Source organism: Hibiscus syriacus, unplaced genomic scaffold (assembly GCF_006381635.1).
Source record: "Hibiscus syriacus cultivar Baekdansim isolate YM2019G1 unplaced genomic scaffold, ASM638163v2 tig00002511_pilon, whole genome shotgun sequence".
Lineage (NCBI taxonomy): Eukaryota > Viridiplantae > Streptophyta > Magnoliopsida > Malvales > Malvaceae > Hibiscus > Hibiscus syriacus.
Window position 1 is genome coordinate 5,709,362 of NW_024061932.1, and position 144,179 is coordinate 5,853,540.

A 144,179-nucleotide genomic window follows, 5' to 3' on the forward strand; every position below is an offset into this window, starting at 1 on the left:
AGTTGTTGTATCATCCATAACACTTGTGCACAACAACTACCAGCTGAAATGTATTCAGCTTCAGTGGTAGATAATGCAACAATTTTGTTTCTTTGAAAACCAAGAAATCAACATATTTTCAAGGAATTGGCAAGTACCAGAGGTGTTTTTCCTATCTAATTTACATCCTCCATAATCCGTATCAGAAAAGGCATGCAAGCCAAAGCTAGAGTCTCTAGGATACCAAAGCCCTAAACTAGGAGTGTCCTTGAGGTATCTAAAGATTCTCTTAACAGCTAGTAAAAGTGATTCCTTAGGACATGATTGAAATCTAGCACATAAGCAAACACTAAACATAATGTGAGGTCTACTTGCGGTTAAATAAAGCAAAGAGCCAATCATTGACCTATATAATTTAACACCCACACATTTACATCCTTCATCTTTGTCAAGCTTTGTAGATGAGCTCATTGGAGTGTTATGAGGTTTCTCATTTTCTAGTCCAAACTTCTTGTATCTTTGACGTACTTAGCTTGATTGATGAAGATGCCATCTTTTCTTTGCTTGATTTGGAGTCTCAAGAAAAATGAGAGCTCCCCCATCATGCTCATCTCGAATTCACTTTGCATTAGCTTAGAAAATTCTTGGCAAAGAACATCATTAGTAGAACCAAATATTATATCATCAACATAAATTTGAACTACTAATAAAATCTTTACCTATGCTTTAAAAACAATGTAGTGTCAACCTTCCATTTTGAAAAACCTTTTTCAATTAAAAAAATTGACAATCTTTTATTCCAAGCTCTAGGAGCTTGTTTTAAACCATAAAGAGCTTTTGTCAATTTAAGAACATGATTTGGAAATTTTGAATCTTCAAAACCATGAGATTGTTCCACATACACTTCTTCTTTTATAAAACCATTTAAAAATGCACTTTTAACATCCATTTGATATGATTTAAATTCATTTAAGCATGCAAATGCTAATAACATTCTAATTGCTTCTATCCTATCTACGGGAGCATATGTTTCATCATAGTCTATGCCTTCTTCTTGAGTATAGCCTTGAGCAACAAGTCTAGCCTTGTTTTTTACTATATTACCACTTTCATCAAGCTTATTCCTAAATACACATCTAGTAACTACAGTAGATTTATTACTAGGCCTTTCAAATAATGTTCATACTTTACTTCTCTTAAATTGATTTAACTCTTCTTGCATAGCCATAATCCAATGTTCATCTTTTAATGCTTCTTTAATATTCTTATACTCAATGCATGAGATAAATGCAACATAATTACATATATTTCTAAGAGAAGATCAAGTTGTTACCCCTTTGGATGGATCACTTATAATCTCACCATCCTTAACATAGTTGTACTCTCTTGGGTAAGATACTTCCCTTTCTTCAATGGTTGGATTCTCGAGAGGATCTTGAGTTTCCTCATCTTTCGTTTCTTCATTTGATGATGGTTCTCCAACATCATCTCCAACGTTATTTATATTTATAATGCCTACATCATCATTCGCACAAGAATCCTTCCTCGGAAGAAGATTATCATCGAAAACAACATGTATAGACTCTTCTACAACTAAAGTTCTTTTATTAAATACTCAATACGCTTTAGAATTTAAGGAATAATCTATAAAAATTATGTTATCCCTTTTAGCATCAAATTTGCCAAGATTGTCTTTACCTTTGTTTAAAACAAAACATTTACATCCAAAATGATGAAAATAGATAATGTTAGTCTTTTTATTTTTAAAAAGTTCATATGGAGTTTTCTTCAAAATAGGCCTAATCATAACTCGATTAATAACATAACAAGCGGTATTTGTGGCTTTCGCCCAAAAATATTTTGGCAAATTATTTTTCACAAAGCATGGTTCTAGCCATTTCCTCGAAAGTTCGATTTTTCCTCTCAACAACTCCATTTTGTTGAGGGGTTCTAGGTGCTGAAAAATTATGGCTAATACCATTAGAATTACAAAACTTAGTAAATCCAAGATTTTCAAATTCAGTTCCATGATCACTCCTAACACTAGTGATAGAGTAACCTTTTTCGTTTTGGATTACTTTTGAAAACGTGATGAAATGTTCTAATGATTCATCTTTAGTACTTAAAAATAGAACCCAAGTATATCTAGAATAATCATCTACCAAGACAAATGCATATTGTTTTCCACCCAAGCTAGTAGTTCTAGTTGGCCCAAAAAGATTTATATGGATCAATTGTAGTACTCTACTAGTTGATACGTCATTAATGGATTTAAAAGAAACTCGCTTTTGTTTTCCTTTAGCACAAGCATCACAGATTTTATCATTATCAAATTTTAGTTTAGGAAACCCTCTAACTAAATCTCCTTAAATTAACCGTTGCAAAACACTCATACTAGCATGTCCTTGTCTCCTATGCCATAACCAACTATCATGCTTATCCTTAGCAACTAGGCATAAATTAGTCATATCTATAGAGTCTAAATGCACTATGTAAATGTTTCTTATTCTATGACCAACAAGCTTAATCCGATTAGACACAATGTCAATGACTTTACAACCATTAATATCAAATATGACATTGAATCCCTTATCACACAATTGACTAATACTCAATAGATTATGCTTTAATCCATTCACATATAAAACATTCTTAATTTGTATGGAAGAGGTATTACCTATAATGCCTATACCTTCAATGTGACCTTTTGAGTTATCACCAAAAGTCACTTCTCCTCTATTTTTGGCGTTGAGCTCTATGAACCGGCTTTTGTCTCCGGTCATGTGTCTTGAGCATCCACTATCAAGGTACCATGAGTTTGAATTTGTTTCCCGTGCCTTGTAGCAATGCTCCTTTTCCTACAAACATAGATTAATTTTTTATTTTTGGTACCCAAATTCTTTTGGGTTCATATTCTAGTTTCCAAAATCCTAGTCCCCTTAGGTATCCATTTGTGTAGGATATCCTTATCTTTAGTAGTAATGAGTTCTTTAGGAACCCATATACTTCTAACGATTTTTCCATTTAAGCTTCGTTGAGGACCTCTATGATTGTAGTTTTTAAAACTTTTTCTAACAAAGCTGGATTTTGAATTTTCTCCATTTTCAAAACATTTTGTTCCAAGTTTATTAAAAGAAGCTTTAAGATCATCAATTTTCTTTTGATGATCATCATTGACCTTTGAAAGTAAATTATGCAAATCAGAAATTTTCTTTTCAAACTCTTCTAGTTTGATTTGCACATTTTTTATTTACTTTCAAGATCATTGTTGGTCTTGGATATGAGATTATTTTCATTTTTCAATTTTAAAATATCATTTTTATATTTAAAAATAGTTTCTCATAATCCGAAGCCAACCCATTATTCCTCTAATAACTCATCATAAGATAAATCATCTAAATCAAATGAGTTAGAGGTTACCTGAGAATCTTCCCCGAATTCCATCAAGCACAAGTTTACTACTTCTTGTTCCTCTTCATCAGAACCTTCTTCATCGCTCCATGTACCACATGAGCCTTGTGTTTTCTTTGATTGACCCTTTTTCTTCAATTGTGGGCAATCATATTTGACATGCCCCGGTTTTTTGCATTCATAACAAATGATTGAGTCATTCTCTTTTGGTTCATTTTTGAAGCCTTCATTTTGTTTGAATTTTCTTCCTCGGTTAGGCCTCATCATTTTTTCTGAACCGTTTGGCAAACAATGCCATTTCCTTGTCATCGTTATCTTCATCCGAATCACTCTCATCTTTTGTATTTGAGAGCAACTCCAATGTTTTTCTTCTCCTTCTCCTTTGGTGTCTTGTCAATCTTATCGAGGTTCACCTCATCTTCAAGCATCATTTCATGAGTGAGAAGGGAACCAATTAGCTCTTCAAGGGTTAAAGACTTTAGGTTCTTAACCTCGATGATTGTCGTCTTCTTTGATTGCCATGATTTTGGAAGTGAGTAAACTAACTTCCTCACAAGTTTTTTATTTGGAATGATCTCTCCATATGATTTGAGACCATTGACAATCGTTAAAAATCTATCTGTCAAGCTTTGATATCTTCATTTGGTTCATCCTGAAATTTTCATAGCTATGTGTTAGAAGACTAATTTTATATTCTTTTACCTCGTTGATGCCTTCATGAGTGACATGTAGTTTATCTCATATTTCTTTGGCGGTTGTACAAGTTGAAACTCTTCCATATTCATCTGATCCAAGAGCACAAAATAAGATATGGATGGCTTTGGAGTTGAGCTGGAACATTCTTGTCTCTCCTTCACTATAAATCTTGGATGAGTGAGAGGCTTGATATATCCGTCTTCTACAACATTTCATGCTCCCATGTCATTTGTTTGAATGAAATGCATCATCATATTCTTCCAATAGGCATAGTTAGCTCCATTGAAGAAAGAAGGCTTCTTGACGGGCATCGAATCGAGACCGGAGTCAAAATTTGAAGTGGAGGCCATTGATGACTTGATTATCGATGTAACTCTTCTCGAATCGACTCAAGAGGCGATTAAACCTTCAAATAAGTGAGGCTCTTATACCAATTGTTGAGTTAATCGATTGACGGAATAGGCCTAGAGGGGGTGAATTGGCAATTAAAATTTTGGTGGAAGCTTTTGCAGAAAATTGAAAGTAATTGCACAACGATTTAGAGTGGTTCGACTTTCTCAACCAAAGTCTACGTTCACTATCTTAGCTATCCACACTAAGGATTTTCCAACAAATTCACTAATTTGCTCTTTATTTTGATACCAAAGAGATAACCTTACAATTCCCTCAAGAATAAACCCCAATTCTTGAGAACACTCTTTCTCAAAGAGAAGATTACAAATTTGCAAACTTAATGAAAAACCTCACAATGTAAATGTGTTTGCACAATTCTAGAATAAAGAAAAGAACACTCAAGAATGAATAAAATTGAGTACAAGTAGTGTTCTTGAAAGTAAAATGAATATTGAATGAAAAATAGGCTTGAAATACTCAAACTTGAGGTTTGATGCTTTCTCTTTGATTCTCTCTTAATTCTTGATTCTTGTTGTTTCTTGTTGTTGATCAATGGCTTCTAAGCTTGTTTAAATACTCCTTCAATTGATTCTGAATGTTGGGGATGATTAGTGGAGTCAATAGATTCGTTTAAGTGTGAAAAATTAATAAAACAATTAGGAGCGTCTGGTGCATCAATGCATAAGGCTAGTGCATCGGTACACTATGTGTAAAATTCAAATATTTCGACCGTTTGACCCTTAGTGCATCGGTGCACTAAGAGTGCACCGATGCATAAAGTGCATTCGATGTTTGAAAATAGCCTGAGTGCATCGATGCATAAAATACATTCGATGCTTTCATAAAAACCTGAGTGCATCGATGCATGGTATGTGCATCGATGCATAAAATGCATTCGATGTTCAATTTATTCAATGGTGCATCGATGCATGGATTGGTGCATCGGTACACTCTTTTGAAAAAGTGATTTTAGGCTCGTTTTTTGTTCGAAATACTATGTGAAAATTGTTTCAAAAATATTTTAAGATTAAAACACAATTTTACACTTTAATAAGGATTGAATTTGATCTTTGAAAGGCTTGGAGTAATATTTTGATATTCGAGTAATTAAATCGAATATACTAAGAAAATCATTTGTAAAATCTTAAAATTCATTTATACTTAATTTGTTATATCGAAACATCAAAATGTTTTCAACAGCTTTCTTCTGTTCTTGGGTACTCTACTCCTTCTTCTTCTTACTTGGAGAAGAGTAGCCATTCTCGACATCTCCCATGATCAAGATCATTGGATTATATGAATAACTTCATTAGTTTCTTCTAATGACGATGGTTGGCTCCATTGACGTATGGAGGCTTGTTGATCGATTAGGAGTCTTCCATGTTGAACGAACCGGAGGTGGAAGCCATCTCTTTTTCGGTTGCATTGGGAATCAGTAAAGCTTCTTCGAGGACCATCTCAAGGTTGTTAAACCTTCTAACGAGGCAAGCTCTGATACCAATTATTGGAATTTATGAAGAGGCACAAATTGATAATTGAAAAAGTGCAAAGGGGGTTAATTTATACAAAAGAGTTTAGGGAATAAGGAGAGCACAAGATAGAAAGATTTAGCACAAATATTTAACGTGGTTCGACTTCAAAACCAAGTCTACATCCACTACCTTAGCTCCTCACTAAGGATTTTCTAACAAATTCACTAATTTGTTTTTCATTTTTCAAGGATAGAGAGATAACCTTTACACTCCCTAATTTTTCACTTGGCTAAACTATAATCAATCCCCTTTTCAATAAAGAAAAGAAATGTAAACAAGAAAACCTCTCTAAGGTTAGTGTTTACAATTAATTAAAGCTCACAAGAATAAAATATTTATAAAAGAATTAGAATAAAGAGTGAAAAGATTTTCTCTTGTGTTTGATTGCTTGGATAAGTGTTCTAACCCTTCTTCAAGTGTCTTGAACTTGTATTTATATGTTGGAATGTTGTTGTGGTCGTTTCTAGCCGTTAGAGATGGTTTGGAGCCGTTGGGGATCAATTTTCGTGCAAAATAAATATGCCCAGAACAAAGGGTATCGGTACTCCTAAAGGGAGTATCAGTACTACCTTTATTATATTTAAATCAACTAGTCATTACTAGCCGTTGGGGCCTGATGGTATCGATTCTATACCTATGGTATCGATACTACTATACAAAGTAGTATTGGTACCCCTTTAGGTATCGGTATCATTTTTGCATTCTGGAATTTGAGCAATGTTGGTAGTATAGGTACTACCTAGTGAGTATCGATACTTCCCTTACCTTTGGTATTGGTACCCTATGAACATTATCGGTACTGTTCAATTGGTATCGATACTATAAGAACAGTATCGGTACTACTTGTCCAGAAAAACATTTTGTGCTCAATTCCAAGCTTTTAAGGACTTTGAATTATTTTTGAAAACTTTGAAAAGATTCAATTCAAGTCAAAAAACCATTTTGCCTTAAATTTTTATATCAAAATATAGTTCAACAACCTGAAAACCAAACAATACCATGTCAAGGTACTTTAGGATGCTCAACTCGGAGCTTATTCCAAATCATGTTAGTCTTCGATGTATTAGAATCATCACAAGAAAACAAGCACCGAGCTTAAGATTTTCCTAAAGCTCTAACTGGCGTTTGTGGGGATTTTTAACTGCCAAAAATACATATTCCTCAATACATATGCCTTGATCCAATCCGTCCAAAGGGAGAATTTTCCTGCCAAGACACTCTTAATTAGTTGTAAAATACAAGCTTTATCCATCCACCAATGTCCATCAAACCAATCCCTCATTCAGATCTCAACAGATAAGTTTGATTTCAGCTAACTCAGGCATCACCATTGACATTCACGTCCACACCCTTCCAAAAGAGCCGAAAGCATAGTTGTTCAATCATTTTTATCGTGGCTTGATGCAGAACTAATTATTGCACCAATAATTAGAGATACTGAATAAAATAGCCCTGATTAAATGTAAAAGCCCAGCAAAACTTAGGTGACGATTGGCCCAAAGGTTCAGCTTAGCTCTAATCTTGCCAATACATCCAAGGCAATCCTTCTTATTGAGCTTTCTTATTAACAAGGGAACACCCAAGTATCTTACATAGAGTTTCCCCAACTGAAACCCAAATCCTCCCTAACAGCTTCACACTGAACATCAAGAACCCCAACTAAAGATCTTACACTTAGCAGCGTTTAATCTTAAACCATAAACAGTGTAAATTTCTCCAAAACACAATAACACCAATATAGAATCAACATTCCCCCTCCAAAAGATAAGCAGGTCATCAGAAAAACAAATATGGGTTAAGAAAACTTTCTTGCATTTTGGGTGGTAGCTGGAAACCCCTCTAATTGCTGACATATCAAGCATACGAGAATCACGTTCATAGCTAGCACAAAGATATAAGGTGACAAGGGATCACCTTGTCTGATGTCACACTCTCCTTTGAAATAGCCCACGAAACTTCCATTAAGCACAATCGAGTATCTAGGAGTGGCAAAGCATATCTATATACATCCAATAAATTTATCAAGTAACCTCAAAGCATAAAGATCAGTCCTGAAAAACTCCCAATTCAACGAGTCAAATGCTTTCTACAGATCAATCTTCAAAGCACATCTCAAGGAAATATTCTTCCTACCATATCCCCTGACCAACTCCTAAGCAAGAAAAGTGTTGTCGATAATGCTATACCCCTTCACAAATATTATTTGATTGAGAGCAATCATCCTATGAAAAATATATGCTAAACAACTGACCAAAATCGTAGTGATGGTCTTATACACCACCGAGCAGTAGGAGATTAACCCAAAGTCTATAACCACAGTTGGGTTTAGAACTTTAGGGACAAGCACCACATCAATAGCATTAAAAGTTGAAAAAATAGAAGAATTGACAAAGAAGTATGTCATAGCAGTCTTAAAATCTATTCTCACAATAGGCCAAGTCATCTTAAAGAAATAAAAAGAATAACAATCAGGGCTAGGCGTTTTGTCCTTACCTTGCCCCCATATAGCCTTTTATCTCTCATCATATATCTCTTCAAAGAGAGTCAGAAGAATCTCCAAACAAGTCATATTGAAGGAGATCTTTCAACAACCCAACATCATAAATCTGAATATTTTGATCCAAAGCCCCTAACTAATACATAAAAAACCTTAACACCTCAGCTGAAATACTCTCAAAAGACTCAGGTTTGTTGCCATTATTATCCTGAAGGACTCTGATAGTATTGCACTTTCTAACAACAACCATATAATGAAAAAAAATGAGTACTTTGATCCTCTTCTTGTAACCAATTCACCTTAGCTTTATGCTTGTAGAAAAACAACTCAACACCCTCCAAAACATGAAACTCATGCTGAGCTTTAATCTCACATTCAATATTATCACCAACTCTACTAGAAGTCAAGTTCCTAATCTGAAGCCTAATAAGCTCATCACTTTTCTGCATGACTTTCCCATAAATATCATTAAATTGACTTTGATTCAACACCTTGAGACTACTTTTCAACCTCTTCAACTTTTGAATAGGACCTGAAGAAGGTCACAACTCAAAGGTACCTACCAAGACTCTCTAACAATGTCAAGAAAATCTAGATAATGGACCCAGAAATTAAAGAACTTGAAAGGTTTGGGCCTATTAATAGGGGTTTTCTTGTATAACCATAATAGACCAGGATAGTGATCAAAATCACCAGGGGCCATCAACTCAACAAAAGACTCTAGAAAATCACTAATTCATCTAGGATTTATGAGGACGCGATCCAACTTGCAAGCCAAATAAGTCTCGTGTTGCTTATTGGACCATGTAAAGAGATGACCATATTATAAATTATCAGCTAAGCCCAAATCCTCTACACAACTTTGAAAGTCCCTAATGTCTGAATTAGTGAAAGCACTAAGGGAATCAGAACTCTCAGCAAAACTCAAAATGACATTGAAATCACCTCTAATTACCCATGTCATAACCCTAATCCCATTTTCTATAATCCTCAACTGATGCCAGAGTTACTTACGAACATTGCTCTTATTAGATACATACACAGCAGTGGTTATAAAGTCATGACCACCAAAGGAACCTTTAATGGAAACAACTTGATTGGTCACTTGGTAGACAGAAAACACAAGACATTTCCTCCAAATGACCTAGATTCTACCATTAAAAACATGATCATAATTAAAAAAAATCCCAATAAGAAAAATTCTTTGTAAAATACCAATAGATTTATCATTTTTCACCCTAGTTTCCAAGAGACACAAAACATCAGCTTGACAACTATTAATTCTACGTAGAACTTTTATCGGAGTGTGATTGAGTCCTCTAACATTCCAATAATCATAATAAAGATGATGATGAAGCCCCGTCTTCAGCACTAAAACCATCAACAAATTTCTTTGATTTGTCTAAATGCTTCTTCTTTTTAATTTTAAGTTATGCACTAACTTAGCCACACCAAGAGAGTTTCACTAGGCTTACTACCAGAATTGATACTAATTCATGACTATTTCAGGGTCAATAGAATTAAAACCTCAAACTTATTTTTCGATCCACCCAAAATAGCTCTGCCACCTTATCCTTTGCAAGCCTACCTCTCCCCCTTATAGGACGAAAGCCTTGCGTTGCATCAGTATTCTCCTTTCCTACAACCTGATCTTTAATAGGAACATAACTTTTCTCAGTAGCAACTACTTGCCCAACACCCAGTGCATCATCTCAACACTGTCATCCTTCGGAGTAGCATTCACAACCTTACCATTACTAGTAGCCTCACCTAGCACTACATCAATATTTTTCTTTCCTGTAGCCTTAACAGGAACACAACTCTGCTCAACAGCCATTGCTTGCCCAACATCCATCTTATCACCATTCTCAACATTGTCATCCTTTAGAGTAGCAATCATAACCCCACAATTACTAGTAGTCTCAATTGTGCTTGCAGCAGCAGCCACAATCCCACTAGTATCATCACTTTTACCCTTAGCAGATGCTTTTACTTTCCAAATATGCTCAACTCTTTTACCCTAAGGGTAATTTAATCACATGCCCAAATCGGCCATAATCAGCATAAAATAAAGGCATCCATGGAACAAAGATTTTAACCCTAACAACAGATCCATCATACAACATAACATCAACATGCTATGGTAATTTATAGCCACTAACAACTTCAACGCAAACCCTAGCATATTCAAGACGCTCTCTAAATACAGTTATGGAATCCATGTGTAAAGGCTTGTCTAATGCACTCACAATATAGCTAAGTCCATTTTTTCGAAAACAACTCCAAAGGGACATTGAAAAGTTGTACCCAAACATGCATATATACCAAATTAAAACTAACTCCTTTAGGTTTGTCTCCCATTTTCTAAGAAAAACAGGCTTATGATGCACATGCCAGGGACCATTCTCTAAAATCTAGTCCATGATAGTTGAATTAACGAATGAAAAACAAATATATTTGAACCTGCTAAGCTAACCTTAAGTAGAGAGAATTCCCCCCACAAGCTCAGTTATCTTCTGAAGAGAGCCAAAATTAGAAGTCGAACCCAAAAATTGGCCCACTCTGAGACCCTTTCCTCAAACACACTACGAGGTGGTTTGATCACAACCAAACCCTCAATCTCTTACAATGAAAAAAATCAAGCTTTTGCTTATCCACTGCCATAAACAACTTCCTCAACTGAGTAGTTACCCCATCAGACATTACCCAAAAAAGGCACAAAAGAATCATAACAATAAGAACAAGAACGAAAAAAACAAGAAGAAGAAAATGATGTCGCCTTCAATCATCATTAGACCAGTGATAACTCCATAAAAAGCTATATTTAAGGCCTTTTTACTTAAGATTGATTGTCTTAAGGCACATTTAGGACCATATAGATGTAATTATAACCACTACAACTTCAACACAAACCCTAGCATATTCAAGACGCTCTCTAAATGCAGTTATGGAATCCATGTGTAACATCCTCAATATCGGGTTAGTGACTAGATTATAAAATTTCAAAAACTGGTGATTAAAGTTGGATAATTGAATATTTCAATGACTGATTGGAAATATTTTATAAAGGTTGCTTAGTAATTATTGAATGAATTAAGGGGTAAAATGGTCATTTGACAAGGAATATTTTTTATTTTCCTTTATAAGATAAGGGAACCACGTGGAAAAGGAGAGATTTCTCTAGAGCTTTCTTCTTCTCCAGCCATGAGCTTCAATAGCAAAGATATCGATCGAGAGCAACGTCTAGGCAAGTTGACAAGAAATAGGCATCGAGATAAGATAAGAAAGCGGTAAGGACTAGTGAGGTCAGGTGAGTGCATCTTATTTCATAGGATGATATGGAAATTTGACTTGCGATTTCCGATAGTATAGTACATGAAGTTGTGATTACAAGTATGTGATTAATATGAAATGTATGTATGCTTGATTGTATGAGTGTATATGTGCTATGTGATCTATGTGAATATATGGTTATGGAATAAAGTATGTAATAATAGGAGAATATGATTAATTATGAGAATTAGTATAATAGAGTTATAGAATTTCAAGAGAATTAAAGAAACTAAATAAGATTGAATCATAGAATGAAATGAGAATAGTATATCAATTAGGAACTTAAATATAAAATAATGATATGAACATATAAGATAAGTTATATGATAAAGATCTGTAGAGCTATATAAGAGTACATGATATATGTGAAAACATGATAATATGATATAAGTTAAGTTATATGATACTAAGTTATGAAACTATATGAAAAAGTATGAACTATATGATATAACATGGTGAACATATAAGAAAAGATATAAGAATGTTATTTGAGCTACTTGATAATAAGTCATAAGATTACATGCATATGTAATATATGTTATAAGATAAGAAAATATGTGCTTACATGTATATGAGAATATATATATATATATATAAGAATAAGAATTAAGCCAGATGATATGTAATTATGAAAATGTGACATGAGTTATACTATAATAAGCTATGTGATTAAATGAGAAACGATATAAGTTCTATGAGTACCTGTATAAGTGATGTGATTACATGATCATAAAAGATAAGAAAAATGATGTGAAAGATATGATAAAAGCTATGAGTATATGAGATATGACTATGTGAATATGTGAAACGATGTAAAAGAGAATGCCCATGTTAAGTGTTAGGAGAGCTAGAGGTATAGTTGGCATGCCAAGAGTCGAGGGTTACCTATGTCTTTCGAGACATATGGATAGTTTACTTATGTCCTTCGGGACTTGGACAGGATTACCTATGTCCTTCAGGACATATGGACAACTACCTATGTTTTTCGGAATATATGGATAGGTCATTCGGGATATATATTTTATATGTCACTTAGTGGATTTTATATGAGCTGTGGTGACAGCATATGTGTGCACAACCTCATAGTACTTGCATAACTTTAGTTCTCACATGTGTACATGGGCTAACCAAAAAGATAATAATAAACATACTACATGTGACATATAGATTTTTTTGTGATATGAATTGTATTACATGATTTATATGATGATGGATGTATGATATGACATGGTGTGTATGAAAATAATGGACAAGACCACGTGATTAAAGGAATGAATGAAAATCAATATTGATAACAATAAAGATAGGAATAATGATAAGGATATTATATATTTATATGTGTGCAAGTGTTATATGAATTATTATGTGAATCTGTATGATAGTAGTAATTTTTTAAAGATTGTGTTGTGTCACAATATATGTAAATGCATTTGTGAATTAGTGTAGTTTATATTGGGTTTTTTTATATGCCTCACTAAGTCCACGATTTAGTGTGTGAGTGTTTCACACGCAGGTTTTGAAGAGTTATGGATCGATGGGAAGCAAGACAGGTCAGTTCTCCTTATCGAAGGTCAGATCAAAAGAGAAATGAATAATATGTATTTTAGTATATAAAAATCTAGTTGGCATGTATTTAAAAGAATAAATTATATAAGCTCTGAACAGTTTTGTAAACGTTTTGAATAGTTATATGTAAACCATTTAATATTCTTTAAATTAACTTTAAATATTTCTCTATTTTAAATAAGAAAATGGTTTGAAAAGTCAATGTAATATTCCTGACTCGTATCTGGGTCAGATACGGGTTAGGGGTGTTACACTATGTGTAAAGGCTTGTCTACTGCACTCGCAATATAACTAAGTCCCTTTTTTCGAAAACAACTCCAAAGGGACATTAATAAGTTGTACCCAAACATACATATACACCAAATTAAAACTCAATTCCTTTAGGTTTGTCTACCATTTTCTAAGAAAAACAGGCTTATGATGCACATGCAGGGACCATTCTCTAAAATTCAGTCCATGACAGTTGGATTAACAAATGAAAAAACAAATATATTTGAGCCTGCTAAGCTAACCTTAAGTGGAGAGGATTCCCACCACAAGCTCAATTATCTTCTGAAGAGAGCCAAAATTATAAGTCAAGCCCAAAAATTGGCCCACTCTGAGACCCCTTCCTCAAACACAGTACGAGGTGGTTTGATCACAACCAAACCCTTAATCTCTGACAACAACAAAAATCAAGCTCTTGCTCATCCACCGCAATAGACAACTTTCTCAACTGAGTAGTTAACTCATCATACATTACCCAACAAAGGCACAAAAGAATCGAAACAATAAGAACAAGAACGAAAAAAATAAGAAGAAGAAAATGATGTCGCCTTCAATCGCCATTAGACTAGTGATAACTCCATAAAAATGCTATATTAGGGCCTTTTACTTAAGTTATTGATTGTCTTAAGGAACATTTAGGACCATATAGATGCATTTAGGATCATGTAGTTGCATGTGGTGGATTTAATTTGCCGTGACATATTGGTGCCGCTTTAAGAGAAAGGTTGTGTCTGACTGATATGTGCATATCATAAAGAAAAAGAGTGAGAGGAGAATTACCGTGGCAAACTGATATGCTGAAGCAAAATGAAAATTTCATGGTAGCTAGGATGACATTTCTTGGCGCAGAAAAATATAAAAAAGAGTTGAATATATTTTTATAAAAGAGTCAGTTGTCCAACCATCACGTGATTCCTGCTGCTTGCCACCTATGAGGGGACCAATACTACTTCTGTACTCCCTTTTCACGTGTAAGGGATGTACCTTATTATATCATTGTCATTTTGGCATAAAACCCTAGGTATATTCCTTTGGTATAAAAATATTAAGACATCACAAAAGGAGGAGATCATATTCTTGGGAGAAAAATAAGCTGAACAGAGGAGAGAGGCAGTAGCAAGCTTCTAACTTTCTTTCTTTTTCTCATTCATTTCGTGGTGTTCCTCCATTTTCAAGCTTGAAGGAGTGGCGAGCTAGGTGTACGAGAGGAGCTAGCACCGCTAAGGTGGTTCATGGTGGTCGAGGGAGCTCCGACAACGTGCGTTGGGAGTTTTTCCTCCACCCTTATGCTTTATTTTTATTCATATTTGTTGGTTGTAAGGAATGAACTCAAACCCACCATGAACTAACTTTATTGATGGTGTTTATATGGATGATTAAGTGTTTTTTCTTTAATGGATGATTGATATTTCTATGTTTATTACTTGTTTGCTTATTGTTTTTAATTACTTAGATTGTAGAGCTATGAGAGAACCTTTCTTAAGTATACTACTTAGTGTTCGAGAGAAACTAAGTTAATGATCTTTAGTGATCGAGAGAAACTAAGGAAGATCAACATAGCAATGGGTTTTAGCTGATAACTAGAGCCTAATCCACCAGAGATGAGGTTAGGATTTTAACGACTAAAATGAGTAGTGTTGAATTGATATGTTATATGTTGCTGCTTAGGCCGAGAGGATTTGCTTGGCATTCTCATCTGTCATCCCATGACTAGAGATAGCGTAGACATACTCGTAGTCAACTTTATTGAGCAAGTAAGACATAGAAGTTTAGACCATCCTAACAGAAAACTTAAGATTCCTAAGTGACCCCATCATTCATTCCCGTATAGCTTGTTGTATGAGGATTATCAAGTCATCTTATTTAATTTCCAAGTTATCAATCTATTTTACCTTTGTATTTTCATTTGACTGCACTTTAAATAATTACTTTTTCCACGATATTCTCATTTACCACCCACTCACAATACTATTTCTACCCCATCTATACACATTTGATTTTGCCTTTACATAACCATTTGTGCATACCATTAGCTATACTTAGATAAAGTAGTTTGTTGCTTTGACTTAACTAGTAATCTTCTCTAATCCCTGCGGAGACGATACTCACTCACTCTATATTAATTGTCCGATTGTGTATACTTGCACATATTTTCGTGTAATTTATAGCACTCGCAACTGCGAACCAGCTAATGTGCATAGAGAAAAGACTTAACGTGCCCCATTTTTTATTTTAAAAGATTTTTATAAAATTATAATTTTAAAAAAAATTATAAATTATTATAAATTTTAAACTATACTTAAAATATTAAAATCCATCACAATAAAATTTATTATAATTAAGAGAGTAAATTGAATATTTATTTGACATATTACGTAATAATAAACAATATTAATTATGCGATGATTGCTTAATAATTAATAAAAAATATAATAATTAATTGAACTAATCAAGTTGCCTGATTAAAAAAGTATTATTTTCATAGAATTTTATCTTCGAATATATCTACATGATATATATTATTAATGATTATGAAAGATTCTAAGTAATATTAATTACCAAACTATTAAAAAATAATAATTATTTTATAAATTTTAAAATTTATGATTTACAACTTATTTGAATATAATTTAATTATCTATTTTACGCATGAATAAAAACCTTTTTCAAGAGAATAGTAATTTAGAGAAATCAATAATACAAAAAGGCTTAATACTAAAATAAGTGTATAAATTATTCCTCTTTTTACAAATACGTATTCAAATTATTTTTTGACTCATCCCAGTGTCTAACGTTACAAAAATTACCCATTTAGGTGTCTTGGCCATCAACAATGTTAATTTACTAGTTAAGTGACATGTGTCACAATATGATAATTTTAAAAATTTTATTTAAAATTTTTAAAAAATACATACATACATACATACATACATACATACATACATACATACATACGTACATACGTACATACGTACATACGTACGTACGTACATATATACGTACATACTTAGGTACATACGTACGTACATACGTACGTATATACGTACGTACGTACATACATACATACATATATACATAGTTTTAAAAAAGAAAACACAAATTTTGAAATAAACTCAAAACTTTGAAAACCTTCATTTCAACCCCTAAACCCACACCGGTCGTCGCCTTTTGCCGTCGTTGAAGCTCCACCCGACCTCCCCTCCCCCTAACGACCAAAACTCCTATGAAATCGTGATCGATCGACGACGAATCAATGTTTTATACCTCGCGAACCCTATGATGAAAATCGTGATCTCACACGATTTAGACGGCTAGTCGACAAAAATTACGACGACTTATGAATATGAGGATAACAGGACTACGTTGGTGGTAGTAGATTAAGTTAGTATTTGGGATTTGGGATTGTTTTATAATATATAAAAGTTAATGTTTTTTATAAATATCATAATACTTTTAATTTTTTTTCAATTCAATGAAAAAAGATGAGAGATGGATTAATATCAGTGTTATCAAAATTGGATTGGACTGGCCGGGTTCGACCGGTTGAACCGGGAACTGATTGCCTATCCGTCTGGTCAGCCTCCAAACGAGTTTTGCAATGAACCGGTAGAATCGTTGGGAACCAACAAAATCGATGTGAACTGACGATTCACATGGTTTTTTTTTTTTTTAAATTAAACCAAACGACATCGTTGTTATTATTTTTTGTTATTTTTTTTGATCTGGTTTAAGCAATTTTCACGATGTTTATTTTAGCTATATAATTATTTATTATTTAATATGTTTTACACTTTTACTTTTAATTGTTAAGTATTGTTTGAGAATTTAAATTTAATTTGTATTTATTTATCATATTGTTAGGCGATGAAGAGTTTGATGATGTGGACTTTCAATTCAAAGTGATGCTGAAGTTTCAAGTTCAAAGTGATACTATGAAGTTTCAAGTTCAAAGTGGTGATGGTGGTGGTAGTTCAACTAATGAATAAGCTTTTCCCAATATTTGGAATTTGAGAGAATAAATTTCAATGAATATTATGATGATTGACTTGTCAATTATCAATTAGTACCTTTTTATTTAATTGTTGATGAATTTCATTAGATATTGACCTTAAATATTATGTTGTAGTTGTTGAATCATTTTGTTTCACTTGATATTATGATATTTAACGTATATATTATGACTTGTGATTTTTATACCTTTAAATATTTTGAACTTAAAAAGAGTATTATATATATATATATATATATTAATGTTGTTTGAATATTATGTAAATTTTTAAAAAAATATTATTTATATAAATCAATTCAACCACATTTAACTACGGTTAAATCAGTTAAGGTGTCCGGTTTTAAAACATTGATTAATATAAACAAACTGCGTTTTCAAACTTCTAAAGTAATGATATAATCTTTGTTAGAGCTTCATTTCAAAGGAATAAAAGTGGGTTTTGAAGGAAGAAGAAGGAAAACAACGAGAGAGAGAGAGGCAGAAGAAGCAAGGAATAACACAAAACCATGAGCAACAACGGCCATGGCGGAGAAGATCAGCGTAACAAAGAAAGCCTTGATTCCGGATTCAACCAAACCCTCAAGAATGTCCAAGGGTACCTCTTTTTACCCATTCCAATTTCCCATTACTTTTCTTCCTCTTATTTCTCAATGTTTATTCTAGATTCCCCCTATACTTGTGTTTTTGTCCCTTGGATTTAGATACCCATTTGAAAAATATCTATGGATCATTCGAATTTCAGTCCTGATCTCAGTTCATGTGGAAGCATTTTCCTCTTTAATGAGAAAACTTTGATTTCCCAATTTTCCAGTTAGGTTTGTTGAGTTTGAATTGTGCGATCTGCTTTAAGATTTAAAGACCCTTTTGAGAATGAGAGCCAGATCTCTCAAGTTCTACATGTTGGTATGGCCAATTTCTCCTTCGTTTGGAAGATGGTTCTTCCACCTTTGCACTAAAATTCAATGATCCTCCCTTTCTCTAGAAATGTCTGGTTTTGGTGAATGTTGTAATTTGATCATGTCATTGTTGTTGGAGAATCATATAATCACATTATTTAGAGAAAAAAAAGATACTCCTTTAGCTTGGTTTTTCCAGAGAATAGAAAAGATGGTTATTGAATGTGAGAAATTCATAAAGGTTACTTATGGAACAAAAAACTTTACTAAAATAGTTATTATTTTGGCAGCAAATAATTATTTCTTTTATCATGTGCCTCTTATTAAGGTTGCTTAAAGGTCGCAGTATTCCTGGTAAAGTATTATTGACCAGAAGACCAGAGCCACTTGATGATTCAGGCTTACAAGAACAATCTCCCAGTTATCAAAGAAGCTTCTCACAGAATGATGCTGGCACAAGTGATGACATGGATAAGACTGTAGAGGTGAGGTTTAGAATGAATATCTATAGCATGTGCTATTCATTCTTTTTACTAAAATACTGAAAAATGATTTATTCTTTTACTAGTTTGACTTTAGAGTTCTTTTAAAAGTCTGGTATTCTTAACTGAAAAACATTGGTTTCATTTAGGGAGGGGTCAGAAATACAAATAACTCAGATGGTAATACAACTGTTAATAAGTCAAGATGTTCATATTCGAAGACTGAGAATGCTGCCAATGAAGTTCAGAACTCTACAATGGGCACAAGAGCTACAGATTCTGCCAGGGTTACAAAGTTCTCTAGAGAGCTCTTAGGACAAACGGTCATTTTAGGTACCATATATACTTTGTTGCTTCGAGAATGATTTCAGAATATATATATATGGTCGTAGTGTTGATTTGATTAGTATGTCTCTTTTGCAGAGAGATTACGTGAGTTATCTTGGAGTGGTGTTCCACCTTACATGCGTCCTAATGTATGGAGACTTCTGTTGGTAAGCTCAGAACTATCAGTTTTAGGCATTAGGTGGACTTGAAATCTATGAATCAATTCATTATTCTTCTTTTCTTTAAATGCTGTGTTTTTTTATTTAATGTGAAGTAATAATTTTTTATTTTATGTAAAGTAATGATTTTTTGTTATTTGCTGCCACATTTAATATGTTATAGCTGCTGCATTCCTAGTCTAATGATTTGTTTCCACCTAATGGTGCCATGGTACTATGCTCTGTGTTTAGCATCAATATATCTTTTTTAGGAGTTATTTATTATTTGGTTTTAGTTTGTTCCAAATGCAATTTCCTAAGGAGGTTGAACTTATCTTTGATTTTTTTGGCTTTTTATTCCAATTAATGGAACCAATGAAGCCATTTTTTAGATGAAAAAAATCTGCATGTCTCATATTTAATATCCTTGGTTAACTAATTTTCTATCAGATGGATATAGATTGTCTTTATGAAATAAATTTGGTTACTCATTTGAAATTGTATGAACTAACAACAGGGATATGCGCCATCTAATTCAGATAGAAGGGAGGGAGCTCTAAGGAGGAAACGTATTGAGTATCTTGATTGTGTTGCTCAATTTTATGACATTCCTGATACTGAACGGTCAGCTGATGAAATTAGTATGCTTCGTCAGGTACCTTTATCCCTGATTTAATTCTCAAATTTGATTGTTAGCCTTCTCTGTCTGATTTAACATTGTTTATTCTGTTTGTTAGATTGCTGTTGATTGTCCTAGGACAGTACCTGATATTGCTTTCTTTCAGCAAGCTCAAGTTCAAAAATCCTTGGCCCGCATTCTTTATACATGGTAAGATTCTATTTGAGTTGGTTAATTCACATTTATTGATGGCTTTCTTATGCAAAACTCAATATTTTTTTAAAAAAAATGTAGAACATCGGTTTTTAATAATGAAATGCTTGATTATATAAACCTGTTCAACCGCTAAAAGACCGAGCTGGATGGTAAAATACTGGTTTTCCATTTATTTTTAATTTATGAGATATGTACTTTTATTCTTGTAGTTTATAATAAGATGTTAATATTAATCTGAATGATTTTTTTTTGTTAGTGATTAACTGATTTTATAGTTTATTTTACATTAAATTAAGTTTTTAAAGAGTCTAAACATTAAAAACTCGAGAAAACAATGAATTGCCTGGTTGGACAACAGGACGAGTTGAACTGGGAACAGAGATATGGCCGATTCAGCCTCTGGTCTATTTTTTTAATATAATTTACGTTTTCTTAAAAGCAACTTTTGAGATACTGGTGATGTTTTAGGGGTAACTGATGCTGCTCTTCAACTTCATGTTCAGGGCCATTCGACATCCTGCAAGTGGATATGTGCAGGGTATAAATGATCTTGTAACACCCTTTCTAGTTGTCTTCTTATCTGAGTACTTAGAAGGGAGCATAGATAGTTGGTCAGTGTCTGCTATACCTTCTGAAAAGATATCCGAGCTAGAAGCTGATTGCTATTGGTGCTTATCAAAGTTGCTTGATGGCATGCAAGATCATTACACATTTGCTCAACCGGGAATTCAGAGGCTTGTATTTAAGCTGAAGGAATTGGTTAGGCGCATTGATGGTAAGCCCTATAGAGGCCTTTCAGTTCTCTCCCTAAAATTGCTCTTTTTATGAGTAAACTCTATAGGCGTATTGATGGTAAACTCTGTGCGAGTACTTTTTTTTTTAGGGTTGTGATGGAAAGAAAGATGTTATGTCCCTATGTATTATTCCTCCATATAATGTGCTTGCAATTTCCTTTATTGACATGAATTTTTGTTTATGTTTTCATGTTCTAATTTCATCTCTGTCTTATTGATTTCTTTGTTCTTTAACCTGTACCAGAACCTGTTTCTAGACATATGGAGGAACAAGGACTTGAATATCTTCAATTTGCTTTTCGCTGGTTCAACTGTTTGCTTATACGAGAGGTAAGGTTTCAACTTGCTACCCATATTCATTGGTTTATCCCGCATTTCAAATATTTTTTATTTTTGATTTACAAAATGCTCGAACTTCTATTTATTTATTTTGATTGTTTAATAGATCCCTTTTCATCTGGTAACCCGTCTATGGGACACGTATCTTGCTGAAGGAGATGCACTGCCAGATTTCCTCGTCTACATATTTGCCAGTTTTCTTCTAACTGTGAGCACTCTAGCTTCCTTTGTGCTGATCGATTTTACTAGCTTTCATCTCTGACTGCTTGTTTGCAACCTTAAGGAGATGTAGCTTTGGTAATTGTTCAATTAAAGAGATGTTTGTCTTTGTGTGTGTTCTTTCTTTTCCTTATCTAAAAGAGAAATAATCTCCATTTCTTATGTCAAAAAGATAATGATTGCTTATGTTCTCCTACTCTTTAATTTTTCTTAAAGTACCAATGTTCAACACGTCAAATATATCTGATGCATATCTAGACATGGGTACGAGTATGTCCAAAGACCTTCGAAATATATGAAAACAACAGAGAAAAAAATGAACATATCCATATCAGACACACACCCTAGACTGAGTAACATAGATGATGAAAAGGGGTAGGATGTTGGATCGAGGACATGAACCTAAAAACGAGCATCTCTTAGAGCTTACTTCATATGCCTTAGAGCTTGCACTCTCATGAATTTATAACATTCAGATTTATCAATGCTTGTTTTCCTAGATTGCTAAGTTAGCCTGTTCATTTGCATCTTTTATGTTAAGGTGTAATGTCCAACTTTGAACTTTTCTCAGAAAGAACAACACTTTGCAACTTTTCCATTTCCTCGTGAAATTTGTTAATGAGCTTTTATGTTACTTGAACTTGGGTGTAGTGTCAGATACGTCCAACACTGGTATGTTCCTTGGTGTGTCATATCCCATTACCCATATCCTAACATGTGTTAGGCATGTACTTCCAGCAAAATGAAGAGCCCCATCAACATAGATGAGCTCTACTTTGTGATTTCTAATCCCTTAGCATTCAACCGCAGTTCTTTTTGTTTTAATGATACTTCGATACTGGACACCTCCTGAAGCAATTTTTTTCATCTTGATTGTTCATGATCATTACAAAACTGGCAAAGCACTAATTGATGAATGCTTTGTTCTGTATGTTTCAGTGGTCAGATGAACTTCTGAAGCTTGACTTCCAGGAGATGGTGATGTTCCTTCAACGCCTTCCAACTCAAAACTGGACATATCAAGAGCTTGAAACAGTACTTTCTAGGGCATACGTATGGCACAGTATGTTTAACAAGTCTCCCAGCCACTTAGCTAGTTGAACTTAAATTTTGTGTTATTTATCCGATTTCTCTCCCTTTTAAATTCTCATTGTTTGTTGGTCAAAGTGATTCAGAGAGCAATGTACATGTACTTTTGTTTGTGTTCAAGTAGAGGTCAAGTGTTCCTCCTCGTATTGCAACACCCGGACTTGGGGTTGTTGGAATTAGCATGTGTATATGTCCGACACCGATATATACATGTTTTTCTAGTTTTTTTCCCATTTATTTGACGGGTTCGTATTGAACACAGTTGACGGACAGAAATAACTTTAGGGAAAATTATGAGTCTAGCAACATAGGGTTCACGTAAATGGCATATGTTTGTAATACACATCAACCTTTGAAAGTAAGAACATATTTCCTTGCATTCCAAGTTTTGCATTCTATTAACAGATGTTAAAGAGAATAGTGTTTGTCTATTTGGATTATAGCTAGAAAAACAGTCTATAAATGTATCAAATGACCATTGAAAAGTTGCATAAAAGGAACTCATAAGCTTCAATTATATATATATATAACAAGAACTGTTAAAAATGCTCTAATCAACTCCCTTGTAGAGTATTAGGTTTCAAGCCATCTTATTGTTTTTCATCCATTTTATCCATTTCCCACAGGTGAATCATGTCTGGTTTGTACCATGAAATCTTGACACCATTTCAGCTAAAATCCCATAATTGAAAAGCAATATGAAAATTTATTATTATGCTTTAATTTTAAAGGAAGAAAAGATTCTAGGCTAGATTTGTTGTGTTATAGATATTTTATGATGAAACGAACATTATTTAGAATATAGAAAAAAAATGAATGGGTCTAATAGTTAACGGTTAAAATGAATTGTAAATTTTGGGTCTAATAGTTAACGGTGACGACGATTGATGCCTTTAGATGGTGACAAAAAACAATGGTGGTGAGTGATGGTAGCGATAGAAAACTTGGTTGAATTTAAGAATTTAAATGATATTTTATTTAAAATTTAGGGTTAAAATTATATTTTATCTAAAATTTAGTGTTAAATTAATATTTTATGAAAATTTAGTGATAAAATTAAAAATTAATATCGTAATTAACAATTCAACGACTAAAATATAACGATCAATAACGTAAATGAATTATCGTGGTTGATGACGGAGTTTTGGGAAGATTATTGGACTGATGTCCCTTCACTAAAAATTTCTTTCTCAAGTATATTCAACATTGTTGTTCGGAAGAGGGAAAGTAAAAGATTTTGGATGCGTGGTTAATGGAGAATCGAACTCAGAAGAAATCTTTTTGAATGAGAAATTAGCGTTTCGAACGATTTCTTGACGAAGATAAATAGTGTTGTTTACAATGGCTTGAAACACTGTCTAAGATGGATTGGGTCGTCCGATGGGGAGCATTCGCCCAAAAATTTTTGTTCCACTACTTCATGTGGGGACTCCACAGAGGATCGCCCTTTCCCAACAAGCCTTCCCCGGAGTCCTCCCTTATCAGCTGGTTACCGCCGCCGCCCACCTCCACCAGGACCTCACTTCTCTCCACCCTCACCCTCTCATTCTCCGCTGGGTCCCCGATCCTCCCTCCCGCTCCCAAGTCGACATTGTTTTCCGATTCGTGACTCGCCACCGTGAAAATAACCGGAGCTACGGAGAACCGATTGTCCTCGGCTCCCCTAAGTTCAATGAATGGGCTCATGTGTTGTTTACCGATGCCTTTGTGGGAAACGCCGGAAAGGCAGTGATGAAGCAAGTGCCGGTAGGTGTTTTAGGTATAGCGGGGATTGGCGCGGCGACGAGGACGGGGAAAGATGTTGTGGGGCGGCGAGGACGGGGAAAGAGATTGTTGAGGCTGCGATTTGTGTGTCGCGCTTGGTGTCGCCGCTTCAGTTTACCTTAGCTTGTCTTGTTAGTTGTAATTAGGGGTGCACAAAAAATCTGAATATCCGAATATCCGAAAAAAATATCCGAAACCGGTTTTGGGAAAAACTGGTTTTTTTTTAACCGGATCGGATTTTTTTAAACCGGTTATTTTAACCGGTTTGGAGAAAAAAACCTAGACCGGTTTTTTTTACCGGATAAAAAACCGGTTTGAAAAAAACCGGTTAAAAAACCGGTTTTTATCCGAAAAAAAACCGGTCTGGGTTTAAAAAACTAGCCGTTAATATAGCCGTTTGTGACCGTTTTTGACCGTTTTTTTCTTTAAAAAATTACCATTTTACCACCCTAAACATGTATAAATAGGTTGGGGATGTATTTGGTTGATTACAACTTTCTCAAATCTTATTACACAATACTTAAACATCTCTCAAATCTTAGTTTTGTAATTTTTTATTCATCATGAGTAACACTGCTGAATCTTCCGTCGGGGGAAACCTTGAAGTCGTGAGAGTGATCGAACACACTCGAAACAAAGATATTTGGGATCACTACGATTTATGTGAGATGTCAATGGCTCGAGGAGCGCGTTGTAAACTTTGTCTAAAGTTTCTTGCATCGGAAGGAAACACAACGTTGAAGAACCATTTGACAAAATCATGCAAGGCACTTCGCTCAAGATCGGATCCTAGTCAATCGAATCTTACACCGCAAGGTGGTGTTTTTGTTTACGACAACGAAAAATTACGAGAAGCGTTTACAAAGTTCGTGATTACAAAAGCATTGTCGTTCGACCACTTTGATGATGAAGATTTCACGACAACAATTCAACAACTAATGCAACCACGTTATACTCAAGTAAGTCGTACTACCCTTAGAAGAGATGCTATAAAAATGTGGCGTACGGCGAGGGAAAAAATGATTTTAGGATTCCAAGAACACCGTTATGGTGTGTCGCTTACATGTGACGTTTGGAGTTCCCCTCATAATACCGGAAATTCTTTTTTAGCCGTTACGTCACATTGGTTAGATCAAGATAATTGGCAAATGATGAAAAGAACAATCGCGTTTGAATTATTCGGTGAGCCGCATACCGGTGCTAATTTATTTACACTTTTAAAAGGGTAATTTGTCTTTATAAATTAGAAAATAAAGTTTTTTCTATATCTTTTGATAATGCATCGAATAATACAAACGCGATTCCAAGATTGAAAATATTACTTTCACCGATTTTAGACGGTGCGTTTTTTCATACCCGTTGCGTTGCACACATAATTAATTTATCCGTGCAAGCCGGTTTGGAGGTTATTGAGCCAATTAGATTAGAATTTAAAACAATGATAAAATCGATTCTTTGTAACAACAACAAAAGACTAAATGATTATAAACGATTTTGTAAGTCTGTTAATAAAAAAGCTTTGGGTCCTAATTTGGATTGTCCAACTCGTGGAACTCAACTTGGATGATGATGCATACTGCCTTAAGGCAAAGGGAAACATTGCAAACATTTCACGATCGGCTTTTCGAGAGGGGTCATGTCCCAGACATTTATCCGGATTCGAGTTGGGAAACTATAGCCAAAATAACCGATTTGCTTGAGGTTTTTAAAAATGCAACAACTTTTTTATCCGGTGTTTATTACCCTACTAGCCCGTTGGTTCTTAATCAAATATTTTTGTTGGCTACCCGACTAAATGACTTTGAATTTGAAACCGAAGTTTTTCAAGAAATTGGCTTTGCAATGAAGGAAAAACTTTTAAAATATTTTAAGGAGATTCCCCCTATTTTTACTTGTGCCGCCGCTTTAAACCCAACGTTAAATGTTGGTGGGGTTGAAACACTAATTGAACAAATTGCGTTTGCTTTTAATCTAACCGATGATGAACCCAACTTTGTCCAAAACCAAATAAATTATTTTAACAAATGTTTTCGAGACATGTTTGCAATTTATTTAAATAAATACGGATCAAGTAGTGTAATACACGATCAAATGAGAATGAATGCGGAATCATCTAGTAGACGTCCAAGTAACATAAATTTGAATCTTTTTAACACTCTTGTAAATTCCCAATCCAAACGATCACGTACTACCACCCCAAGTAGCGAGTTGGGAAATTATATGTCATGCGATTTTCTATCAAAAATGACATTTGAAGAGTTTGAAAGTTTGGATATTTTGGCTTGGTGGAAAGAAAAGGAATCACAATTTCCGATTCTAGCCGCCATGGCCCGTGATTTACTAACCGTCCAAGCTTCTACGGTAGCTTCGGAATCCGCTTTTTCTGTTAGTGGCAGGGTTATATCGCAACGGAGATCAAGACTAAGTCCCGAGTCGGTGGAAGTATGCATTTGTTTAAAGGATTATTTGGATGGAGCGGCTCGTAAGCAACATATCACCACCCTAGAAGATGCAATTGATGCCGATTTGGAAGCAAACTTACACATTGAAGAAGTCGAACTTGGAATATCCCCTCCAAACGAAGAAGGCGAAGATGATGAAGAAGAGATGGCAATGTAGTTTATTTTATAACTTTATTTCAATTATCGTAAACTTTGTTTCAATTATCGAACTTGAAGTTTTTAAGTATTTGAATTTATCGAACTTGGAAGTTTTTAAGTATTTGAATTTATCAAACTTGGAAGTATTTAAGTATTTCAATTATGTTGAGTTAATTAAGTATTTCAATTAAGTATTTGAATTTATTGAACTTGAGGTTTGATGCTTTCTCTTTGATTCTCTCTTGATTCTAGTTGCTTGATGTTTCTTGTCTTTGATCAATGACTTCTAAGCTTGCTTAAATACACCTTGAATCACTTCTGAACGTTAGTGATAATTAATGAAGATAATATAGCCGTTTAAGTGTGAACATTTAATAAAAATGCTTAGAGCGTGGGGGAATTGGTACCCTCTCATAGGGAATCGGTTCCCTAAGTGTAAAATTCAAATATTTCGACCGTTGAATAGGGGGGAATCGGTACCCCTATGGGGGAATCGGTTCCCTCCGAGCATTCTGGAAATCTCGGAGCCAAACCATTCAGTGAGGAATCGGTACCCCCTTGGGGGGAATCGGTTCCCTATGAGCAATCTGGAATATTAAAATCGGTTTTTTATAACCGGTTTTTTAAAAAAACCGGTTTTTTTAAAACCGAAACCGGTTACACCGGTTAGGATATCCGGCCCTCCAAACCGGTTAGAAACCGAACCGGTTATTTTATAAACCGGTTTTTTTTCTATGGGAAAAAACCGGATCGGATAAAAACCGATCCGGATCGGATTGAAATCCGAATTATGTGCAACCCTAGTTGTAATTGGCTTCTCGCGAATAATAAAATATGTAAATACTGATTAAGGAAACAATAAAAAAAAACCCCTATTAGATGTTTAGTTTGTGGAATTTTGCTAATTTTTTAATTTTCTCTTTATATATATTTTAAAATATATGGCAATTTGAATTGGTAAAACAAACTATGCACAAATATTATTCATTTTAGAAATTAAAAAAAATATTTAATATACTAGAATTTAAATAGACAGCTATTATTTAATTTAATTTATTTTTATTATTAACTAAATATAAATTATAAAAGATTTTCAAAAACCCCAAAAGCATCAATGCAACTTAAATAAAATTATTTTTTTAATAATCACAAAAGTAAACAAATAAATGTAAATCGCAACTTAACCTTTACAAGCAACATTTTAACGCAAAAAGTTTCAAGTCATCGTATAATATTATGATAAGGAACGAACATAAAGTAAAATTTTATATTTGGAGGTCGAATTTGAAGTTATAAAATGTTATAGAGGCAGAGTTTGAATTCATAAAATTTCAAGAGATGAAAATAAATTTTTAATAGAAAATACATTAATAAATCTAAAATATATGATAATTTTAAACCTTTAAGAATCTACTATCTCCATTCACCTCTCTCAATCCATCTTTAATTTTGATACGATACATATAGACCTGGCAAACTTGATTCGAACCGATATTAACTCGAATATTATAATTAAATTTGATCCGAGACCCAACTCATACCCGATCCAAAATTTAGCGAAACCGAAATTAACCCAAACCGAATTAATCTGAACCGAAAGCAACCAGAACCGAAACAAACTCAAACCAAATTTTAACCTAATCGAAAACAACCCGAATCGAATTTAACCCCACTCGAAAGCAACACAAACATATTGAAATTGATAAAAGTTATTAAACGATAAAAGATATTTTGAATAATAAATTAATTTAAATAAAATTGATAATTTATTAAAAATATTATATTTATTATAAAAATAATAGAAAGTTTAAGATGAATATAAAAGTAATAATCTAATTGTAAGATTGAAAACAATAATAAATAAAATTTAATTATCTTACTTGTTATAAAAATATTAGATTTATAATAAAAATAATAGAAAACAACTAAAAGAAAGGAAATAATATTAGATTTATAATAAAAATAGTATAAAGTTTACTTATGTAACTATTAAAACTTAACAAATAAAGTTATGTATTATTTTTTAAAATTTAATAAAAATATTAAATTTATAATTAGAAATAAAAATTTTTAATAAAAAAATTATTTCTTTATCAAATAGATCTCGTTATAAACGTTTCATACGAGATCAACATAAAATTTTGATAACAAATTATAACACATATTATAGGATCGTATTTGTGTCAAATTATCAATTTATCAACTCTAAATGCTGGTTTAATTCAAAATATTAAACGATTAAGAATTGAAATTAAACATAAATGATAAAATTAACAAATAAGAAAACATAAGACATATTTTTACAAGTGTATATATCAATCATTCTATATATACTTGATTTTAATTAGACTCATAAACAATTTAACCCAAATTGACATGATCTAAAGGTTGACCTAAACCGAAAATCAACCAATCCGATATTGATCTGACCTGAAATCTAACTGTAAACACCATTTTTCAACACCAACACTTACCACCCCATTTTTCAACACCAACACCCACCATCCTATTTTTTTCAACATCAACCCCATCATCCATTGTTCTCTGCGAGAATCAAGGCATAACCAACTGAAAAATTATTGTAAACTTGGCTATAAAAGCCGAACGCATGTAATGAAACGAGAGGGATTTTTCTCTCTGATTTTTTTCAGAGAAATACAAGCATTTTAAGGGTAAATTTTATTTTCGTATTCAAATACTGATTTTTTTTTACTCTATGCTATTACGAGAAAATACTAAAATAATTTAGAATCAGAGAGAAAAAAAAATAAAAATCAGATTATTCCAAGGTATTTTGAATATTTTTTTTAGTTTCGAATCTAATATATTTTTTTGAAGCTTTGCATGTAAAATAAGAAAGAAAGAGAGTGAGTAGATTATTATCTTAGAAGAGTTTCAATCGAGGCGGTTCACAGTGATGACCATGGTGGTTCATGGTCACCGATCGTTTATTCCACGAAGTAAAAATGAAATAGAAAAAGAGAGAGAAAGTTGAGAGAAATAATAAAGAGAAGAGGATAGGAAAATGGAAAATCAATACGCATAAATGATTCTGGGAAGGGGAAAAAGTAAAGTTATTTTGGGTTTTGGGCTAATCACGTGTCAAGTCATCTATTTTAATATGTTTCATGTTTTAGTTTAATTTTTAGGGTTAATCGTTCCTTAGGTCCCTTCAAGTTTATCGTTTTTTGTGTTTTGGTCACCATTTTCTTTTATTTTACATGATTTTCGAATTGGCTATTTTGTTTTGTATTATTTTAATTTAGTCCACTATTGTATGTATTATTTGTGTTCGAAATGGGGTACTGATGTTTATGCTATTCCATTTTAATCCTATATTTATTGTTTTATTACGATTCCAGTTCTCTTGTTATGTGATTTTCTTGTTTCATGCCATGATGTTTATTTTTATTAATGTTTATAATCTTAAAATTATTTTTCACTCATTTTTGTCACTAAGATATTAATGAATATATACGTATATTGTTTATTTGTACCATTAAAGTATGTTTTATGTTTTCGATATTTATTTTACTTATATTATTATATATTACTTGATTATATACATAATATGGTATGTAGAGCATGATAAATATTATATTTTATATTTGCATTATATTTTAGAATAAATATTATGTCCTACGTTTAATATCATATTTAGAAAATATGTAATTATTTATAAAGTAAAACAAAGTTAAAATTAACCTTAATGTGTATATATATTTTTTTAAATATATCGATGTATCATATTTTATTCTGTTTAAAAATAACCTTAGACTTTTAAATCTTTTAGGTCTGATATTTTAATTCTTTAACATGTTTATTCCCCGAAATACGTTTAGACATGTAATATTGACATAATTAAATATGTTAAATAGAGCCTCCATTTTAGGTTAGATTTTAAACTAGTCTTTAATTTAGGGGATAATTCGAGTTGGCCCTCGCGTAAACGCTCGAGGGACCATCTCGGTTATTCGATTCAATAATTATTTAAAATCAAGTACGATTAATACTAGAGCCTAAATTTTTAGATTTGAGCCCCTAGGTTCTTTCATTTTCATAATTTGACACTTTAAGTTAGAAAAAGCCTTAATTTACATTTAGTTTAATTAGGACAAATAAAATTTTGTTTGATTGCATTATTTTTACAAATCTAAGGCACTGTTTACTTATTAAATAATTAATAGTATATATCCCGCGATCGTACTCAGGGGGTGACTACTGGTAATTCCCTAAATAAGTCGACATTCTTTTCAAAACTACATCATGTTTTTCTAAAAACGAGGCAATGTTCGGTTATTAGGCACAATAGTTGATCTCCCGCCTTTACGCTCGGGGGCAAATGCTATTGGTCTCAATAAACGAATATCATTTTCAAACTTTGCATCCTTAATGATTTTTAAATTAAATAAAGATCGAACTCAAAGTTTCTGATTTTAAATATATAGTAATCAACTATGTACTAATTTTTGGGCGCTTGTGGGGTGCTAATCATTCCCCACGCGTAACTGACTCCCGAACCTGATTTCTGGATTTTTGCAGACCCCAAAAATCGGTATTTTATTAAAATAAAATGTTTTATTAAAATCATCCGATTTTTATGATGTTCCAATCTCACCTTAAATGATTGGTGGCGACTCCTCACATTTAGAAAATATTTTCAAAGAGAAAACCTCCGAGTCGGTATCGGTCTTTTCCCCGCCCGGGCGAAAAACGGTGTCGACACTAACCAATCTGGTATTAACCTGGCCCAAAAATCAACTGATCTGATATTGACACGATCCAAAAATCAACCGATCTGATATTGATCCAACCCGATCAGATTCACCGTACACCCAAACTAGATCCGAACTGATCCGAACAAAATTAAACTGAATTTAATATAGACTCAAAATTACCCAATCTAAAATGATCCGATCTAAATCCGATCCGAATAACTTATTTGCCATCTCGAGATACATACAATCACTACGCTACGGTCATTTTCTCTTGTCATTGGGTTAGGTCATATTTTAATGATATAATAGAAACCACTTTTAAAATTGTTAGAAAAATATTATATTATTTTAAATAAATATATTACGGTATGTATTGTGAATATTGTGATTACATTCTTATTTAAAAGGTATACTATCAAAAAAAATTATTTTAATGTTTGATTAAATAATTATTTTAATTTTTATCACTTTAGCATTTTACCTTCAACGTTTTATTTTAAGGTAAAAATCTCGTTACATTTGACTAAATAATCATTCTAACTCTTATTTTTTTAGAGTATTTTGAGCATGAATGTTTTATTTTGGGACAAAGAGACCCTATTTTAGAGGGTTAACTATTTATTGATTAATGATTTTTATAATAGGAGGGATTTTTCCCTAGAAATGAAATATTGAAGTAAATATGCTTCAAAAAAAAAATAAGGACCAAAGCAACTACTTAATCGAATACTAGAGACATTTTTCAACATTATACTTATTTAAATGAGGGTAAATGAAATAATTAACAACTAAATTTCTTCTCTCTCCTATTTTAATTATTGTACTTTTAAAAATCTCAATTTAATAGATAAACTTGATACATTAATTTTTTTTGTCACTCGTCTATTTTCTCAGTTAACATGACTTATTTTAATATTTTATCCAACCACATAGGATTTACATTTAAAATAAAAAGAAGTTAAATAAATTACACAATATATAATGAACTTTGTTCTCAAAAGCTGCCCCAATATTGGTATCGACATGGCTGATACTTTGGCTTTTGCTTCCGGGTGTTTATCGAGCGAATCGATCGCGAGTTAGACAGTGTTCGATTCGTGCTTATTAATTTTTTTGCTCAATTCGACTCGTTGTTCGTTAAGTTTGTTAAAATTTTACTTGACTTATGCTCATTAAAAAAATTTGTTGCTAAACTTGTGTTCGTTAACCTCGTTAAAATTTTACTCGACTCGTGCTCGTTAAAAAACTTGTTGCTCAACTCGTGCTCATTAAGCTCGCTTTTCGTTAAGCTTGTTGGTTGTCACATTGCTCGTTAAGATCACCAAAATTTTTAACTTACTTTTTTAACTGTAGGTAAAATTTACTAATATTATATAGAGCTTAATATACACATAAATTAATAAATTTAACAAAAAAATTATCAAAAGATTGTATAGAACAAATTGAAAGTCTAAATTCCAAAATAATAATTAATGTTTGATTTTTTGGGTGTAGTAAAATAATAATTATTAATTATTAATTTAGTATTTTTTTATTTATTAAAAACCAATAGATTAGTCATTTTATCATCTTTTTATTATCTATTAGTAAATTAGTAATTTTTTGAATAAAATAATATTTTAAGATAAATACTAAAAAATTATAAAAATAAATTAACAAGCTACTCACGAACTAATCGAGTCGAGTTGGAGTTTGCTCGACTCATCTTGTAAAGGTCTCAAGTCGAGCTCGAATTTGAGTCGAGTCAATTCAAGTCGAGCTTTTATCGAGTTTTGACCGAGTCAAGTTTAAGTTGCTCAACTCATTAAACACCCCTATTTGCTTCCATCATTTTCAAAGACAACAAGGCATAATCTCAAATGCTTGTGAATGAATGTTATATTGAAAGCATGAATGAGCACTCGATATACTTATAACTCACATTATTATTGATACAAATAAAGTACTATACAGTAACACGAACACGACACTAGCTTCGACTAGTTTTATAAATAATACAAACTAAAGGATTTGCTAAGATCTTCACCCTATTTCTCTCGTTTTTTTTGTTTTCACTCACACACACATAAATTCCTAAGCACTAAACACACACATATATACGCTGTATAACTAACTAATTTGAAGACTCTAGATGCCACTAATTCATCCTTGCATTTTCCACCTTCAATTATCTTTCGTAGTGAACTTCATGGCTTCCATTCAAACTGTCATGTTTTCTTCTTAATTGTTAAGCATGCACATGCTGCCAAAACCATTTATGCTTTGTGTTGCCACGTTAATATGCTTATTCCAATTGAATATTATTTGCCTCCATTAATCAACAAGTAGATTATTTCTTATCCATAATCTTTTCTTGTCTTGCTTAAATTTTCGCCTTTCTTCAATTGTTGTCATTCCATTCCATGGTTTTGATATCTAGTTTGATCTTTAACATTTCCCTCAAACTTGATTCTTCATTCCAAGCTTTTCTTTGATTATGTGGAAATATATGCTTTCAATGGCTTCGTAAAAATATCTGTTAATTGATCTTCAGTTTTGCAGTATATTAATTCCACATTTTTGTTCTTCAATTGTTCTCGTATAAAATGATATTTTATGTCAATATGCTTGCTTCGACTATGGGAGACATGATTCTTGACAAGAGATATTGTAGACTTGTTATCGACATAAATTGTAGTTGGTTATTCTTGTGCTTAATTTAGCTCGATCAAAATCTTTTTTAACCAAATTTCTTGGCAAGTGCATGCTATTGCGACTATATATTTTGCTTCTCACGTTAAAAGAGCTACCGTTTGTTGCTTCTTTGATGATCATGAAAATATTGCAGAGTCGATATAGAATAGATATCCGAAAGTATTTTTTCGGTCATCTAAGTCTCCTCGTAATCACTATCAAAATAACCAACTAATTTCAAATTTTATGAATGTGTGTAAAACAAACCATGATCAGTTGCACCTTTGATATATCTTAAAATTCTCTTCGTTGTAATCTAGTGATATGGTTTTGGCTTCTCTATGAATTTGCTTACCAATCCCACAACGTATGTTATGTCTGGTCGTGTGATAGTTAAATATCTTAGATTTCCAACGATGCTTTTAAACAAGGTTGGATTCACCGACTCTCTTATAGAACAACACTTAATTTCATGTTTGGATCTATTGGAGTGGTTATTGGCTTGCTAATTAAAATTTGCACAACGTACTTCTTTTGATACATAAATATTCCATATTGCATTTGTTTCACCTCGACCCGAAGGAAGTATGACATTTTACCAATATCTGTAATTTTAAATGCTTTTAGTTATAGCTTTCTTGAGATTGTTGAACATGCCTGGATTGTTTATCGTGAAAATCAAGTAATCCACATATATGCACACGATCATGATATCACTGTCTTCATTTTTATTTGTATATAGGAGATGCTCATATGGACTCTTCATGAACCCATTTCTCTAGAAGTATTTATCAATTCTTGCATTCCCCGCTTTTAGAGTTTACTTCAATCTACACAAGGCTTTCTTCAATCGGTAAACTTTATTTTCATGCCATTTTTAGTATATCCAAGTGGTTGTTCGATTTTCTTCTTCTAGATAGTCATTTAAAAAATGTCGACTTCACATCCATATGATAAATCTCCCATTTTTTTGTCCTGCAACTGTTGTGAGAAGTCTAATGGTCTCGATTCTTTTTACTGGAGTAAATACTTCATCATAGTCTATTTCCTGTCTTTGTTTATAGCCTTTGGTAACTAGTCTCACCTTGTATTTCTCAACTTTACCTTCTTTGTTGGTCTTTGTCTGATAAACCTACTTGACTCTGATTGGGTTGTGACATTCTAGTCATTTTGTTAGTTCTCATATATAATTTCTTTCTATCGATGCAATTTCTTCATCCATTGCATTCTTCCACTTGTCATCTTCAACCGCTTCTTTATATTCTATTGGATAATTATTTCCAAGCAAGTAGTAAAATGAAACATTTTGTAATTCATATCCATTGTACCTTTATGATATCATTATTTCTCTTGTAGATCTTTGAATTTATGTGGGATGTGCTTTAGGATTTTATATTTTGCTATTACTCTTGTTGTTATTGCTTGATGATGGTGATTCAATAGGATTTTGTTAATAACCTTGTTCATCATCTTGTTCATCTTGTTCATCTTGATCAAGAACGTCATTGTCTTTTATCTTTATTAAAACATAGCCCTTTAACTTTCTTTTCTTCTTTACTCCATCTATAGTATTTTTATTCATCGAACTCAACATCTTTTGAAAAGACTACTTTCTTTGTGAGAGAATTATATAGTCTATATGTTTTACTTCTTTCATTATACCCAATTAAGATACATTTCTCTCCTCTGTGATCAAATTTCTTTTTGTTTGCTTAGGAACATGGGCGTATGCGACGCACTAGAAAATTTTGAGGTATCCAACTCATATTTTTTGATTGCTCCATGCTTCATTTGGTGTCATATACTTCACACTTTTGGTTGGACATTGATTCAACAAATAAACTACACAACGAGCAAATTCGACCCAAAAAATTCTTAGTAGATTCTTACATTTTGTCATGCTCCTTGCCATGCCAAGGATTGTTCGACTCTCTCTCCGCAACTCCATTTTGTTAAGGCATGACAGTTAGTTGATGGATGATGCCATGCTCTTTGAGAAGTCTTCAAATAAATTTGATGTATACTCACCTCCTCTATCAAATCTGAGTATCATTAAATATTGGCCACTTTGCTTTTCTATCATTGCATTAAATTCTTTTAATGTCTTCAGTGCTTCTGATTTTCTTCAAGATATAAACCCAACTTTTTCTACTAAAATTATCAATAAAAGTTAGATAGTACCTATTATCTCTAAATGATTGTATGTCGAAAGGACCACCTATGTCGATGTGTACTATCTCTAACGACCTTCGGGCTTGCCAGGATCTGCCAACTTCAAAGCTTTGTTTGTGTTGCTTTTCTTTGATGCAAGCCTTACATAATTGATGTCATAGTTTGAATCGAATTCAAAATGACACAAATTAATATTTAATTACGAAAGTAAGAATCCTGGTTTGATTAAAAGTATAGAACTTTATTAAACTATAGTACTTTATTAAAGTACTTTTTATAAAGTAACTTTTACTTTATTTAATTTTCATTTGTAATCAAGTATTTATCCCTAAAAATAGATACTAAAGATAAAGAGTTAGATATCAAGTTCTTTTCTTTCACCAAAATCTTTTTGTATTTTCTTCCTGCATATTAGTGAAATTCTTCTCCTCTGCCCGTGGTTTTTCTCTTTTAGTGTTTATTTGTTTGCCGATAATTGTTATGATATTATAACAATTGATTTGGAGGGTTGATTTCTGGCAATCCATTCACCATATTTACCTTCGCTAACAGCTTCAGACCCGAAAATAAAAAATGTCCATATCATAATTTGTCATAACCATGAATCATCTTTAATTGCCGTCTTCATGCACTTGACTTCCCAACTTGATGTCAATGGTAAAGAGATGATTTCTAATCATATAAACTTGGATAATTAATTCTCAATCTTTATTTTTGATGGCGAAGGAACGATTCATCATCTAAACTTTAATTCATTTTTCCAGGAGTTGACAAAGACTGATGATGTTGTTTTCAAAACCGATACATAATACACATTTGAGATGTATTTCTTTTCATCATTCTTTTTATTGATCATAACTTTGCCTTTTCCTTTGACTTTTATGTGTGAGTCGTCTCCAAAGGTTACTCGTCCATAGATTATATCATCAAGCTTCACAAATAGCTTTTTTCGGCCACTCATATGGTTGCTGGTACAATTGTCAAGATACAAATATTTTTCTTAAATTCTTCATCTCCTTTATAAGTGAGGAGTACATGAGATTTTTCAACTTTTTCTTCTTCAGTTGCTGCTACATTATTTATTTCTTCTTATTTCAGAGCTGATCTACACTCGTAACTAAAGTGACCATACTTGTTGCAATTATAACATTATACTTGATATTTATTTATTTGATATATGCCTCGACCTCTAAACCCTTGTCCATGACTTGATATTTGAGAATTTTCACTCGTTTGAGCGGTGTCGTATGATCGACCTCATCCATGTGCTCCTCATCCACCTCTATCACTTCCATGAAATCCTCCATGATTTCCTCGACCTCGTGTATAGCTGTTGTTGGCTTCAGTTTCGATGACATTCATTTTGCTTTGCAAAGCTTGCTTTAAATTTTCATAATCTTCATTTTGTTTCATTTTTTTTCTCATGGGCTTAAAGTAAACCAACAAACTCATCAATCGATATTTGAGATAAATCTTTTGATTCTTCAATTGCCATGACCACGTTAACAAATTTTTACGTCAAAGATCGTGAAATCTTTTCCATTACTCTGACTTCATCTAGCGATTCACCATTTCTTTTTATTTCATTTACTATCGCTTTTACACGACTATCACAATCATCTATGCTTTATGTATTTTTTTTAGTTTCAACATTTCAAATTCAGCTCTAAGTGTTTGTAAATGTACCCTTTCTTACATTATCTACACCTTAAAGAGTTTTTTGCAAAATATTTTACAATTGTTTTGCGGTCTTCGCATCTAAGATTTTGTCAAATGTAGATTCATCTATTCCTTGAAAAAATACCCTCGTCTTTCTTGTGATATTCCTTTAGAACACGTTTGTTTTAATTTGGTAGGGTTGCTTCTGCTACTACATTTTCAGGTTCAACATAACCTTCTCGTCGATGTCCCAACAATCTTGCGAACCGAGTATTGCCTTCATTTGGATACTCCAATTGTCATAGTTTGACTTTGTTAAGCTTGAGATTTGTAGTTGAATCATATTAGCCATATTCTCCATTGCACAAATTCGAACCATACTCTAGATACCACTTGTTGGAAGCGTGAATGGGCACTCGATATACTTATAACTAACATTATTATCGATACGAGTAAAATACGATACAACAACACGAACACGACACAAGCTTCAACTGGTTTTACAAATAAATATTACAAACTAAAGGTTTTGCTAAGCTCTTCACCCAATTTCTCTTATTTTTCTTTTTCACTCTCACACACAAATTCCTAAGCACTAAACGCACACACACACATAGATATATATATATATAGCCGACTAATTTGAAGACTCTAGATGCCACTAATTCCTCCTTGCATTTGCCACCTTCAATTGTTTGTCGTAGTGTGCTTCATGTCTGCCTTATCCAAACTGCCATGTTTTCTTCTTAATCGTTAAACATGGACATGCTACCAAAACAATTTATGCTTTGTATTGCCACATTAATATTCTTATTCCAATTGAATATGAATTGCCTCCATTAATCAACAACTGGATTATTTCTTATCCATAATCTTTTCTTGCCTTGCTTAAATTTTCACCTTTCTTCAATTGCTTCCATTTTATTCCATGCATGATTTTGATATCTGGTTTGATTTCTAACATGTTACACCCAGTGGTCTGTATTACTTTCCCCTGTACTACTCCCTTCTCCATTCGTTCATTCCCAATTTGCTTCTTGATTTCCTATGGAAGCCTTAACATGAACCTTTCCACGCTCTTCTCAGGTTGAATCAGTGAGTGATTCGTTGAGTTGAATATGGAAACTTATCAGTTATTTTTTAGGATCGGTTTCATTGATTTGAATGACCAACTCATTTTCTTCTTTGGCTTGTGGTGTTGTCAGAGGACTCGACTCGCTTTTGTTTTTATTATTTGAACTCAGTGGTATTTGAGCATGGCTCTACTAGTTCGATGTTGGCACCATAAATCGGGAGTGAGTTTAGCTCTACAAACTGAACAACTCACGCGGTAAGCCAACCAAGCATCGATACAATCATGACGAAACACGTAACAGTATTTCGGAATTAAACACAAAGTTTCATCTTATAAATCACTCAAACAAACCGCACACTACAATGTTGTTTTCCCAAGTTTAAGTTCTTTAACATAAGAGTATATGACGAAGAAACTCTCAACCACTGTCGGATCAAGACCTTTTGGCCATAACCTTCGAGAAAAGAAAGCTACGTACTCACAGATGAACATATTATTTTATGTTAGAGGAAGCGAATTTATAAAAGAGAAAATAATCTCAGTGACCGAAAATGCCTTATAATATACGATTTTAACCAATTTTTTTTGGATTTACGAAAATGACCAACAAATTCGTAACGCGAACTCTAATTTCGCAACCCAGTTTCCAAATTCGCAACGCGAATATATAAATCGCAACACATAAGTCAAATTCGCAACACAGAAGTCAAATTCGCAACGCGATAGTCAAATTTGCAACACTGAAGTCAAATTCGCAACGCGAATCTGTAAATCGCAACGCGAATTTGTAAATCGCAACACAGAAGTCAAATTCGCAACACATAAGTCAAATTCGCAACGCGAAAGTCAAATTCGCAAAGCGCGTTTATTTTCGCAATACTGTTCAACACTTTTTACCTATATTGCTAATTAGCGTTGCGAATTTGAAAATCGTGTTGCAATAGTGTTGTTTACCTATATCGATAATTAGCGTTGCGAATTTGAAAATCTCGTTGCGAATTTGTAAATCGCGTTGCTAATTACCGATATAGGTAAACAGTACTATTGCAATGCGATTTACAAATTCACAACGCGATTTTCAAATTCGCAACGCTAATTACCGATATAGGTAAACAGTACAATCGCAACGCGATTTTCAAATTCGCAACGCTAATTATCGATATAGGTAAACAGTACTATCGCAACGCGATTTACAAATTCACAACGCTAATTACCGATATAGGTAAACAGTGTTGCGAAAATTTGTTGCGAAAATAAACGCGCTTTGCGAATTTGACTTTTGTGTTGCGATTTACAAATTCGTGTTGCGATTTACAGATTCGCGTTGCGAATTTGACTTCAGTGTTGCGAATTTGAGTATCGCGTTGTGAATTTGACTTTTGTGTTACGAATTTGACTTCTGTGTTGCGATTTAAAGATTCGCGTTGCGAATTTGGAAAATCGCAATGCGATTTACATATTCGCGTTGCGAATTTAGAAACTGGGTTGCGAAATTGGAGTTCGCGTCGCGAATTTGAGATCGCGTTGCAAATTTGTTGGTCATTTTCGCAAATCCAAAAAAAGTTGGTTAAAATCGTATATTATAAGACATTTTCGGTTACTGAAGTTATTTTCTTTTTATAAAATTTGGGAAGACAAACTAATAAAATTTCAAGAGACAAATACAAATTCTTAATAAAAAAATCTAAAAATTTAAAATTTTTAGGAGACGACTATCCTTACTCACCTCTAAGTAAATATATTCCTAGCTACAGTGAAAACAAACATGATGGTCATTTCGTGAACTTCATTACAATGATGGCCATCCCGTGAACTTCATTACAATGATATATGTAATCATAGAGAAAGTCGACCAAAATAAAAGTGTTAACGAGGATCATAACCACTATGATCATGGATAAGTCGAAATGATTGTGAAGATTGAAGGGTTTAGTTAAGCTAAGTCGTAACGTTATTATAAAGTTAATGATAAAAGTGAAAAAAAATTAATGTATCAAATTTAATTATTAAATATTCTTTTTAAAATACAATGATTAAAATAGAAAGTGAAAAAAATTATTTTGTTAATCATGTAATTTATCCTTGAAATAAAAGAAGGAAAGGGAGAAAAATGTAAAGGAAGAGAGATAAAAATGGAGAAAAATTAAGAAAAAACAATAAATTAATTAAAAATAGAAAGAAGGCTTTTGCAAACATGGCGACTGAGGAGAATGCTCCTCCATTAATTTGACAGGTCTTTTTCTATTGTTCTCTGTTTTCCTTTTTTCCCCGCAATACTGATCAAACCCAAAACATATGATTTTGATGTGAAGCTATCGACTTTGTTCCGAAATTACGGGTAAAGAAAGGAGGAGAGGTAAATGGTGGTTGAAAAAGAGAAAAGGGGAGGGAGGAGGCGAAGGAGGTGTGTGTTGTTCTAAGTGTAATGACTTTTGGGGAGAAGAAAAACCCACGGAGATATGGAGAAACTGCCGCCGCCGCCGGAGCCGGAGCCGTCAATATTCAAAGAGATGGATCAACCGTTCGCGACATTGGAGATCCATCTATAACCCAAACTTCTATCAAGGTTTGTTTTAGCCGTAAGATCATCCCTTTATCATTCCGTATATAATTCTATTAGTTATATGATAATCAATCGATTTAGTTTCTTATTGAATTGATGTTTAGGTCGCGTTTGATTAGCTGAAATGTTTACGAGAGAATTGGAATCCGTGGAAGAATTTGAATCTATCAGGGATTGGAATCCAATTCCATATTCTGTTTGATTGGTATGAAATGAAATTGGAATCTAATTCTATATTATGTTTAATTCGCAGACATGTCAAATGAATTTGATTTCAGTAATGTAAAATGACAGAATTATCCTTCTTGTTTTTTTGCTTTATTTTAGTTTGTTTTACAACTTACATGTAGTAATATATTATAAAAAATTAAAAAAAATATTAAATTTTTATTTTATTAATTGATTATTCATTTCAATAAATTATAAAAATCATGCTAATAAACATCATAAGTTAAAATCATCGCAATCAAAATATGTTAATAAGTTACCAAAATATAGAACAATATTTCGATACATTCTAATAAGAGTATGTTAATTAGTTACAAAAAAATATACCAAAAACTATTTTTATTCAATATATGAATTAGAAACCCGATACGACATGAAATAATAAAAAAATTATTTTTATTTAATAAAAACATTGACTTAATTGAAAAAAATTATATATAGAGGGTATTATTGTAATTATTCTTAAATATATAAAGTAAAATTATATTTTTTTTTCGGGTCGGGTCTAGTTTTTTTCACCCTAAACCCGAACCTGACCCGACCCAAATATCATACTTAAAAACCCAACCTGACTCGAATATCACACTTAAAAAACCTGATCCGACCCGAACAAAATAAAGTTTCACCCGACCCGACCCGAATATATGAATTAGAAATCCGACCCGACCCGAAATAATAAAAACATTGTTTTTATTCAATAAAAATAATGACTTAATTGAAAAAATATATATATAGAGGGGTATTATTGTAATTATTCTTAAATATATAAGGTAAAATTATATATATTTTCGGGTCGAGTATTTTTTACCCTAAACCCGAACTCAACCCGACCCGAATATCACACTTAAAAAAACCGACCCGACTCGACCAAAATAAAATTTCACCCGACCTGACCCGAATATATGAATTAGAAACCCGACCCGAAATAATAAATTTTTTTTTATTAAATATATGAATAAATTACCAAAAGATTGATGAAGGTAGTATGGTCAAATTTCAATTCCCTCCAACAAGGGAATTGAATTCCATCCATTCTTGGATGGAATTCACTTTCCTTCATTTGATGGAAAGTTGAAGGTATGAGGGATTCCAATTCCATTAGAAAACTTGAACCAAACATGATAAATTGATGGAATTGGATTCCAATTCCTACTAATTCCAAGGAATTCATGCCAACCAAACACCACCTTAGTACTTTGCATTGTATAGTTTCTTAATGCATGCAAAGCATTTTTTTCTTCAAAAGCTTCATGAGGTCTTTAGTCGCTAAATTGGGTCGAATGAGATATTTTGGGCAAGAGCTGGGATTTTATTTGAAAATGGCAAAGGATACTTTAACTAAAATGAAAATTTTATATGGTTATATATAATTAGTGATTGAATTTTATGCTTGTATATATCTATATCTATATCTATATCTATATCTATATCTATATCTATATCTATATCTATATCTATATCTATATCTATATCTATATCTATATCTATATCTATATCTATATCTATATCTATATCTATATCTATATCTATATCTATATCTATATCTATATCTATATCTATATCTATATATATATCTATATCTATATCTATATCTATATCTATATCTATATCTATATCTATATCTATATCTATATCTATATCTATATCTATATCTATATCTATATCTATATCTATATCTATATCTATATCTATATCTATATCTATATCTATATCTATATCTATATCTATATCTCTATATCTATATCTATATCTATATCTATATCTATATCTATATCTATATCTATATCTATATCTATATCTATATCTATATCTATATCTATATCTATATCTATATCTATATCTATATCTATATCTATATCTATATCTATATCTATATCTATATCTATATCTATATCTATATCTATATCTATATCTATATCTATATCTATCTATATCTATATCTATATCTATATCTATATCTATATCTATATCTATATCTATATCTATATCTATATCTATATCTATATCTATATCTATATCTATATCTATATCTATATCTATATCTATATCTATATCTATATCTATATCTATATCTATATCTATATCTATATCTATATCTATATCTATATCTATATCTATATCTATATCTATATCTATATCTATATCTATATCTATATCTATATCTATATCTATATCTATATCTATATCTATATCTATATCTATATCTATATCTATATCTATATCTATATCTATATCTATATCTATATCTATATCTATATCTATATCTATATCTATATCTATATCTATATCTATATCTATATCTATATCTATATCTATATCTATATCTATATCTATATCTATATCTATATCTATATCTATATCTATATCTATATCTTTTTACCTCTAATGGTTGAACTGTTAGTTTATAACTTTATGTAGGATAGGTTTAAATTTTTAGGGAAGGTATATGTTTCCGAAAAGTCAAATGTCATACAACAAAACATTAAATTATAAGGGAAGGTGGGTGGCTTATCTGAACATCGCAGGCTTGCTAACATAGCTATTTATATAGATCATATGGTATCTGAAAAAATGAGTTAAGACCATGCAACATGAGCTCAAAGCCATTGCAGAATTAGCATTATATTCATGACTATGAGTAATGAGTCTTTTCCATGTGTTACAATGTGTCATTACTAACTCTCGGGCTTTTCGTCTTAATAATTTGAACAATGAGAGAAGAGAGTAGCGACATTACTGGAAAATTGATTTGTGTAAAAATGCTCCTTTATTGGTTTTCCGTCTTCTGATTTTGTTGTGACCGTGGTGTTCTTTTACTCCTTTCTTAGCATTATAAACTGGGTTCTTTTGGTGCAGACAAACAAGATGCTTAAGCCAGAGAAGTGGCAGGTTGCTTTTGATAATGAAGGGAGGGCTGTCAATTTTCAGAAAGTACTCAAGTTGATTATTTTTGGGGTATGTCTTAACGTCTTTTTTCCCGCATTTTTTCCCTTGTAAAAATGTCAGTACTCTACATGTTTTTGTACTTTTAGATCTGGAATATATTGTGGTCCATGGTGAGAATTACTGTCCTTAAAGATTTTTCCCAGTTGACTTCCTGCTTATCTTAGTCACTTTCAACATTATGTGCTTATTTGCAAATTCTTATTTGGTTATTTTACTTATATCCATAGCCTATGGAATATCCTTACTATACCCTTGTAAACTATATGCAACATTAAGCAGGATCTTACCCACTGGGATAAGTTCGACGGTAGTATATTGTACCAACTCCAGTAGGACCTATCAATTTATACCTTAAATGATAATTTTCTTTAATTCTTATACGTATTTCCAATATTGCACATGGTCAGTTATATGAAATACCAATTCCCAGGTCAGCCATGCCTTCACGTTCTCTATTTTTCTTGAACACTAAAATGCAAAGAGCCATGATATGCTGGGAATCAATATTTTTGTTGGATTCATGCCTGCTTTAACCGGTTCTATCTCTTCTGATTCATGGGCATTTGGTTTGGGGATCACACATTGTTCATCCGGATCTTCAGATGTGGACATGTTCACACACTTTAATTTGTAAACACAGTTATGTTAGACGTTGAGAAATTGCTTTGTTTCCAATCTGTTGCAACCTCAAGGTTTAATGACACCTCAGCTTGTTTTGTTGTATTTATGATGCTTACTGTATTTCTCAGTTCATACTTTTTTTATAGGAATTGAAAGCCTCGTTAAAAACCTCCTTCTTGATTAAAGGATATTGTAAAAAAGCTCCTTAATCAACGGAAGGAGGAAATGAATGCCTTAAGATTTCATTAAACATAAGATACAACCAGGTCGTCAACCCCAACATAAACAAACAACCAAAACAACCGAAAAAACCCTTCACAACAACACTAACACAACAAAAATGACTGACCAGGACTTTACACCTGAACTTAGCTAGAAAACCAACACAAAAACATAACTAAAACAGAACCTGAATATCACAGCTAACTCAATCCATAAAAGACAAAATCAAAATCAAAACCCTGAACTTCCGCACGAAAAGAGTACAAGAATCAGCTTCCGCCTTGCTGCCTCTTCTTGCTCGACTTGTCGACAGAGACCATCCGAACTACCAACTCCATACAGATAAATAGAAAAGAATCACCTGAAAGTTCCAAAACTTTCACTGCCTTAACCTACCTCTGAGAACTCTTGCTTCGAATTTAACGAGGCTTCCTATGTTGAGCCGAAAATTTTTCTTGAAAATTTCGGAGAGAACTAAATATTACATTTCTCTCCTCTAAAGCTCTTTGATTCTGACGCCATCCAACATGGGATCACGTCCATCCAACATGGGGAAATGAAAAGTATTTCCCTCAAAAGCTCGTGCAGGCAGGGATTCAAAAAACGGACGTGTAACGGTATAACGGCCGTTATATCGCGGTATGGCGGTTCCCGTTACCGATATCAGCCGAAATCACGGTGTGAAACGGAAACACACCCATAACGGCCGATAACGGCCGCAATTTAACGGGTAACGGTCGATTGCGGCTATAACGGACCGTTTTTTCCGTTAATCCCCGTTAATGGGTCCTCTTATCTTCCTCGAGAAGAGCTTCGTCTTCCTCTTCAGCTATAGGTTTCGGTTGATTTGCAGTGGAGGATCCTGCAGAATTGCAGATAGGTTTCTGGGGTACTGCTTGCGCTGTGTTGTATCATCCCATTCCCTCTGTCGCTTGATTCTGCTGTTATTATTTCGTTGGTATCTGTCTGCCTTGTGGTTGACCGCTTTTGATGCTGCTGGCCGAGTCTCGATAACCCCTTGTTGACTGTTTTAATCAGTCGAATGTTGCAGTGGTGGTCTTCTCTTGGACAGTAGCTGCAGAGTTTTGAGGGGCCTTTTATTTGATGAGATTAATGGATGGTGATGCCGTTAGTTTTTGTATAGGTTTGTTCCCATTTTATGGTTTCCTTGTTTCTGCTCAGAGGTTGTTGATGATAATTATTAGGGGTCTGGGTTGTGATCCTAGATTGGGAAATCTAGTAATAGTCGAGTTCAATTGTGGTGGTTGTTCCTTGTTCAACAATAATATGATACACTTTTTCCCTCCATTTAAGTTAGGAATATTTTTTTTAACTAACTTCATATTGTTTATCGTTGTTTTGTATATAGTATGAATAAATCCATACAAAACGCCTTTAGAAAAAACACAAATTTTTTGTACGAAGGTAAACACAAATAGAATTTTGAAATAAAATTTTTTAGCTGTTATTATTCTTAGTTATCACATTCATATTTTAAATCTTATTATTTACTCAATATTTTTTATTTTTTATTTGTTATGAGTTAATATAATATTCTTAAAAAATTTATAAATAAATACAAAAATAATTAATGATGGTAAAAATTGTGTTTATGTATTAATAAAAATCTATAAGTGTTACAAAATACTCTAAAAATCATTAAAAGTGATTTTCTATAATTATAATTATAATTACTATATTTTATAATAAGTTGTGCGAATTTAAAAAAAATTCACGTCCGCGATACCCGTAGTGACCGTGATAGCATCCGTTACGTTCGCGACCGCGATAAACGCAATGCGACCGAAAACGTAACCGCGACCGCAATTTGAATCCCTACGTGCAGGTTCACACCTTTTCCTGATGTCTTCTTCTGCCCCTCTCTTATCGTGAACCAACACTTCCTCGTGAACCCCCACTTTCTCGGATTTCGAAAGCCCAATCCCCTGACCAGCAAGCACTTCCTCGTGTGCCACCATTACCTTAATTCCATCAGTAGGCGTGGTCGACACATCTGGCAACTGCAAGTTACCTTTGATTACAACCTTAGACCCAACGTGCGCCCTACTAACACTCTCCAAGGCCTGAAAATTTCCACCATTTTGATAGACATGCTCCTGCATAGTTGTCCCACTATCTGAATCCAAATTCTAGGTCTCCAAGAACCTTTTAGAATTGAATAATAACTTGGTCTGCCGTAAGCCACCATTTCTTTTTGAAGTCAAACGCCTACCACTAACATCATGAAACATGTGCTGCACATCTTTCGAATGCGCATTATCAACTCTAATATCACACACATCCAAACATGAGGCCACGTGTATCCCACTAGCTCCCTCCAAAATGTTAAGATCTCCACTCCTCTGGCCAAGCGTAGATGCCCCATTACAAACTATCGGGATAGCACAAATCGGCAACTTATGTCCATGCACATTATCATCAAAAGCATCACACAGTTCCACCTCAGACCCCACTTGCTCCCCCGTAACTACCTCCAAAGAAATAAAAGTGCCACTCTTCTGGCGATCAGACTCATGTGCAGCTACCCCATAACGAACTGTCGGGGACATAACTTTAACAACCCATACCTCTTCGGAACAAGGACCAACTCCTGCTTCCTCAGCACCTGAACCACTCGTTCCACCCCCAGAATGCGTGCCATCAATAGACGCTCGAGTATCAAGCTGAACTTCCTTAAGAATCAGAATTAACTCGTGAAACCGTTCCAGCACAAACCGCCAACTCGGAAGACTTTACTGGTGAGACACCATCGAGCTCCCCCTCCGTGGGTAACGGGGAAGCAATGACCGTTTCTAAAAAAGACGAATCCTCTCAGACGGAATCTGGGCTAAAGCAAGGTTCAATCTCGGAAACATATACTGTAAAAGACTGATCCCTGACTTTCAAAACAAAGTATGAACACCATTTTCTATCCACCAGCACGAGCACATGCTCCAGCACCAGCACATGCTCCACTTACCAGCACCAGCACATGTGGCTGCACACCACCAAATTCCAGCCTATACCTCACTCATGTTGCTGCCCATGCTTCACCCATCACTCCACCATCAGGAAATTATTATTATATGATTTTGTAATGGGTATAAAACCCAATCGAATTCTATGTAAAAGGGACGGATTTTTTAGCAATAAAACACAGCAAATAGAACTGAAATCTTCAAAGGAAATTAAAGAGGTATTCTCGTTTTTTTTCCTTTCTTATTTTCGGTTTATCTTGTTAAATTCTTGAGATGTAATTAGAAAACCTAATGTAGTTTATAGTTTGATTCTGCTTGTTTACATAAATTTCATGGCTTTCTAAAAAAATAAAAAAGAATAAGAAAAAGGTTGAAGAGGGAGTCTACGAGAGAGGTAGAGAGGAAGAAGAGAGGAAGAAAAAAGATGGTTAGTTTTTTACCAATCATTAGATAAAAGTAATATATATATAGGAGAAAATATGGACAAATCACGTGGATACCCTTTAAATTTCTGCCATGTTTCCAAATTTGTGCGTAAAATCACGCTTAGGCTCCTGTACTTTTAAGCGTTTTTATAAACTGATCACTAAATTACTTGTGTAAAATTACGTTAAATCCTTAATACATTGCCGTGTCTCACATTTTAGTCCCCGGATCTCTTTATTTTATTTATTTAATTTTTGGCACTTTAGTTTCGTTATTTTTAATTTGATCACTAAATATGCTATATTTTCTTTTTTTATTTATTACTGATTTTGGGCATTTTACTTTCTTTTCATTTTATTTTGTCACTAACTTATTAACACTCTAACATTTAAATATAATGCGATTTATTTCCTTTATTTATTTTTCATCATTCGTAAATTTTTAAGTACTTTATTTTTTTTAATATTTTATTTCAGTCATTTTCCAATTTTTTTAAATTTTTCTGTATTTACTTTTAAATATCTTAACTTATATTTTATTTTTAAAAAATTATGAAATAAGGTCTTTTGTGAGGGGAATCTATGAAAAAGTATCCTAACTATAAAGGAAGCGCATTTTCAAGGATTGTTCGTACAAAATGACACATTTTCTCTTATGAAAATAATTATGATATTTTTATTCTATAAAATATATTATGAGCTATTTAATCTTTTGATCAACCGTATTTCTTATTTAAGTCGTTTTTGAAATTGACATTTATTTAAATAAATTAGAATAAATAAAAGGATCATGATTTAAATATATTTTCGAAGTTTGTAATTCCTAATATTTAAACAACATATAATCATTTAGGTACCAAAATTTGGGCGTTGTGGAGGTGTTCACCCTTCTCCATACGTAACCGACTCTCGAACTTTTAAAAATGAATATTTGGTAAAAACGCATACCATTTTTGTCGTTTAAGGTTTCCAATCTACCTAACTTAAAGGTTGGTGGCCACTCCAAAATCAAATTATTTTCAAAATCGAATTTCATCGTTTTTCCCCAAAACTAAATTTTTTAAAGTCTAACGGATCCATACGGAAAACGTTATGACAGCTTGGCGACTCCGCTGGGGATAGTTAGAGAGTCAAGCCATAAACGATTATACGTTGATTTTATTTTTGGGAATTACAAACTTAAATTGTATTTGATTTATGATCCTTTTTATTTATTTTGAATTTCAACATTACATGCATTATTTTTATCTTTAACTAATTGATTTTTGATTTTAAGTGATCTTCAGATTTGAACAGTTTTTTTTGGGACTTGTGAAAGAATTGTTTTTGGTCATATTTTAAAGGTTTGTGAGTTTCTCTTCACACACGACACGTGTATTTACATACCATAAGCTCACTTACGAGCTTTGTCCCTTTTAAGTTGAGGTGTAAGCTTAGCCTACGTGAGATAATTTGTTTCTCCGCACGGGTTTTAGCAAGTAACCTTTGGGGTTATATACCTTATGTTTACGTGAGATAAAATGTTTCTCCGCATGGACATAAGGGAATGTATCCTCTCGAATTGAACTCGATCCGCTTGAGCCTGTAATGGGTCAGGATTGAGGGTTTGGCAGCCTAAGGAGGCACCAACAAGAACAATTCAAGTACCTTTTTCTCATAGTGCTGAAACCATGCATATAGTGAGCCCTACGAACTCATCCCGATAAAATTCATTCAGAACCTCTATCCGTCAGAAGGTACCCAAAATAAGTATACGCAAAGGACAAACGACGCTAAACCTTCTTTCTTTCTTTACTTGTAATATTTTATTTTCTGAATAAAGCATGTGAACTAGAAGAGCATGTGGGTAGGTGTTGCAATTACCTTTCAATAATATTTGCTTGATATTTGAATTCTTTTATACTGACACATTTTTGTGTTTAATGGTTTATTATTTGGCATTTTTTTTGCATGATCATCATAAATAAAAGAAAGGTGTTGATTAACCAAGTAATCATCATAGTAGAAGAGCGACCATTAAAATGGAAAAGAGTTTTCATAATATGGGAATAACATATCAAGGTGGTACCCTCACAATCAGAGATTCTCACTACTGAATTTGAAGCTGAAAAGAAGAATTGGGACAGGGCAATGGAAGAGTTCAAACAAGAGAATTTCATGTTAGATCTTGATAGAGGTCTTCATGCCAAATAATGTGAGTTGTTGAAGAAAAATAAAGAGAAAGTTAATCTTGAACTGGCTGACCTGAAAAGAGATTATCGCAACTTACAAAAGGCAAAGAAAATATCTAGATCTAGCAAGACATCACAACAGTGGGCTAAAGAGTTGGCAATTGAGAAGCGACATGTTCAAAGTCTAGAGGCCGAGAACAAATGCCAACTTAGGAGAATTGAAGCCGAAAAGAAATTACGGGACAAATACAAAACTGAAAAAAGGGAAGCGACTAAGCAACTTAAGATTGAAAGTCGTAGAGCTGAGAAATGGAAAGCTGAGAAAAAAACTAGCTTGAAGGAGTGGGAAGCAGAAAAACATCGAGTTCTTGGTTTGGAAACTGAAATGAATAGTATGCTGGAAGAACTCGAGGCTAGAGATCAGAGGATCCAAGAATTAGAGAAAGCAAGAGAGCAAAAAAAAGAGGAAGTATGGACTGAAAGATAGGGGTGGAACCGAATTCTCGAAAGAAAGCAGGCCGAAATTGGGTCATGGTTGCAAAGATTCCAAACAAAGAACAGGCGAGTGGAACAATTAACCAAGGAAATGGAAGATCTACAGACCAGTTTTGAAGGAGAATTGAATCGGTCTCGGGATATGAATAGTGAACTTAAAGATCATATTACGCACCTCGAGGAGTCCTTACTTCAAGTTCAAGTACCACCCGGGTCGATGAACTTAAGGCTTTCTCGTGAGGAGAATAAACTTTTGCAAGAACAAGTCAGAGGACTAGAGAGTGAGCTTCAGCACTGTCGAGTATATATCACCAACCTGGAAAGAGAAATCACTCGTATCAATGATGGGTGGAAGGATACGTATGAGCACCACCGGATATTGGTTGAGGAATGGGAGCGCATGATGGGTGAAGCAATAGCACAAATGAGCGAGGTGGCTCACTACACACAAGAGCTCGCCAACAGAGCTGAAGTCATCCTACTTCGCACCAGTTTATCTTCCGAATATGGAGAGAAAATTGTTGAGATCATGACTGAGGTCATGGAACTAAGTGAAAGAGCCAAACCGTATTTGTAGATTGATCTCTTTTGTAATGATGAAAACTCTTTTGGAAGAATAAAACTTTTTCTAAGAATGGTTACTTTTGGAAATCGATACCTTTTGTATTTGCATTTTGCATTTTGCATTTTTACATTCGCATATTAATTTTCTAAACATCTCATGTGCATAAAAAAACAACCATAAAGATATTAATTTATGAATATTTATTTTGAAGAAAAATACCCTGGAAACCGATAAAAACCAGTCCGAAGCCACACATCCGCATAATACCAGAAGCAAGACTAAGAAAATGGATGCTAAACTCGAGCAAATACAAAAGGAACTTCAAGAAAAGCTCTTGAAGATGCAACAAGACTAGGAGGCTAAGATGGAGCAGTCACAAAAATTTGCCATTGACCGTATAATACAAAGCCAATCTAACATGGTGAATGACATCGTGGCCAAATTATCTGGGCTAAGCGGCATGGAAGGGAAAGAACAAAATACTGCAGTAGCCGAGACTTCTGAATATGCACCAGTACAGTCTGGTCCTAGATTGATTATTTCATCTGAAAAGCTCACTGGGCATCCAACAGGTTCCTCTGCTACTAAAATTCAAATGGCTGTCACAAACCCTCAGAACAACCCGAACGAGTATAATGTACCAGATCTTGATGAGATCGAGAAAATGAAGAATCAAGTGCCTGAGCATCTAAAAGATTGGTGCAAGGATTTCTTTAAGGAGATGGGTGGGCAAGGCTCCCAAGAAGGGATAGACGCGGTAGAGCTAAGTTTGGTACCCGACTTGGTTTTACCACTTATGTTTAAGATGCCTGAGTTCGAGAAGTATGAAGGAATGACATGTCCTAGTGCACATCTAACAATGTTCTGTAAACGAAAATGCACTCGAGTCGTCCTTCCAATCCCTGGAGTTCGTCAACGCCACCTTTGTCCCTGAAGGAAAGAAATTTCCATCTACCCAACTCTCAAAGAATGCTAAGATGCAGTTGAAGGAAACTTTAGCCCGAGGAGCTATAGTTGGGAAAGGATTGGGCAAGGAGCTGCAAGGAATAACCAAGGGATTGAGCCCCATACCTAAGAGAAATTATTTTGGGATAGGATACAAACCTACTTATCAAGACAGGGTTAAAGATGCCCAGAAGCTCAGGGACAGAAACAAGGCCAGAGCATATGGCCAATATGCCTTCGGGGAACCTATCATCATACCACTCATCACTCAGACATTCACATCTGGGGGCTTTGTGATAAAGACACTGGAAGTTCCATGGATTGAGGAAGGAGCTACTGAAGTTGAAACCCTGATGGAAGATCTCAGCATCAACGCTATAACAAATGACACTAGTGGGGAGTGCTCTCTGGCATTGATTCATCCATGCCCTCCTGGATATGTTCTGAACAATTATATTGTTGAGGAGCTCCCTGTATTTTTCAAACAAATCTCAGAGTAATGCATGATAACAACCTTGTTACTTTAGCCCGAAAGTAATAGGGATCATTTGTTAGGGCATACTATCATTAATCCTTATTTTAATAAAATGATGTATTTTCTTTCATTCTTTCCATGGAAAACATTTATTTTGTCTTTATGATAGCCATTAGTCATTGAAAAAAATAAAAAAATAAATAAATATTCATGTCTCTAGCCCAAACGTATTCATCTCCCTTTGCAGGTCTCTAGATATCAATTGCACGAATAATGACGTTTCGGAACCAATAGTTGATTTTGAAAATGATATGTGTCTAGAGGAATCCGAGGGTTATAAGGATGATGAGGAATCCGAGTTAAATCCTGAACTTGTCAGGTTGATTGAGCAAGAAAGTAAGCAGATTTTACCCCATCTAGAAAAGACTGAGACAGTAAATTTGGGGACTGAGGATGATAAGAAGGAGGTCAAGGTTGGTACTTCATTCTCAGCAGAGACAAGATCGGATCTTATACATCTCTTGCATGAATTCAAAGATGTGTTTGCATGGTCTTATCAAGACATGTCAGGTTTGGATAATGACATTGTGGTACACAGGCTTCCAATAAAACCAGAATGCAAGCCAGTTCAACAAAAGCTTCGGAGAATGAGACCAGATATGTTGCTAAAAATAAAAGATGAGGTGAAGAAACAATTTGATGATGGATTCTTACAAGTGTCCAAATACCCCGAGTGGGTAGCAAATATTGTGCCGGTTCCAAAGAAGGATGGAAAGGTCCGAATGTGTGTTGACTACCGAGATATTAATCGTGCAAGTCCCAAAGATAATTTCCCGCTCCCTCACATCGACACATTGATCGATAATACCGCAGGTCACGTTTTCTTCTCATTTATGGATGGCTTCTCAGGATATAACCAAATCAAAATGAATCTGGACGATATGGAAAAAACCACGTTTGTGACCATATGGGGCACATTTTGCTATAAAGTGATGCCTTTCGGGCTAAAGAATACAGGGGCAACCTATCAACGAGCTATGGTTACTTTGTTCCACGATATGATGCACAAAGAGATAGAAGTCTATGTGGATGATATGATTGCCAAATCACAAACTGAAGAAGAACATGTTCAAGTCCTCAAGAAGTTGTTCCTGAGATTAAGGAAATATCAGTTAAAACTTAATCCATCCAAGTGCACCTTTGGGACCACTTCAGGGAAGTTGCTCGGGTTCGTGGTCAGTGAGAAAGGGATAGAAATAGATCCCGATAAAGTCAAGGCAATCCTAGAATTACCGCCCCCTAAAACACCAAAAGAGGTACGGGGATTCTTAGGGAGATTAAATTATATCGCCAGGTTCATATCTCAGTTAACGGAGAAATGTGATCCAATCTTCCGTTTGTTGAAAAAAAAAGAATCCAGGAACCTGGGACGATAAATTCCAGGAAGGTTTTGACAAAATCAAACATTATTTATCCAATGCTCCGGTCCTAGTTCCGCCCGTTCCTGATAGACCATTAATTATGTACTTGACCGTTTTTGGAAATTCAATGGGGTGTGTTCTAGCACAGCATGATGAACAAGGAAAGAAAGAACGAGCCATTTACTATTTAAGTAAAAAGTTCACTGACTGCGAGACCCGATATTCTCACATCGAGAAGCTGTGTTGTGCCCTGGTTTGGACTACGAAAAGACTAAGGCAATATTTATTGTACCACACCACGTGGTTAATATCAAGATTGGATCCTTTGAAGTACATGATGAAATCAGCAATCTTGAATGGGAGGATGGCGAGATGGCAAATGTTATTAGCAGAATTCGACCTGGTATATGTGAGCCAGAAAGCTGTGAAAGGTAGTGTCATTGCAGATTTTTTGGCAAATAGGGCACTAGAAGACTATGAACCAGTAAAATTCGAATTCCCAAACGAGGACTTAATGACCATATATACAATAGAAGAAGAGGAAGCTCCAAAAGATGAAATATGGAAGATGAATTTCGATGGTGCATCAAATGCTGTTGGGTATGGAATTGGGGCAGTATTGGTGTCACCCGAAGGAAATCACTATCCTTTCACCATTCGTCTCACTTTTGAATGTACAAACAACATGGTTGAGTATGAAGCTTGTATCATGGGGATCCGAGCTGCAATTGAACGTAAAATCCAAATCCTAAAAGTATTCAGAGATTCAGCCTTAGTTATCTATCAACTTCGTGGAGAATGGATGACTAGAGATTCCAAATTGGTAGAGTACAAGAATCTAGTCATGGATCTGATAAAAAGATTTGAGGAGATTACTTTTAGTTATCTCCCGAGAGAAGAAAACCAGATGGCGGATGCTTTAGCCACACTAGCGTCAATGTTCAAAGTCAATGACCAAGTTCGCATGATGCCCATCCGAATGAGTATAAGAGAAATACCGGCTCACTGTTGTAATATTGAAGAAGAGGATGAGGAGGATGGTTTCCCTTGGTACTATGATATTCTTCAATATGTGAAATATCGAACTTATCCTGCTGAAGCTACTGAAAACGACAAACGAACCTAAGAAGATTGACTATGGGGTATGTCCTTGATGGAGATGTTTTGTATAAAAAAAGGAAAAGATCAGATACTACTGAGATGTGTAGACAAAGTTGAAGCCAATAAGATACTTGAAGAAGTCCACGAAGGAATTTGTGGGACACATGCAAATGGTTTTACAATGGCACAACAAATTATGAGGTTTGGTTATTACTGGTCAACAATGGAGGGGGATTGCATCAGCTTTGCACGCAAATGCCATAAATGTCAAATCCATGGTGATAAAATACACGTTCCTCCTTCACAACTTCATGTAATGACCGCACCGTGGTCATTTTCAATGTGGGGCATAGATGTTATTGGGGCAATCTCACCAAAGGCTTCAAACGGGCATCGTTTCATCCTAGTAGCTATTGACTATTTCACCAAGTGGGTTGAAGCTGTCTCATATGCCAGTATCACGAAAGGAGTAGTGTGCAGATTCCTAAGAAGGGAAATTATCTGTAGATATGGAACCCCAGAAAGAATCATCACAGATAATGCTCTGAATCTGAACAATGACCTGATGAAGGAAATATGTGCGAAATTTAAGATCAAACATCATAATTCAGCTCCTTATCGCCCAAAAATGAATGGTGCAGTAGAAGTAGCAAACAAAAACATCAAAAAGATTGTCACCCGAACGACCGAAACATATAGGGACTGGCATGAAAAACTACCTTTCGCCTTACTCGTTTACCGTACATCAGTCCGAACATCAATGGGGGCAACACCATTCTCACTTGTCTATGGGATGGAGGCAGTTTTGCCAGTGGAAGTAGAAATCCCTTCTCTGAGAGTAATGATGGAGCTCAAGTTAGGAGAAGCTGAGTGGGTTCAGAACAGATTTGATCAGTTGAATTTAATCGAGGAGAAAAGATTGAGAGCTATTTGTCATGGCCAAATGTATCAGAAGAGGATGATACGAGCTCATGACAAGAAAGTTCGACCTCGATAATTTTATGAAGGAGATTTGGTCCTGAAAAAAATCTTACCCATGCAAAAAGACTTTCGAGGAAAGTGGATGCCAAATTGGGAAGGCCCCTATGTCGTAAAGAAGACATTTTCGAGAGGAGCTTTGATTTTGACTGAAATGGATGGAGATGAGTTGTCTAATCCCGTAAATTCTGATTCAGTCAAGAGATACTACACCTGAAGCAAAGAAAAGGGAACAGGGAATCAAGACAAAAATTTGAGTTGAAAATCTATAAGAGACGGCTCGAATATTTGGGGTTAGGCTCATAATATTGACAGTTAGGGGAGAGGTTCTCATACTCATACATCTTTTAGTACGATCTGAATCCTCTAAACACATGTCAACTCTTAGGAGAGACTTGAGACAAAGAGACTTGAGACAAAATGATAGAAAGACTCGCGCACTTGATATCGGGTGTACCTAATCTCTTTTCCTTTTGAAATGTTTGCCTTTCTTTCGTAAAAAAAAGCGTCCAAAAATTGTACCTTTTTTTTGCCACTCTTTAATCAATTGGATGATTTTTGTTGTTTTCTTTACGTAAGCATCATACATATAAAATTTTGATTAATAATGGTATTGTATAAAAAAGAAGGATAATTATGCATTACTCAGAGTAGAGTGCGAGGGAACGGGAATTTCAAAACATGTGTCCAACGGGAAACCTAAGTAAGCAGGATAACTTTAATCAGCAGTTTACGCAAGTAAAAGAGATCATCTCATTTGGGTTCCACTATTCCAAGAAAAATCAAAAGAGATCATAAATCAGAGCTTGTACCAGATGTAACCTTACCCATTCAATTTAACCTTTCGTCAATTAAGGGGGTTAGTAATGCAGTCACATTTGGAATCCCAGACAATGGCAGTAGAAAAACCCTGACGGTTTTAATCAAGTGTAGACCACTAAAAGCCGATGAAATTCCACACTTATAAATTTGATGCGTCAAATAATTGAACATTCATGCATTACATTCACATTAGATCATCTTTAGGACACACCGCATATGACATGCATGTCACATGATATTTTTTGAATGAAATCATCTCCAGATTGACCCGATTTCCTCAACGCGAAGGAAAAGTGTCATAATTTATCGAAAATGACCCGATCTCTTCAACACGGATGAGCAGTGACGTCTTCAAAATCAAATTGACCCGATCTCCTCAACACGAAGGAGCAATGTCATCTTCAGACAATCAGACTTCCTCATCACGAAGGAACCGTATTGTCCCCAAATTGATCCGATTTCCTCAACGCGAAGGAACAATGTCACAATTTATCGAAAACGACCTGATCTCTTCAACACGGATGAGCAGTGTCGTCTTCAACATCAAATTGACCTGATCTCCTCAACACGAAGGAACAGTGTCATCCTCAGACAATCAGACTTCCTCATCACGAAGGAACCATATTGTCCCCAAATTGACCCGATTTCCTCAACACGAAGGAACAATGTCATAATTTATCGAAAACGACCCGATCTCTTTAACACGGATGAGTAGTGTCGTCTTCAACATCAAATCGACCTGATCTCCTCAACATGAAGGAGCAGTGTCATCCTCAGACAATCAGACTTCCTCATCACGAAGGAACCGTATTGTCCCCCAAATTGACCCTTAGATAGCCAGACTTCCTCACCACGAAGGAATCATGTTACCTCCAAATTTACCTAAAAAAGATCAGAACTCTTCATCGCGGATGAGCATTGTCGTCTTCAGTAACAAATTACCTCCAAAAGAACCTCATCAACAAACAACGATTATTCGAAGAAAATAGGGCTGGTCAAAAAGAGAGAAGAACTTGTCCGAAGAAAAACAAGAATTTCAAAAAAGAAAAGAACGGAGGGCTAGAGAATTTAAGTGGTTCAGGCAAAAAATGGTGCTTCAAATCTTTGCTTCATTCCTGTTTCACAGCAACGAGCAAAGAGGGGCAGCTGTGAACACCATTTTCTGTCCACCAGCACATGCTCCAGCACCAGCACATGCTCCACTTACCAGCACCAGCACATGTGGCTGCACACCACCAAATGCCAGCCCATACCTCACTCATGTTGCTGCCCATGCTTCACCCATCACTCCACCATCAAGAAATTATTATTATATGATTTTGTAATGGGTATAAAACCCAATCGAATTCTATGTAAAAGGGACGGATTTTTAGCAATAAAACACAGCAAATAGAACTGAAATCTTCAAAGGAAATTAAAGAGGTATTCTCGTTTTTTTTTTCTTTCTTATTTTCGGTTTATCTTGTTAAATTCTTGAGATGTAATTAGAAAACCTAATGTAGTTTATAGTTTGATTCTGCTTGTTTACATAAATTTCATGGCTTTCTAAAAAAAAAAGAATAAGAAAAAGGTTGAAGAGGGAGTCTGCGAGAGAGGTAGAGAGGAAGAAGAGAGGAAGAAAAAAGATGGTTAGTTTTTTACCAATCATTAGATAAAAGTAATATATATATATAGGAGAAAATATGGACAAATCACGTGGAGACCCTTTAAATTTCTGCCATGTTTCCAAATTTGTGCTTAAAATCACGCTTAGGCACTTGTACTTTTAAGCATTTTTATAAACTGGTCACTAAATTACTTGTGTAAAATTACGTTAAATCCTTAATACATTGTCGTGTCTCACATTTTAGTCCACGGATCTCTTTATTTTATTTATTTAATTTTTGGCACTTTAGTTTCGTTATTTTTAATTTGATCACTAAATATGCTATATTTTCTTTTTTTATTTATTTCTGATTTTGGGCATTTTACTTTCTTTTCTTTTTATTTTTGTCACTAACTTATTAACACTCTAACATTTAAATATAATGCGATTTATTTCCTTTATTTATTTTTCATCATTCGTAAATTTTTAAGTACTTTATTTTTTTTAATATTTTATATCAGTCATTTTTCAATTTTTTTAAATTTTTCTGTATTTACTTTTAAATATCTTAACTTATATTTTATTTTTAAAAAATTATGAAATAAGGACTTTTGTGAGGGGAATCTATGAAAAAGTATCATAATTATAAAGGAAGCGCATTTTCAAGGATTGTTCGTACAAAATGACACATTTTCTCTTATGAAAATAATTATGATATTTTTATTCTATAAAATATATTTGAACTATTTAATCTTTTGATCAACCGTATTTCTTATTTAAGTCGTTTTTGAAATTGACATTTATTTAAATAAATTAGAATAAATAAAAGGATCATGATTTAAATATATTTTCGAAGTTTGTAATTCCCAATATTTAAACAACATATAATCATTTAGGTACCAAAATTTGGGCGTTGTGGAGGTGTTCACCCTTCCTCATACGTAACCGACTCCCGAACTTTTAAAAATGAATATTTGGTAAAACGCAGACCATTTTTGTCGTTTAAGGTTTCCAATCTACCTAACTTAAAGGTTGGTGGCGACTCCAAAATCAAATTATTTTCAAAATCGAATTTCATCGTTTTTCCCCAAAACTAAATTTTTTAAAGTCTAACGGATCCACACGGAAAACGTTATGACACAAAGGATTCTTCCACTCGAACTTTACAGTTCGTGATGATCTGAAACAGGGCCCTATCAAACGAACCAGGATATAAGGTCCCTATGTCAATTGAGATAAGAGCTCCCCATTTTTCTGCAATGTTCCTGAAAGTAGAATGGCTCCACACAAAAGGTGGGATCCCTCTGCACGATAACCATGGCCGTCGGCTGCTACACCGAAAGTTTTCCGACCACAATCCCACCTTGTCAAAGCATTTATTCTACGCTCCAATCTAATTTTTTAGAGTGTACAAGGTGAAAAGTGTCTTCTATGTACTGCTTGGATGCATGCTTAAATGAGAGAACATACCAAGTTGCACCTCCTATCATTTTCTTTTGTTGCATATAGTACACTCGTCTCCCTTTTAACCTAGTCTAGCTTTAAGACTTCTAGGTTTCAAGCTGCTTTTTCTGATATTGTTGGTATCATATTTGCTTTTTTTATCTCCCCCTTCCCTGGGCCGAATTTTTATGTACATGCTCATGTTTCTCCAGATGGTGCAAAACTGTTACAGTAACTTATCTCATTGATTTAGGGGGTTGATCCATCTATAAGATCAGAAGTTTGCGAGTTCCTTCTAGGTTGCTATGCATTGGGGAACACTGCAGACTACAGAAGGCAAATAAGGATAGCTCGGAGGTCTATCCTGTTCTTTTCCATTTCATATTTTACTAATACTTTTTCTTCATAAGTACCTATTTTTAGGCTGTTATGCGTGCACGTGAAACTAATTAATACCTCTATGGTTAAATGTTTTCGTGACAACATACTTCACCTTCAACAATGTTTAGCTTTGGATATCATTTTTTAAATGATTGTCTGCATTGTCCATTATTTTGTGAAGTCTACGAATCCAAAGTTCATGACTTCTCAATTTAATACCTCTTTTTCCTTTTGATGGGGAAAAAGTGTCTCTTGATTAAGCATGAGTATAGAGATCCATGCAAGTCTACAAATCCAGATTTCATGACTTGTTTATTGTAATAGTTAAAATTTTCAAAATCTTCGAGAAATTTTACTATCATTTGTAAGATCAAGGCTCAATTTTTCTGATTTACGAACATTTGACAACTTTATGGAAATGTATACAGGGAACACTACAATGACCTCTTAAAGCAATGTCAGAGAATGCATTCAAGCATAGGAACTGGTTCACTTGCCTTTCCCGGATATGAGGTCATTCTCTAAGGATGAGTGGAAAAGGGAATCAAATGTTGACAATAGACAAGCTTCCGTCAATGATACTGATAAAAGAGAGGAATATACTGATTTGGATACTGTACTGATATGTCACTTGCCAACCACAGAAAAAGTAATACTGATATTGCTGACATTATTAGTGTGAGAGGAAATGCTGACACTGCGCATATAACTCTTGCTTTTTACCAACTTATGGCCCATGTGGTTGCTACCCTTCAAAAATACGGAGAGATTGTAATGGGTTAGATTTCTCAACTGGATCTGACTTTGGTTTTCCTCCTTTACCATTAACAAATTTGTTTGAGGATGATGAAGACGAGAAAGAATTTGATGCACACGAGGGAGATTATTCTGCAAAATGTAAGTTGATAATTGAGGATGTCAATATGCATAGTTTTCAAATCAATAACAATGCTGATTTAGTCATGGAATCAAATGTTCCACACTCGCCATCTAAGAATTTTTCACACCTTTATAACTCTGAAATTGAGTCAGTCCACCCTCATGCCTATGAGCCAGTTCTGAGATCTGACATTGTAAGTCAAAAAGTAGAAACAGTGAACAGATTAAGATTTTCAGATGTTCCCAAAACACCATTGGTAAATGAAACCAGATCTCAAGAAGGGGCTGCCCATGATGAAAGAATATCTGAATGGCTTTGGACACTGCACCGAATAGGTAACCCAGTTGCACTGTTATTTGTACTTTGTAGAGAAAAATATTTTCCATTTTTCTATTTCATTCAATAATTAGATACTATTTATTAGTTATTCTTCTCAGCTGACTTTGTTCACCCTTTCTCAGTTGTTGATGTGGTGAGAACAGATAGTCATCTTCAGTTCTATGAGGATAAAAGGAATGTAGCTAGAATGTTTGATATTCTTGCTGTTTATGCATGGGTTGATCCTGCAACTGGTTATTGTCAAGGTTTTAGCCTTCTACTCATATCATGTTTTGCTGAACATTTCTTATTGATTTGCTATTTATCCAGTGCAAATCTGTGGCAGATGTTGTTCTAAGTTTGTGTTTGAACATCAAATACTAACTGTTGCAGTTGGATACGGTTGTAGGCATGAGTGATCTACTGTCTCCTTTTGTTGTTATCTTCGAGGACAATGCAGATGCATTTTGGTGCTTTAAGATGCTGATTAGGAGAATGGTATTTTTGAATATGTTGATCTTGATTATTTATGTTTTCTTTCTACTTACGGCTGCTTTTCCACATGGCCCCAGCGTGAAAATTTTCAGATGGAGGGACCAACTGGAGTGATGAAGCAACTGGAAACATTGTGGCATATTTTGGAACTCACAGACAGGGAAATGTTTGCTCATCTATCAAAGATAGGTGCTGAAAGCTTCATTTTGCATTTCCAATGCTGCTGGTTCTATTTCGCCGAGAGCTATCCTTCAGTGACGCTCTTTGTATGTGGGAGGTCTGTGCTTTTAGTTTCATTTACCACTGTCAACTGTTGCAGTCAATGGTACTTTTATATTATAATACTCAGTAGAGTGAGCATAAAGTTAATGACATTAAGGTGGAAAAAAGTTCTGGTACTGATTTGATGTCTACTTGGAGTTTGTTTTTAACATCTATATTTCGCACTTGATTCCTTACCTTTTGCATTCTCCCTGCATGTTGTAATCAGGCATGGTTATCTTACCCAGACATCTCCAAAACTTTGGACTGTTGGTATTTTATAGATGCAGGTCCAGAAATCTAGTTGCATGAATTTAAACCCTGAATTATTACTTCCAACTGGCTAATTTGACTACTGCATTTATGAGGGTGCTTATAGAATATGAAGTTAAATATAACCCCACAGGAAATCCTTTAAAATTTCCACCAGATCTCTCTTCTCTCTGTAAAGTGACAGGAAACCTAGTGATCTTATTTAGAGAGTAATACATTTTATTATCAGTTTTTCATTTTAATTGAATCTCAATATCTTGACTTTTTTTTTATAAGAATTGGCCCCATTAAAAACCCCCTTTATAATTATTGTGTTGTGAAGCACAATAATCATGACAAGGGGAAAAGGGTGCCCAAATTTATTACCAAACATAAGATTACAACCAAACCTAATAAACATTTAGTACAATAATCCAAACCTTCAACTGAACAGCCCGTCTACCCCAATCTCCCATACCAATAGCTCAACACTCCCTAACCTATACCAGATTTTGCTAAATAGTCCGCTTCCCCATTAACACATATACTAATATGCCTTATAATAACATTAAAATGCATCACAGACTCCTGAATTTCTGTGATCATATCGACATAAAGAGTCGGACAGAGATCCGAATTGTTGATCCACTTCAGAGCAAGAAGTGAATCACTTTCTAGAATCAGTGACCCTTTATCCCTCCACACTGAATCAAAGAATAAATCCAACCCAGCTTTGATTGCAACAATCTCTGCAAGAATCGAAGTGCTAGGTCCTGTCGCTTTTGAGAAGAAAGCCAACTTATTATTCTCTGCATCCTTAAGCACACCACCAATACCACTTCTCTTCCAATCAAAAGCTACAGCCCCATCAACATTCACCTTACAGAAACCCTCAGGAGGGGGGCACCACTTTAACTTAGGCAAACAAGACTTATAAGGGTAGTGATGTTTATCTGCCAAGGTTAAATCACCCACAAGGCTATCAATCTGAATAGAAACGTCCTTGTATTTAGCTAAGAACCAAGAAGTCACCCTATACCTCATCAAAAAGAAAAGATTTGCACTATCCAGTTTCCCATTCTAAAACACTATATGATTCCTCCATAACCAGTCCACAAAACAACTCTCGGTATGATTTGCCAAATAGCCGAATTATGTCTCAAATCCATCCACGAAAGCAAGAACTCTTTAGGATTATTAGAAAGAACAGTGACGACATTCCACAGTCGGAGGAATTTAACCCAAATCTTCCAAACCTGCTCACAAGAAAAGAAAGAATGAGTCATTGATTCAGACTCCACTCCACAGAACACACAATAAGGATTCTCAATACCCTTAGGGGGTGTTTGGTTCAAGGATTGTGGGATTCCTATGTTTGGTTGGCCGGGAATCTCATTCCCGGTAATGTTTTATTACTAATAGTAGATTTTTTGGGGTATATTACCTGGAATGTCATTACCTCCCTTCCCTTAGGTATTGTAACATTATCGGCGTTTTGGACTAAAATGCCCTTTCATTAAACCTTTTTTATATTTTTAATTTTGTAAAAAAAATTATATAAATATTATGAATTTAATTTTTTAAAGAAAATATATAAATATTTTACAATTTGTAATATTATACAAATATATAATAAGGACAATTTGGTCAAATATACATTCTAATAATCTTTTATTCCTTTAACCAAACACGATAATCTTACATTCCTGCTAAACCAACAAAACACAAAATACAACATTCCCAGTAATCCTATTTCCTAGGAATCTTTTATTCCCACTGGTAATCTTTTATTCCCACTGGTAATCTTATATTCCGTGAACCAAACGCACCCTTAACACCTTTACCCAACAAAACTGACTTGACAGCCAACTTCTGATGAATAATTTGCCAAAGAAAAACTTCCAGTTTAGGAGGAACTAACCCTTTCCACACAATCTCCGACCAGAAATGCCGAGGCTCGGATAAACTAGAAATAATTTTAGAGCGAGACTTAACCGAAAAAACACCATCACCATTTCCTTTCCAAACATAACAATCTTCACTCTTCATCAAAGGACAAAAATTATCCAAGAGCAACTTCATCTCCATCCATTGATCAAATTCAATGTCAAATAAAGCTCTCCTAAGCTGAAAATCCCACACCCACTTCCTATTATTAATACACCCATAATCGGCCACAACCCCATCCTTATTAACTGATAAAGCAAAAATCCTTGGAAAAATAGTCTTCAAGGGATAATTACTAATCCATACAAGAACCTGATGGAGTCTCCTTTTCCAGCCTGTAACACGAGATTATTCCTAAAACATAACCCAAAAATATCATTCGCTCGATAGTTGTTAATTATACCTTTCCAAATCCAAGAAGCATTGGGAGGCAAATTATCATCTAGAACAATAGACCTACTATCAACATTATGTTTCGAAGAGATCAGCTTTTTCCACGTAGAATCCTTCTCGCAACCATATTTCCAAATCCATTTGCCCAAGAGAGCCCTATTTCGAGATTTGAGATCCGAGATACCCAAACCTCCAAACTCTTTGTTTCTACAAACAGTAGACCACTTGATCCAATGCATCCTTTTTTTTCCAGCCATAGAGCCCCACAAGAAATTAGCCATTAACGACTCCAGTTTTTTCCTAACCACCACTGGCATATTGAATAACGACATATAGTAGTTAGGTAGAGCATTCATGACCGATTTTATCATAACTGCCCTACCTGCAATAGATAAATAACCAGATTTCCAGCTTGCAGTTTCTGGTAGAATTTATTAACAATCGGATCCCACAGTTGAATCGAATTTCTCCTAGCTCCCAGGTAGTCCTAGGTACTCCGTCGGAAAGGAACCTGGAACACAACCTATAGAGGTGGCTCAATTCTCGAACAGTTTGATCCTGTAAGTTAATAACGAAAGTTCTCTTCTGCAAATTCAACTTCAGCCCTGTACATAGCTCAAAAACTGTCAAAATCCTCTTTAAATTTTCCAATTGGGGTTTAGAGGCTTTGCAAAAAATTATCAAGTCATCAGCAAATTGAAGGTGCGAGAGAAAACTGAGGACATCTCACCATCCATCTAAAAACCATCGAACAGCCCCACCTCAACTGCTTTAGAGAGCAGTAGATTCAATAATTCACCCACCAAATTAAACAAAAGTAGGGATAAAAACAACCTTGTCTTAACCCCCTGGCAATTTTAAAGCTTTGAGTAGGGGAACCATTAACAAGCACCAAAATTGAAGTCGAATTCAAGCATCTAAAAATCCAGGATCTCCATCTATGACTAAACCCAATACAGTCCATAATATGTAATAAGATACCCTAACCACAATATCATAAGCTTTCTTGAAATCCACTTTGAACACAATACCTTCCCTACCTTTTCTCCTCCAATAGTCAATGGCTTCATTAGCTACTAAAGACCAATCACAAATCTGCCTTCCCTGGATGAAAGCAAATTGAGAGTGCCCAATCAGCCCTCCTATGCACAGCTTTAATCTTCTTGATAGCACTTTAGACAAAACTTTGTAAAAACCCCCTACCAAACTAATAGGTCTGTAATCTTCAATACTGACCGATTGATTTCTTAGGAATTAGAGTAATGAATGAATGGTTCACACCATTACTAAAATTCTTTCCATCATAGAAATCCTTGAAGAACTTCAGAATATCTCCTTTCATAAGGCCAAAATTTCTTGAAAAATCCCATATTCAAACCGTCTAGTCCCGGAGCTTTATTTCTCTCTGATGACCTTATTGCCTCCCAAATTTCCTCAGTGAAATTCCTATCTAAAAGTGCAACATGTTCCTCTTTGAGTCTGTTAAAATTCAAATCCAACTTCTCCACCTCAACCGTTGGCTTGACATTGTAAGCATCCTTGAAGAAACCAAAAATGAAAGCTTTGATCAAACTAGGATCCTCAATCATAGCACCTCCCACCTTCAAAGAAATGATGGCATTGATCCTCCCTCTGTTAGTAGCACATTGGTGAAAATACCTCAAATTTCGATCTCCATCTTGAATCCAATTAGCCCATGATTTTTGGAACCAGGATAATTCTTCCTTTATGTATAAAGACCATAGTTCTGATTTTTCTTTTGCAATATCCGCCATTGAGACTAACGAATTATTCTGTTGAAATAGAGCTTCTTTGTTCGAAATTAACCTTTCCTTGCTATCGATCAAGCTTGTCAACTTCATTCTGCTTTCATCAGACCATTTTTTGATCACAAGCTTTGTTTCTTTAAGTAACACTTCAATGCTCGGCCTCGTGTTCCTCTTCAAATCGAAATTTTCTCTTCAACCGCTTCTTTAAATCCCTTCTCCTCCATGATGTAATTGAAAAGCCTGAAAGGTTTCGGACCCTAATTAAGCTTACTGGATTCCAATGCCACAACACTATGATCCGAAAGATATTTTGGAATTAGAATCTGAACAACATCCGGGAAAAGATTAAGGAAATTGTTGGAAACTAAAAATCTGTCCAACCTCACAAAAGTAGGTTCTTCTCTATTGTTACCCCAAGTGAACCTCCCTCCAACCAATGGGAGATCCAATAACTCTGTTTGATACAGAAAATCCTTGAACAAAATAATCGAGTTTTCATTCAGTGATTTTCCCATCTTCTCGTCTTGTGATAGGTGAGCATTGAAATCTCCTACTACACATAGAGGTCAGTCCAAAGCCGAAATATAAGAAAATAATTCTTCAAAAAAAAAGACTCATTTTCTGATTCAACAGAAGGCCCATACACATTGATAAAGCAAACTTCATCTTGACTTTCCTTGACTAAACCTTTCAGGGCTACAAATCTGAAAGAAATTTTCTGAGATTGAGGAAGAAACCAAGTCTCATCCCACAAGGAGAGAATTCCTCCTGATGCACCCTCAGTCGGGGACTCAGCATAGCCCCCTAGAAATTTGCCCCCCAACTTCCTTCTCATCGACTGGTTAACTACCTCCAACTTCGTTTCTTGTAGAAAAAGAAATGCAGGTTTTTTTATTTAGAACCACCTTCTTAACTGCCGTAGCTTTCTCCTTTTTCCCTAATCCCCTAACATTCCAAGTAACACAAGCAATAGCTACCATAATTGAAAAAAATAATCACCTATGGCAGAGAGGTAAGATTAAATCTCACCCTCCTCACGCCTCAAATCCAAAAACTTTTCGACAAAAGCCGTCTCCCCCCCCCTTTAAATGCACACCCAACACTTTGCTGACCTCCCAAGTTAAGTCCAGTTCCTCATTCTCAAGTGAAAAATCGACAACAGAAAGTCCCTTTTCCGAATCAACCCTTCTACTTTTCTTATAAGACATGCTATACATTCTATTACAAAAGATTGTACCAGCAAATTTCGGACGGCTCCGAATAATAGGAGAATACCTCCTATTAGGCATTTTCTCTAAAAGAGAACCACCAGAAGCTTCATTTCCTGATCTAACCTTTTGTGTAGTAACCTTCGAAACTATTTATAGAGGGGCTTCCCTCTTCTCTAACCGTAAATCTGTCTGAAAATTACCCCCCAATTCACTTACTATACCAGGCGTAAAAACAACTCTATTCGGACTTAGGTAACCTTGAGCAGGCCCATTTGGATCTACCGTCCCCATTCTAACATTTAGTCTGTTCACTAGGTCAATGTTTTCATGCCCCAATGAGACAACACCCTTGCTCAACTATCACTTCCATCAATAAAGTCTCCCAACATTGCCTTCTGACCAGGATCTCCACCTGGAACTGACTCCACTGAACATAAATTATTAGCCCCACTACTTAAAAAATCCGCTTTCTTTATGACATACCCATTGACAAGCGTGTCACTCCCACATGGAGATTCCTGAACCCATGATTCCACTCTGTACTGAGAGCCTGACATTCTCTGACTACCCATAAACCCAACATGCCCATCAACATCATCCCATTAGCTCCCGTTCAGTGAGTTATCCACCGGAGGAACTGATGAATCTTCTTCTTCAACCACATCATCTAACACCGGGAAAAAATCATCACTACCTTCCACCTTAATTTTAACAGTAAATGACCTGCCAAACGAAATAATAGAGACTTGGGGAGGTATATCAAACGGGTTGGCAACCCTTAACAGCATGCGAGCCACTCTGCAATCCAATCTCTGAATAGAATGTTCCTGAATCTTCACCAGAATGTTCAACCTTTTCAATTTATGAGCCTATGACTTGAAGTTGATGAGAATGGTTTCTTGAAATGGAGTGTTAACCCTGTTAGGGAAGTTAAGATAAATTCTAAAAATATCTCAAAAACTTCTCATAGAAAACATGGAAAATATTTTACCTTTCATATTGTTTTCATTTTATTTTATGTTTCTTTTCCTTCTTTTGATATTGGAACTAACAGTATCAACCCCAATGTAGATGATGTGGGCAGCTGATTTTGATGAATCCATCATTTGCAATTTAGAGAAAATTTGTTTAAAGGCATTGACTATACAATTTCCTAGGGACTTAGGGAAAGAAGATGGAGAAGAAAACCCAGAAAATGGAAGTGATAATGTAACGGTTGGTCTACAATTGAAGCATTCTTTGTTTGAGAATGAAGGAATTAAGGAAGCATCAACTTATAACTTCTGTGGTTTGACGCGGAATTTTTGGTCTAGAAATGATTGTCTCCAAATATGCGGCGTTGTCCCACCAACCAGGAAATGAGATAATGATTTGCAAGTCTTTGTTGTGGATGATATTCTTATCATGAACCGCCAGAAACTTATCAAGGAAACCCGTTCAATAGATGACATGATAAAGGTAAGTTCATTGGGATTGTTAATTTATAGTCTCACTGTCTCTACACAAATATGCACAGCTTTAAGCATCCATTTTAGTCACAACTCCTCTCATAGGTTGCACTTCTCAGATGTTTGGTTATGACCTCATTTAATCATTTGAACTGGCTAGCCAAGATCTCTACAGACCTATTTATTGTTTTTAGGATTGTATTTTTATTAGTTTTCCCTTTTTAAAAAATAGAAGAGTATTTGTTTTCTTCCACATGATAGACATTTTCAGAAAATATGTTAGATCATGAAAGGATTTAAGAAAATTTTATTCTTTTATGGTAGAAACTGTTTTCTCCTGTTAAAGGTTTCATTACTATTTAGATAGGAAGTAGGCCCTACTTCTGCATTGGTGGCTTGTTCTAAGCATGTGCTCTTTTGTAAATAAATAAAGGGGCTCATTATTGCTAGAATCATCTCTTAATTTGGTATGATGTTGATCAAAGTAATGCCCTACCTTTGAAATGGGCAAATGTGGGGCAATTCACCCTGATTTCTATATTCATTTCCCAGTTGCTAACATACTAACATTTCATAGAACATCTTTTAAACAAAAAATGTGTTTGAGTAATTCGGGTTTTGATTGTATTGAGTGCATGCATTTCCATATGGTCGTTGTATCCTTGTATGACTTGTTGGGCTATTTTCTTCCACCGTAATGAGTACGCCATTAATTTTGGATGTGTGGCTTAATGTTCTTTATAGAAAAGATGGAGGGGTTGATGCCCCATACAACTTAATAACTAGGGATGCTTCTTTTCATTTCAAACTATATTTTTGCATGCTTATTGCAGATTTTCAATGATGAGCTTCTGAAAATCCATGTCAGAAGATGTCTAGTTGCAGCAATCAAACTAAGAAAAAAAATACTTATACAAGGTTAGTAATTGTAGTGTTTTCCTCTGGAGGAATTATGAATGAGGTGAAATGTAAATTTAACACTTTCCTGCTACATTGCATTGAATTGTCAAGCCTTTTGTTTCTCTCTTGTTGTCTTAATGACAGTGCAAAGGCCTTGTCATATTGGAACCTCTAATATTGTAATGGTGTTCGAACATGTAAAATCGAGATCCAATAGAACATGTGACAAGATATTAGTTAATATGTGTCAAAAACATACCTTATGCGATTGATTATACCATAGGAATTTTACACTTGATATATAGACATAGTAAGCCTAAGTTAGGAAATTTTTAAACTAGGAAAGAGACTGATTCCAGGAATGTTTGACCTAAAGTAATCCCTTAAAGTTAGGGATTACAATCACCAACATATTTACAGAATCTTAGCTAATACAACCATAATTCCTTATTTAGGAAACTGTAATCTAACACTCCCCCTCAAGTCGGGAAGTAGATATCATGCATTCTCAGCTTGCTTACTAACTTCTGAAAATACTTCCCAGACAATCCTTTGGTAACTACATCTGCCAGTTGGCCACTAGTGGACACATAAGGAGTGTTGATTAGGCCACTATCAAGTTTCTCTTTTATGAAATGCATGTCAACTTCAATATGCTTTGTACGGTCATGTTACACTGGATTGTGTGTAAGATTGATAGCAGACTTATTATCACAATACAACTTTGTTGGACCTTCCCACTTGATTTTTAGATCTTCCAAAATAATTTTTAGTCATAATAATTCAGAAATCCCAAGTGCTATTGCCTTAAATTCAACCTTTGCAATGGATCTAGCCACAACATTCTGTTTTTTACTCCTCCAAGTCACAAGGATGTGTCCTAGGAAAGTGCAATAGCCCGAGGTTGATCTTCTATTAACCATAGACCCTGCGTAATCTGCATTAGTATAAGCAAGTGTTAGCTACCCTTTCTTAAATAAGATTCCTTTTCCTGGCGTGTCCTTCAAGTATTGTAGGATTTGGTACACAACCCTAAGATGTGACTCTTTGGGGTTGTGCGTGGATTGACTTACCACACCAACTGCATATGCAATATTTGGTCTAGTATGTAACAAGTAGATGAGCTTTCCCATGAGTCTTTGATAGGAACCTTTATGGACAACAACATCTTCTGATGTATCTCCAAGTCTGTGGTTGACCTCTATAGATGTCTCAACTGGTTTGCATCCCAACTTGCTCGTTTCTGTCAACAAATCAACTATCTAGCTGAGATATAAAGATTCCTTTCTGAGAGTGTGCTACTTCAATACCGAGGAAATATTTTAACTTACCAAGTTCTTTGACTTCAAATTCCTTTACTAGACATTTCTTTAAATTCTCCATTCCTTCTAAATCATCACTATCACTATGATGTCATCTACTTATACTAATAAGGCTATCACTCCCCTTGAATGTGAGTGCTTTACAAACCTGTGATCACCTTGGCTCTATTTATATCCCAGCTTAAGCATTACCTTGGTAAACCTTCAAAACCATGCTCTCGGGGACTGTTTTAGTCCATATAAAGCCTTTTTGGCTGCATACCATCTGTCCAACATTTGGACCGAACCCTGGTGGGACATTCATGTAGACTTCCTCCTCGAGCTCACCATGTAAAAAAGAATTTTTTTTATGTCAAATTGTTGTAATTTCCAGCCTTGATTAGCAGCAAGTGACAACACTCTCATAGTGTTCATCTTTGCAAAAGGAGAAAAGTCTCAAGGTAATCTATTCCATACATTTGAGTGTACCCTTTAGCAATCAATCTTTCTTTGTACCTCTCCAAAGAACCATTTGATTTATACTTTACTGTGAACACACATCGACATTCCACTGGTGTCTTCCCTCAAGGTAATCTATTCCATACATTTGAGTGTACCCTTTAGCAATCAATCTTTCTTTGTACCTCTCCAAAGAACCATTTGATTTATATTTCACTGTGAACACCCATCGACATCCCACTGGTGTCTTCCCTCTTGGTAACTCCACTAAGTCCCATGTATTATTCTTTTCAAGAGCCTCCATTTCAGCTTTCATGGCATTTTTTAATTCTCATCATTTAAAGCCTTGGATATCGACAAGTATGGTTGGTTTGCGAGGGTGTTCCTTTTAACACATGGAATTGGAATACTTTCAAGAACATTGTTGATAAGTGGGGTTTATTACTAGCTATCGACAAAAGTTGTCATTCTCCATCATCCTTTGATCGGGCAAAAATTCAAGTCCTCACAAAGGCTGATGTGAGAATTGATGCGATGGTGGAATTGAAGGTTGGTGACAACTTCTTCAAGGTCATGGTGCATGAGATAGAGCCTTCATTCAAACCAAACTCTTGGGCTCCTGAAGAAGACGAGTCTCATTAGATTGTCTCTTCAATTGTGGTTTTGTTTTAGTTTATATGGTTGTAGGTGTTTCTTTTAATTTGCATTATGTTCTGTTGCGCTATTTTATTCCTACTGCTGATGGTGTAATTAGAAGTAAGGTGATTAGACTGTGGCTTTGTATGAGGTTATATGAGGTTAAGGTGTTTGTTGTAATGGTGTTCATCACCATGAGAAGATATTCTGTGGTATATTTTGTATCGAGTATTATTATCAATAAAATTTGAGGTACTCTTTTCTTCCTTCCAATGTTCGTTAACATACTTTTAGTATGTGAACGAATAAGAAGGGAGTTTTTAATGAGACCTCTAACTTCTTTAAAAAAAAGCCTTGGATATGGTTTTGAGAATAGATATAGAGTTTAGGCTAGTAAGAAAGGTTTTATGCTGCAAGAAAGCTTGCATCGGTAAAGGCTTCCAGTTTTTTGCTCTCATTCTTAGTAAAAACTTGCCCATGATCTGGTGTCATTTTAAGGTATCACAAGATCCTAGTTAATACTGCAAGATGCTCCTCTCTAGGGTCATGCATAAGCTGGCTTACAATGCTAACTGTAAAAATAATATCCGATCTTGTAAGAGATAGGTAAATAAGCTTTCCTACTAACCGTTGATAATGTTCCTTGTCAACGGTAACACTTTCTCCATTAGTTTAAAACTTCAGATTCTACCCCAGAGGTGTCTCAGCAGGCTTACAACCTGTCATACTAGTCTCTGAGAGTAAGTCCAAGATATACTTTCGTTGATTAATTACAATTCCAATGTTTGATCTAGCCACCTCCATACCGAGGAAGTTTTGCAAATAACCAAAGTCCTAGGTTTCAATTTCGGTTGCCAAAAAGGCTTTAAGTTTATGGATTTCCAAGGAATCATCACACGTGACGGTTATGTCATTAACATAAACAATCAAAATAGTCTTTTTATTTTATGAAGAAGTCTTAACAAACATAGTAGGGTCAGATTGACATTGAAGATAGCCAAATTTCAGAATAGCCTTGGTAAACCTATCAAGCCAAGCTCTAAGTTTGTTTAAGGCCATATGGGGATTTCAAAAGATTACATACCTTGTCTAGACTAGAGTTTGTGTTTAATCTAGGAGGTTGTAGCATATATACCTCCTCCTCCAGGTTGTTCCATATAGCCAAATTAAGAAAGACATTCTTAATGTCAAGTTCGAAAGGCTAGCAAAGATTTGCTGCAAGTGATTAGGGGTGTAAACGAGCCGAGTCGAGCAGTGCTGAGCTCGACTTGACTCGAAAACTCTGAAATGAAGCTCGACTTGACTCGAAAATTCGCGAGCTTAAAATTTTCAAGCTCGACTCGAACTCGAAATCCTAAACTGAAGCTCATGAGCAGCTCGAAAAGGCTCGAAATGAAAAGAAAAAAATTCTTAAACTTAACTCGATTTAAGCTTCAAACTCGAACTTGAATTTTAAATACATGAAAATCTTACTGTATTTTTAAAAAAATCAATACATAAATATTAATATTATTAATAATTTATTTTTTTAAAAAATAAAATCTTAATATATTATGTTTTCGAGCTGCTTATGAGCTTTTCGAGTCGAATATCAAGTAACTCGTTTCAGCTCGTTAAGAACTCAAGTCGAGATCAAGCTCGAGTCGAGTCCATTCGATCCGGGTATTTATCGAGCCTTGATCGAGTCGATATCGAGTAGCTCGCGATCTATCTTGTCTCATTTACAGCCCTACAAGTGATAACAAAATCCGCACTTTATTGAGCTTTGCCGCGGGAGCAAATGTCTCTTGATAATCAATCCCATAAGATTGTGTGAAACCCCTTGCTACCAACCTAGCTTTGAACCTCTCAATGCTCCCATTTGCATTAGATTTCACCGTGAAAACCCATTTACAACTCACTGCCCTTTTTTTCGAAGGTAAGTCGACCCAGGTCTTGTTATCTTTAAGTGCTTGAATTTCCTCTTCAACAACCTTTTTCCACCTCAGATCCTTTAAAGCTTCATTTATAAACTCAAGAATATGCACTTGATTAAGTTTAGCAGTAAAGACATTGAATGAAGGCATAAATTTTCCCTGGGTAACATATCACTATATAGGATGATAAGTGCACTTTCGGACACCTTTTCTTTGAGCAATAGGTAGAGTAGATGTATAAATTTTACGAGCAGTGTCAACACTTGAGAATCCATACCTTGCTCATCATGTAAAGGAATTGGAGTCGGGGCTGGCTCTTGAGCAGTCTTAACCGGTGTAGTAACATGTGGAATAGGCCTTTTCCTCCTTGTATAGACACTGAGTTCTCTTTATTCAAGTCGAGTTGCTGAAGGAGGGTTTTCAGGTGTAGGAGAATCTGGTTCAAGTTGGAGTATAGGTTGGGTTGATTGTGATATAGAAATAGGGTCATCAAGAGGTAGCCGTATTGTTTGAGGCTGAAATTTATTACAAACTCCCCTGAATTTCAGAAGATGAGAAATAAGGTTGAAATTTGTTGAACGTAACGTAACGTCCATAGAAATGTAGAATTTCGAGTGATAGGAGAATAGCATTTATAACCCTTTTTAAGTGACGAATATCCAAAAAAAAAACACTTGACACCCCTAGGATCTAACTTACCCCCAAATTGTTTATGGATGTGAACAAAGATAGAAGATCCAAAAACTTTTACTGGAAATGTGGAAGCCATAGGTTTGAAAAATGGAAACTGCTGGAGAAAGACATCTCTAGGTGTTTGGAAGGCTAGAACATGACTGGGTAGGCAATTTATAAGATAGTAACAGTAAGTAAAGCTTCTCTCCAAAAATATTTTGGAACATTTGAAGAAAAAAGTAGAGAACAAGTCACCTCTAAAAGATGTTTGTTTTTCCGCTCTGCGACTCCATTTTGTTGTAGAGTGTCGACACGTGAACTAATATGGATAATGCCCTTTTCGGCAAAGAATGAACCCAAGGAATTTGTGAATTATTCTGTCCCGTTATCTCTCTTCAGAATATGAATTTTGAAGAAAATTGAGTGTGAACCATCAAATAAAACGCCTTAAAAATACGCTCTATTTCAGATTTTTGTTTCATTAGATATGTCCGAGTGGTCCGCGAATGGTCATCAATAAAAGAAATGAACCACCTAGCCCCAAAAATATTCTTAACAGGAGATGCACCCCAAATGTCTCTATGGATAAGAGAAACAGTTGAGATGGTTTATACGATGGAGGATAGGAATTGCCTTCATGTTTTGCCAACTCACATATGTCACAATGAAAAGATGATGAATTTTGATTAAGAAATAATTTGGAAACTAGGATTACCAAAGCAAAAGTGCCATAACACAAACATGGAAACTAGGATGTCATTTAAGTTTAAGGTAGACATAAGAGAAGAAACAAAAACATGATTGTTGGTGCAACTTGATAGGGCTCTTCTTTTAGGAGGAGATTGACCTTCAAGAATGTAAAGTCCACCACACAAATCAACACTTCCAATCACTTTCTCCGAGTCCAGTTCCTGAAAAAACACAACCAACAGAACTGAATTTAGTACGAAAAAGAAGATCAAGGCACAACCGACTAATAAATAACAAATTGCACTGAAGATTTGGAACATATAGAACATTTTGAAGTATAAGATCACCGTTAACAAACACTGATCCAACACCTTGAACAACAACTAAAGTTTCATCAGCAGTCTTCACATGTCTTTGAATGGTTGGCTGTGAAATCGTTAGAAACAGGGTGTGGTTTCCTGTCATATGATCAGTAGCATCAGAGTCGACTATCCATGAAGTAGCATAGAATTTGAGTGAAATGTGAAGTTACCAAACTGTGTTGTAGATGCAGAATTGGTTTCGACTGAAGAGAGTGTCTGCCGAATTAATTTTTTGAGATTCGCAAGCTGCTGCAAATTTAAGGTGGCTGAATTGTTTGCAGTGACTGAGGAAGAAGAAGACTCAGCCAGGTCAGTGGCTACTTCCGAAGAAGTGATGACCTTCGTGTAAAGGGGTTCTTTTTTTCTTTTTTTGGCTAGGTAGGAACATACCAAGCTGATACCGTGTAGTTTCTAGAGAAATAGAATTCTGATTTCTATTTCTTAACTTGGGTTCCAGAAAAGAAGAAAGTTCTCACCTTTTAAGGATCTTGTACAAGTTGTTTAACCTAATTCAAGTTCTATTTAAAATTTCAATTAGAGATGAACTAGGAAATATATCCTAAACAAACTAACAAACTATTTACAAAACAAAACAAATCTTATCTACAATCTACAGATGGATAAGAACATTAACATGTTGAACAAACGACATAAATTATCTACATTGTAAGTTGTGATTAAGGCAGGTGCCATAATGGAGATACGTGCTTATTCTTTCTTCTTTTCTCTATTGAATGTTTTGCCCTTTATAGATACTTTACTAACATTCTGTTATAATCAGTTAATCAAGATCAAAGGGCATTCACGTCTTTATAGTCAGTAGGTCTGCAGCATTTCCTGCTCACTTTCATGGCAACAGGACAAGAGCACTTTGAATCAATATTAGTATTTTTTCGGGCATTCCATGAAAGTTTATGGTGAGTCTCTTAGAATGAAGCATAGAGTGGAAGTGCTTTGCTGATGATGATTCTTACTATTTTTTCACTCCATTATCATCAAGTGTGTTCCAAGTTAACTACTCTGTTTTATATCATTTATACAGAAGTAATAATATTTGATGCAAAAGAGTGTCTAAAGTTAATGTGGTAGAATTTTTAAGTTGTGCAGTCCTAGTATTACATTGTCACACTTGTTCCCCTATTCTTTGGGTTACACTCTTTCAAGTCAAAAATAGTAATAGTAATATTTTGGTTATGTAAAACATATAGGAAAAATTATGTATTAATTATCAAAATTTTGGTAAGATCTGAACCAATTATGAAATAGCAGAGTTTTTAACTATTGATGATCATATTGATAGTTTCCAACTTCCCGGGAACTTAAGATTTTCTTGAACTATAATGTAAAAGATTGGCTTACACAATGGACTGTTGATAAAGAGTAAACAACATAGTGGAGAAGAAAAGGAACTCTTTTTATTATATATTGTGAATGGTGAAAATACATCTTTTTATAGGAAAAGTTAGGAGTAAGTTTTCTATTAGAAGTAAACTACTTAGTAGTTATCATTATCTATCTAACTTTCTAAGAGTTAGTGTGATATTAAAATACTAACTTATCTATTGCATAACCTACACTCCCCCTCAAGTTGGGGAGTAAATGTTGAAAAGACCCAACTTGGATATAAACTCATCAAAGGTAATTCTTGGAAGTGCTTTGGTGAGAATGTCTGCTAACTGATTCTTCGTTGAAACATAATTGACCTTCACCGTTTCACCATTCACCTTTTCAGAGATGAAATGTCTGTCAATCTCCACATGCTTCGTTAGGTCATGATGAACTGGATTCTTTGCAATACTTATTGTAGATTTACTGTCACTTTGAAGTTCAAACCATTTGTTGGCACATAACCCCAGCTCAATTAACATTCTTTGAAGCCAAATTCCTTAGCAAATTACAAGTGCCATTGCTCTAAATTATGCTTCTGCACTACTTCGAGACACCACCGCCTGTTTTTTGCTTCTCCAAGTAACCAGATTTCCCCAAACAAATGAACAATAACCAGTTGTAGATCTTCTATCCGTTAATTCACTTGCCCAGCTTAAATCCTGAAAAATTCTTACTGTTCTATCATCACTCTTTCTAAATATTAATCCATGTCCTGGTGTCATTTTCAAGTATCTTAGAATTCTATTCACAGCCTCTAAATGTTCTTCTCTTGGATCATTCATATATTGACTCACTATACTGACAGGGAACACAATATCAGGTCTAGTAAGTGATAAATAAATTAGTTTAGCTACTAGCCTTTGATATTGTTCTTTGTTCACGGGACTTCCCAATTCTTTTCTCCTTAGCTTCAGATTTGCTTCTATGGGTGTTTCAGCCGGCTTACATCCCTTCATTCCAGTTTCTGATAGTAAATCAAGGATATATTTCCTTTGGTTGATCACTATTCCTTCTTTTGACCTTGCAACCTCCATGTCTAAAAAATACTATAAAGTTCCCAAGTCTTTGGTTTCGAACTCCTTCGCCAGTAGCTTTTTCAATCTTTCTATCTTCATACAATCATCACATGTTAGAATGATATCATCCACATAGACAATCAAAATTGCCTTTTTGTTGTTTGAAGATGTTTTGACAAATAAAGTGTGATCTGATTGACATTGCTTATAACCATCCTGAATAATCACCTTTGTAAATCTGTCAAACCAGGCTCTTGGAGATTGCTTAAGTCCATATAAGGACTTTAGTAATCTACATGTTTTTCCTGTATTACTCTTCACACCCGGTGGAATTCGCATATATACTTCCTCCTCCAAGTTTCCGTTTAGAATTGCGTTTTTGATGTCTAACTGATGAAGCACCCAATTCTCATTAACTGCTAATGACAGTAACACTATCACATTTTTTAGTTTTTCTACCAGAGAAAATGTTTCATGATAATCAACTCCAAAAGATTGAGTGAATCTTTCGCCACTAATCTCGCCTTATATCTTTCAATGCTACCATCAGCTTTGTATTTTACCGTGAATACCCATTTGCAGCCGACTGGTTTTTTTTCTTTCGGAAGATCAACTATAATCCAAGTATTGTTGTTTTCCAGTGCTTTTAATTCCTCTTCTACTGCCTTTTTCCACTTGGGATCTTTCAATGCTTCTTCCACCGTATCTGGAACAGTAATGCTATCTACACTTGCTGCAAAATTCTTAAAACAAGGCATTAGCTTTCCATATGCAACAAATCTCTCAATTGGATAATTTTTGCATTTTCTTACTCATTTCCTTTGAGCAATCGACAAGTCATTATCATCAATTAAAACATTTAATTCAGTGGAAGAACTCTGATTACCTTCTTCATTCTCCAAAGGATTCTCGTTCAGTTCCGGTTCATGACAGTGTCCATGTTGTGTGGGAGACTTGGGATTAGGTTCAGGGATTGATTTAGAAATTGGTTTTTGTCATCTCTTGTAAATCTACAACTCGGATTGAGGTATTTGAGGCGAAGTGATATGTTGATCATGCGGAGGTAAATGTGTTTCGGTGGACTAGTTTGGCAAGGATACGTTTTCTGGGTTCGGTAGTGTTGTTTGGTCTGGCTATAGCAATTTTGTAGGATTATTCGACTGGGTTGACGGTGTTAGTTGATCAAAAAGAGCTGGCTACAAATCAAGTGACAATTGTTGTGAGTCAATAAACTGATATTCATTATTTGACTCCCCTGAATAGCAGCTTTAAGGAAAAAATGTGTTTTTTCAAAGAAAGTAACGTCCATAGTAATAAAGAATTTCTTTGTACGAGGATAATAACACCGAAAGCCCTTTTGAGTCGATGAATAACCCAGAAACACACACCGAAATGCTCGAGGATCTAATTTGGACCTGAAAGGAACATTATTATGAACGAACACAGTACAACCAAAAACTCTAAGGGGTAACAATTAAGTCATCGATTTAAAATTGGGAAAAAACTGAAGAAAAACATCTCTCGGACACTTAAATTGTAACGGTTTACTAGGGAGACGGTTAATCAAATAAGTGGCAGTTAAAAGGGCTTCCCCCCAAAAATAGTTAGGAATATTTGTGGAAAAAAGTAGAGACCGAGTAACCTCAAGAAGATGCCTGTTTTTTCGCTCATCAATCCCATTTTGTTGAGGAGAATTGACACACGAAGTAAGATGAATAATCTCAGTTTCCTGAAAGAAAGAACCCAAAACATTGGCAAAATACTCACTATCATTGTCAGAATGAAACATTTGGATTGAGCACTAAAATTGGGTTTCAACCATCTTATGGAACCGTTTAAATATTTCACAGGCTTCAGATTTGGTTTTCATGAGAAAGGTCCAGGTAGTACGAGTGTGATCACCAATAAATGAAATAAACCACCAAACCCCATGTAAAGATGCGACCCGAGATAGTCCCCAAATATCACTATGGATCATGGTAAATGGTTTGGACGGTTTATATGGAGAAGGTAGATAAACACTCCTAGTTTGTTTAGCAAGTGGACAAATATCACAAGAAAAAGATTTTGGACTCTTATTGACAAACAAATGTGGAAACAATTTTTCAAGATAAAAGAAACTGGGATGTCCTAAACGAAAATGCAATAATATAACATCGATTGAAGGTTCAAGTAAAGGAAATTGTTGTATAACATGGTAGGAAGTAGATGGGTGGGAAAATAAAGTTGTTAGAAGTAGGTAAAGACCCCCACAAAGCCTAGCACTGCCAATCACTTTCCCCAAGCTAGAATCCTAAAATTAACAAAAATCAGAGTTAAATTTCGTGATACAGCATAAATCGGCAGACAACTTGCTAATAGAGATAAGATTGCAAGCAAGATTGGGAACATAAAGAACATGAGATAACAAAATGTCCTGATTTATTCGAATAGACCCATGACCGGCAACACCGGATAGAGAACCATCAACTGTTCGAATATGAGAGATAAACGAGTGGCATAAAAAGTGTGAAAGAGTCGAAGATCACCTGTCATATGATCACTTCTACTAGAATCCACAACCCAAGTAGGAGTGATGGATGTATTAGCCAAAGTAGCAGAAGGAATTCTACATGCATGTACTGATTGGGAATGAGTGTTTAACTGACTAAAAAACTGCTGCAACTCTTCCATTTGTTTTTTAGTAAACGAACTTCCTTGTAAATCAGTATTCACAGCAAAGTTGTCTTGAGTATCACGTTGTTGATGTTGTTTTGAAGACTTCCCATCAGTAGGCTTGCCATGTAATTTCCAACAGGAATCCCGCAGATGGCCAACCTTCTTACAATAGTCACACCAAGGTCTCCCCTTCTTTGGTCGAGTAGTAGTTTGAGAGTGAGGGATATAATTGTCACCATTCAATCGGTGACAGGTGATAGAGGCTGAAGAAATATCAGAATGGGGTGAATTAATGAGGATTTCTGAAGTGACCTCCGATGAAGAAGTGGTGGAATTCATTATTGACGGCTAGATTTAGGGTAAAAAAAAGAAAAAGAAAAAAAAAATCGGCTAGATTTAGGTGAAGGATCGGTCACCTAGCTGATACCATGTTGATAAAGAGTAAACAACATAGCGGAGAAAAAAGGAACTCTTTTTATTATATATTGTGAATGGTGAAAATACATATTTTTATAGGAAAAGTTAGGTGTAAGTTTTCTATTAGAAGTAAACTACTTAGTAGTTATACTTATCTATCTAACTTTCTAAGAGTTAGTGTTATATTAAAATACTAACTTATCTATTGCATAATCTACCTGGACTCATTGCTAATTCATCTGACACAATTGCCGAAAGAAAGTTTATTTTAAGGAAATCTAGATAATTTGATGATAAAGGGAAGAAATAGTCATTGTAACAATTCACGTGGCTGTTAAATGATATTTTCACTTCCTCTTGTTTTGATCAGACTAGAAGAATTTCGTCAAATAGCTATTTACCCAAAAGAGATTCATAAACATGTATAGATGTATGTGTCATTTCATAGGTTATTCTCAGATCATTTTCCTTGCTGCTTCTGTTTGAAGCTAAATGTCTACTGGATGGTCTATTCTTTTGGCTTTCAGCAACTTTCCATATAATTTTGAAGTTGAAATCATTGTGTACTGTTTTGGCTTTAGTATCAGACTTAGTTCCTATTTAATAATGTTGGATGAAGTAGGAAAAGTAGAATAAAAAGCAATAGAAGCTGGATTTTTGTAGAACTGAAGTTGGAACGAGAACAATAAGGTTTGTGTTATAACTTTTAAATGTTTGAAACTCGTTGCACGACTTAATAAATCATACATATTAGAATTACAGGAGCTTTTTGTTCTTTCCCTTTGTTACAAATAAAAAACTCATATTCTCTGAGTCATAAAATCATTTAAAGGTTTCATGCACAGCCACTTACCCAATAATTAAAAAAACATAATTCCGGACAAAAAGATTAATTACCAAAATAAGGATGCTAGTGAATCAAAGAGATTATGTAACTGTGCAAGTGAGGACCGTATGTCCTGCAAATGCTGGAGCTGAACTTTTCTTCCCGAATCCTAGTCTTTCCTCCGTGGCAATGACCTTATGTTTTTTTTGGGTCTGTTGACTGACCTATTGATCAGATTTCTGAACTTGTGACTTGTTCCATGCGCATGTCTTGCAGTTTTTTGCTTCGCATGATTGGTATAATATAAACTTCATATTAACATCATGTTTGTGCTGTAGCTTATATAGTTTTCTCCTCCCCTCATTTTGAAGGTACAAGAAAAGACTGAGTTGGAAGAAGTCCCGTGTTTTCAAGGATCATACATATGGAAATATTTAGCTATCCCAGGATACATCTCCCAGGTTAGGCAAGCTTGATCTGGCTTTCTTACCACTATATAATTTGATTTATTTTTAAAATCCAAATGTTAAATACGTGAATTTACTGAAAGAAAAATTATACTGTGTAGTTCTTATTAGAGAATTGAAATTGTAGTTTTTCTGTAGAACAGATACAATTTATTTGGGCAGAAAATAGTTCTCAATTTGTTGTTCACTTGTTCTTTTATTGATATTAATTGTATACCTTAATCCAAGACATCTGCCATTTCAATGACAATTCATCCCTATAATTTTAAGCTTATAAAACATTCCTCCCAAACCGAGTGACTCGCCTAGTATTTGTTTGTACTTCTGCAATTTTTGCGTATTTCGCCTTGCTTTCCTGTTAGAACTTCGATATTTCCCATTCGACTCATGGAAAGAGCAAGCAATCTCCTGAAATCTTCGAAGTCAGCTGCGAATTCTTCAGTGATATGCTTAGTATCATCACCATAGACTAGCTGCCGATCAACTCCGAGGACAGTTTCATGGGTCAAGACTCTGGAGTAGTAGGAGTTGGTGAAAGTATATTTTCCGTGGCATTTTAGTATTAAAAGCTTGAATAAATAAGCATTCTCCTAATGTCTCATAAATCATTTTTTTCTATTTTAACCATTTTTCTATTTGAAAGAAACTGATATGTACATTTCTTAAAAACAATTAAAAAAAGGGGAAAAAGAGTGATAAATACTTACATTTACAAAACAATCCGAGTACAGCAATCGAGGACAGCTTCTGCAACGAAATTGCCGCCTCGACGACTCCCGTCGTGCACCACAAACTCAGTACCGCAAGAGCTAACCCCAACGGGGAAACAAACCCGAGCCTGTCTATCCTCATCCTCTCTCTAGTAGCTCTCACTTTAAAGTTAAAACCATAATATGCAAACCAAGCTTGTATATCTCACAGTAAGGGGTGAAGCTTACATAGAATCCACTTGCCACTCTCTTTTTTGAGAGTGCCTAGTCGGATCAATTAGAAAAAAGAAATATTTAATTTTACAGAAATTTGATCCTTTTTATTAGGCACCGTAAGAGGGAAGCAAATGTAGCTGTTCACATGCAATAAGGTAATGTAAACATTCTTGTACGTTATGTTGTTTTGGACCAAAATACATCGGTAGCAGGGAACAAGAATGCATGTGATTTTAGCATTGCTTTTAAGGTTTATTAAGGCCAAATTTGTTTGAGTATTGTGTTAGAAAAAAATTGATCATATAAAATGTAGAGAAAATTATTTCTTCAACTAGGGTATTTACTATAGTATCCAGTAAAAGATTACTCATTATATGGCCATTTGTTTTGGAAGTTATCCATGTTACTGTGCATGTAAGAAGTCTCGAGGACATCCTACAGTTCACGTGATTTCTCAAAGTCGTAGGATGACTCGAGATTTTTTAAAAGTTATCAGATGATCCGAGTATCTTTTGCAAAAAATGTAACAAAAACCTTAATTGAATGGATAATTTTTACTATACCTTATATGACCATATTTACTTTTCAATCCATTATTAAAGTAATTTTACCGTTTATTCGATCTTATTTTTTTATATATAAAAAAGTACTCGTTAACCAATGCTAAATTTTGTGAAAACAAAGCACTCATCAGCTTCCAAAGTTTCCTTTCCTTCCCTAGGACCATACACAATGTAATTCTGCAGCAAAGCAAGGGCATCCATAAGATTTACTGAACTAAGGGTCTGCATTTGATCATTCGAGTCGAGTAAAAAAATTGAATTATTTAAATTAATGAGTCTTATTTTATAATTTAAATTTCATTTGAAAGTTTTTTGAGTTAAATTGAGTTTATAAAATTCGAGTTCAATTGAATTGTTTGATTTTCTGTTTAAATTTAATTATAAATATTTATATTATCACGATATTATTTGATTTCAATTTAAACGGTTTTCTATAATCATATATAATACATATATATTTTTATATTTTTCATATATAATATACATATATCATACAAAATTGAGGGACTCAACCCAAACTTAAAATCGATCTCTAATTACTCAAAAAACTTAATACAATTTTCAAAAAAAAAAAAATCCTTACAACTGACATGATTTTTAGAACAAGACAGCGGTGAGGCATTTAGTATTCTTCTTGGGGCCGGGTGAAGTGCTATTGTACCATTGCACTAATTTATAATTACACTAAAGCCGGGGGACCTAAACACGGATTTTCTCATTTTTAGGGGAAGTGGGCAAGTACCATATATCATAACTTAAATTAGATCGTTGTTGATAATTTATAATATTTTAATAATTGAAGGATATATTCTAATAATAAAGTATTAATTTAAAGTAAACGTTATAGAGATTCATTATGGGTTGATCCTCTCTATTCCATTTATTTTATTTATATCATTAGAACTCGAACTCTAAAAATTATTTAAAGAACTTAACACCTTATTTTATCATACTAATTGGTCATTAACTTATTGGTGATATCTTAATTGTAAAGAAAAAAATACATTTAGATCAAGGTATCATGTTTGAATCTCTGTGTAGAAATTCCCGTTGGGAACCTAATCCATCAAAATTAAATGTGCGATTCAGATTAATCCAAATTATTCAGGACAAAGCCCTAGAACTAAAGATCCAATCAAATATGACATGAATAAGATATCTTGGTGTATAAAATTGGTGAATGATTATCTAATAAGAGCTGTGCTTAAAATCAAAGTGTACAACTTGCAAACAACTGAAGTATGAAGGAACTTCGAGTTGGGTTTGCTTAAGTGCCCGCTTTATTGATGATCAAAGCATAATAAAAGCTATAGGAAGCGACTTAGTTATGAACGACCATTTTCCCTTTTTTTTAATAAAAATAAAATTAATTTAATTTATATATCGGGTAGGATGGAATTCAAGCTCTATCTTTGACCTCCTCTAAATTACAGGTGAATATTAAATGTTATAAATATATAATTATGGAGATGAAATTTGAAGCAAACTTGGGATTGACCTTAAAGTACAATAAAATTATGGTCCAATTTCCCCTAGTATGACCATAAAATGTGGTTAGGTCTACCTTCGAAGCCTTTATATTTAAGTATTCTCGTCATGTTTTGTGCCCTTAATTTATTTAAAGTCTTTTCTCTGTTATCATTTTCTTCCAATCCATCCTTAAGAGGCTTTCGGATTCTACGACCGAACCTTTCTCCCGCTCGATCAACTCCTAGTAGGCGGAATATATATGTGTGTGTGTTAAAGATGAAATAAAAAGAGAATAGTGAAAAAAATGAGGGGTGCACGAGGACTTCCCAAGAGGTCACCCATCCTAGTACTACTCTCGCCCAAGCACGTTAAACTGTGAAGTTTTGATGGGATCCGATGTATTAGTACTGGTATGATTGCACTCATAATGTCTTGCGCCCTTAATTTATTTAAGGCCTTCTCTCTGTTATCGTTTTCTACCAATCCGTCCTTAAGAGACTTTTAAAATTTAGATTCTACGACTGAACCTTTCTCCCCGCTCGATCAACTCCCAGTAGGCGGAATATATATGTGTGCGCGTGTGTTAAAGATGAAATAAAAAGAGAATAGTAGACGGTTTATAATTATATTTAAATTATTATTACTATTATTATTATATATAATCTATAAAAAGGTATGAGTTTAATAGTTTTAATCAAAAATTATTTTTTATTATTATATTAAAAATGAATATTTTAATATATTACTAAAAATTATATGACAAATTTAATATTAATTAAAAATAATTCAATTTGATAAAGTTATAAGAATGTTTTAGTAGACTTTATATTCATATTATTATTTTTTATTCTAGGATAATTACAAGGTAATTTTTGTTTGAAAAACTCTCAATTATTTGACAATGAATGCTCAAACACCACTATAGACATCATACTCGAATTTAGGTCCTCTAGGGATAACAATCATCCCTTTAATCACTGAGGTCACTTAGTTCGTGTACTTTGTATTCAAATTAAATTATAGGCTTAAGGAGTAATTTTTTCCATGATCTAAATTCAAATAAGCAACACACTCCCTATATTTTAATTGCATCAATTTTACCCTTTGATCGATTTTAATTGTCAAGGCATTGACATAACAATTAACGATGCATAACGGTCCATTGAGTTAATGTGATAGTTCACATGTGAACAATGGTACAAGGGAGTGAATTGATTTTTAGCCAACTTTAAGAGCATAATTGATTTTTTAACTGAGTTTGAGGGTCTAATTGATTTTAATTGAAAGTTTGATAGCTTATTTAATCTTTAAATAAAAGATAAGAATGTAAGAAATTATTAAAATTTTAAAATGTTAAAAAAGATTAAAATATTCTTTAAAATGATTAAAATATTCTTTAAAATATTAAAAAAATAAAAATTCTACAAAAAATAAAAAGTAAGATTAATAAAATTAAAAAATCTTAAATTATCACATCAACTAAGAAGATTATCATGTCAACACCATTAACAACCACACATACAATAATAGTTAACATAATGGTCAAAAGTTAAAATTGATTTAATTTAAAAAATATGAGCAATGTTGCTGATTTAAATTTATTTTAGGGTGCGTTTGTTTTACGGAATGTAAGATTACCAGTAGGAATGTAAGATTACCAAGGAATAAGATTACTGATAATGTTGTATTTTGTGTTTGGTTGGTTTAGCAGGAATGTAAGATTATCGTGTTTGGTTAAATGAATAAAATATTATTTAAATGTATATTTGACCAAATTATCCATATTATATATTTGTTTTTTTAACAAGTTGGAAGATATTTATATATTTTCTTTAAAAAATTTAAATTCATAAAATTTATATATATATTTTTAAAAAATTGAAAATATAAAAAGGTTTAATGAAATGGTAAAATTTTATTTGAACCCCTGAACTTCATATAAAATTTTAATTATAGACTTTTTTTGTAAATTTAAAATAGTTTAAGGATAAATTTATAATTTAACCTTCGTAGAATTTTTATTATTCAATGACAGAAGAAGGATATTTTTGAAAGAAAAAAAATTAAGGGCATTTTAGTCCAAAATGTATCCAACAATACGTAAGGAAAGGGAGGTAATGACATTCCCGGTAATATACACTAAAAAATCTACTATTGGTTATCTTACATTACCGGGAATGAGATTTCCGGCTAACCAAACGGAGGAATGTGGATTCCATTCCCATGGAAATCCCACATTCCCCCCAACCAAACGCCCCCTTAAGGTAAAATGACTCCTTAAGCCTAAATCATACTTATTGTATTTAATTAATAATATAATTTATACCAATTAAAATTAAGGTATCTAAACACTATAAATAGTTGCATTAACATTAAAAATTAAACATTTTCATTCAAACCATATCTAAGAAGAAAAATCACTAAAAACATTTATTTTTTTAGAATAATTTAACAGGTATTTACAACACACATATACCCTATAAATGTGACTATTCAAATCTAAAACCTTTAGAAATATAACACTTTCTTTTATCACTGTTGTCACTCAATAGGTTCGATTTAATTTTGTTTTTAAGTAAACACATATTTTTTACCAGTAATATATTCTTCAAATATCAAAAGTATATTGAGTTTTGAATTAAATTATTGAATTTTTAGATTAGTGTAGTGTATTTCTTATATTTGGGCTTGAGATAAATTAATATTAATATTCTAAACATGATATGTGCTATAAATTTAAACTTTAGATGGATGCTCATTTAAATCTCAAAATTCTCAAGAATAAATTACATAGCTCTCATATTTATTATATTGTGGTTTTGATGTTGATATTCATGTGACCTATATAGAGGTCATGTGCATACTTACAAAATATGTAATACCCTAAATTTGATTGGGCCTACACAGAGAGAGAAAAGGAGTCCCTAAAAAATTAATGTGGTGGAAAGATGACGTAAAACAAATCTCAGATGTAGAAATTCAACAACTATAATCCCTAAATATTGACGTTGAACAACTAGCAAATAAGGCCTTGGGGCAGCTCCAGTGCCTCAAAAACTTTGGAGACAAATGTGAACGCAGCTTAGTTTGTACATTCAAGCAGCTCTTGGCTCGGAAGATATATCGAAGTGGAACTTGTGGTGTTGTTAGGATATCTCCCAGAAGAAGTTGTCTTTTAACCCCTATAACCCTTCTAGATAAGGTTGGGATGAGTTCTAGGAGTGTGTGAGGCCATATGTCTTGAATGAAGTTAACATAGGCTCTTCTTTGAGACCTAAAGTAGAGGATGCTCTGGTCTTCGAAAATTAATATCCTTCTAAAATAAAATTACATACATAACAGATCATAAATTTCTAAACAAAAACAAGGGTGATCGACTAGGTATTAATTTTGGGCGTTGTGGGTGCTAATCTTTTGCCACACATAATCGATTCTTGAACCTAATTTTTTAATTTTACAGACCCAAAACTACATTATTTTAATAAAATTTAAACTTTTATTAAAATAACCCGATTTTAAGTGATCCAATCTCACCTCGAAAATAATTGGTGGCAACTCCTATTTTTATTCATTTTAAAACACTTCGAGTTTATGAACCGTTCCAACAATACCCTTAGGTGGCGTTTGGTTGGATGGAATCCCTTAGAATTGGTGGGAATTGGAATCCAATTCCACCACTTTCTCATGTTTGGTTCAAGTTTTTCAAGGGAATTAGAATCTCTGATGGAATTCAATTCTATCAAATGAGAGAGTGAATTTCATCCAAAAATGGATGGAATTCAATTCCCTTGTTGGAGGGAATTGAAATTTGACCATACTACCCTCATCAATCATTTGGTAACTTATTCATATATTGAATAAAAATATTTTTTTTATTATTTCGGGTCGGTCTGGTTTCTAATTCATATATTCGGTCGGTTGGGGCGGTGAAACTTTATTTTGGTCGGGTTGGTCGGGTGAAACTTTATTTTGGTCGGGTCGGTCGGGTTTTTTAAGTGTGATATTCGGGTCGGGTTGGGTCGAGTTCAGGTTTAGGGTGAAAAAAAACCGGACCGACCTGAAAATATATATAATTCGGGTCGGGTCGGATTAAGTCACTTTTTTTATTAAATAAAAATAATTTTTTATTATTTCGGGTCGGGTCGGTCGGATTTCTAATTCATATATTCGGGTCGGGTCGGATGAAACTTTATTTGTTCGGTCGGGTTGGGTTTTTAAGTGTGATATTCGGGTCAAATCGGGTCGGGGTTTTTTAAGTGTGATATTCGGGTCGAGTCGGGTCGGGTTTGGGGTGAAAAAAATCGGACCGACACGAAAATATATATAATTCGAGTCGGGTCGGATTAAGTCAATATTTTTATTAAATAAAAATAATTCGGGTCGGGTGGGCTCTAGAGGAAAGATGACTATTTGTAGGTTAATAAAGTAAATAGTAATTGTCAAATAATATTAAATAATAAATCATATGAGCCTATCGGTAATCATAAGGAGACGATAGTTAATAAGAGGATATATAACCTCAGAAATTTCGAAAATTTTCATAAACTACGAAAGTCGATATACAAAAGATTTGATATGATTACCAAAGGAGGAACACACGAAGTATAACAAACTAATTGTTTAATTTGATACGCATAACAAATAACCATTTTATTCGTTCTATCGAGCCTCCTAGCCCCGTTTCTTATTATTAAAAAAATAATTATTTGATGTTTGCTAATGAAAAAAAATATTTACAATTATGACAAATATTTTTATAGTGATTTTAAAAATTAAAAAGTGAAGAATGAACACTTTTCATGTGGTTATAAAAAGCATCTACAATTATATCTTTTTTTTTCTTCTCCGTTCTTAAGTCTTCGCCTTAATTAATCTGGACCTATCCGAGTTGTTTAATTGGGTGAATCTCTCAGTAGAGTTTTTTTGTATACACAAAAATATAAACTCGAGATCTGCTTAATATCAAGATGCTTACCACTTGATCCAACCCCATTGATTATAATAATACTTTTTTAAATATATTTTACAATTAAAATAAATAAAATTATTTCATAGAAAAAAACTTACAACGGATTTGAACTTTAATTTTCTTTTCCGAAAACCGGTCCAATTTGGTCTGGGCCTCTGTTTGAACCCGGTTATCTTCTCTCTATAAACTTCCACTATTCTTCCATTTTTTGGCCCAATAATCACTTCTAATAATTCAAAGGGAAATATTCTAGGGTTTATGTTGTTGGCCTATATAATAATCAAATATAGGAAAAGTTAGGGTTTGTGTTTTTCCAGAGTCAAGAAGCTCTCTACAAACATCAATCGAAAATGGTAAAACCCATTTTTTTCTTCAATTATGTCTTTAGATATCTGAATACTCTCTTGTTTGGATGCTCAAATGTCATGTCTGTATTTGCTGATGATGATTCGTGCTTCAGATCTTTGTTCTTGTTTTCAAATTGTTCTGTTTTTGGCTTCCTTTTATTAGATTTTTCAAAATTTCTTCTGAATTTGTGTTTATACATAAAAATTAGGGTTTGTTTTGGCTTTACTTTTTCTGTAGATTGCAGAACTGTGATTACTATCACTTTCAGTTGATGGGTTTTCTTGATTTGCATTATTGCTATGGTTTTGGATGAATTGTTTTGTAAATTTGTTCATTCGCAAAGCTTACGGTCACTATTTAGCTCAGATTTTCTATTTAAGTGTTTTGATGTACCTTTGCAAGTTAACACGAATGATTTTTCTTTGTAATAAAAGTTTGTTATTTTGATGTTCTAAATATTTAGGATGATGAATTTGTAAAGAAATTTGAATCATTGCATCAGTTTGTGTATTTAACATGAATTATTGTCTGTCTGCCATTGAAAGTTTTATTGTTTTCTTCTTCAAATGTTCTTACGGGTTTCTTGTTCTATAAGCTCTTCAACTTCAGTTGTGTTAATGAATTTTATATGATTCTGTGTTAAATGAATGCTTTTGGTTTATTGTAAGTGCTGTCTCAAATGATTAATTTCATGTGCAGCCGAAGCAAATTCATGAGATCAAGGATTTCCTTCTCACTGCCAGAAGGAAAGATGCTCGCTCGGTAAAATCAAGAAGAGATGTCGTCAAGTTCAAAGTTCGCTGCTCCAAGTATTTGTACACACTTTGTGTCCGACGCCGAGAAGGCTGATAAGTTGAAGCAGTCTCTTCCCCCAGGTAAATAATACAGTTTTCGGAGATTCTCATTTCATTTTTTCAATCAAACCAGCTGCTGTACGAACAAATGAAATTAGCAGAAAAAAACTATTGTTCTGACTGTATTCCTTGTTTGTCTGGTATTTACAGGTTTGAGTGTCCAAGACCTGTGAAAATAGAGGTGCTTTGGTTTGTCATCCGATTAGTAGGTGATGAAAGCTAGATTTGACTTTGGTTTATGGTGTCTTATGCCATTTGCTGCTTTGAAACTGGAAATTTAGCGTAATGGATTTTGTTGTGAGTTTTTTCAATGGATATTAGTAGAGCAATTTCATACACTATTTGATTTTGGTTGTGTTATTTTCTTTATCATTTGTTAGATATGTTTTTCTTTTTCCTACTGAATGGTTGGAAGCTTCAATGTCTCACTTGTTCTATAATTTATGTTGTCTTGACTCTTTGTTTTCTTTTAAAGTAGAGTTAGTTCTATTCAGTTATGCGAAGTATCGTAATCTGAACCGATACATGAAATAAGGGTAAATTACAAATTTTACTTTACTCCCTTAACTATTTTGCTCACTGAGCTTTAAAATTTCAATTTCCTCACTGAAATTAATACATTGTGTTTTTTTACACTAAATTTTACTCTGCTATTTGGCAACTTCACCATTAACTAGTTACGGTGTTAAAATCGATGCCGTTTTAAAAAAAATAAGTTTTTACGAAAATGATGTCGTTTTGCATTTATATAATAGTTAATTTTAATGTTGTTAATTATTTAATAGTCGAGTGATCAAAAAAATCTAATATATTAAGTTTAATGAGAAAAATGAAAAGATTAAAGTATAGTGAGTGAAATAAGAGATAGAATAAAGTCCAGTTATCGAATTTATAATTTACCCTACTTTAAAAAAGAAAATAATCATATTATCTTAATTAGGGTTGTAAACGAGTTAAGTGTAGTTATGTTTAATTTAACTTAAAAAAATCAACGTTCAACTTGATTTGATTAAAAAAATTTATGAATTTAAAATTGTTAAGTTCGATCGAATTGAAGTTCGATTCAAACTTGAAGAAATTTTACATTAAATATTTTCAGACTTAACTCGTTAAACTATAATTTAGATTTGCTTCAAGCTCAAATTTAAGCTTCAACATAGATAATAAGCACATAAAAATTTTACATTGTATTTTTAATTTAATTTTAATTAAGATTTTAATGTATTATTTTTTTGAGTTGTTTGCAAGTTTTTTTAGTAAGATGTTAAGTAATTTACTTTAGTTCGTTAGAAATTTGATCGAACTTTAACTTAATTAATTAAACTTGTTTATAATTTATCTGATTTCTTTTACATCCTTAATCTTAATTCATATTGATAATTAATTAGACGAAATTGTTTAAAGAAACAAAATAATTGTTATTTTCAATGTTTTCATTTGAAATTTAAATTGCTTTAGACATACATGAATCATTTTTGGTCATTCTTTTATTTGTATTGGACTATTTGGTCGTTATGGATAATTCTCTATTTTTATTAATTTTTTGTTCAGTTGACTTCTTATACATATATTTTTTATCTACGAATATATATCTATCATTTACTTAGTTTTATAAATATTATAAAAAAAATACAAAATACAAAATAAGAAAATGAAAAAACATGGAAAAAGAGTTCTAAATTGGGCTTAAACTCGTTTTGGACATATTTTATTTCAAGCCCAAAAAACAGATTGGAATGTAGATAGGATTTTAAAACCTTAATTAAATTTTTATTAATACGAGGTAAGTATAAGATAGTATATGTTCAAAGATAATTTTCAACCATTTAACATTTAACATTAAACATTCACATCCCGAACATTCCTCGAACCTTGAACTTGAAGGGAAAAAAACAATTCCTTTACCGTTGAAAATATTCTAAGATTTTTTTTTAAGATTTTTTGAGAGCCTATAAATAGTCATTCTTATTTTGTATAATTTGAGGGGGGAAAAAGGAAGTAGCCAATAAAAGTTTGTTCAGAAAATTATTTCTTCATTTAATTTCTTTTTTATATTTTGTTATTGTTTTGAATTCACGCTTTATTCATATATATTTGTATTAGTTGCTTCACTGAATCTTGTAAATTTGATTTGTTTTAATCTTAATTTCACATAGAATATCATTTATTTTTCTTCTAATTCTTAATCTTTTTTAATTTTATATTATATATATATTTTTCGCAATCGATCTTCGGGAGAAAAGTCGACTAGTTGTAATGATGGGGCTTTTGAAACGATTTTAGGAAATGTCGAGAGTCGCCACCAATCATTTTAAGGTGCGATTGAGATACCATAAAAATCGGGTAATTTAATAAAACATTTTATTTTTATCAAAATATCAAATTTGGGGTTTGCGAAAACCAAAAAATTAGCTCGGGAGTCAGTTACACGTGGGGAAGGGTTAGTACTCCCATAGCGCCCTAAAATTGGTACCTAGTCGATTACCATATATTTAAAAAATTGAAAATTTTGAGTTCGATACTTATTTAATTTAGAAATCACTATAGATGTAAATTTAAAGAGGATATTCGTTTATTAAAGTTAATAACATTCACCTCCTAGCATGAATGCAGAAGATTAATTATTGTCCCCCTAAACGAGCATTACCTCGGGAATTGAGAAATAATGATACGGTTTTGAAAATGATGTTAGCCTATTTCGTGAATCACTAGTAGTCACCCCCTAAGCATGATTATGGAAGATATACTATTGATTCCGTAGTAAGTTAACATTGTCTTATATTTAAAATCGGATGCAATCGATTAAAAGACCTAATTATGCTAGGTGAGTTGATTAAAAGTTTTTCCTAACTTAAAGTGTCAAATTATGGAGATTAAAGAACCTAGAGGACTAAACTTGAAAAATAGAATCTTTAATATTAATCCTAGTTTATTTTAAGCAATTATTGAATTAGAATGTACGGTTAGAAGTGCTGACTGGAGCATTTGGAGGCTTCTGGAAGGAAGCGGCGACTGTTGATTATGGGAACTCTAGGGTTGTCTCATAAAAGTTGAAATTTGGCAGTGTAATAATTTGGGTCACATTTAAGGGCTAATTGGATAATGGGTTAAGGTTTAATGGTTTTGGTGTAATGTGATTAAAGAAATGGGTATGGGTCATTGGTTAATATAATTGGGTTTGGATGATATGTTATGGGTAAATGTATTTTGATAATATATAATATTATATTTTTATTTTAATAATATAAAAAAATGGATGTCCCTTGTTCCTATATGTAATGGGGTAAGGGGGAGGTAAGATAGTAGGTTGCCTCAACATTAGGTTGAGAACAGCTTCCGTATGAGACCTCCAAATTATAAAATGCCCTCCGTGGGACTCGATCCTACGACCTCAAGGTTAATAATATATACTAAATTATTAATACAATAAATAGAATTTTGTTGTTCCTCCTTCATATCTCTTGTAACACTACTAACTAGTCTAGGAGTTGAACTTGAATTAGAGATGTCATGTTATAAAATTTGAACTATAACTCACGAATTTAGACTCAATTTTAAATTTTATTCATTTTTTGAATAAAGATGCAACTTAACATAAAAAAAAAAATTGAAAATCATTTAAACACATTCATATGACAACTTAAACACGTACTCTTGAACCTTATAAATATAGTGAGGCCTTAAATTTAGTGTGTAAAGGGGTTTGGAAGTGAATTTCGATCTTAAAATAGTCATTTCTAGGTTTGAGTATCGATATTGTTCATAAGGTATCGAAATTATATTAAATTGTAGTTCAAATATAGACCAAACCTTCATAGTGTATCGACACTCGTTTAAGGAGTATCGAAAGTGATCTTTTGATTTCGATACTGAATTATGAGTATCAATATTAAAATTAGACTTATATTCGAGTAAGTCAATTAGATATTGATACCGCTCAAGAGTATCGATATCATTAGATTATATTAGATGCCAATTCTCTTATTTGGTATAATACCATACTTAAGTTTATAAGGTGAAAATACTCGGTGAGATTGAGTATCACCTATACTATTGATACTTGATTACTTATTTGACGCCATATGTTATCATATCACATCACTTGTCTGCTTAACGAGATTAGGTGATATTTTTTTTATGTGGTTGTGATTGAATATTTAATATTTTTATTTATCTGATAAGTAACATCAGATAATTTATCATTATTGATGCAACTCTATGACCAAGTCTTAAGAACAAAGACTATAGTAAATATGATACTATATTATTGAGCAATTCTAATAGATTGATCATAAGTATGATATACCTTAGAATAATGAAACATGTCTATATTCATAGCTTATGATTATACTTTTGTATGCTTAAGTTTTCTAATTTCATGATGTATGTTAGAGTAGTAGTATATTATTGAGCTTGTAAAGTTTAACATTCAAATATTTCTATTCGCAATTAAGTAGACCAAATTAGTTCGTAGAACATCGTCACTGCAAAATTTTTTGACATCTATATACATATCAGAGTACACATTCAATTATTTTAATGGATATGTATGTCTATAATTCCTTTATATGTATTAGTATGTAAATTTATATTTGAACTTATTTTGATTTGTATTTTGTATAATAAAGTTTCAGCTTTTGTAAGAATTTATTGTCATTATGGATTTTATTATTTAGGATTCAACTTTTATAATTTTTATCATAATAAAAAAATTAAATTGTTGTGGCTTCGGTGGTTAATATGACACATTAGACTTATAACAGATCAAATTTAGGGTGTTAAAAAATATCTAAATTCGTATGATCAGATGAATGGTTTGATATTGTAAAAGCATGCTTGATACACCATGTTGTGGAGGTAAAAATGCAATCATAAAGGCATAGTAAAAGTGTTGTAAAATAGTACTAATAACTCACCTAGTGGATTACCATCCTTCAATTGAATTTTAATACGTTTTTTCAATAGTTTGGAGTGATTATAAGGTAATATTTGCTCATAATTTTTATTAATTATTGATAACTCACATTACCCTACAGATACAACTGTTTAAATCTAAAATTTCAAAGAAGAACAATATTACTTTTAACCATCGGAATCACTCAAGGGTTGAATTAGAATAGTTAATGGTAGTGCAATGTTGTACATTGCTGATTAAATTATGTGAAATAATAAATCTTTTTTTATTGTACAAGTGTAATAAGCAAAATTTATATGATAGGTAGAATACATCAAAGACCCTAGAACTTTCAATTTATGCAATTTGATCCTTGCTTGTCAGTTGTCTTATGCATATAATAGATGTAACAACTGAATATTTTTGAATAATTCGTTAAGTGATTGTTGCATTATATTTCTATGGCATTAACTAAAAATGTTTTTCAGTACTTAGAAATTTTGAATTACTTCCAATAAGATCATTTTACTTCATTCTACTTGTCCAATTGCAATGAGAAATAGTGATGTGTGATAGTCGGAATATGAGTTGACAACTCCGATTGAGTGATGAAATAAAAATAATTTAAAAGTTAAGTGATTAAATTACTTTTTTACTATATTTTATAAATTCATGCCATTGTTATGTTTCTTAAGAAAACACTATTATATCTTAATAATGTAAAACATACGAAACATTTAATCACTCACATAAACCAATCCTATTTAAAGATTGCCACGTCATCATGGACCATCATAAAAGTTTTCATTCATTTTCTCAAAATGGAGAGTTTTGAGTTTTACCGAAGACAAAACTCTCCATTTAGAATGAAAATATTATATATTTAAAATATCACACATAAAACCATTTGTAAAGTAGATGCTGCGTTGTGGAAATCAATTTTCAGCAATGCCAAGTAAAAAACCAAAGGTATTTTCAACCCATTGTCATCCCTAACCCATGTAAAATGTAGCACTCGATTCAACAAAATAACATACAAGAAGCAAAGAAAACAATGCTCTCACCCATCATGGTGATCCGATCAACTTCAACTCGTAAGTGGGATCCCAGTCATGAAACGAGTCAAATTCCACTAGATCTAACAATCCATTAGCTTTGGACTAGGTCTAGGTGGGGCAGAGTACCAATCTTTGATCATATGCTTCGGTGGAGACCAATCTTTGATCAGCAGATCAGTCATCTCTTCATCTTCATCTTCAGATCTGTACCATTCATCTTTATCTTCATCTTCATCTTCAGACCATGAAAAATGTAGGTATTCAACCAGAAACTAAATCATAATAGTCATCTGAAAATGTAACAATTTTATTTACCTTCTAATCCAAATATCTGCAAAAACTCTTTCCTTCTTATAGTTTCCTGAGCTTTGATACATTCATCATGATTGTGCATTTCAATTGGAGGAGGATTCTCCTCCGAAATGGTAAACATCGAGTTTGAAATATCGCAGAGAGCTTTCCGGGCACCAACTTGCACTTTCTCTGAGGCTTTGGAGGCACTCTTTGTATTGCTTGAACCACGAGTGATTTTTGAGACAGTGGTCTCTTTCTCAGTGAAAGCAAGGACTTTAGAGTTCTCCTTCAAGGGTTGACTCTTCTTTGATGTCTCCTTCAAGGTTGTCTTACCCGAGTTTGAAATATCTCGGAGAGCCTTCCTGCCACCAATACCGCCTTTCCTCGGTGCAGTAGCCATATTTTCCTTGCTTACAACAGAAGCACCTGGAGATTGCACTTTCAGTTATCAAATTCAACCGAAAAACAAAAAACTAAAAACAGAAAAGAAAGTTTTGGGAATAGTACCATTGTAGTGAACATTTATATTCTGATCTCCAATCAGACCAACAGTACGCAGTGCCATCTGAGCAAATTATGGAAGAAACAGATCCGCTTATTATACCTGTGAGATGTGCAATGATCCAAAAGAGGAAGAAAAATCAAGGTATGAGATTGTGTAAGAGGTGTGCAACATCCAGATCAACAAAACAATTGCATCATACAAATATCCGTACACCGGAGTCCTAATGGCATAGATATTGGCTAGACTAGTGTGAAGATTACAGCACAAACCCTATCATAAAACTAAACAAACTAAAGGAAAACACCATAACAGATAAAAACCATCAGAACCCAAAACTTAACTTCTTGGATAGTCCCAAATGACAACTAATTCAAACAAGTTCAAATTAATTTTCTCATACTCTGAATTTTTTTCACTCGGGGAAATTATAGAAACCATAGATCATTAATTCCCCCATAGAAAACAAATAACCCTAAATATATTTCACCCGCCTTAGTTGATAAAAGAGAATTAAAAACTAACTCACCGAATCAATCTCTGTGAAATTGCTTGATTTCGATCTGAAGATTCTTGACTTTGATTCGATCCCTCGAGAGAATTTGCTTAATTTGGATCCGTCGATTCTCCTTTTCTTTGAACTCTCGAAGTAATTGTTTTTTTTTTTAAATTAGGGCGGGATACGGGGTTTTAACTTTTAATGGTCGTAGTTTTGCACGATGCTTGCCAACGGTAACAGTGAGGCAAATTAGTAACGCTTAATTGCTTTATTAATGATAATAGGATAAACTATACAAATAGTCACTTTCATTTGAGTTTTCTAAACTTATGATCACTTTATTAAAGACTAATGCAACAAAATAATTCTAACGTTTGACAGTATTATCAAATTTACCCTTATTATTTTTTTTGACACATTGCCCCTCAACATTTCATTTTGGGTCAAAAATACCCCTCAATGGATGGAAACGTTAGTCAACTAATGGTCACATCTAATGCTAACCAAGCACATACACGTAGACGGAGATGTTGATGTGGCTTGTCCAACTCAGGTATGTATGATGTGGCAGTGTCACGTTAGAAATTTTATAAAAAAAATAAAATATTATTATTTTATATTTAATTATTTAATGAAACTGTTAAAGGTAAACTAAATTTGGAGGGTTTTGAACATGTTCAATAGATAGAATTCTCTTTAAATTGTAAGAAATAAATATCGTAAATAGATTACAAGATAACAAAACTTAAAAGTAGAATACGTAATTGCGACTTGGTTGTCCATGGTCTTATAAGTGAATTTGCTTGACCAATGTAATCGCAAAATAGATGATCACTCCTCAAGGTTAACATAATTCTTCCTAAATTTTTTATACACCGAAAGAGAAAGTTGTAACTCAATTGATTACTCATAATCTATAATTGAATTATTGTCGAACTCGGGAAAAGAAAAATGATTGTTGCTTGAGAAATGAAGGATAAAAAATAATATTTAGATGAGTGAATACAAATAAACATTGGTCTATCTTTTTCTCTATAGATGTGAGATAGGGATAAAATCGTCCAAAGAATTCCTATTAAATCTTTTCTAGTTTCACACCACATTCACAAGTTTAAATTAAAATTTTAAAAATACGTTTAACTATTTCAAATTCACCACATTCGATTTTGGGAGTTAACCGGACCAGACAGGCCATCGGTTCACGGTTCAATCGGTCGAACCGACCGGTCCGGTCCGATTTTAATAACATTGGTTTTGCACGATGCTTGCCAACGGTAACAGTGAGGCAAATTAGTAACGCTTAATTGCTTTATTCATGATAATAGGATAAACTATACAAATAGTCACTTTCATTTGAGTTTTCTAAACTTATGATCACTTTATTAAAGACATAATGCAACAAAATAATTCTAACGTTTGACAGTATTATCAAATTTACCCTTATTATTTTTTTGACACATTTGACCCCTCAACATTTCATTTTGGGTCAAAAATACCCTCAATGGATGAAAATCGTTAGTCAACTAATGGTCAACATCTAATGCTAACCAAGCACATACACGTAGACGGAGATGTTGATGTGGCTTGTCCAACTCATGGTACGTATGATGTGGCAGTGTCACGTTAGAAATTTTATAAAAAATAAAATATTATTATTTTATATTTAATTATTTAATGAAACTGTTAAAAGGTAAACTAAATTTGGAGGGTTTTGAACATGTTCAATAGATAGAATTCTCTTTTAAATTGTAAGAAATAAATATCGTAAATAGATTACAAGATAACAAAACTTAAAAGTAGAATACGTAATTGCGACTTGGTTGTCCATTGTCCTTATAAGTGAATTTGCTTGACCAATGTAATCGCAAAATAGATGATCACTCCTCAAGGTTAACATAATTCTTCCTAATTTTTATACACCCGAAAGAGAAAGTTGTAACTCAATTGATTACTCATAATCTATAATTGAATTATCTCGGGAAAAGAAAAATGATTGTTGCTTGAGAAATGAAGGATAAAAAATAATATTTAGATGAGTGAATACAAGTAAACATTGGTCTATCTTTTTTTCTATAGATGTGAGATAGGGATAAAATCGTCCAAAGAATTCCTATTAAATCTTTTCTAGTTTCACCACATTCACAAGTTTAAAATTAAAATTTTTAAAAATACGTTTAACTATTTCAAATTTCACCACAACTACACGTTTAAAGTTAAAATTTACAAAATACTTTTTATCATCTAATTTCACTACAATCACTTTAAATATTTTTCGGTATAACCATTGATTTCTGATTTATTGATCGATTAATCTAGATCATGTACTACAGAGCCAAGGGTGACCCTCCCAACTCAATTTGCTCCATTCGCAATCATCGGGATTCAAACCTCTGATCTTATTTAAGGGATCTAATGTCTCATCCCACTAGAACAATCGATGTTGAGAGTATGTGAGAATGCACAGAAGATTGATTAATTTAATAGGTTTCTATTATACAATCGGTTATGAGTTGGTTAGGATGAGTTTGTTAGGTTTTCTGTTATGAAGGTTTCTGTTATGCATTCTGTTGTAGTTAGGTTGTGTACTCATGTAGCTATAAGTAAGGTATGGTTGTAAAGACTTAAGATATAGTTTTCATTAACAAGGTTTAGAGAGTCTCTTCTCTCTTATCTTCTCTATTCTTTATTCATTAAGTTGAGTTTAAGAATCTTATCATGCTATTATTCATTAATCTTGGTGGTCGTTTCTTCCGATGTTAATCTTGTTCTAGTGTGTGGTGGTTTCAGTGAGTTGGTAACTGGGTTAAGGTTTGAAGATCTAGTTTATGTTTTGTGTCTTTTTTAACATGGTTGATCTAGCTGCAGATCCGGTTCGAGGTGCTAAAACTGTGTTTCCAGATAACTCTCCTATGAGCTCGGTGACAGTTCTTTAGGGATTAATGCGGTTCAGTATATTCCAAGCATGATAGTGTCAAGTTTACCGAGAGTACCTATCTTCTTTGAAAGCATCAAGTTGCTTTGATAGTTTATGGTTATAGGTTGATAAGTTTTCTTTCCAATGATGCAGTTCTACCAGATGAATTTGTCACAAGTGTGACAAGTTAGCTTGAGGTTAATCCGGCGTTCTTGATTCATAGGCAGCAAGATAAGTTGTTAGCTTCTTGGCTACTCACCACAATCAGTACTGAGGTTCTTCATCATCATACTGGTTTTACAACGGCTTCTTCCATTTGGTATGTTGTTTCTAAGTTGTTTGGTGCTTGATCTGCTGCCAAGATTTCATCTCTCAGGCATAGTTTATATTCTCAAAGGAAGTCTGGTTTGACTATTAGTGAGTACTTTACAAAGATTAAATATATTTGCGATTTACGTAATGCATCAGGTAGTGTTGCCACTGAGTAGGAGCATGTGAGCGTTGTTTTTGTTGGTCTCTCAATGGAGTTTGAGTCAATCATTGCCATTGCATCTCGTGAGAATTTTTCGTTAGAAGTTCTAACTGATATGTTGTTGGATTGTGAGGCTCAGCAGAAAATCTTTTTGAATGAAGGCGTTACGACTAACTTGACTTGCTTATCCAATGTGGCAAATAATGTTGAATTAGATGCTAAAGAAAATAATGCATCACAACTGCGTTTGAGTTAGACTCAAGACCAATAAGTTGGTGGTTATCGTGGTCGAGGACAGAGTTCATACATATCTCAATGCCAATTGTGTGGTAAGTTTGGCCATGTGGTACAAAAGTGTTATCATTGTTTTGATCGTGATTTCACTAGTGTGAATGGAGGTGAGGATCTAACTGGTGATTTACAGAAACAGTTTGATCGACTGAATCCAGTTAAACAACGATCTGGAGGACAAGTGTTTTCTCATACGATTAAGCCTTTCTCGCATGTTCCCCACCCGTTTGTTCCTTATTCACACTCACCAATTTTTTACTCGACTGATTATGGTTTTCCAGGAATGACTGGTGTTCCTCATGCTTCAGGATATTATCAGTTTCCTGTATCTTCTAGTGGTGTTTACTCCAAGGACTTGTTGAATAACTCTGTTCCCAGTTCTTCTGGGCAGCAATCGTTTGCTTCCTCAGCACCTGCAGTGTTCAAACTCAGTTGATTTCTATAATTCATCTCACTCATCATCGATACCTCTAGATACTGTTGGTATCCAGATACGGTGCTACGCATCATATCTTAAATGACCTATCTGTGTTTAACTCAGGTACAGTTTACATTGGTGTCAATGCTTTGCTCATGGGTAACGGTGAGGGGGTTAAAATCGATCATGTTGGTCAAGGATTCTTATTTACAAGTTAAAACCCTTAATTTTACAAAATATATTACACGTTCCTAATATTAAGAAGAAATTATTGTCTGTCTCACAGTTCACGCATGATAATGATGTTTTTCCTGAATTTCATGCTTCTGAGTGTTTTGTGAAGGATGCTCAGACCAGAACACTTCTTCTTCGAGGGAAGCTCATGGATGAAGGGCTTTATCAATTACTTTCATATGATGGCCAGGAGTCATGTGAAAAATAGGAGGCAAGGTTTCAAGTCATAATGTTTCTGGTTCACATCATGCTTTGGAGATATGGCATAAAAGACTAGGTCATCCTTCTTTTTATATTGTACTTTGGTATGAAGTATTGTAGTATTTCTTATAATAAAACTATGTTGACTCATGTTTGTACTACATTCATGCAAGGCAAAGCACATAATTACCTTTTTGTAAGTCTTTGATTGAATATAGTGAACCTTTTCAATTGGTTGCTTCTGATGTTTGGGGACCTGCACCGGTTGTTTCTTCAGATGGGTTTGCTTACTGTGTTTCATTTATTGAAGTGTAGTCGATATACGTAGGTTTATTTACTTAAACGCAAATATGAAGTAATGCAATGTTTTCTTGATTTTGTTAAGATGGTTGAATTCAGTTTAGGTAAGGTCAAGATGTTACAGTCGATGAAGGTGGAGAGTATCAAGCTCTAAGGTCGTGGTTCAGGATGAATGGGGGTTTGCATCATATATCCTGTCCAGTGACGTTTGAGCAGAATGGTAAGGTTGAGAGAAAACATAGACATGTTGAAATGGGTCTTGCTATGTTATTTCAGGCTTTATTACCGTTAAAGTTATGGAGTTATGCTTTTATTTTGGTCGTGTATCTAATAAACATGCTTCCTACGAGTGTACTGAGTGGTCGATCTCTGTTTGAAGTTCTTTATCGACAGTCTCTAAATTACTCTCTTATTCGTGTTTATGGATGTGTTTTCTTTCCTTGTTTCGTTCTTTAATCAACATAAATTACAAGTTTGTTCTCAGATATATGTGTTTCTTGGTTATAGTTCTTCTCATAAAGGTTACAAATGTTTTGATGATTCAGGTAAGGTGATTATTCTCGGTATGTAGTTTTGATGAGGATAAGTTTCCTTATGAGGAAGTAGGTTGTGTTGGTTGTTCTCATACTCGAAGAAGGTCTGATGTAACCACTGGGGTGTAGCCAATTGTTGTTCCTAATGTAACTAATGGTTCTTCTCATGGTGCTACATGTGTTGCTTACAATAGCGAGGGAGTAATTGTTTCATCGAGTAAAGAGGAAGTAATTCCTTGTACAGGTGTAGGTTTACCTAGTACAGATTTTCTGCAGCTTGTGATTCCAGAATGTGTGGAACAGTCAACTACTGTGCATGAACAGTTCCTTCTGTTGTTGGGCCCAGTGTTTGCTTCAAGGATAGTGTACCTACTCATTCTCTATATGTGGGTTTCTGTCTACTTCTCAGAATGTCATCCCATGGTCACGAGAGGGAAAAATGGGATTCGAAACCTAAGGCCTTCAGGTTTCTTGTCTAGAGAAGGAACATTGTTCCATTAAGGAAGCTATGCTTAGTCCTCACTGGGCTAACACAGTGCAAGAGGAGTATGAAGCTTTGATGAAGAATGATACTTGGTTGTTAGTCTCTCTTCACAAGTGTCGACAAGCTGTTTGCTGTAAGTGGGTTTTTAAGGTAAAACGAAATCCAGATGAGACTATGTCTCGTTACAAGGCTCGACTTGTGGCAAAGGGGTTTTTTCTACAACCTGGAGTTGATTTTCATGAAGTGTTTAGTCCAGTAATTAAGCCAACCATTGTTCGGGTAATTTTTCCCTTTTTTTGTCCAAGGGATGACAAATTTGCCAAGTTGATATTAATAATGCTTTTCTGAATGGGGTTGACTGAAGAAGTTTACATGACTCAACCACCTGATATGAACAAGGAAATGAAGGTTTGGTGTGCAAGCTCAATAAAGCTATCTATGGACTGAAGCAAGCTCATCGAGCTTGGTTTGATAGTCTTAGAGCTTATTTGATTTCGGTTGGTTTTGTTTTGGCATGTGCGGATTCATCGCTGTTTGTTCGAAAGACTGAAGCTAGCATAGTGTATATGTTAGTTTATGTTGATGACATAATTCTAACAGGGAGTAATGCAGATGAAGTTCAAAGGGTAATCAATGAACTGAATAAACAGTTTTCCTTGAAAGATCTTGGTCCTCTTATTTTCTTTTTGGGTATTGAAGTGTTCTATGATTCTAATGGATTAGTGTTGAGTCAACAAAAATATATTTGTGACTTGTTGCAGAGATACGACTTTGATGTTGCGAAAGGGCTTCCAACTCCTATGGTTTCTACGTGCAAGCTATCAGCCCATGGTGGCGATTCCATAACCAATGTTGCTGAGTATCGAAGTATAGCGGGTGCTCTTTAATATGTGGTAGTGACTCGTCCTGACATGCTTACTCAATAAATTGAGTTTGTTAATTCATGCAGGCACCGCGTAATATACATTTTCAGGCGGTCAAAAGGATTTACGTTATCTTCAAGAACAACGACTATAGGACATTTCACTTCATCATCGAGGTTATCGTTAACTAGGTTTGCTAATGCTACGTGGGCCTATGATGTCGATGACAGACGATCAACCTCAGGGTATTGTCTTTATTTTGGAGGGAATCTTATTGCATGGAGCTCTCGTAAACAGCAAGTTGTTGTACGTTTTACTTTCGAGGCTGAGTATCGGAGTGTAACCTCGGCTGATCTGGTGTGGGTTATGTGTTTTCTCAAGGAGCTTTATGTGGATGTGCATGGCCGAGCGACCTTGTTGTGTGATAATAGGAGTGTTGTAGCTGTTTGTGCTAATCCTGTGCTTCATTCAAAGTTCAAGCATGTGAGCTTGATCTGGTTTTTTGTCCGTGAGTGGTTGCTACTGGTAAGTTGCAGGTGCATGAAGTTCAAACTTATGAACAAGTTGTTGATGTTTTGACTAAGCCACTCTCAGCACCTATGTTTATGAAATCGTCAAAAACTTCTAGTCACACATTTGCTGTTAGAAGTTTAGAAAGATTGGGGAATGTTGGTACTCAAACTTGTTTAGAGTTTGGAAAGCATGGGGAATGTTGAGAGTATGTGAGAATGCACAAAAGATGATGAATGTAATAGGTTTCTATTATACAATCGGTTATGAGTTGGTTAGGATGAGTTTGTTAGGTTTTTTGTTGTGAAGGTTTATGTTATACATTTTATTGTAGTTAGGTGTTACCCATGTAGCTATAAGTAGGCATGGTTGTAAGACTTGAGATATAGTTTTCATTAACAAGGTTTAGAGAGCCTCTTCTCTCTTATCTTCTCTATTCTTCATTCATTAACCTGAGTTTAAGAGTCTTATCAACCGTTGTAACCATTTTAAATTTTAAATTCATTTTGAATTGTAATAACCTTTTACTAGTAAGAACAATAAAATAAAGAATACATATTAAAAATAAATTTAGATAAATTTATAAGAAACTTAAAAGGACAATATGCTAAAAATAATAAATATGTGGTACATGTTAACACAAATACATACCGATCAGGTTAACAAGCACGTGCTGTGGGTTGGGTCATAGCCAAGGTAAGATATATGTATTTGCATTACTCATAGTCATCCCATCTTTATAGAACATTAAAATCATTAAATTATTTGATGATATTAAATTGATAGAGTTTTTTAAATATTAAAGATTATTAAATTATTATGAATGGAAATTAAATTTACAGAACCTATATATTTCAAAACTTAAAATTTTATTATACAATCAAGTTATTATCGTTTTTAATTTTTTAACTGTAAGTGATTAAAATTGAAAAAGTTTAATAATACCATTATAAAAAAGAATAGTGTAAAATAGAAAAATGCTAATAGTTTGATGATTGATGGTATAATTAACCTATGGAGTTAGTTTGACAATAGATCTCGACTCCGACAGCATTGTTTTAATGATCAAATTGAATGATTATTTCTGGGAGGCAATCAGAAATGGTGAATCGATTTACGGCCAAAGAACAGAATGTAAGATCGTTTATCTCCCTTTTTTTTCTGTATGAACTGAATTCTCTCATTCTCCTGCTTGATGTAGTCATTTGATCTACCGTCAAAAAACCCAGTCCTCATATTCCTGTTCATTGTTATATATTGACATGAATATTTGAAATTGTATTGGGAATTTCAATCTGGTTTTTGGTTCAGTGAAAGGTTCGGTTTACCTGAAAATTTTGTCAAAATTTATTGATTGATCTTTGTGCTAAAAAAAGTGATGATTTATCTTAAAATTGATAGGTTCATGTATTTTAATGTTGGTTTTTGGTCTTTAGATTGAATAAAGCTGAAAAAAGAGAAGTTGAAGGGATTTTTCTAGTTTAAGTAGTGATGGGGAAGCCATTGTTTTATGAGATATTGGAAAAGCCAGCAACAAGCTGTATAGGACTATGTATGGAATATGGCATTACATCCAGAAGAAGAACATCGGTTATCAGCACGTCGTTTTAAGTTACGGGAAGGCAATATTGGAGGGTAATTACCTCGGCTTTTTCACATATAAGTGTTCTTCATCTTGTTTTCAATATGAGTGCCCTTTGGAGTCTTGGTGTTGGTTGAGCAATTAGGCCATTTAGGTCTTGGAGTGGCTTATTACCTTCATTACACACTTGTTTTGGTTCTTGTTTCGGGGTTTGCTCGTGTTGGGAATGTACCATTTCTTAATTCGCGGTTTAAGATTGAGTATTTCCGCGAGTGACTGCCGTTGGTTATTCTTGTGTTTGTTTTCGGATGGATGACGGTCTTGTCTGTGAAGCAACCTTCATTGAAGTTGGATCTCTTTGGATTCTTTTCGCTTCCTATTAGTTTTGCGCCTTTTGAGTCGTTGATTTTCACTTGGATAATTGTCCCGCAAGCAAGTTTCGTTGGGCATTTGTCCGGAATCATTGGGGTATGCTATAGCTTGGGGTTTGATTCACGGGATGACCAATTATTGGGCAGTATCCATGGTGGGATGGATTGCTGTAGTTTCTGCATTTAGTTTTGAAACATTCTGGTGCATATGTTTCGATTTTCTTGAGATCGAATCCATTACGGATCCTTCATTGCCTTGTGTCCAGTTTATCGGAGATGGTAGAACCTTGCAGATTAGTGCAGTTCCGGTTGAAGGCATCCAAATTGTTTAGTTGGTTTATGAAGAATGAGGATGGTGGTTTTGCTTTCTTACAGATCATTGATTCGCTTTGCTTTCTTACAGATCATTGATTCGCTTTGCTTTGACAATAAATAAAAAATCCCAGGTTTGCTTTGCAAAGCGTCATTGATCTTTGGGTTAAGTAAGTCGAATACCTAAAAATATCTTTTAAAAATAATTTTAAGAAAAATCATTTTTTAGACAAAATTTGATATGCATTTTTCAAAGATTCATTTTTAAGAGTTCATAAATTGACTATGCGAGGGAAAGGGTTAGTGCCCCCACAACACTCAAAATTGGTATCTCTCGATTATACGTTGTCTAAGTAGAAGAATTTTGGAAATTCAAATTCAAAATTTAAAATTAAGATCCTTTTATTTCTATGAATTTTGAAAAGAGTGAATTTCATTCTTTGAAAATATTTGACTTGATAAAATTACTTAATTCACTTGATATTATTTAAAAGGATATTCCCTTACTACGTGAAATGTTGGACTTAATTTCGTTAACTCGCGACATAAGACAATATTGTATTTAAAATTTCAAAAAAAAATGAATACATGAAATATAATGAGATAAAAATTAACAACATATACAGGGAATAAAGATATATTGCTCACAAAATAAATAAAAAATTAAAAATAAATAAGTAGTTAAAACAAAATAGCTACACGATAAATAAATGGATAGTAAAAAGAAAATTGAACATATATTTAAAAAATAATCATATGAAAACAATGGATAAAATTTAAAATATTAAGAATATAAATGTAGCAAAGAGTTATTTAAAACGATTAAAATATATTTAATTTACTAAATAAATCATTATTAATCATGTCAGAATAATTTTATTCGAATAATCTCTTAAAAAGGCACCTCAAATTTTTAAAGGTCTTCCATAGACTATTCAAACGAAAGAGGTAACATATTAATTAAATGTCAAAACAATATTAAAAAAAGTAAGATATATGTATGCAAACAGCGGTAGAAAATAAAAATGTTTTGAAAATATATTCATAAGAACAATGTATTATTACGTCATATATTTACCATAAATATTTAATAAAACATAAAAAAATTATATACATAAATACATATACATAAATATTAAAAATATGTTAACAATGAGAAATTTACGGTAAGATACTTATAATAAATAATATTTTTAATACATATATATACTCAATAAAATCTTAGTAGCCTCAATAAAGTGCATATAAACATGTACGTATAAGTTATAAGGACTTAGATGCAGTGGATAACTTGATAGCAAACTACAAACAATAAAAACGATGGTAAAGTTAAGAACTAAGTGACATAAAGGAAACAACCATAAATAAGAGGGTGCAAAAACATAAATACAAAACTTTGAAAACAACAAACAAAAAGATTAAAATGAAATAATAACGAATAAAACCGAACAAATCGACAATTTAACCATGATGTAAAAATGAAATAGCATGACTAAACCGTAAACATATTAAACTGAGGAGTTCGAAATAAGCAAAACCTCTTTCATTCCTAGATTAAATCAAGGATTACAAACACAATGGACCAAATCGGCTATTTTCCCCTGGGAATCTAAAAACACGAGAATGGACAGGGTAAAACTGTGTCGTTTTATTCTGATATATACCCTATTATGACAGAAAAAAACCTAGTTTCCCCATTTTTCTTTCAGTCATTTTTCGTAAAAAGAGAGATGATCTCAAACACTCCTCCCAAACCAACCATCTTCCTAGAAACCAGCGACCTTCTTCTTTTTCTCGCCGCTCACCGGCGCCAACAAAAGTGAAACTACCAAATAATTGACGTATTTTAACCTCCTTTTTTATATATAGGGTCCTTTTTACCTAAAAACAAGCCAATTGCCCTAAATCTACAATTATTACCTTCGTTTTTTTTTTAAATTTCGACACCAGCGAGAACCACTGTGGCCTCGAAGGAAAATAAGTGAAATCTCCTTTCTTTCTCTTATCTGTTTTTTTTCGGAACACTTTCTCTCTTTGTTCTCTCTATCTTTTTTTCCAATCCCCGAAAATGGTCTCCCTTCCCCCTTTTATGGTGTTGCATGTTGTATTTGAGGCTTGATTTTTATGCTACTGAGAGAATAGGGTATGAGTGCCCTATTTTGTGATTGACAACTCTATATCTTGTCTCATTTGTCCTCATTCGAGTTTAAAATTATAGATGCAATTTTTAACTAATTTCGGGCTTTTCTTTTAATTGATGAGTTTGAAATGGGCGACGTTAGAGCAGTCGGCGCGGCAATGAGTAGCGGCGGCGGCGAGAGAGTTAGGACAAATCCCTAACTGATCCTTTCCATCTGGCTTTTGGATCTGGCTTTGATCCGACAGTAGGGAGCACTTGGTGGCTGGTGTGACGAGAGAAAACCCTAATTCTTTGGCATGGCAATCTGTCTTTGAGTCCTTAATCGGGTCTGGATCTGTTTGTAATTCGGGCTTGATTTTTGTTTTAGATGTATTTAGGCCTCCTATATAAAAATAAAGTAGTATAAATACATATAATTATTTTTCATATGTTAATACTGATTATAAATTAAATTTAAATTTAATATCAACACAAACAACATTGACTATTAAAACACAATTAACATTAACAATTACTAGAACATCAACAATTACTAAAACACACTTAATATTAACATTAGGGTAACATAATTAGTATTAACAATCATTAACACATTTAATGCTAACAATTACTACCACAATTAATATTAATAATTACTACCACAACTAATATTAACAATTACTATTCTTTAACCATTAAAACTTCATACCTATAAATTAAAGGCATAACAAACAAATACCCCTAACGTCCCTAACGTTTGACAGTATATGCAAATTTGCCCCAATTATTTTTTTTGGAACATTTGACCCCACAACGTTTTATTTTGATTCAAAAGTCACCCGTTGGATGGAAATCGTTAGTCAACTGACGGTCAACGCCTCTAACTGACTAAGCAAGCATATGTGAACACAAATGATGACGTGGTGTGTCCACGCCACTAAAGTATGCTGATGTGGAATTGACACGTAAGAATTTATTTTTTGTTAAAAAATAATATTTTTTTTTAGAAATTTTTAACCCAATGAGAGTGATATATGTCACTCTCTTATTAGTACGCATTTAGAGGAATGAAGAAAAACTCATTTTGGGTGGAAGGGGACATGAACTTGAGGAAGGGCATAAAATGGTATGCCTCTTACCACCAGGTCAAGCGGCTACTCTGTTTTATTATGAAAAAAACCTTATTTGACCCATAACTCTTCCAAACTAGTTAGGCAATACAGCTAGTCATGAAGCGATGTTAAATTGCTCAAATCAATGACATGAAGCTTTTTCAGTTTTGTTAGTTCTTGAAGCCACTCCAGAAGATGCCGACACTCAGGAATATTTTCCAGCCGTAGAAATCATAGGCTTGTATAATCTTGGAATATTTGGACTCCATTTGTAGATAACTTCATCTCCTTGCAATTTCTTACGCTGAACTCTTCAAGGGAAGTGAGATGTTGGAAGCTGGGAAAGAGTAACTTCAATCCACTACAATTTTCAATTTCTAACCTTCTCAACTGAACGATATGTTGAAGGGAAAGGGGGAGAGATGAAATATTATCAATCACCAAACGAGATGGATTCGTAAGGAGTTCTCGTTGCATGCCCTCTAAATCAATCTCTTATTTCTAAACTTTTGAGATTGGACAAGTGTTCCAACCACCCAAAGAAAGACTTTAGCCAATGGCAAGAGGTAATGTCCAATTCGAGAAGTTATATGTTGGAGAAACTTCTCTAGTACATCAGGGTAACAAAAATTAAATTTTAGATATGATTTTAAAAATATTAAAATTATAAATACTAAAATATATCAAAATCGATAGTTTAGATATTAAATACGTGATTTACTCTGAAGAAAAAAGGGTTGGACTTTGGAGGCAAAGCTGAGGCATAGTATAGGTATCAAACACGTGTCAACATTCAATTAAACCACAGAAACTTTTGACTTTATTATGTGATCAAACCAATCAACGATTGCCACGTGATGTTCTTTTGAGTCCCTATAATTCCCAGCCCTGATCTCGCACCCAAAGGATCTGCCCTCTTTCTCCCTTTCCTAAATCCTAATTGATCATCTTAATCTCACCTCATTAAGCCTAAGATTTCGAGTAAGATTTAATTATTTAATTTTCATTTTTAGTTACATATTTCAGTATTTTGATATGATTTCGTTATTGTTCGATGAGAAATGTTATTTTTTTGAACGTGCCCTTTTTTTTTTCATTTGAACTGTTAATTTATTCTCTGTTTGGTTGCCGAGAAAATGCGTGTATAAGTGAAAAAGTTTAAGAGTGCGACTTTTTATTAGATTTTATTTTGTATTGTTCGTTCTGGTAATTCTTTTCTTTTCTTTTTTTATAAATTATCCCATTTTATGGATGCCATTTACAAGTACGTTATATCATTAGGCCTCAGGTTATGGAATTAGCTGATGATTCGAGGGAATTTTTTTATCAATATCTATTTGGCGGTAGGAAAATAAAGGAAATTGAAAAAAATGAGTAGACTTGTTCCAGAGTTAACTCCAACAGGACTCGAGGAATAAACTTTGTATTTTATAATTTTAATTTTGTTCCTTTTTCTTTTTTAGTTTTATTCTTACGAAGTTTATATTTTACACTTAAAACATTGAAAACAAGAAATATGCTTCAGTTTTTCCTTAGCTTTCTGACCTTGTGTTCATCACCCCCCCCCCCAAACAAAAGGTTATCGTCTGTATGTTGAGTGTCCTTGGAGAATAATTAATTGTCATAGGAAGATAGTTCTTGGAAATGAGACTCATTGTAGGTTCTATCTAAGAGCAATTTGTTAAGTAAATTTTATTTGTTTTTTCTTTTCCTTCGTGCTCTAGATGATTGATTGGAATCTCGAAAAATAGTGGAAAGGGGGGGGGGGTTGAAACAACAACTAGTTATATTGTTTCATTGCATTTTAATATTAAGTTTGATCATAATTAGATGGCTTGTCAGTAACTGTTGATTTGAATGTGCCCAGCACTTTTGTACCTCAATAAGAAATATAAAGGTTGACTTTGTATCTTTGCATGCTTATCCTTATCTGCTAGCAGTAATTAGAAAAAAAGGTTGCTCTTGCAGTGGAGTTTGGGGTTCATGGTGATGTTAATGGTGGCATGGTACTGAACTCGGTCCAAGTGGAGGCTAGAAGCATGGAAGATGAAAGTGAAACTGGAGAAAATCCTGTTGAAGGAACTTTTCAACAGGGATTGAATGAGAAAATTGAGCAAACTTCTCCAGGAATGGAAGCCATCCCAGGGTATTCCGGCTGATGAGCCTTATGTGGGTCAGGAGTTTGAATCCGAGGCAACTGCACATGCTTTCTATAATGGATATGCCACAAGGGTGGGATTCATCATTCGAGTAAGCAAACTTTACCGTTCAAGACGTGATGGATCTGCTATTGGTAGGGCACTTGTTTGTAATAAAGAGGGTTTTAGAATGCCCGATAAGCGAGAAAAAATTGTGAGGCAAAGGGGGCAAAGGGCAGAGACAAGGGTTGGATGCAGGGCGATGATTTTGGTTAGGAAAGTTATTTCCGGTAAATGGGTTGTCACCAAATTTGTTAAGGAGCACACTCATCCTGTGTCTCCTGGAAAAGGTCGGAGGGATTGCATTTATGATCAATATCCGGTCAGTATTTACCATATTGGCATAAATTCATTTGGCTAGTACATTAAAATGTAATTTCACTTTTCTATTTGAGTCATACTTTATGCGTGTTTTGTGTGATGTAGGTTACTATCATAATCATCTGCACTTCTTTCTCATAGCGTAGTTTATCTTTCTTTGAAACTAGATATCATCTGAAAAATATTCTCACAAATAATGTTTTTGCAAAGATATAAGTTAACGGTGAAAAAAAGTATCTTAAATAGCTGATTATCTTTTCTGCTTAGCACGAGAGCATTGATGTGTTCGTAATATGAATTATGGTAAGCTGTTAAGTGATATTTAGCGGGATTAAGCGTAATGCATGATGGATGCTTTGATTAAGTATTCAAAAAAATGTTTGTCAAATGAAGTTACTTCTGATTTGGCCTTTTATGGTTAATAATATAAAGCATGTGTGTTGAACTATTGAGGTAGAGTCTCGAATGGCACTAGAAGAGTGAAATGTATGAAGGAAAGTGCTTAGAAATAGGTTGCTTTAAAGCATGGCCTTGAAGTTTCTTGTTATTAGTCCTATCCCACAACATATGACGTCTTTTTCTTTCACCAGTTCTTTGATGATAATTTACCCCTTTTCTCGGTACACTATCTTCTCGGGTACACAATAGTGTAGGTTTCTATTTTTGTTAGTTGACACATTTCAGGGCATCTTAAAGTAGTAGGGGGACGAAATTTATGTTGTGAAGGAAATATAAGGCAGTCAGAATGCTAGGCATGTAAAGATAAGAATTATAACTATAATTTCTGAAACTTTTAGCAGTTCATTTATGTATGTCTGCCTTCCTCGTCCTGTTGCCTTGAAGAAAACAACAACATTTTATTCTTGGTTGCTGTTGTGCTTACTGGAGCTGTAGTAACAATTATTTGAAGTAGAGCTTTTCGAGAAATGTTATCCTATTGACGCCATTTGACATAACCTAGAATGTCGTAGCTTTCCTCATGTTGTTGGTTTTTCAATGAGCTCATTTCAGCTCTTCCAACTTCTGCATGTAGCCAGTAGTCTCTAAAAACTCATTTTGAACCCTTAGTGATGAAGATCACAGTTAGCTAAAAACTCATTTTGAACCCTTAGTGATGAAGATCACAGTTAGCTAGGAATTCATTTTGGTGTTACGTTCGATCTAACCTCTGCAATTCTGTTATAGTACCATTGTTTGTATTAAATCGGCTTTGGATGATCATCTGCCAAGTTAACGTCAAATGCTTTTAGTTTTAGTCGTGTGTTATAATGGCATTCATCATCTGTACTAAAACTTGCATTATCGATCTTGTTATTGTTTCAGAATGAATATAACAAAATCCGAGAATTAACACAGCAGCTGGCCATGGAGAAAAAGAGAGCTGCAACTTATAAAAGACATCTAGAGTTGATATTTGAGCAAATCGAGGAGCACAATGAGTGTCTATCAAAGAAGATCCAACACATAGTCGACCGTGTGCATGGAGTGGAGAAGAAAGAGCATCAGAGCCGTGTATAGTACCCCATTTAGTTCTTCGTACATCATTGAAATACATATACATAAGACCGAGACCTGGTTATGGAATTACGTTGTTGGATATAATCAGGTGCTTTTGGGAGAATTTTGTGAGGTCTTTTGGCTGTGAAATCTAGGGTTTATACCAATTCATTAGAATATTCCTTGTATAATTATGCTTCCAAATCTGAGCTATATCAGAATCAGGTTTATACCAAATCAACTTAGGTCAGTCAATGTGCAGTTTTTGGGGATGAGCCTTGCTACAATTTGTGTGAAGGGTATACATAATATTGCCATTGAGGGCTTTTATTTTGTTATTAAATTATTCAATTCAAGCAAATGTTTGGGTTAAACTATTTTCTGAGAGTTTTTACTGCTGTTTGTAATTGTTTTCTTTTACCATGATTTTTGGCCATGCAAACCATGTGAATTATGAATTCCATTAATTTCAATTTTAAACCAGCTGACACTAACATATATATTTTAAAATTTCTAAATAAACACGAATTAAAAGAAAAAAATACTCCGGAATAAATGTAGTCTTATAAAAACTTGATCCATTATGTTGAAAACATTCATTTCTAAAAATGTTATTATAATGTATTTATGAACATAATTCCATTACATATAATTCTATAGCTTTATGAAGTAGCTAAGTATCAAGATAAAACGGCCGAAATTATGCATTTAAGGGAGAACAAATGTACAAATGAAATATCAATATACCATTTACACTATCTTTCACGATTAAGCACAATCAGGTTGCAAATTGAGAGTATGCACCAAAGTTATTCAGATTTTTAAACCGCTGCAACAAAGCAATGGCAGCCAAGACATTATTCAAAGCTTCAAAATATAATATTTGTATTCAATTTCATCATTCATTCAAATATTCAAGAATGTTGTGTACCAGGAAATATGCCAGTTTCCTCCCGAACACGGAAAACATCACTCCCGGATTGCAATTGCTACCTTGACCTTCATTATCTTTGAATTAAGTAGCTGATCATCTCTTCCAGGTACTTGCACTTGGATACCTGTTATAACTCCATTGCGCTAGACCTACACCGCAAGAGAAAGGAAGAACTGAAAAAGAAAAACAAAGGTATAAAATTTTATATGACACATTTCAGTCTTCTGATCCAATTATCAGCTATATGAGATGACAGGGCTTTAAGAAGAGGATGCTGGACACACACCGACACTTTTTATCTCTGCTGCAATAGCTGCAGCTCTATTGACTCGTATTCCTTCAAGTTGTTGACTACGTTTTGGACTTTCTTCGATAGTTGGTTACTGTGGTCTTCAACAATTTTCATGAATGCAGTCAGCTGTTCTTGATATGCTGCACATAGTCTTTTCTTGTTCCGTAATTCAACAGTTAGTTCTTGAATTTTCTTGTCCTTTTCATCCTTCGGAGTTGCATGAAGCAAGAACATCATTTAGAAAAATATGTTTCACATAGATACACTATTATTCCACATAAACAGTTTACAAAAATATTATACATAAAGAGCATCAAAGCCAAAAAATATGCATGCAAACATATAAGCAGATCAAAAGATTAAAACACTCAATCATTGAAACGTATTAGACAAGGTTTAATCAAGAAAAATATAGTCGGAGTAACATAACATGAAACTACAACCAAATGGAGTAATTTCACTAACTATAATCACTTTAGAAATAATTGAATTCATAACTTTTAATTTGGTTGGTCACGATTAGGTTAGCCATATGTAACTAAAACCAAAATATATGAAAAGGCTTCTTTAAAAATGAAAATTCCCATTTTGAGTGCAAACTCATATTCATCACTTACACTTGAGCCTGACTACCAAAGTTGTTAGGGCTAAACTGTAAAAGAATAAATCATCTAAATTAATCAATCTTAGGTTTATTCTCAACTAGTCCGACATCTACTCTCTCATGAACAACATTTTTATTCAATCTTTTCATATAATAGTAATCACCATCTCGATATCTTTGACTTAGCAAAAACAAAATCATCTCGGTGTCCTCATTTGAGCATTACAATCATCATATGACGTGATGTCTTGAAATTGCAAAATATTTAGGCTTTCACACATAAATAAAAGAAAACCGGTTGTACAAAGTGAAGACATTGCACCGTACCAAAATCAAATAAACCATACAGAAAGTAAAACTTGACTATTTCACCAAAGTTTCGGACAGTGACGATGGGCATGGTATGTAACCGCAAAGCAGATAATAGTATGAAATAAGAGGAAAAGGAGGGGAGAAAAGTGATCAACTGACCATTGTTTGACGAGCCTCACGTGGAGCGACTACAAGCGGATGATTATGTTCCTTCACGAATCTCGTTATCACCCATTTTCCGGATTTATTGATCTTAATATGAATCATTGCTTTGCAGCCTTCCCTTGTGCTTGGCCGTGGCTTTCTAACGGGGCCAAATTTACCCCGAATGCTAACGCAATGGCCCTCCTTATTACATCCGAGTCGACGAGCAAGAATCCTCCCGTCTCTTTCCGATCGACGACAAGACATCACACGCATGACAAAGCCTACTCGCCGTGCATATTCATCATAAAATATCTTGGCAGCATCTTCAGACTCAAACTCCATACCTTCATGTGGTTCTACAATCGAATCTGCATCACATGGGACTGCCAATATCTCACCTCCTGTGAAGCTTTCTATGGCTTCTGCACCCTCGTCCAAATCCACTGCCTCACATAAATGTTGACCATTATTCAAAAACTTACTTTTTTTGAAAAAAATATATAAAATAAAAAGTCACATCCTCTACACGAGGTAAATGAGAACAATCACTCATAAATACAATTCAAAGTAGAAAATTATTTTTAAAATCCCACATTTTTAGCAATACAAAGAAGTTCCTAAACACTAAAAGCCATAGAAAACAGAAGCCTTTTTCTTACAATTTGAAAACCACAATATGGATCACCTTATATCAAAAAAATGAAAATTCTAAGGGAAAAATCCTGTTACTCCAACTCAGATGTGAATGTCAATTACAGACGTGCACAGCATAGGTATGTTATTTTTTCTAAGTTTTTTCATGTATTTGAAGGTCATATCCCCATACCACTGTCTAGAAGTGTATCAGACATAGGTGTTAAACAATAAACACAGGGTGATTCAAGAAAAATAAGAAGTCATAGCAACATAGACCAAAGCAACTAAATTGAATGCCTTCAAGCAGACACTTCAAGGATTAGAAAACAAGACTCGGACTTGAATTTCCAGAGTTCAAGTCTTATTGAAGCAGAAGCAGAACTTATTGAATATGATAAAGCAGACCTGAAAATTTGGGGCATGATGAAATTAAATGACATGAATACGATACGTAAAAAACATAAAAAGTTACAAAAAATAACACAAACATGATATGAATACACGAACGTATCAAAATTCATATAACATGAATTATTGACATGTTTAAGGTTTTATGCATATAATACCTTGAAACACTATTACAACATGAAATCAATACAAATATGTGGATACCAAGTATAGAGTATTATCTCCTTTTGTTTAACCGAAGACTGCGTCTCTCAATCCATACCGAAAAGAAAATATAAATATAATATTTCTTCACAAGTCATCTCCTAAAATCATTCATCAAATAAGGAAGAGTGGATATAGGTTTTAATATTCTTCAATAAATGACAGCTTCCCTGTTAAACCAATCAAACAACTGACATTTTATATTTAAAGAAAAGAAATAACCAAAAGAATCACCCCATTAAAAATCAAAGCTACACTGAAATCACTGTATTTATCATCACTTACCAACTTATATAGTTATATAAATGTAAAATCAAGGAAAATTAACAAAAGAATAAATGAAACAGAGAAGAACAAAATGCGGGAAAAGAAGGAAAGCAAAATTCAAAATAAATCAAACCCATCAAAACCAAAGGTATCCTAACACTAAATCCAGTGTTTATAATAACTCGTTAACATATACGAAAGGAAAATTAAGCAAAATTAACAAAAGATTCAATGAAACGGGAGAAAAAAAAGTAACAGTCAAAAGAAACCAAACCCATTAAAACCAAAGCTATCCTAATACTAAATTCAGTGTTTATCATCACTCAAAAACAAATATGGAGAATTAAGCAAAATTAACAAAAGATTCAATGAAACAAAAGGGAAAAAAAACCAAAAACAGTGGGGAAAAATGGTGAGGCTAACTTGATTGAGAAGATCGAAGAAGGGAAATTTACTGGTAGATCTTTCGTATGTGCTAAGAGAAAGGACTGCGACTCTAATTTGTGGGTGCGCTCTAAAGGTAATTTTGGAGAAAGTTTGAGATACATTTCAGATCACTCAATTTAATTTTAGAGGGAAAAAAACAATATAGGTCCTTGTACTTTTTTTAAAAAAATTAATGTCGCCTTCATATTATTTTTTTCTCTTAATGTAGTTATTCAACTCATAAAATAAGTTCAATGTTATCTTTTGATCAACGTTTTTCATCATTTGGTCGTTATTGTACTGACGTGACGGTCCACAGTACTGACGTGATAGTCTACAACAGTTGATAATGAGGCGGATTATATGAACGATGGGCTAAATTGGTAACTTAAACATAGCATATGGACTGTCACGTCAGCATCGTAACGGTTAAATGACGAAAAACGTTGGTCAAATGGTCACATTAGATTTATTTTATGAGTTAGAGGACTACATTGATAGAAAAAATAATAATAAGGTCACATTGATTTTTTTTTAAAAGTACAAGGACATCAGATACCTTTTTACCTTAATTTTAATTTTTTTAATTTAATTAAAGGTAAATTATTTATTTAGTCAGCCAAATATCATTTTATTTTCATTTTAGTCATTTAACTTTTTTTCTTTCAAAACATTAGTAATGTTACCTTTCGATTTTATTTTAATCTATCGTCATTAAAAAATTAACAGAATTGATGATGATATTGTTATTAATGCTAAACCCTAAACTTATGATAAAAAGACGTGAGAAGATGCGTCAACTTTGGTAGTCATAGCAAATAAGAGTATTTTGATTTTTCCAACACACTAATTCATCTTTTAGATTTAGACAAATTGCAACGTCCTTAATTTCTAATGGAAAATGTGTTTTGGTTTTCTTATTATAATTTCCCTTTTTCAAGTATCCATTAGTTAGTTGTGGGCTATAAAGGACTTCAATCTATTTTGCACATTTTTTTTTCTTTTTCCTTTTCTTCCTTTTATTTTTTCTCTAAATAGGGGTATATTAGAGAAAATAGAGGCGATTTTCCCCAAAAATCACCCTAGCCTCCTTTAATTCCCTGTCAAGCACCGTTCAGACTATATTTCCCGGTCTAACACCCTTTGCAGAAAGGTACACCCCTGCACCGCGCTTTACGTCACGTGAGGTAAGGCGTGCCCTCTGCAACACGCCTTGTTAAATGTGTAAAAAAATCAGGTGTTAATTTTGTAAATATTTTTAAACTGGTGCCTAATATATAATTAATTTTTGTTAGGGTGATATTATGTAAAAACGCCAACTTTATCTATTTATTTTTTGTGATATTATTTTTAACAACAGTTAATAATATTTATTGACTTTTAAAATTAATTGTTTAAAAATATTAAAATATTAAAATATTAAAATAAACTTTTAATTACAATTGAGAGATCAAATGAATTATTGTTCACTTTTTTAAAAATAAATAAAAATGCAATAAAAATGAATTAAAAATGAATAAAATTCAATAAAAATATAATGTAAAGTTAAAAATATAATCTCTTTATTTAAAATATTATTTCTAATATTAATTTTAAAAAATATTAAATAAATATTAAATTTTAATTTTATTAAAAATGAATAAACATTATTAACTGTTGTTAAAAAATAATAATTCATGAATAATAATTCATTTGATCCCTCAATTATAATTAAAAAATTAATTTAGTCAAGTTTATGATTGTTAAACAGTCGTAGGTGTGGAAAGCTACAGGAATCGAATGAAAATTCGATCGTACAAAGTCAATAACTCAAAATTGTCTAACTGCTGTCTAAATATCAACTCAATTGTACCACGAATACACATCCGATCAAATAGTTGATATTTTCTACTCAATCTTCACAAAAACTGTTTTGTCTCATCATTTTTCTCCCGCTTATGAGCTCCTTTCTTTTTCAATTCTTTTCTGTTGAATGTAGTTACCCACGTGCACACAAAAAAATCAAAAGTAGAGTGGCTTTTATTACAAAAGTTAATTGTAATTAAAAGTTTATTTTAATATTTTTTATATTTTTAAACAATTAATTTTAAAAGTCAATAAATTTTTCAAAAATATATGAAATTTATAATTTTTTAAATTATAAAATATTTATTATCATCATCATCACCATTTTGTAAAAGAAATAATAGTTATAAAACTTTTATAAAATTATTCATATTTTAAAATACTTTTAAATATTCTGTTGAGTTAATCGATCGACGGAATCGGCCAATAGGGGGTGAATTGGCAATTAAAAATTTGGTGGAAGCTTTTGCACAAAATTGAAAGTAATTGCACATCAATTTAGAGTGGTTCGACTTTCTCAAACAAAGTCTACGTCCACTACCTTAGCTATCCACACTAAGGATTTTCCAACAAATTCACTAATTTGTTATTTCTTTTGAGGCCAAAGAGAGATAACCTTACAACTCCCTCAAGAATATACCCCAATTCTTGAGAACACTCTTTCTCAAAGAGAAGATTACAAATTCGCAAACATAATGAAAAACCTCACAAGGAAAATGTGTTTGCACAATTCTAGAACATAGAAAAGAACACTAAAAATGAATACAATTGAGTACAAGTAGTGTTCTTGAAAGCAAAATGAATATTGAATGAAAAATAGGCTTGAGGTGCAACAATTAGTTTGATGCTTTCTCTTTGATTCTCACTTGATTATTGTTTCTTGTTTTTTTTGTCAATGGCTTCTAAGCTTGTTTAAATACTCCTTCAATTGATTCTGAACGTTGGGGTGATTAGTGGAGTCAATATAGTCGTTTAAGTGTGAAAACAATTAATAAAATCAGTTGGGAGCGTCAGTGCATCGATGCATACACAAGGTGCATCGATGCATACACAAGGTGCATCAGTGCATCAAGTGTAAAATTCAAATATTTTAACCGTTGGACCCTTAGGGCATCGGTGCACTAAGAGTGTATCGATGCATGAAGTGCATTCGATGTTTCAAAATATCCTGAGTGCATCGATGCATGGCTTGTACATCGATGCATCAAATGCATTCGATGTTTTCATAAAGCCCTGAGTGCATCTATGCATGGTATGTGCATCGATGCATAAAATGCATTCGATGTTCAATTTATTTCATGGTGCATCGATGCATGGATTGGTGCATCGGTGCATCACTTTGAAAAATTGATTTTAGGCTTGATTTTGGTTCAAAATACTTTGTGAAAATTGTTTCAAAAATATATGAAGTATAAAACACAATTTTACACATTTAGTAAGGTTTGAAATTGATCTTGAAAGACTTGGAGTAATAATTTGATAATCGAGTAATTAAATCGAATATACTTTAGAAAATCATTTGTAAAATCTTAAAATTCATTTATACTTAATTTGTTATATCGAAACATCAAAATGTTTTCAACAATTTCCCCCTTTTTGATATAACAAAACATTTGTGTAATTTTAAGATTTGTTTAAGAAAATTATTTTTGAAATCAATTTTGAAAAATTACTCCCCCTTACTATAACACTTTTCTCCCCCTTTTTGTTAAATCAAAAAGACTCTAAAAACGATTTTAAACAAGGTTTTGAAAAATATATCAAATTGATTATAAATATATATAGCTTAAGCTGCTAAGATCAAAGATCAAGAGAGAGGTTAGCCATTAGTTTCATAATCAATATTCATAATCAAATGTGAAATGGCATTATTGGTCATATATGTCTAATGATGCAAAAATAAGAAATTAAACCAAACCAAACCAAACCACACACACACACACACACACACACACACACACACACACACACACAACACACACACACACACATATATATATATATATATATATATATATATATATATATATATATATATATATATATTAAGTTCAAAAACCATAAAGCAACAAATAAGTTCAAACATCCAACAACCATCAAATTCAAACATCCAAAATAAACAATCCAGAAACATCAAAATCAATCCAAGTTTGAAATCCAAGAAAGCATAACAAGGAAAAATCTACTCCATCGGAGGATCGGAAGGAGGAGGATAATGAGCTCGTACTTCAAGAGTGAGAGCGTCCATGCGTTCACGCATATCCCACTGAAACTCAGTAATCTGAGACTCCATGGAAGCAACCTCATATCAAACAACTCTAAGAAAGATCAAAAATATGGTGGCATTTGATATTCTTACTGTGTTGGTTCCAGTGCAGGCTCATCGTCTGGTACGTGATCATCGATATCTTGCATAAGCTGTTGAAGTTCGGGATCATCGTCAGCAGCCGGAGCCGGAGGAGGAGGAGGAGCACGAGAGGAGCTAGGAGCAGCTCGTGAAGAACTCGCTCCCGGAGTTTGCTTACCGGGTTGAAAGACCCAAATACCGGTTTCCTTGTCATGTTTCCAATCAGCTTTCTTCAACGAGGTGAGATTGAGTTGGTTTTGGAGAGGAATGGGATTGTCGAGAGAGACGTTTAGACCGAGTTTGATAAAAAGATTACTAAGAAGACATCCATAAACTAATGTTTCGACATGTTTTGAAGGAACAATGTTTATGATATCCACTAGTTGACTAAATATAATGTGGGGTAGATTTATTTTATTTTTATTCTTGATACAGTGCATCCACCATAAATCCCTAGTACGAAGAGTGGAGTACCTACCTCCGGATGGTCTAAACCACCAAGAGATCATCAAATGAAGAAAACGATCGTGATGAGTACGTAAGGTACTGACACTAGCATTAGGAATGTAGGGATATTCCACAGTTTCTTTCTCATTAATAACCCATCATTATCTAGCCCAAAACAGAAAGCTATAGTCTTGGGATCAATATTAATATATTGGCCTAAAAGATAGGATCTAATTGTTATAGTCCCACATTGAGTTTGGTTTTGAATGCATATCGCATTGGAGTAGAAAATGCGGACTAATTGATGATAGACGATAGGTTTGAGGTGAAACATTTTATCAAACTTCCAAGTTTTAAGAATCGGAAGGTATTCGAAGTCAATATCTATCATGGCTTGAAGAGAATGAGTACGCTCTTCCCGGATTCTATAGGATTTGGAAAGAATTTATGTACCTAGAGTACAATTCTTCTCTACGACGTTCAGGCATATTAAAACAGGATCCTATAAGACTATTAGGTGGAGAAGGAATGGGATTGGAGGTCGGGTAGAACGACTAGAAGAAGTCCTAGGACGTTTTGGATTTGACATGGTTTAAAGAATCGGAATAAGGAATGAAACCTTAATTTGAAACACATGTATGCACAATAATCAATCCCAAAACTCAATTGAGTCCGCAATAATTCAAGGTTCTCTAAACCAAATCCTAATGGGCATAGTTTTGAAAAACTATTTTAGAAAAATAATGTTTGAAAATTATAACATGCATAGTTTTTCATGAAAACAACATAATTAAATCAAAAACATCAAATTTAAAAATTAAATTTAGATTTTCGATTTTTTTTAATTTCGAAAATTCAAAAATTCATTGAAAATTTTTGAGTTTTTGATGAAATTAGTTGTAAAATCTAGTTTGTAATCATCAATCAATCAATGCCCGATATAATGTTCATCCTAGAACTAATTAAAACTAGTCCTAAGATCAAAAATCAATAAAATAGAGGTTTTTGAAATATTACCTTGAAAATTTTGGATTTGAGAGGAATGAGATGTTGTGTTGCACGATTTAATGATAGTAGCAGGATATAGAGATGAAAAGCTCGAAGATTCCGACAAATTTTCGTTGATTTTGAGTAAGAGGAGAAATTAGAGAGAGAGAGGCGACAAGGGAGTGTTTTTGAGGGTTTTGAAACAAAGAAGAGAATCAGGGTTTTTAACCAAAACCCGATGGATGCATCGATGCATGGCCTTGTGCATCGATGCACATTCAAGGCGTGCATCGGTGCACCTTCATTGTGTATCGATGCATATTCAAGGGGATGAATCGATGCACTGTTAGGTGTATCGATGCATTAAGCATAAAAATGTCAAAAATCCGTTTTAAACACTCTAAGTACTAAATTAATTAGCTCTAGTGGTATTGGCAACTCATATATTGAAAATTAATCATGTTCAATCAATCAATTTAATTCTTAAACTACATTTGAACATAAAATTAATTTTCACCAAAGAACATAAACTCCCCCTAACTAATAGCAAAGAATGCAATAAAAAATTATTATTATAAGCATTTTTTCATTTATTCTTAAAAGTGCTAAAAATATTTTAAACACTAAGTGAAGATAGGTTAGTTAAACCAAATTCTCTCCTAAGTGTCCAAAATCTTTCTTTGTCTAAAGGTTTTGTAAAGATATCCGCTAATTGGTGCAAAGTATCAACAAATTCTAGAACTACATCTTCCTTAGCGTCATGGTCTCTAATGAAGTGATGTCTAATTTCAATATGTTTAGTTCTAGAGTGTTGGATGGGATTTTTAGTGAGACAAATAGCACTAGTATTGTCACACTTGATAGGAATGATACCTACTTCAATTCCATAGTCAAAAAGTTGTTGTTTCATCCATAAAACTTGTGCACAACAACTACCCGCTGAAATGTATTCCGCTTCAATGGTAGATAATGCTACATAATTTTGTTTCTTTGAAAACCAAGAAATCAACATATTTCCAAGGAATTGGCAAGTACCGGAGGTGCTTTTCCTATCTAATTTGCAACCTCCATAATCCGCATCAGAGAAGGCATGCAAGCTAAAGCTAGAGTCTCTAGGATACCAAAGTCCTAAACTAGGAGTGTCCTTAAGGTATCTAAAGATTCTCTTAACAGCTAGTAAATGTGATTCCTTATGGCATGATTGAAATCTAGCACATAAGCAAACACTAAACATAATGTCTAGTCTACTTGCAGTTATATAAAGTAAAGAACCAATCATTGACCTATATAATTTAACATCCACACATTTACCTCCTTCATCTATGTCAAGCTTTGTTGATGAGCTCATTGGAGTGTCATGAGGTTTCCCATTTTCCAGTCCAAACTTCGTGAGCATATCTTTGACGTACTTAGCTTGATTGAAGAGTATACCATCTTTTCTTTGCTTGATTTGGAGTCCCAAGAAAAATGAGAGCTCCCCCATCATGCTCATCTCGAATTCACTTTGCATTAGCTTAGAAAATTCTTGGCAAAGAACCTCATTAGTAGAACCAAATATTATATCATCAACATAAATTTGAACTACTAATAAATCTTTACCTTTATGCTTTAAAAACAATGTAGTGTCAACCTTTCCTTTGGAAAAACCTTTTTCAATTAAAAAGTTTGACAATCTTTCATACCAAGCTCTAGGAGCTTGTTTTAAGCCATAAAGCGCTTTTGTCAATTTAAGAACATGATTTAGAAATTTTAAATCTTCAAAACCAGGAGGTTGTTCCACTAAAACTTCTTTCTTTATAAAACCATTTAAAAATGCACTTTTAACATCCATTTGATATAATTTAAATTCATAAAAACATGCAAATGCTAATAACATTCTAATTGCTTCCATCCTAGCTACGGGAGCATATGTTTCATCATAGTCTATGCCTTCTTCTTGAGTATACCCTTGAGCAACAAGTCTAGCCTTATTTCTCACTATATTACCACTCTCATCAAGTTTATTCCTAAATACCCATCTAGTACCTACAGTAGATTTATTACTAGGCCTTTCAACTAATGTCCATACTTTACTTCTCTCAAATTGATTTAACTCTTCTTGCATAGCCATAATCCAATGTTCATTATTTAATGCTTCTTTGATATTCTTAGGCTTTATGCATGAGATAAATGCAACATAATTACAAATATTTCTAAGAGAAGATCTAGTTGTTACCCCTTTGGATGGATCACATATAATCTCACCATCCTTGACATAGTTGTACTCTCTTGGGTAAGATACTTCCCTTTCTTCAATGGTTGGATTCTCGAGAGGATCTTGAGTTTCCTCATCTTTCGTTTCTTTCTTTGATGATAGTTCTCCAACGTCATGTTCAACGTCATTTATATTTATAATACCTACATCATCATTCAAACAAGAATCCTTCCTCGGAAGGGGATTATCATCGAAAACAACATGTATAGACTCTTCTACAACTAAAGTTCTTTTATTAAATACTCGATAAGCTTTAGAATTTAAGGAATAACCCAGAAAAATTCCTTCATCACTTTTAGCATCAAATTTGCAAAGGTTTTTTTACCGTTGTTTAAAACAAAACATTTACATCCAAAAGGATGAAAATAGCTAATGTTAGGCTTTTTATTTTTGAAAATTTCATATGGAGTTTTCTTTAAAATTGGCCTAATCATTACTCGATTTACAATATAACAAGCGATATTTGTGGCTTCCCCCAAAAATATTTTGGCAAATTGTTTTCATAAAGCATGGTTCTAGCCATTTCTTCCAAAATTCGATTTTTCCTCTCAACAACTCCATTTTTGTTGAGGGGTTCTAGGTGCTGAAAAATTATGGCTAATACCATTAGAATTACAAAACTCAGTAAATCCAAGATTTTCAAATTCAGTGCCATGATCACTTCTAACACTAGTGATAGAGTAATCTTTTTTGTTTTGGATTATTTTTGAAAAAGTGATACAAAGTTCTAATGCTTCATCTTTAGTACTTAAAAATAGAACCCAAGTATATCTAGAATAGTCATCTACCAAGACAAATGCATATTGTTTTTCACCCAAGCTAGTAGTCCTAGTTGGCCCAAAAAGATCTAAATGGATCAATTGTAATACTCTACTAGTGGATACGTCATTAATGGATTTAAAAGAAAATCGCTTTTATTTTCCTTTAGCACAAGCATCACAGATTTTATCATTATCAAATTTAAGCTTAGGCAACCCTCGAACTAAATTTCCTTGAATGAGCCGTTGCAAAACACTCATACTAGCATGTCCCTAGTCTCCTATGCCATAACCAACTATCATGCTCATCCTTAGCAACTAGGCATAAATTAGTCATATCAATAGAGTCTAAATGCACCATGTAAATGTTTCATATTCTATGGCCAACAAGCATAATCTGATTAGATGCAATGTCAATAACTTTACAACCATTAGTTTCAAACATGACATTGAATCCCTTGTCACATAATTAACTAATACTCAAGATATTATGCTTTAATCCATTCACATATAAAACATTTTTTATTTGTATGGAAGAGGTATTGCCTATTGTACCTATACCTTCAATGTGACCTTTTGAATTATCACCAAAAGTCACTTCTCCTCTATTTTTGGTGTTAAGCTCTATGAACAGGCTCTTGTCTCCGGTCATATGTCTTAAGCATCCACTATCAAGGTACCATGAATTTGAATTTGTTTCCCGTGCCTTGTAGCAATGCTCCTTTTCCTACAAACATAGATTAATTTCTAATTTTTGGTACCCAAATTCTTTTGGGTCCATATTCATTAGTTTCCAAAATCCTAGTCCCCTTAGGTATCTATTTGTGTAGGATATCCTTATCTATAGTAGTAACGAGTCCTTTAGGAACCCATATACTTCTAACGATTTTTCCATTAGAGGTTCTTCGGGGACCTCTATGATTGTAGTTTTTAAAACTTTTTCTAACAAAGTTGGATTTTGAATTTTTCTCCAATTTCAAAACGTTTTGTTCCAACTTTATCAAAAGAAGCTTTAAGATCATCAATTTTCTTTTGATGATCATCATTGACCTTTGAAAGTAAATTTTGCAAATCCGAATTTTTCTTTTCAAACTCTTCTAATTTGATTTGCAAATCTTTGATTTTACTTTCAAGATCGTTGTTGGTTTTGGATATGAGTTTATTTTCATTTTTCAATTTTGAAATATCATTTTTTATATTTTAAAAACAATTTCTCATAATCCGAAGCCAACCCATTATATTCCTCTAATAACTTATCATAAGATAAATCATCTAAATCAGAGGTTACCTTAGAATCTTCCTCGAATGCCATCAAGCAAAAGTTCGCTACTTCTTGTTCCTCTTCATCGAAACCTTCTTCATCGCTCCATGTAGCCACATGAGCCTTGTGCTTATTCTTTGATTGACCCTTTTCTCTTTAATTGTGGGCAATCATATTTGACATGCCCTGCCTTTTTGCATTCATAGCAAATGATTGGGTTATTCTCTTTTGGTTCATTTTTTAGGCCTTCATTTCATTTGAATTTTCTTCCTCGGTAAGGTCTCATCATTTTTCTGAACCGTTTGGCAAACAATGTCATTTCCTCGTTATCGTCATCTTCATCCGAATCACTCTCATCTTTTGTGGATTTGAGAGCAACTCCAATGTTTTTCTTCTTCTCCTTGTCCTTTGGTGTCTCGTCAATCTTATCAAGGTCCACCTCATCTTCAAGCATCATTTTATGAGTGAGGAGGGAACCGATTAGCTCTTCAAGAGTTAAGGACTTTAGGTTCTTAGCCTCGATAATTGCCATCTTCTTGGATTGCCACGATTTTGGAAGTGTGTAAACTAACTTCCTTACAAGCTTTTTATTTGGAATGATCTCTCCATATGATTTGAGACCATTGACAATTGTTGAGAATCTATCCGTCATAGCTTTGATATTTTCATTTGGTTTCATCATGAAATTTTCATATCTATGTGTTAGAAGACTAATTTTAGATTCTTTTACCTCGTCGGTTCCTTCATGAGTGACTTGTAGTTTATCCTATATTTCTTTGGCGGTTGTACAAGATGAAACTCTCCCATATTCATATGGTCCAAGAGCATAAAATATGATATGGATGGCATTGGAGTTGAGCTGGAACATTCTTGTCTCTCCTTCACTCCACAATCTTGGATGAGTGAGAGGTTTGATATATCCGTCTTCTACAATATTCCATGCTCCCATATCACTTGCTTGAATGAAATACATCATCCTATTCTTCCAATAAGCATAGTTAGCTCCATTGAAGAAAGAAGGCTTGTTGACGGGCATCGAATCAAGGTCGGAGTCGAAGTTTGAAGTAGAGGCCATTGATGACTTGATTATCGATGTAACTCTTCCCAAATCGACTCAAGAGGTAATTAAACCTTTAAATGAGTGAGGCTATGATACCAATTGTTGAGTTAATCGATCGACGGAATCGGCCAAGAGGGGGTGAATTGGCAATTAAAAATTTGGTGGAAGCTTTTGCAGAAAATTGAAAGTAATTGCACAACGATTTAGAGTGGTTCGACTTTCTTAAACAAAGTCTACGTCCACTACCTTAGCTATCCACACTAAGGATTTTCCAACAAATTCACTAATTTGTTCTTTCTTTTGAGGCCAAAGAGATAACCTTACAACTCCCTCAAGAATATACCCCAGTTCTTGAGAACACTCTTTCTCAAAGAGAAGATTACAAATTCGCAAACTTAATGAAAAACCTCACAAGGCAAATGTGTTTACACAATTCTAGAATAAAGAAAAGAACACTAAAAAATGAATACAATTGAGTACAAGTAGTGTTCTTGAAAGCAAAATGAATATTGAATGAAAAATAGGCTTGAGGTGCTCAAACAATTAGTTTGATGCTTTCTCTTTGATTCTCACTTGATTATTGTTTCTTGTTTTTGATCAATGGCTTCTAAGCTTGTTTAAATACTCCTTCAATTGATTCTGAACGTTGGGGATGATTAGTGGAGTCAATATAGCCGTTTAAGTGTGAAAACAATTAATAAAATCAGTTGGGAGCGTCAGTGCATCGATGCATACACAAGGTGCATCGGTGCATCAAGTGTAAAATTCAAATATTTTGACCGTTGGACCCTTAGTGCATCGGTGCACTAAGAGTGCATCGATGCATGAAGTGCATTCGATGTTTCAAAATAGCCTGAGTGCATCGATGCATGGCTAGTGCATCGATGCATGGCTTGTGCATCGATGTATCAAATGCATTCAATGTTTTCATAAAGCCCTGAGTGCATCTATGCATGGTATGTGCATCGATGCATAAAATGCATTCGATGTTCATTTTATTTCATGGTGCATCGATGCATGGATTGGTGCATCGGTGCATGGATTGGTGTATCGGTGCATGGATTGATGCATCGGTGCATCACTTTAAAAAATTGATTTTAGGCTTTATTTTGGTTCAAGATACTTTGTGAAAATTGTTTCAAAAATATATGAAGTATAAAACACAAATTTACACATTTAGTAAGGTTTGAAATTGATCTTGAAAGACTTGGAGTAATAATTTGATAATCGAGTAATTAAATCGAATATACTTTAGAAAATCATTTGTAAAATCTTAAAATTCATTTATACTTAATTTTGTTATATCGAAACATCAAAATGTTTTCAACATATTCTTTTGCAAATTATTTTATAACTCGACAAATTTTGATTTTTGCATGAAATTACACAATACATATATTCTTTTGCATAAATGTTATAAAAAGAAAGGAGCTCATACGCGAGAGAAAATGATGAGACAAAACAGTTTTTGTGAAGATTGAGCAGAAAAGATCAACTATTTGATCGGATGTTTATTCGTGGTACAATTGAGTTGATATTTATACAGCAGTTAGACAATTTTGAGTTATTGACTTTGTACGATCGAATTTTCATTCGATCCCTGTAGCTTTCCACACCTACGACTGTTTAACAATCATAAACTTGACTTTAGGTCTTGAGAATAGAGTATTTTAAAATTAATTGTTTAAAAATATAAAAAATATTAAAATAAACTTTTAATTACAATTGAGGGATCAAATGAATTATTATTCATTAATTATTATTTTTTAACAACAGTTAATAATGTTTATTCATTTTTAATAAAATTAAAATTTAATATTTATTTTATATTTTTTAAAATTAATATTAGAAAGAATATTTAAATAAAGAAGTGATATTTTTTAGCGTTACATTATATTTTTATTGAATTTTATTTATTTTAATTCTTTTTATTGCATTTTTATTTATTTTAAAAAAGTGAATAATAATTCATTTGATCTCTCAATTGTAATTAAAAGTTTATTTTAATATTTTAATATTTTTAAACAATTAATTTTAAAAGTCAATAAACATTATTAACTGTTGTTAAAAATAATATCACAAAAAAATAAATAGATAAAGTTGGCATTTTTACACAAATATCATCATAACAGAAATTAATTACATATTAGGCACCAGTTTACAATTATTTACAAAATTAGCACCCAGATTTTTTACACATTTAACAAGGCGCGTTGCAGGGGCGCGCCCGCCTTACCCCACGTGGTGCCAAATCAGCGTAAAGCACAGTGCAAGGGGTACGCCTTTCTGCAAAGGGTGTTAGATCGGAAAATATAGTCTGAACGGTGCCTGACAGGTAAATAAATGGGGCTAGGGTGATTTTTTGGGAAAATCACCGAAAATAAAGGGGTAATTTTAAAATTGCTATCAGTTTCAAAAGCTGCAACACCTTACATTCACTTAAACTCCATGCTTTCTCCTTTTTTTCTAAACCATGATGGAAGCTAATTTAGATTTTTGCATAGTTTTCTACATAATGATTCACTCGATTTCAGTCAATGTTTAGAGTGAAGTATGTCCGTCATACAAATCCAACTATATGTTTTGATGTCCTACTTAGGGTTAGGGGTGTTCAAATTCGGGCGTTATTATTTTAAAAATCCAAAAAAAATTAATTTTTTAACAGTACATCAAACCAAATTTGTTAGAAAAATGTCTCATAAACTGCACGCGTAGGACTACCTCGCGTCCTAAGAAAAATAAGTAAATGCCTCACGTTATACAAAATGCGAGGTTTGTCCAAAGTGGACACACTTTTCAGAGAATGTAATTTAATATTTCAGATAATGACCTCTTGTTACGTAGAACACGAGGTTCCCAAGATATCGATAAATTATCGCGTTCTCAAAAGAATTGAAATTTGATTTGATTCCACAACCTCGTGCCATATACAACGCGAGTTACTTTTTACATCGCTTCGGGGGGTGCGAGGACTCTTATAAATAGGGCCTCCAAAACTGAATTTCTCACACCTTTCTTCCTAAATATCTCTCTCACATATTTTCTATCATATACAATGCGAATTACGATTATTATGGCGAGATTATTGATGCTTGATCGAAGGCATGTATTCGATTATTGGCGGACAAATTCGGAAGTAATTTTTATTTATTTTAAATTATTTATTTATTTATTCATTTATTTCAAATGATGTATTGATTTATTGATTTATTTCAAAAAATTTATTTATTAATTTATTTCAAATTATTTATTTATTTATTTAATTGAAGGGGTATGAACGCTCGTTGACATGTTATATCAACCGTTTCATGAGCCCTCATGACGATATTTTTCGTATTTCACATTGCTAGAATGGTGGATACCAGAGACGCACACGTTTTATTTTCCATGTAGAGAAACGACAATTACCCTTAAAGATGTTACATTCCATCTTGGGCTGCCTAGTGACGGAATGACTATTACAAGTATTGCCCATGGGTACTAGGTCGGCTTGTGTGAGCAACTGCTCAGACTTACTCCGACATATGACGATATGGATGTAGGAAAAATCATAATTAAATTTTTGGACTACAATTTTTCGCAACTACCCGTCAATGCTTCTCTAGTAATTAAAGATGTAAATTTCTAAAACTACGTTATTTTATTTTAATTTTTATTTATAATAATTTATTTTAGTTTATGCTATTGTAATTTTTTACGATATTTTTTAAAATTTATTCACACCATTTTTATTTTGAAGCAATTTCCTACTGCTCATATATTACGAGTTATTGGGGGGATCTTGATGTCTGATAAATCTTAAAACAAAGTGCATATGATGTGGTTGTATCATCTACGCATTTTTGCGGGACTCTAAATATAAAAGCTAGGGATAGGCAATGTTGGTATTTTTGCTCCGAGAGCTCTGTAAAGTTGTTGATCTAGCAAACAAATAATTGGAGGTTGTTTGATGTTGTTACAATAGTGGGCTTGGTTTCGAACGTCTTTTTTACAATTGATTCCTACACAATCGACCTCATTTAAATTTTCACTACTTCAGAGGTAACTAAAAATAAAATACGTTTATGTATATACATTATTATATGTTTTTAAGGTTTTACAAATAATTATATTTTGTTAAATGAATGATAGGTGGATTGTTACACTAACTCACGCCCACCTACCAAGAACTCTACGTGATTTTAGATCGTTGATTGATAAGATGACAAATGAGGTCATCGATTTTATTTTTTCTAATTTAAAAATTAATTTTTAATTCGAGTTTATCTAACTTAGTTTAAAAATATTTGTGTAGTTCATGTGGACATCGTACAATGATCATGCTATTAGATTGTGTACTGTTGCTGAAATAGGTCCCAGTTCAGACGTTTATATGTCATTCGTCTCGTTAATAGTCTATGAGATAGTCGAGTGATATATTACCAATCGCGTGTTGCGACCATTTAACTGTCTCCAAACGATTTCGCTACCACCACAAGACTTGGACGCCTTGCATCATATAACGCGACATGAGAAGACGAATGTTAATTAGGAGATGTATCATGTGGAATGGGTGATGTAGTGAATAACGAGATTACATAGATGACCCGTTTGTCAACCCATCTTTGACTATAGTGTTTCAAATTACTATATGTTGTGGTACGAATAATATGGAAAGTGACATATAGTGACCGAAGAGGAGTGAGCACGAGAAATTTATGAGCCTCCACAAAATGGTTCGCCGACTCAACGTGGTGCTAGAGGTGAATTAAATTAGAGTAAAATAAGAGACGTTATAACCTTGTCATTAGGAATGATACATAAACCTGCAGAGTTAACAGTAGAGCATCTAATACCGCTGACACCACCTAAATTCACCCACTCAACTTAGTCAACATTTCAACATATGACACCTTTGACGAAAGGTTTTTTCATAGAGGCATTTCGTTCATGTCCGACGGTCATTGTCCCTTCCCATTGCCTTTTTGTACCAGTTCAACCATATTATCTGTCACCTTCATCTACATCTGTTCCACTATTGGCAATAGACTTTGGCTCCGATAGTATTGAGCAGACATCATCGTAAAGCATGTTCTACATCGGTCTTGGTCCCAGTGCCAGTAGTGGTATTGGATATGTAGATGGAGATGAAGACGACGATGATGATAGTAGTGGTGGTGCTGATGATGATGGTGATGCTGATGAAGATAGATTGATTCATAGGAATCCTTGTCGGACTCGTTGTCAACCACAATGCGGTGCGGTTAGACATAGGCATCATTAGCTTTTTAAAAAAATGAAAATGTAATGTTTGAAAAACCTTATTTTAGTTTTTAGTTAATCGAACTCCAATTTCTTTTTTAAATAGTATTCAAATATAATGTTCAAATTTTTTAAATTATTAATTTAGTTTTGATAGATCAAATATTCAAAATATCAATCAAATTATCTTTCAACAACATGATAATTTGTTTAAATTTTGATTTATAAACATAATAAAAAAGAACTGCATGAAGTTACAATTAGTTGAAATGAATATAAAATGAGTCAGAAGATGCTTTTTTGTATTCTGTAGAAATGTCTGATGATGAGGAATATGCTTCTTCCTCTTGGTCGCTATATTTACAGGTATAACGTAGCAGAACTAACTCTTCATCCTCTTGGTCTTGGGACAATCGAGTTGCTTCTATGTTACTTGATGAAGATGTTTCCTCCACAAATTTTACAATCAACTCGATGTTCATATCACCAACATGTTTCTAAGCCCTAAACATCTTCTGAAGGTCATTTCCATTTGATAAGGTCAACATGTCAACGAGAACTTTCGCTTGCAAAAAATTCATTTGTCGTATTGTAGATTTTTTAAACTTCATTGAAATCAAATCATACAATTCATCTTTCTTAATCTTTGTGTTGAAGGCAGTGTAGAAATAAGTTCCGGAATTAAACACAATTGCAAAAAAAATCTTGCCATTAAATATGTTTTACAAAGATATTTAAACAACCTCGTGCCCTATAGAACACGAGACCCATTGTCAAATTAGATGTGTACAGTGAGGGTACTGCCACATTAGGAATCTCTATAGTACTCACTTTTTGCACAACACAAGGTCCATTCCATGTTAGGAATTTGATTCATGGTATTATATTAATTAAGTTTAAATTATTAATGCTCAATGTTTAAATTATCCTTCAATAATATGATAACTAGTTTTTTGGTCTGATGAATAAATACTTTAGGAAACATCATATTTTGATGAAATTTATTTAAATACTAATTTATAAACATAATAAAAAAAGAACTACACAATTTTCCTATTAATTGAAATGAATAGAAAAGAAATATGATTATGTGTTTTCTTAGTATGTATAAATGTTTGATGTTAAGTTAAGTTCCTCAATTATTTATTATTTCACCGACGTTTATGAGTGCAACATAACAAAACTGCCTCTTCGTCCTCTAGGTCTTGTGGTAACCGAGTTGATTTTACGTTACTTGATGAAGATGTTTCTTCCTTAAATTTTACAATCAACTCGATTTTATACCACTGACACATGTGTAAGCCTTAATCATCTTCCGAAGGTCAATTGCATTATAAGGTTAACATGTAATGTGCTTCAGAGACAGGCTCAACAACAGGAAGTTTCACTTACAACGAAGACATTTGTCGTTGTAGATTTTTTAATCTCCATTAAAATCAAATCATATAACTCATCTTTCTTGATCTTGTCATTGAAGGAAGTGTATAAATAAGTTCCCGAATGGAACACAGATGCAAAAAATCTTACCATTAAATTATTTTTTACAAAGCTATACATCCAATATGGTTATGGTTTATATTTATAGATTTTTATTATAAAATAAAGCACCTTCCATAAGATGAGGCAATTGACATGCCACGTTATAAATCTTTGGCGAACTCACGTTTGAAGAAACGATAGGTTCTTACCAGGTTAGGAATGTATGGTGTTGCCACGTCAGGAATCTCTACAAATTTCGCATTGTACAAAACGTGAGATGTCTCTTCAAGTCAAAACACATTTTATAGAGTGCAGGGTCATTCTCTATATAATACATCCTCTTCTGGTGGCATTCTAAATTATAACGCGGGGTTGAGATTTATAAGGGGTTCATCTTCTGAGGGCACGACTTGACACAAAACTTAGAGATTCTTATGTCAATATCGGTGCTATAAGTTATGCCACCCGAAGGTGATGTCTTTTATAAGGACATTGTCCTTTGAAATTCATGGGTAAATATTTCACATTTATTCCGTCAAACATGACATTATTGAGAAACTTTTTGTTTCATCAAAATTAACTTTCACATGGACATGGAGGGTTTTCATTTAATAGAGCCCTTAAAAGGCATCCTCTTCTGATGACGTCCTCAATCGACGGTCAATCAAATAAACAAGTAATTGAAAGGTGTCTGATTCACTTACCATCAAACATGTTGGTCTCTTTAACCTTTGCTAAAACGAATAACGTACCCTTCTTGAAAAATTTATCGTTTCTCAAAAGACATTCTCTTATGGTGGTGTCATCTTCTTCCATCAAACCTAACGTAGATCCAAACAAAAAATTTATTGGAGGGACAAGGCTGTTGTTGCAGTCGTGGGCATGATTTCATAATTCCATTTTTATGCCTGATTCACTCTCCATAGATCCGCTGGTTTCATGAACCTTCTTCAACACGAGTAACTTGAAATTCTCGAGAAACTTATTGTTTCTAAAAATGCATCATCTTCTAGTGGCATCCTCTATTCAAAAACCCAGGGCTTCCCTTGTACATGAAATTCGAGAAATTTCTCGTTCCATCAAACCCACTAGAGAACCTAGGATTAAGCACATCGGAAAATATTACTTTATTTGCAATTAAGGTACCATTATTATATAATTGTATTTCCTAATATTAAAATTTATGTTATTTGAATTTTTGGTATTATATTTATTGTTATGTTATTGTTATGTTATTTTAATTATTTGACTAGGATTTATTGTGACAAGGATTTAGTCGAACATAGAGAAAGAACCATTATTATGTTATTTTATGTTATTTTAATTCTATGACTAGGATTTACTATGACAAGGATTTAGTTGAACATAAAGAAAGAACCGGACAGTCGAAATTATGTACTACTTTTGTAGTTAACAAGAAATATTCATTAATTTTCCATTTTGTTTGGTTTTGAACAATTATACACTGCTTAGAATGTCTCGTATGTGTCAATAATAGCCTCAATTGAAACATAAGTATCAATATTATAAATAACGAAAAGTTTCAGACTAACTTTCCGAAAATACTCCCCGAACATGCCTATCAAGCCATGTTAGCTTCTTTTTCATATATAAAACCAAGCTTTAGAACCATTTGGAACGTGATTTTTACACTGCTTACAATGTCTCGTTTGTGACGATATTACTCTTAATTGAAAGGTAAGTTACAATATTACGCCACTAATCTTATAAATTACGAAAATTTTCAGATTAACTACTCGAAAAAAAAAACCCTCGAATATGACTATCAAACCATTTTAGCATTTTCTTCATGCACAAAACAAGCTTTGGAACCATTTTCAATTGTGATTTTTAATCCTCTTATAATATCTCATATGTCTCGATATTTGCCTCAACTGAAAGATAAATTCCAATACTACACCTTTAATCTTATAAATTACGAAAATTTTGAGATTAAATACCCAAAAATACCCCTCGAACATGCCTATAAGCACTTGAGGTTTGGGATGGAAAACTACATAACGCGAGGTATGTGAAATACCACTCGTGATAAATTTCTTGGGATGTTTCATATCTCGGAAACCTCGCGTTCTGCGTAACGCGAGGTCATTAATTGAAATATTAAATTGTATTCTCTGAAAAGTGTGTCCACATTGAATGAACATTATACCTTGTACAACATGAGGTATTTACTCAATTTTCTGAGGTCGCGAGGTAGCATTTCGTGTGCAGTTTGGGGGTATTTTTCTAACAAATCTTGTTTGGGGGTAATGTTCAAAAAAATTATTTTCTAGGGGTTTTTAAAATAATAACACCTCAAATTTAGCTACTTGCATTTTCGGGTCATGGGTATGCGATTTATATATATTCTATTTTTTAATTTTTTTTTAAAAAATACATAGGAAATACATAAAATTTAAAAGTTCATAATACACAATCCATATACAATAATTAGTTATTTGAAGTTAGTTTTAATGATATATATATCTATATATATATTAAAGTTTATTTCTAAAAAATATATTAAAAATATTTATATCTGTTGTGATTTTTCCCCTCGATTCTCATATTGATAAATTAATAAAAACTCTTTTTAAAAAATTATAACTTAAATGTACATAATACAAATCTATAAAGAATTTAGGGATTTAAATTTAGTTTTAAAGAAAAAATATCGAGGAATCTAAAATAAAAATATAATTTAAACTAATATATATATATATATATATATATATTAAAACTATCGGGTCGGGTACCTAATTATTAAAAAGTTTCAGCCTGGACCCAACCCAACTACCTAGAAAAAATCACGGGTCGGGTACCCAGCCTATTCGGGTAATTTTTTTAAGAAAATTACCCATATTTTTTAAGTTCAGGTTGGCGAGTTGATGGGTCAGGTCAACCGGGCTAGATATTTTTGAACACCCCTACCTAGGGCTATAAACAAGTCAAGTCGAGTTCATGTATTGCTGAGCTCGGTTAGATTAGAAAACTTTAAAATTAAGTTCGACTTGACTCGAAACCCAACGAAACTAAAATGTCTAAGCTCGACTCAACTTAACTCAAAAGTTCATGAGCTTAAAATTTTCAAGCTCCACTCTAAATAAAAAGTTGAAGATCAACTCAATGAAGGATTCAGAAATATTTTTTCAAGGTGGGCACATATGTATTAATAACAAAAAAAATTCATATAGGTGCGCACAAATAAAATTTCATGGTAGACACCTTGAGTAAAATGAACAACTAATAGAGAAATTCGGGTTCCAGGGTGGGTATGTGCTTACCCTAGCTTGTACATACATTCGCCATTGGCTCAACTCGAGCTTTAACCTGAACCTTAAGTATATGAAAGCCTAATAATATATTTAAAAAAATAACAACATATAAATGTTAATATTATTAATAATTTAATTAAAAATCTAAAGTTTTGATATATTATTTTTTCGAGTCAAGTATCAAGTAACTCATTTCGGTTCGTTAAAAATTTGAGCCGAACTCGAGTCGAATCTATTTGATTTGAATGTTGACCGAACTTTAACAAAATCAATCTCAAGTAACTCGCGATATGCTTTGTCTCATTTAGAGGTCCAGTCCTACTTAACCAAGTTCGATAATGAAGATGAATGCATTTAGGGTGCGTTTGGTTCACAGAATGTAAAATTACCTTTAGGAATAAAATTATTAGAATGTAACATTACTCTGGGAATGTTGTATTACCATGTTTGATTTTCTTAGCAGGAATGTAATATTACAATGTTTGGTTGGCGGAATATAAAATTATTTGGATGCATATATATATTTTTTAACAAGTAAAATTTTAATATTAAATTATAAATATTTTAATTATTACATCGTCTAAGTTTAAAGAAAAAAATACATTTAACATATAATTAATATAATTAGTATATCAAACTTATAATTTTAAATAATTTTCATAAGTATGATATTTATTTATATAAAATATAATATATTATGAATAATAATGTTGTGGTCTCGAGTGGATAAATATATTATTTTTTAATGTATAAGATCTATTTTTAATAACTCAAAATTAAATATTATTTTAAATAATTATATTTTTTACTATAACAATATTTTCACCTCATAAAATTATAAAATAATTAATAAACTGAATATTAAAAATATAAAATAATTTTAACTACATAAATTTATCTATAAAATCAAACTCTTTGTATATTATTATTATCATTAAGTTTATAATTTTGAATAAAGCCCGAAGAATAATAATTGAGAAGGATCTATATGAAAAAATTAATATTTCAAGGGTATTTATGTCTAAAGTGGTGGAAATTATTCATTACCTAAGAATTTGGAGATAATGCCATTCCACCATTTTAACCCAAAAGTACTATTATTGGTAATAGATTATTACCTGATAACGATCCTTTCTATGAATCAAACACGATAATATAATTCCAAAAAAATCATTTCTTTTGATAATATTAAAATTAGTCCTCAAGATTTATTAAAATGATCATTTTGGTTTTTAAGTTTTTCTAGGCTGTTTTGATTCCAACCTTTTATTTTGAAGTAAAAAAAAAAACTCTTTATGGATGAAAATTGTTAGTAAGTGGTTAACACTTTAAAATATGTGTCTTGTTATTATAAA

At 33.5% G+C, this 144,179-nt stretch overlaps 5 protein-coding genes and 5 pseudogenes across 5 annotated transcripts; 6 read left to right on the top strand and 4 right to left on the bottom strand.

Moving 5' to 3' along the window:
- The first annotated feature begins 18,098 nt into the window (after positions 1 to 18,098).
- On the top strand, positions 18,099 to 23,022 carry LOC120146995 (GTPase-activating protein GYP1-like). The gene is made up of 10 exons (XM_039160474.1): positions 18,099 to 18,278; positions 18,908 to 19,064; positions 19,211 to 19,394; positions 19,485 to 19,555; positions 20,064 to 20,201; positions 20,284 to 20,375; positions 20,885 to 21,156; positions 21,420 to 21,505; positions 21,621 to 21,722; positions 22,673 to 23,022. The coding sequence occupies exons 1-10, from the start codon at positions 18,190 to 18,192 to the stop codon at positions 22,832 to 22,834; spliced, it is 1,353 nt and encodes a 450-aa protein (XP_039016405.1). The 5' UTR covers positions 18,099 to 18,189; the 3' UTR covers positions 22,835 to 23,022.
- A 1,180-nt stretch (positions 23,023 to 24,202) lies between these two features.
- Positions 24,203 to 24,709, top strand: LOC120145896. The gene has a single exon (XM_039159614.1). The coding sequence runs from the start codon at positions 24,203 to 24,205 to the stop codon at positions 24,707 to 24,709; it is 507 nt and encodes a 168-aa protein (XP_039015545.1).
- A 17,173-nt stretch (positions 24,710 to 41,882) lies between these two features.
- On the top strand, positions 41,883 to 79,117 carry LOC120145907 (annotated as a pseudogene).
- Positions 79,118 to 79,674: 557 nt separating this feature from the next.
- LOC120145918 (uncharacterized mitochondrial protein AtMg00810-like) lies at positions 79,675 to 80,181 on the bottom strand. Its single transcript, XM_039159626.1, has 2 exons — positions 79,942 to 80,181; positions 79,675 to 79,806 (listed from the first exon to the last, which is right to left on the bottom strand). Exons 1-2 carry the CDS (start codon positions 80,179 to 80,181, stop codon positions 79,675 to 79,677), a joined length of 372 nt encoding a protein of 123 aa, XP_039015557.1.
- A 7,617-nt stretch (positions 80,182 to 87,798) lies between these two features.
- Positions 87,799 to 87,914, bottom strand: LOC120147565 (annotated as a pseudogene).
- A 4,816-nt stretch (positions 87,915 to 92,730) lies between these two features.
- Positions 92,731 to 93,947, top strand: LOC120146257 (annotated as a pseudogene).
- A 5,746-nt stretch (positions 93,948 to 99,693) lies between these two features.
- Positions 99,694 to 100,499, bottom strand: LOC120145927. Its single transcript, XM_039159631.1, has 3 exons — positions 100,415 to 100,499; positions 99,929 to 100,333; positions 99,694 to 99,848 (listed from the first exon to the last, which is right to left on the bottom strand). The coding sequence occupies exons 1-3, from the start codon at positions 100,470 to 100,472 to the stop codon at positions 99,694 to 99,696; spliced, it is 618 nt and encodes a 205-aa protein (XP_039015562.1). The 5' UTR covers positions 100,473 to 100,499.
- An 8,702-nt stretch (positions 100,500 to 109,201) lies between these two features.
- Positions 109,202 to 110,462, top strand: LOC120146421 (annotated as a pseudogene).
- Positions 110,463 to 114,628: 4,166 nt separating this feature from the next.
- On the top strand, positions 114,629 to 117,934 carry LOC120147003 (annotated as a pseudogene).
- Positions 117,935 to 118,564: 630 nt separating this feature from the next.
- LOC120146266 (protein FAR1-RELATED SEQUENCE 5-like) lies at positions 118,565 to 121,954 on the bottom strand. Its single transcript, XM_039159880.1, has 4 exons — positions 121,868 to 121,954; positions 119,942 to 120,372; positions 118,861 to 119,073; positions 118,565 to 118,723 (listed from the first exon to the last, which is right to left on the bottom strand). Coding segments are annotated over exons 1-3 (636 nt in total). The 5' UTR covers positions 121,869 to 121,954; the 3' UTR covers positions 118,565 to 118,723; positions 118,861 to 118,869.
- Between the last annotated feature and the right edge of the window lie 22,225 nt (positions 121,955 to 144,179).

What these genes read in the sequence shown, in the direction of transcription:
- LOC120146995 (XM_039160474.1), top strand. Translation starts at nt 18,190, where the DNA reads ATGAGCAACAACGGCCATGGCGGAGAAGATCAGCGTAACAAAGAAAGC. An exon ending in AGGACAAACGGTCATTTTAG is followed by an intron (nt 19,395 to 19,484) that starts GTACCATATATA and finishes TCTCTTTTGCAG; the next exon opens with AGAGATTACGTGAGTTATCT. An exon ending in TTGCCAGTTTTCTTCTAACT is followed by an intron (nt 21,723 to 22,672) that starts GTGAGCACTCTA and finishes TGTATGTTTCAG; the next exon opens with TGGTCAGATGAACTTCTGAA.
- LOC120145896 (XM_039159614.1), top strand. Translation starts at nt 24,203, where the DNA reads ATGGGGAGCATTCGCCCAAAAATTTTTGTTCCACTACTTCATGTGGGG.
- LOC120145918 (XM_039159626.1), bottom strand. Translation starts at nt 80,181, where the DNA reads ATGGAGGTTGCAAGGTCAAAAGAAGGAATAGTGATCAACCAAAGGAAA. An exon ending in TTGTGTTCCCTGTCAGTATA is followed by an intron (nt 79,807 to 79,941) that starts GTGAGTCAATAT and finishes AGAATTTTTCAG; the next exon opens with GATTTAAGCTGGGCAAGTGA.
- LOC120145927 (XM_039159631.1), bottom strand. Translation starts at nt 100,472, where the DNA reads ATGGCACTGCGTACTGTTGGTCTGATTGGAGATCAGAATATAAATGTT. An exon ending in TATAAATGTTCACTACAATG is followed by an intron (nt 100,334 to 100,414) that starts GTACTATTCCCA and finishes TGCAATCTCCAG; the next exon opens with GTGCTTCTGTTGTAAGCAAG. An exon ending in GCAGATATTTGGATTAGAAG is followed by an intron (nt 99,849 to 99,928) that starts GTAAATAAAATT and finishes CATGGTCTGAAG; the next exon opens with ATGAAGATGAAGATAAAGAT.
- LOC120146266 (XM_039159880.1), bottom strand. An exon ending in GTGAGGCTCGTCAAACAATG is followed by an intron (nt 119,074 to 119,941) that starts GTCAGTTGATCA and finishes GCAACTCCGAAG; the next exon opens with GATGAAAAGGACAAGAAAAT.